The 144179-nt window shown below is 38.7% G+C and overlaps 7 protein-coding genes across 10 annotated transcripts in view; 3 read left to right on the forward strand and 4 right to left on the reverse strand.

The window, feature by feature from the left end:
* Positions 1-208: 208 nt before the first annotated feature.
* Positions 209-24871, forward strand: LOC121515752 (anoctamin-9). 2 transcript variants are annotated; one of them, XM_041796717.1, is made up of 25 exons: positions 209-346; positions 445-586; positions 1249-1323; positions 1758-1880; positions 1974-2110; positions 2420-2469; positions 4976-5034; positions 5732-5811; positions 8394-8528; positions 8607-8700; positions 8967-9027; positions 13130-13212; positions 13324-13428; positions 13603-13767; positions 13854-13890; positions 17085-17196; positions 17320-17377; positions 17923-18020; positions 18101-18297; positions 18381-18533; positions 18645-18792; positions 18884-19006; positions 21474-21567; positions 22338-22450; positions 24315-24871. In XM_041796717.1, the coding sequence occupies exons 2-25, from the start codon at positions 566-568 to the stop codon at positions 24328-24330; spliced, it is 2337 nt and encodes a 778-aa protein (XP_041652651.1). In that variant the 5' UTR covers positions 209-346; positions 445-565; the 3' UTR covers positions 24331-24871. The 2 variants fall into 2 exon arrangements, with proteins under 2 accessions (XP_041652651.1, XP_041652650.1); XM_041796716.1 differs by having other exon boundaries at positions 209-586.
* A 1933-nt stretch (positions 24872-26804) lies between these two features.
* Positions 26805-38510, forward strand: sigirr (single immunoglobulin and toll-interleukin 1 receptor (TIR) domain). Its single transcript, XM_041796734.1, has 10 exons — positions 26805-27055; positions 28630-28902; positions 29119-29326; positions 29416-29543; positions 30157-30297; positions 30411-30554; positions 32610-32712; positions 32839-32989; positions 33625-33802; positions 37569-38510. The coding sequence occupies exons 1-10, from the start codon at positions 26986-26988 to the stop codon at positions 37739-37741; spliced, it is 1569 nt and encodes a 522-aa protein (XP_041652668.1). The 5' UTR covers positions 26805-26985; the 3' UTR covers positions 37742-38510.
* A 208-nt stretch (positions 38511-38718) lies between these two features.
* pkp3a (plakophilin 3a) lies at positions 38719-70225 on the reverse strand. 2 transcript variants are annotated; one of them, XM_041796715.1, is made up of 14 exons: positions 70106-70225; positions 65764-65935; positions 57114-57205; positions 55400-56121; positions 52552-52675; positions 50128-50332; positions 46437-46611; positions 45856-45973; positions 45599-45763; positions 45322-45504; positions 45085-45238; positions 42411-42606; positions 42178-42265; positions 38719-39853 (listed from the first exon to the last, which is right to left on the reverse strand). In XM_041796715.1, exons 1-14 carry the CDS (start codon positions 70112-70114, stop codon positions 39812-39814), a joined length of 2445 nt encoding a protein of 814 aa, XP_041652649.1. In that variant the 5' UTR covers positions 70115-70225; the 3' UTR covers positions 38719-39811. The 2 variants fall into 2 exon arrangements, with proteins under 2 accessions (XP_041652649.1, XP_041652648.1); XM_041796714.1 differs by lacking the exon at positions 70106-70225 and having other exon boundaries at positions 65764-66443.
* Positions 70226-79040: 8815 nt separating this feature from the next.
* LOC121515774 (CD81 antigen-like) lies at positions 79041-102083 on the reverse strand. Its single transcript, XM_041796749.1, has 8 exons — positions 101875-102083; positions 100039-100153; positions 84775-84872; positions 84614-84688; positions 84351-84464; positions 84120-84218; positions 80574-80657; positions 79041-80463 (listed from the first exon to the last, which is right to left on the reverse strand). The coding sequence occupies exons 1-8, from the start codon at positions 101938-101940 to the stop codon at positions 80398-80400; spliced, it is 717 nt and encodes a 238-aa protein (XP_041652683.1). The 5' UTR covers positions 101941-102083; the 3' UTR covers positions 79041-80397.
* Positions 102084-104996: 2913 nt separating this feature from the next.
* kcnc1b (potassium voltage-gated channel, Shaw-related subfamily, member 1b) lies at positions 104997-125894 on the forward strand. Of its 2 annotated transcripts, none has more exons than XM_041796728.1 (4): positions 104997-106483; positions 112132-113047; positions 116793-116966; positions 120595-125894. In XM_041796728.1, the coding sequence occupies exons 1-4, from the start codon at positions 105920-105922 to the stop codon at positions 120702-120704; spliced, it is 1764 nt and encodes a 587-aa protein (XP_041652662.1). In that variant the 5' UTR covers positions 104997-105919; the 3' UTR covers positions 120705-125894. The 2 variants fall into 2 exon arrangements, with proteins under 2 accessions (XP_041652662.1, XP_041652661.1); XM_041796727.1 differs by lacking the exon at positions 120595-125894 and adding an exon at positions 117975-120095.
* On the reverse strand, positions 125895-139523 carry sergef (secretion regulating guanine nucleotide exchange factor). Its single transcript, XM_041796740.1, has 11 exons — positions 139439-139523; positions 139016-139154; positions 138223-138375; positions 136409-136503; positions 136218-136278; positions 136018-136131; positions 135836-135895; positions 132924-133082; positions 132663-132829; positions 130745-130781; positions 125895-128251 (listed from the first exon to the last, which is right to left on the reverse strand). Exons 1-11 carry the CDS (start codon positions 139487-139489, stop codon positions 128058-128060), a joined length of 1230 nt encoding a protein of 409 aa, XP_041652674.1. The 5' UTR covers positions 139490-139523; the 3' UTR covers positions 125895-128057.
* Positions 139524-140799: 1276 nt separating this feature from the next.
* Positions 140800-144179, reverse strand: part of tph1a (tryptophan hydroxylase 1 (tryptophan 5-monooxygenase) a) — a 6060-nt gene continuing 2680 nt past the window's right edge. Inside the window, exons 5-11 of the mRNA XM_041796739.1 lie at positions 144038-144105; positions 143751-143947; positions 143532-143667; positions 143297-143423; positions 143096-143191; positions 141879-142012; positions 140800-141740 (exon numbers count right to left, since the gene is read on the reverse strand). Coding sequence (XP_041652673.1) covers positions 141566-141740; positions 141879-142012; positions 143096-143191; positions 143297-143423; positions 143532-143667; positions 143751-143947; positions 144038-144105 — 933 coding nt within the window. The 3' untranslated portion in view covers positions 140800-141565. The remainder of the gene's footprint in view (positions 141741-141878; positions 142013-143095; positions 143192-143296; positions 143424-143531; positions 143668-143750; positions 143948-144037; positions 144106-144179) is intronic.

Consider the following 144179-nt stretch of genomic DNA (forward strand, 5'->3'; position numbering starts at 1 on the left):
CCCCGGAATACTTTAAAATGATAATTTTATGACTCACTTAGTTTCAGACAAATGTCACAGTCAGTGCAGATTTGGGTGTGATTAACTGAGAAACTCAGGGTGTTTGCTGCCATCTAGCGGTGAACCGATGTTAAAAAGTATCGGTGAGGAGGGAGGAAACGAAGACATGCCATTCCACTGCACCTGACACTATCGAGACAGTCTCTCTACGTGTGCATCGGCTGAAACACAGCACTGCATTTTTACGTGTTTTTGTAAGTGTTAAGATTGACTGCAACGCTGAACTGACTGAACTGAGAAAAAAAGGTGGTGGCCAGAAGGATAAATGTTGTGACACGAGCAACAGGTAGAGTTGCTTTTACATTCCTCAGCTAGTGATACAAGAACACGTTTGTTCCCTGGGGAAGTACGGAAGTTGAATACCGCCTGTGTCTGAGCTCTCAGGTCGTTTCAAAGCCGGGAGTATCGGTGAGTTTACCGCGAGGTTTGGGGATCATTGAATGCTGACCGAGATTTTTAAATCCAGAAGGGAGTCAGTCTGCATCTTCATTCAGCCCTGCTCATCATGCCCGTCCACAGGAGGCAGGTAAATGATCTTTTTCTTATATTCCTATAAGCTGATCTGAGGCCAGCTCCTGCTTCTTCTTTTGTTATGTTGTCATATTAGTCCGCTGTCTTTAAACATGTCTGCCAATCCTGCACCTGTCAGACTAAATATCACCCACAAAAGCCCCACTCATCCAATAATCAAGGCTGGACTTTATTGTAAAGCAGTAATCTGATAAGGATTTAATGGGATGTTTTTGATTTTATTAGAAGCTCCTCCAATGATGCACTGTTTTTGCCTACATGTAGCGTGTGTGGGCTGCTCTGTAAGTGAATAGCAAGGATTGGCATGATGGTGAGTCTACTTGCCCTGCTGTTCACTCACAGGTTAGGTGAACCCTCTTTGTTGACAATCTGTGAGTCAGGATCTCCTTAGGTTTTTTTTCACACAGTGGCATTTTGGTGACACACCTCCACGTCATAGTTTGACTGGATTCTTAAGAAGCTGATGACCTTTCTGTACATTTTCACAAGCTTCTTATTACATACCTGTGGAGTGATGAGAGTAGATAATTCCAGACAATAAAAACATTATACAGCCCTTTCAGTATCATCCAAGATTTACATTTGGCTTCAGTCTTTCACTCATGATATGTAAATTTGCTATAATTGTCTTATTATTATTCATATTTTGTCTTAAAGCCCAGTATTGAACTTCTTGAATTTATGGGAGTGGTGAAAGAGAATGGAAATGAACAGACATCACTTCCTCCTGTGGTAAGAAAAAATATGTCCACTTAAAAGCACTAGTCCATAGCCATGGAAGTCCTAAGCATAAATATGTACATCCTTCATTTTTTTCCTACTCCATATATTGACTTATTTTTACATACCATGAAAAACTTTAAAAATGAACTCATTGTCATAGTAAAACCATCCATCCATCCATCCAATTTTTTTCCGGTTATCCAGGCTCCAGTCAAAGGTGATAAAACCAGTAGTGTAATGTTGAGATAACAAGATAAATTAGCAGAGATCTGGAGAAAATGACACAATTCACTTTTATTACAGAAAAACTAGTCATGATAACAAAAGTATGGATGCATGTCCTCTTAGGACTTCCATACATATTCCAGTTTACTTCCAAGACTTTTTTTTCCAACCTTATAACATTGTTGAGTGTGACTCTGGCATCTATTTTTGTCCCATAGCACACTCCTCTCTCGTATGACTACGTCCTGGTTGCAAAAACCATAGATAACCAGCAGAGAGAGGCGTTCAAGAAGCAAACTGAATACATCGAAGAGCTGAAAAAGAAGAACATGAAAGTCACTGTAAGCCTTAGATAATCACCTAAAATTTGCCTAGAAACAGAGGTAATGTTTGCATGATTCATTCATTCTTGTTGTCTTTTTCATCCCTGTCAGAAAATCATAGATGATGATCTGGTCTTTTACGGGATTCAAGCACCCAAAGAAATATTTGAGAAGTACAGGTACCTGCTCCGAGTGTCAGATGCTTGTAACTGGAGCTCGGATCAGAACGTGGTACCACTCAGCACCAGGTAACACATGTTACTGTAGCTATTTGTGACATTTCAGACAATCATCAGGGCTATTTCTGGAATCTGTTTGTTTGTTTGTGCTCTGGATGAAACAGAAGTATTTGTCATAATGATCTCTATGGAGATAAAGTAATTCCCTGTGTGCCTGCATGAATGTTGCAGAATACATTACTACTATAATGGCTTTTTTAATCACTGGGCTGTTTAATGGCACATTTTGAAAAGCTACATAATCATTTGGCTTCAAAAAATGTGTTTATTTCACAGTAAGTTGCACTTCAACCTAATAAGCAATGCTTAAATTTTCAGGATAAGGATTGTCCACTTCATCCTGAATCACACACCTATACGTTCAGGAGGTGAGAAAGACTCACTATGTTTACATCTTTGGTTGGACTCCTCATTTTTCATGTTATCAGAAGTCCTAGGTGGGCAATATAAGGGCATCTTTTTGTTTTAGTGATTAAAACATCCAAGCAAACACCTGCACACTGCTTGGATTGCACACAATAAAACTATTTCTGTTCTGAAATATTGCCATTGTATTTGTACAATTTAAACTCTGTACAGGTATTTGTGTGTGTGATTGCTGTTGAAGTTATTTCTCTCCAATGCACCTGTCTCATGAGAAAGACGTACTTTTTAAGTTCTGGTACTTTCTGAAAATTCAGATCATCAAAATAACAGAGTTTGTTAATGTTTAATTCACAGAATTCACATTGATTTGATGAGACCATGTAGGTGAATACAGTGCTTATAAAAAGTATTCCTCCTCTTGGTTGTTTATCCTTTTAATGATTTTAGAAATCAATCAAGGTCAAAATATATACATATATTTTTTCTCTTTTTAAGATTTCTTCAAAGCAAGTGCATTTCAAGTCCAGCCAAAAACTCTCTATTGAATTGAAGTCTGGGTTTTGACTCGGCCACTCCAGAGCATTCACCTTGCTGTTTAGCTTTCTCTCTATGCTTCTGGTCTTGTTGGAAAAGAAGTCCTCTACCAAGCTGTGGTTTCTTGCAGACTGAATAAGATTGTCCTCCAGGACTTTTCAAAAATTTTACCCTCTACCTTTACAAGCCTTCCAGGGTCAGATGTTAAGAAGCATCCCCAGAGCATGATGCTGCTGCAAATGTGCTTCATATAGTGAAGATGGTGTGTTTGTGGTGAAGTGCAGTGTTTGGTGTCCAGCAAACATAGTGTCTTGTCTGATGGCCAGAAAGCACCCTTTTTGTCACATCAGATCAAAGAACTTTCTCCTACTTGACCACAGAGTTTCCCACATGCCTTTTGGTGAAGTGCCTTTTAATCAGAGTTTTCTTCAACCTTTTTTTCTGAGTTGCTTGGAGTGTTCTTTTGTCTTCATGGTGTAATGGTAGCCGGACATACTGCTTAACTGGTGACTGGACCTTCCAGACACAGGTCTCTTTATGCTACAATCACTTGAGCCACATTTACTACTAACTGCAGAACTATGACCTAACCTTGCAAAGCAGATGGATACGCCCGTTTCCGTGTTTCTCACTGGCGAATCCATCTTGCAAAGCTCCCGTTTGAACCATTTGGGCCTGGTTAGAAAGTGACAGGACCAATCAGCGGCGAGGGGCAGTATTTCCGGGCACGATGGAGTCATGACGTAAGCAAGTAGCAACAAGAGGCTGGTGCAGGTATGGTGGTAGACATTTGCATTGATGCTGCTAAAGCGTACTTTTTATCAGAACTTGACGACATTTCTTTTGTTAAAAGAAGAACAAAGAACAGCAGTGAGTTGTTTTCTTTCAAAAACGACCAAAGTCGTGCACTGACATGTCTACAGTCGCCATGATTCGCGTTATGCAGTTCTCTATGGAGGTCACTCCTTGGTAGCGGTGTTTTGTAGCTCTGATTGGCCCTTTAAGATGTGACAGAATGTTCATCCAATCACCCTCCGGGGATTTTTTTCAAAACCTCTGTCCTTTCCCAAACACTGTGTATGAGTGGTTTTCCAGATGGATGTGTGAAACACATCCATCTGATGTGTCAGGTTAACTATGACCACCAGGTAGCTGGACCTCTGTTGATTTAGATTAGTCAAGTTAGAAGGGGGTGAATATTTATGTAGTCACTTATTTTACATTACATACTTTTATGTGATTGCCATTACTTTGTCAAGATCTGTTTTCTCTTAAAATTTAAAGAGGTTTTTATTTGTTTGTTTTTTCTTTTGTTTTTTCTTTTGTTAAAGAAGCCAAATTATATTAATCATGACTTATTTAAATAAAACAATAAAGGGTAAAACATCCAATTGGGTGAATACTTTTTATAGGCACTGTATATGAACTCATTAATCTGTATAAGTAAAACCAAATCAATTGCTTTAAAAATAATCTAAAAAAAATAAGCACTACGAGAAGACTGTTACTGCATTTTTCTACCACAGCATCTCTACAGTGGTTCAGTTCTGAGGGGGATGTTCTGGGTGGATTATTGAATAGATCCTTCTGTGCTAGATGTGACCAGGAGATAAATCTGTGTCCATTGAGAAGTTAAGACTGTTGTCAGAGACTTAAAGCACATATGTAACACTGTAAAGCATAAATGGATGATATACAATATGAGAAGATTTGAATATAAGTTATTTGATTTAATCCTGAACTTTGCTACTTTGTCATTTTTTACTTTATTTTATCATATATCTCGACCTATTTAATTTTGGGTTTCTTTTAATGCTCTTAATGTTATCTGTGTTAACTCTGCAAAGAAATGTGATTTGCTCTGTGAATGAATGTTTTTTTTTTTTTGTAAATTATTCAGTCTTGCTTGCCTTTAAAACACATGGTCTCAAAGTATTAAACATCTTGAAACCCCTAACTGTTTTTCTCCCACAGAGGGTCTGCGGGATCTTATGAAGATGAGGGTTTTCGAGGCACGCTTCTGTTTGCACGAGGTAAATCTGCTAACACTGAGTATGAATCAGCACCTCTATTAATTATTAATATCTAATAAAGGTTGCACTACTGTGCAATAATCTGGCCAGATTGTTGTATTATCAGCTGGGCTTAGACATAAACAGAAGATTAGATAGTCATTGAAGACAGCAGACATGAATCAAAGTTGTCCTTTCGACCAGGATTAACATATTTTGCTGTGAATGTTACAATTGAACCACAATCTGGCTCTTTTTCTGCACGTGGATATCCACATTCTTGTTTACAGATAGCGGTTCTGTTATCTTTTATGGGGGCTAAAGCTCTTCTTTTCACGTGATGGCTTAAGCGTTTTGCTTTGCTTCTCAAACTTATGAAGTGAAACTTGGCAATAGTGTTTCAAAACAAGTCAGCGCTGCCAAAGAATAACAGAGAGAATCACAAGTCGTATTAATTCACTGAGTCATTCACTGCTGGGAGTAAGAGGGCATGTAGGAGAGCTCACAATGAAGCAAATGCGCACATAAAATCATGTACATGTGGGATCTGAGCACATATCTAAATGTATAAGGCAGCAGAATCCATTTCAATTTCCTGTAGCTTATACTGTATTTTTGCATTACAAGCTGTTATCAGTTTAAATGTGCTAATCGTTACATACAGTCCTGCTCTACGTGTTCGTGATTTCCTCTGATGCCTTTGTGCGCCTGCTTTCAGAAAAAGAAGCAGCGAGAGCTGAAGGAGAGCTGGGCACGATGGACAGCCTGTCTCCAAGGGCAACCCATAACTGCTGTCAGGTTTGGACTGCAACACAACAGCCCATTCATTAGCCTGCTTTATACAGTTGCTGTTATCGCTGCATTATTGTTCCCATGTCATCCTTCTGTGAAGTAGGTTCAAGTATCAACAAGAGAACAGCAATCATGTCACTGCCAACGTGTGAAGCAGACACTGTCAGGATTATTATTCTTGATAATAAAAACTGATGCAGTTTAGTCTTGTTGTCTTAACGTTCTCTTACACTGAAGAAACAAAAACAGTGCATCATAATATATATGCAAAGATATTGGATAATTTAATATTTATGGTATTATGTTAGCTTTAGAAAAAGTATTTTGTTGTTTAGCACCCACTTTAGAACCAAAGAGATATTCTTTTACATTTTTTTTGCTGGGTAGTTTTCCCTATTATTTAATATTTTAAACAGGATTCACCACACAATACCAATGTAAAAATGCATTTTGTCTCTGTATTTTCATAAAAAAAAAAATAATAATAGCGATATGTTAGTTGTTCAGAAAATGCTTTTTATTCATGCATCACAACACGTAGGTGCAGGGAAATTCAAAAACAGCAGCAAGAAGAAAGTATGCCCACACACTTACAAAAAAACAAAAAAGCTTTAATGGATCACAATGTTTCAACCAGAGCTCTCTTTCACATAATGATGGTAACGGTAAATAATCACCTATAGAGGACTGGTTGAAACCCTGTGAGTAAATAAAGTTTTAATGGCGCTGAGCAAATGTGTGGGCATAGTTTCTTCTTCTTAAGCTGTTGACAAATTTCAACCTCTTTAAAGGCACTCATTTTATACTTGCAGACCGCTTTACATAAAATAAGTACATGTTGGGTTTTCAGAGGTTTAATTCTTGAAATTAAGAGTTAAAAAACGGTACTCTGGCAGTCAGTGTCTGAAAGTAACATATACAGTGCCTATAAAAAGTATTCACCAACTTGGTTGTTTTACCCTTTTATTGTTTTTATAAATCAATCATGGTCAGTATAATTTGGGTTTTTTGATGAGAAAAAAACCCTCTCATCTAAGTGACATCAGATTTCCAGCCAACTGGTGCTTTTTGCAATTGGAGCATTTTTTGCTGTGCATAAATACCTGCACCTCAGTAATTAAAGGGGGCATATTATGCAAAAATTACCTTTTCTAGGCTTTTCTACCAAAAATATGTGCTCCTGGCCTATCCCCAATCCCATCAAGTATCAGAAAAATCCATTCCCTCCCTTCCTCTCTTTCTCCACCTTTCAGAAAATGTGTGCTGAAACAAACCATTCTAAGAATTTCCCCTCATGATATCATGTGGGGAGATAGCACCGCCCCCAGGTTCAGCTGGCCCTCCATGCTTTGAAAAGCGTTCTGCCCTTCTCTCCTGATCCTCACATCCATTAAGCCACATCCATTTCCTGAGAGGGGTGTAGTCAGGGGCGTCAGACAGCTCAGTAAGATTTAAAGCCACAGACACAGAAACAGCTCATCCTGAGCAAGGCTGAAACAGAGGGGTTTGTAGACATGCAAAAATCCAATACTGGAGTGTTTTTTTCAGCATTAGACTTCACAGGCAGGTTTTGGGGGCCTCTGTGACCAATATAAACTTGTCTCAAAAGGGTAAACTATGTCCCCTTTAAGGGATATTTTAGGGTGAGTTCATCAAGAATAGGATATGTACATGGTATTATTCTCATCAAACAGTACTAAACAGTCTCAAACTTGATTTTTCAGGTTTTTAAGTGTTTTTTGGGAGTGGGGGTTCAAACAATAATGTGCTGAAGTGAGAAAATGTGCTACTCATTCACACATTTGACTTGGTAACAGAATAAACATGTTTTAATACTTTCATTTTTAGTAAGTTTGTTGTGCTTTGTTTGTGAAGCATCTTTGGTGTCCAAAAAAGCGCTAAATAAGTGTGATGTATTATTATTATTTTTATTATTAAGTGAGTCAGAGTTAGGGTTCATCAATACGGTAAATGCTTTAACATGATCAAGAAAGATAATTTTACAATAAGAAAAGCAAATTTCATTTGATTGGCCCTGTTTGGGTCAATACATTATCATTGTTGTCATTACTTTGTACTGAATTAGATTGAATTGATTTTCATTGGTGGTAATGTAAGTGCAGGTTTTAAACAGTACCTTCATGACTTGGTAGAAAGCACCCTGAACTTTTGCAAAGCAATTTTCTTTGTTTTTATTTTCTTCCAAACATTGGTCAAGAACCACATTCCATTCATATTGTTTGCCTCCAACATCTTGACTTTAATTCATTTGACATATAATTTAACAATGGGCACATTTGTACATTATATTAAAAGGCAAACAGGCATTTAGTGATTTCAGGATAATTTATGACATCTAGGTATGAGTGGCCAGCATAATTATCTTCATGAATGATGTTTACACATTGCAATGGGGTGTATTTTTCTACATTAATGATGGCTCTTTTTCCACTTAACTAGTGATTTTCAGTTAATGTGAATAATTCCATGAGGGATTGCTTGTACAAATGACTAGACACAAAAATGAAATGACCATTTATTAATTTATTCCTCTTCTGTGTATTTCTGTTCTTTGTTTTCTCATCCAGAAATTACTTTGGGGAGAAGGTGGCCTTGTACTACCTGTGGCTGGGCTGGTACACGTATCTGCTCATCCCTCCTGCTCTCATCGGGGTTATAGTTTTCCTTTATGGCCTTGCCTTCTTCAACAGCTCACCCCTCATGTAAGCTTTCACACATCTCCACATTTTTGTCATAACACAGTGTTCACACTGTTTTAACTGAAGTGTATTGTTTCATAGAAAGGAGGTCTGTGATTCCGACACGGTGATGTGTCCACTTTGTGACAAAAGATGCAAAGTGTGGCAGCTCTCCGACACCTGCACATATGCAAAGGTATGTCACTGCATTCACAGAACACAAATAAAGCAACCCCAGCATCTACCTGGAGACTCTGACAGAGAAGTTAAGATCATATCTTATAACTCCTCAAATTCTTCAGGTCAGATAAATCCTAGATCCTATAAAGCCTAGACCCCAAACTCAAACTTAACTGTGATGCAGCAGTAAACACATTAAACCGTCACAAATGTGAGCTGTCTGACTGAACAGAGGGATGGAGAGGCCAGTGTGTACTCATTGCTTATGTTGTGTGCCTACAGGTGAGCCTGCTGTTCGATAATAACGGCACAGTGCTCTTTGCAATGTTCATGGCAGTGTGGGGTGAGTTCTGTTTGTCCAAACATCATGCATTTTTAATATTCAAGTCTTTATACAAGATGTGATTTACTTTATATCAGTCACGCTTTTGCATAGCCATTAAAAACCCCTACAAAAGACATAATCCTTAGAAATACAGAAATATCAGAGATGATAATTCTGTTCCAGCTCTGTTTTTATTGGCTCGGTCTGTGTTGGCTTGTTGGGCAAATTGTGAAAATAATTCTTTTATCTGCCTTTCATACATTTTGTCCAACTGCTTGGATGTTTCATGATCACGGGGAAAAGCACTGCCAAAGTAATGCCATGTAACTTCAAAACCTACACGTCCTGGCCTGTTTTTTCTTGATCGGCCTGTGCCATCTGGATGTGAGGGTGGTCTATAGAAACCATCTATAACAACTTACAAATACTCTGCTTTATGCTTATAATACCTTCAGGTTGTCTGCATTTTAAGATTTTATAGTGTTTTGTTAAGGTGTGAATCAAGATGGAGTGGACAGAGGAAGATGATAATCATATTCTGTGAAGTGTATTCACACAGGGGAAAGCTATCAGGATCAGCCTCTCCAGTCTTCTAAAGAAAATGTAGACCAAAAGCTACATACTGAATCTGGAAGTGTGTTTACATGCACTCTAATCAGTTAATTATTGTCTGATTTCTTCATTTACCTGATTACTAAAGTAGTCATGTAAACAGCATAATCTGATGTCCTGAATCAGGTAAAGGACATTATTGGATTATGAAAAATTGGATTAAAACACGTAGCTTTTTGCCAGATAATGTGATTATGCAGTGCATGTAAACAGTTTAATCTGTTTTCTTCTGCTATGCCTGTACACAAGTGTACAACAGATTCCATGCTGTAGGAAATCACCTGGACTAAAGCCTGCCACACATACAGATTTTTTAAATATTTAAAGATTTTTTCAGTGTGAGAGACCCCACACATCGAGACAAAACAAATAATCACTGATTTTACCATTTTGTTTGTATAGTTTGTGTTACTTAACAACAGGTAGAACTCAGCACACCACTAGCAGACTCTGATCAGTGACTATTAAGGACTATAAATCTTTTGCCATCAAACGTCCATTACAGTGACGACGTTGATGTTAGCTTCATGCTAAATCCATTGGAGTGTCCACTTGTGTCCAGCTCCTTCCCTTGTAAGTTTGTCTGTGGTATCTTTTCCAGTTCACATTATTAACAGTCATTTTGTTGCAACAAGTAACCAAGTTTCTCCTCCATTTCTGCATCCGTCTAACGTTATGCTTCACGTTTACTATCATTGCCGTGGCTGTGCTTTTCGTTTTGCTTCCTCCTTCTATCACCTTGCTTCCTGATTGGCTGTTGCTCCGTTCTACATAAGAATTCTGCTCGTGCCTGCTCGGCTGTCCTCTGTGCTTACCACACACAACAGGAATTCTTGTCATTAATACTGAACATGTGTAATATTGATGATCAGAGCGCCTTGGATCAGGTCCGAGAGGGAAAAATTCACTCTTATCAGACCACACAGGACAGGATCACCTGACACCAATCTTTAGAACCAAAAGATAATTGGGCCTTTTCTGACTTTGGTCAGAAGGAGGGATTCAGCACGATTATTGTGTAGTGTGTGGCTCACATAGGTCTGAAATTCTCTCTCCATTCTGTTTCTGAGAATTTCTTGAGCACTTCTCTTGCTCCACATGTGCATCCAGGAAGCACAGGGTTTTAAAAGGAGAGGAGGAAGAGAGGAACTAAGACCAAGTGCAGATGCTCATTGATTCAAAGGTTGTCTCTGTTTTTTGGTAACATAGGAAAACTAAAAGGAAAGCTCTACTGAGAGTAATCATGCACAAGCACAGCTGACTGCCCTGACCAACATTGACACAATGTTAAAAACAAGACAGAACATTTTCAAAACTTCTTCCTCTGAAAATAAAAAAATCTTCTTCTTTGTTGTGTTATTTTATGGCATATTACTTCCACCATCTGAGTTTGAAAACAAACAACCAAATGATCTAATTACCTATCAAAATATGTTCAAAAACATTATTTTTTGCACTAGTTGTAATACAACCTGTATTCAAGCTGAGTATCTTTTTAGAACTTTAATCGTCAGTATTTTGTCAAAATAAACTCATCTGATTGTATTTAATGAAAAACGAACATATTTTGGTGCAACCACTGACACACAGGGCTGAAAGTCACCAGTTTACACGATCACTTGTTGAACCAATACACTAATCTTATTTTCATTATTTTATTGAGGAAGGCTATTGAAACGCTGACTTCTAAAACAGACTTTATCTGTCCCTGCTAGTTTGACAGCCATATTTGTCTCAGTGCAGTGGCAGTAACATATTGTGCACATGTGGATCATTTTGGACCAATGTTAAAATAGTTTTGGATTTTACATTAATTTTAATTTCATTGAGTTTTTACTTTTTGTTTAAATTTCAGTTTAGTTTTAATTATTTTTTTTTCACTGCTGTTTTGTTGGTTTGTTGGCCCCATAAGGGGCGACAACCAGAAGATCTCTTCACTTTCGATTTATTTATTCAATTTTGATGTTTGTATACAGCTCAAGACCTTAAAATTACCATTTTGTGAAGTCTTCTTCATTCAAATCAGTCAAATTTTCTCTCTTTAGGCTCAGGTATATGTAGGTTTATTTTAGTTTTGAAAGCAAAAATTACATTTCAGTTAGTTTTGGGGGGTGCAAAGCTTAGTTGTAATTTAGTTGGAGTTGACTAAAAGGATTTTTACATTTTAGTTGTAGTTGTTGAGTCGGTTTTAGTTAACTATAATAACCTTGCTGTGACATTTGGTTTATCAGTTCATCTTCATAACTTTGTCTTATTGTTGTTTCCTCTTCTGTTTCACTCTCACATCCCCTTTTTCTCTAAACTGACCCTACCACACAAGTGCATACTATACCTTGTGTCACGTAAATTTTTTGATGATGCATGCAACGCAGGAGACACATGTTTGTGTGCATGTAGTACAACTGCAAGCATATCAAATAGACTTAGAGTAGAGGTAGGGACGGGTGACGCAGTCCAAATCACACACATACATTGATAATAATCACCCAAATACTGCCGGTATATTTGCTTTTTTTAGACAGTGTGTGGGAGTTTTCTTGTAATATTGGTCATTAAAAGAAGGAAATTAATCTGGGAAAAAAGAGGGAGTATCACTTCCTTGTCTTAGATTCTATTATTATGCCTCCTAGTAAACCCCTTTACAAGACCAAACGGAGAGATTTAGAATTTGGACCTGCTGTTATTATTCCTTCTCTAATAGCAATTTTTTGTGATATCTCCAGCGTCATTTTTTTCCCACCAGAAATCCAGATGAAAAGATTATTCAACAACAGAAAATGAGTTTGAAAAAAATTTTGAATTCTGCTTTAAGGTCAATTCTGAATAATGTTATTTTTTTAATATTGTGTTTATTTCATTAAGTGATGCAAAGTAACATAGGACAAGGCAAGTGAGAGACAAAATGCAGGTAAAACATTGTGGAAAAAGACAGCAATGCTATATGTAGACCTCCGTACCCATTTAGAATAGATAGATACGGGATTTGAAGATGTCTAGATGATTTTCAGTTGAAGGTGCTGAGAGATCATGTCTGTATGCAACAGTGCGGTTGTGTGTGTAAATAATTCTCAGTAATTCAGAAAAATAAATGATGAAAAGGTGATATGAGGTAAAACTTCTGGGTGTGTTTTGTTACTACTGGGACTTGTATTTTATGAACATTTAAAATATGATTTGATATCGTTTGTGGATACTGTACATGACCTCTTGTTGCCCACCTGCAGTACCTCTGGGGCCCACCAGTAGGAAGCACTGCTGCACATTTCGTAAAAGACGACTTTTGAAATAAAAATAGAATAACAAAATAATGATAATAAAATTGAAGCAAGAAATTACTTGGATATTTGTGGTAAAGGCTGCTAGTTGTGGTGCTGTGGTATCAAAACAGGTGTTGATATTTTTGGATATTTAGTAGAATCGTCTCTTGGTTCAAACAGGTATTGTGATGGCTTTCATATAGATTTACCAGTCGGCTTTATGAACTCATTTCTGCTTTCTATTTTTGTAGCCACGCTGTTTCTGGAGTTCTGGAAAAGACATCGGGCCTCCTATGTGTGCGAATGGAAAGTGTCTGATTGGTGTGAAGAGGAGGTTTGATCACTCTATGCATGGCGTCCTATCCTCACAATACAGTAAAACCAGAGCAGTGCTCACTGAAATTCATGATTTTTACCTTTTTGTTTCTATTTTATTTACTTCTAGGAGGAACTGATTCTGGAAATAGTAAACAACGTTAACTGTGCACCAAAAAAACACAAACATTCTTATCTGCGCAGCACTCTGGTCCTGATCTGTGTCACTGTCATGGTGGGTGATTTTATGCTTTTCATATCTGTTTTGTTTTTCTCCTTCAGGCTCAGGCTATTAAAAAGCTTGTTGAAATTGGGACAGTTCCGGGTTTAGACACGCAAATTAATTAAGGTTACCTTGGCTGGGATAATATCCTTGTAACACAAAACAAGTGTTTTTGTGTTTGATCAGATACTCGTGATCATCGGCCTGACCCATGCCCTGGTGGTGTTCAGAGTTATTGCAGCGGGGCTCCTGGCTATGGGATCATGGGAGTTCCTGAGCACCCACTCTAACAGCGGGGCCATGATGCTTGGGGCCGTCCTCCATTACCTCATCATCACGGTCATGACACGGGTACGAGGGGTCATAAATGTGCTTTTTTTTCTTTTTTCTGTCTTTGATATTCTTAGTGTCTCTCTGGTTATGTCTGTGTTTTGCAGATCAACAGGATAGTCGCCATGAAGCTGTGTGAAATAGGTAAGTTTTTTTGTAGTTGTTGTTTTTTATTGCACCGCATATAAAGAAATTAGCTGTTAGATGATAATCAATCTGATATTTGAAGGCATTATTCTACATGCTCCATTTGAAATAATATAGGAAGAAAGTAAGATGATGTGGAGATAACTGGGTCTGCACACCTTCTCCAAATTTATTTTGGAGAATGAACACAAATAAATTTTAAATAATGTCACAAGGACCCAAATCAAGCCTCTATGTTCATGACCAAAAAAAAGGTAGTTTCTGTATCAAATGAAGAAATTATCGTGGTTCTGAACAGTTGAAAGATGAACAATGGAACGAGGCTAGCGCATACTCTGATTGATGATATATCTGGGAGGGTAAAGAGGAGCAGTAGGTTTGTTCATATTCACTGTGAAGGGAGAAGCTCAGTAAGGGCACCTAGAGGAAAGACTAGGTGTTACAGGATTTTGTCTCGTTATTCAGTGCAGGAGGTTCAGAAAGAGATGGAAAGAAGGGAGAAGGAAACACACTTTGAGCTGTAATGGTGGTCATAAATTGACATCGGTCCCATTGGTCTTGTTGTTAAGTTAATCAACATTTCTCTCTACAAGAATATATTTTTCTAATGGTTTAGCTGAAATGAAATCAATCACTTGTTGCTTTATCCCAGGGGTGTCAAACTCAAGGCCCGGGAGCCAAATCTGGCCCGTGGTACAGTTGTACCTGGCCCACCAGATCATATCATATTTTTATTATAACTGGCCCTCTGATCTGCAGATTTACTCCAGTTTAACCTTTTTTGATCCTCAATTTTAAAATTTGAAGTAATATTTTGACATTTTAACTCACAATTGTATTTATTTTTTCTCATGTTTTGACCTTTTTAGCTCCTTACTTTGACTTTTATCTCTTAATTTGGCCTTTTGTATCCTGAATTTTAAAGTTTAAGTAATATTTTGACCTGTGAAACTCCAAATTTATTAATTTTTTCCTCAGGCTTTGACATTTTTAACCAATGATTATGGAATTTATCTGATATTTTGACCTTGAAACTCATGATTTGATATTTTTATCTCATGTTTTGACCCTTAAAAATAATGATTTTAACTTTCTTTCTTAAATATTTATCTTTTAAAACATGATTTTGAGCCTTACCATTTTTAATTTTTTAAATCTCAGAATAATTTTTCATCAGTACTAAGGTTTTTTCCCCCCATAATTCATTGCTGGTGAAAATGAGGTTGACAGTTAATGGTTAAATTTTGGCCTTGTTCGGCCCTTGGGTTGGACCCAAATTCCGACTTCGGCCCCTGCTCTGATTTAATTTGACATCCCTGCTTTATCCGCTTGAAATTAATGAGTACAGAGGTTTTGTGTGATACCAGGGCCTTGAACCAGCACAACTACTTGGAAAGCAGCATTTTCAAGTTTATAGTAAAACCTGTGGTTTTCTTGCTAAACCATGACTTGGCTTTTAAAACAGTTTTTCTGAATTTATGGTGCAGGGGGTGTGTCGAATTAAGCTTTTGTATATTAATACAAATTTCTCTTGCTAATTTTGCTAAAAGGAAAAAAAAAATGTTAACCCATAGGCTGTAGAAAATATTTGACAGCCATTTGGTCAATGCTGATTGGCTTTTGAAGGCAATTAGTGGCAGCCTTCATGTTGAAAACAATCTCTCTAATCTCTATCTGCATCTCTCTATCTCTATATCTCTAATTAACTTTAGATTGGCTGGAAAATAGAGAAAGTGTTGGGGCAGAGGTGGGTCTTAAGCTTCCTGATTAACAGCTACACCTGGCATGCCCCTTATTATGCATAACTCCTTTCCTTCTCACAACAAAAATGGACGAGTTTTGAATTAAAAAAACCCCATGCAGTGTGTGTGCTCATAAAAATGGCATATTTAAACAAATAATGTAGTTTGAACTAGGGTTTAATATGTCAATATCTACTGTAAAAACTGGCATTTTAACATGGGCTGTGTATGTGACCCCTTTCTGCAGCCAGCCTCAAGTGGACACTTGAGGAACTGCAGTTTTTTACACTCCGCATTGGCTTTTCAACCTTAGAGGTTCCAGCTTGTGTAAACCCTAAAAGCAAATCTTTTATCACACTGCCCCACATGAAAATCTGTGATAACTACAGATAAAGAATAAATAATATGTACGATAGTTACAACATAAAATAGCATGCAGTAAATGACAAGTAAAGAGATTCTGTGTCATATAGATAAAGCAGCCATGGTGTTATGGGTGGGCCTTATGGGCCCGGGCCCACCCACTTGCCCCTTTGGCCCACCCTTAAAGTTTGGGAGATAACAGACTTAAAAACTTTTATATCAAATAGGTATTTGAATACTAGTTCAAGCCTAAAATACAGTTTTCTCTTTAAAACATACAAAGTCATGATCATCCAGCCATCAGGTAGGAGGTCATAACCAATCATTATCAGGCCAGATTACGCTGCTGATGTTTGCAACACTAGCGCAGGTGCACGCATGTGTGCACATGTTTTTCAACTGAGCAGCAGCAGATTATCCATGTGGGACAGAAAAAGCTACATGTAAAGAAGAGAGACTCAAGTCTCAACATTTTAAAGTCAGAAAACGTCTCAAGGTTTATCACCACCTCTTTCATCCACATTGACTGACACCGAACCTGCTGAGAGTCATCTGCAAGTTTCATAACTGGACTCTCTCTCTCTCTATGATCAATAACCAAATAGTTATTCATCTTAATCATAAATAAGACAGAATTTTCCTACATAGATGTTAAAGAACAGTCATCAAAGGATTGATTTAAGGGTCTTTATCATAGCAGAAAATGTTTTTGAAGTGAGACATGAAAATTGCACGCTTTACTAGTGTCAATACATTAATGAGACTCAATGGTTGTCACGTAAACTAGAGGCTGTCTCTGTCATAGGCAAAATGTTTCAAACTTCTCCAGCATTTTATTTAAAACAGTAGGATATAGAACATATGAAAGGGGAACAGTTTATGTTTTTATTTTAATAGCGCATCTAAAATTATGTGGGCCCATCCAAAGTTGTAATCCTGGTGCCGCACCTAAGATAAAATGACATAAATGAAATAAATGTAGCATTAAAAACTGTTGAAGGGCTACTCTGCATTGTGTGAAATTGTGACACTTATTGACCAAAGAGCAAACGGCATACACGCTGACATAAATCATGTTTTCACCAGAGGAAACCCGATCGTTCGCTGCCACAGAGAAAAGTTTCACTGTTAAGATGTTCACCTTCCAGTTCTTCACATATTTCTCCTCTCTCTTCTACGTCGCTTTCTTTCTTGGCAGGTAAGAACGCATTTTATCAATTTAGTAGCCACATTTTTGTTTTACCTAAAGAGTGTTAACCTTACCCTAACTTGCCTACAAATCCAACGTTCCAAGACTGATTTTGTGTAATATACATGGCAGGATAAATGGTCATCCAGGTGGATATGTCCGAATTGCTGGACAGTGGAGACTAGAAGAGGTGAGTAACTACAACATATGGATTTCAAAAGATGTCATGATACCTTGCAAAACAATTCCCTAAACAACATGACATATACAGACTTTTTAAATCAATTTGACAAGAAAAAAAATATTGCAATAGTCTTTTTCAACCAGCAGAGGGTGCTATCCGCATTTGGTTTCTGTTATTAAACCCGATGGCTGCAGCTGTAGCTATCAGTGTCAATTTTTATAAAGGAAAAAGCATTTTCTGTGTTTGAGTGATTTAACCACCCTTAAAATAAAAAGTATTAGTTTTTCTTATGAAGAGAAATAAGGAAAAGGGAATGTTACAACTTAATTCTGAGAGAATTTAAGTTAAAGAATGCAACATCATGATAAAATCATATATCATGATCCCGTTTTCTTTATACAGATTGTATCATGAATTGAGTGTATTGACACATCCTTGTTCATTTTAAATGATTTTTTGTAAATGTAAAACTTCTAAACAAAAAGGTAGAGTGGTGTTTTAAATGAAAAACTGTGTCTGCATGCATAAATAAAACATCCCTCTCTGTTCAGTGCCATCCTAGTGGGTGCCTCACAGACCTGTTCATCCAAATGGCAATTATAATGGTACTCAAACAAACCATCAGTAATGTCTTTGAGTTCACTGGCCCGTAAGTATTCATTTGCAGTTATGCACTCTTAACATTTGTCTGGTCTGTTACATCAAAAGCTGTCTTTTGTTTTTTTTCAGCTGGTTCTGCCGTTGGCTGAAGAGAAGACAGACGAGGAAGCTGCAGAGGAAATGTGCTCACTGCTACCTGAAAGACGAATCAGAGGCCAAATATGGATCTGAACTTTGTGAGAACTGCAAGCTCCGAGACTGGCTCAGCAACTACAGGCTGAATGATGTCGACTCCTTCAGCCTGTTCAATGAGTTTCTGGAGATTGGTATGCACTCTGCTGAGGCTTAAAATGACTAGAAACTGGATTGGAAAAGTTTTGATGCATGATATTCTTCACTGTCTCCACAGTGATCCAGTTCAGCTTTACCACCATATTTGTGGCAGCGTTTCCCCTTGCTCCTCTGCTCGCCCTCATTAATAATATCATCGAGATTCGCTTGGATGCTATAAAAATGGTCACTCTGGAGCGCAGACTGGTTCCTAAGAAAACAAATGATATTGGTGAGAGACACTTAGGATCTAAGATGACATGTTTTGCCTTGCAGTAAATTCTTGATTTGCCGATTTATGATATAAGTAAATTGTCCTAACATGAGCATTTGCTTTGCTCAGGTGTGTGGATTGATGTGTTGGAGGCGATCGGTGTCCTGGCTGTCATTGCAAACGGGCTGGTCATTGGTGTTTCCTCAGACTTCATTCCTCGACTGGTGTACCACTATCGCTATGGCCCATGTGCCAACGGCACGGTCACAGATGTTGAGTGAGACTCTGTTTTTCTGGAAATATCTGTTTTTTATTCTCTCCTGTCCTTTTTTAATTCTAGCTGTAATTATTTATCCTTTGATTTAAAGCTGCATGGCTGGATACATCAACAACTCCCTCTCTATTGCACGAATGGATGACAAAAGCCTAAAAAATGAGTTTACAAAATTTCAGATGATCACCCCCAGTGGACTGAACGTCTCCTCTTGCAGGTTAGTTCTCTTGTTTTTATTTTGTCATTTATATACGATGGGTTACCACTTCACTGGCACAAATCTGACGTTAAATAGGGGGTATTATACTTTTCCGGTTTTTAAAACATAAAGTCATACTTCATGTCCATACTTCACATATGCAAATTTCCAAACTGCAAGATAAATGTATGTGACCGTAATCTTGGAATTAGCGTGTAAACTGATGAAAACGGTTCATTGAAAATCTTTCTGAGATTCTCCTGAGACAAGATTTCAATGGAGCAAACTGATGAGGTCATCGCAATAGGATCTCCTAACTGGTTCGTGGTTCGTCCGTGCTGCCGGCTAAGCGGAACAGACCGCCCCCACAAGGCCTTTTAGCCATTTAGCTATTTAGCAACACAGTAATCAAACACTTACCAAACAGATACGTCCTGCTCTATCCTTCACTGCTGCTGGTTTTCTTCCCCCTCTTTCTCCAGACTATCAGGATCAGACTCCAGGTCTAACATGTACGGACGTATATCAAAATTCACCGTATTTTACTCAGTCGGATCGGTTCATTCAAAGTTTTCAACTACTAGCATAACAACATTAGCCACATTGGAGGGGGTGGGCACAAAACATTGAGTCCTGCCGCCAGCCAGCCTCCGGAAAATCGGCCAATTGGAGGAAAGCAGGTCCGTGGAGCGGGGGGTGTTAAAGGGACAGCAGCGAAAACGAAGCGTTTCAGAAGGAGGTTAAAATAAGGGTTTTTCAGGACGCCAGTATGAGAAACATGAGGAGTTTTTTGAGCTGTAAACCATGTAAAGCTTCTACGTGGGTATCAGAGAGATGGTGTAAAGCCTTGAAAAAAAGGAATAATACCCCCACTTTAAGCTAAGATAAACCTAAAGAGAAGCATCTCTTTTAGGCTGAAAACAGTGAAACACCTCACTGCAAGTGTTGTTAACTCTGTTGTTCCTGGAAAACTCTGATTTACTGTTTGTATTCTTATCTCTATTATTTTTAGAATTATTTTATGTTTAACAGATGTAGCCTGATAATAACCTTGCAAAGCAGATGGATACACCCATTTCTGTGTTTCTCACTGGCGAATCCATCTTGCAAAGCTCCCATCTGAACCGTTTGGGCCCGGTTAGAAAGTGACAGGATCAATCAGTGACGAGGGGCAGTACTTTCAGGTGTGGTGGAGTTGTGACGTAAGCAAGTACCAACAAGAGGTTGGTGCAATTATGGCAGAAGACATTAGCGTGGATGCTGCTAAAGCACCAGTTTTATCAGAACTTGATGACATTTCTTCGTTAAAAGAACAAAGAACAGCAGTGAGTTTTTGTTGTCTTTTCAAAAATGACAGAAGTTATGTACTGACATGTCTACAGTCACCATGGTTCATGTTATTCCTCAGTAGCTGCGCACACACACCTCGGTCGCAGGTACTTCACGCGTTTTGTTGCTCTGATTGGCCCGTGAAGATGTGACAGAACGTTCATACAATGACAACGAGTTTTTTTCAAATCCTCTGTCCTTTCCCAAACACTTATGTTGCGTTCTATTTACCTTGGAGATTGGAAGTCATGACGTCACATTCGTCTGCAAAAACGGATTTCCCAGTTGTTTTTGTTCCATTTGTCATAACCACGTGAAGTTGGAAAAAATGAGTGTCTCCATAGTTGCTTATTTTGGTTGGATGTAAAGCAACTCTATAATGTACAAACCGGCTCCAAAGTTTAGTTAAAAGGAAAGGATGTAATCTTTTTATTCTGACAATGGAAAGTGGAAACTGTCAAAAGCTTTATATGCTATGTTTACAGTAAATGGACTCAAAAGTTACCAAAGTGGAATATCTTGACATGAGTGAATCCCTAAATATATTTATTTACCTTCTAGGTACCCCATGTATATAGTGTATTAATTGGTATATACATGGGGTACCTGGGTGAATCATTTAAGTAATGTTTGTAAGTATGCATGTATGTGATTCACATATAGAAATAAAAAAAGTTGGAAAAATGACGGATGTCGTTCTTGTGTTAGCCTGTCATTGTTTTTAGCATCATTGATCAGTTGTTAGTCGATGAACCTTTAAAACAACGCATTGCGCAGTACTTCATGTATTAAAGACTGTTACTGCACACGACATGCTGTGTCTATAATTTCAAGAAATGCACTGAGAAACAGCAAAAGGTTCTGAAAACAGGTCAAAATCAAAGTTTTTACTACACTTAATACTTTGTGCCACCATGTTGTGATGTCGAGGTCGGGTTGCTCTGTGCAATACTGAGTTCATGAGTTGTAAATACGACTTGGAGAGATGTTCCATTTTCCACTTCTGGTTGAATTTGGAAAAACAAGTCATAATACAAGTTACAATGATAAATGGAACGCAGCATTAGTATTGAAGGTTTTCCAGATGGATGGATGAAACAAATCCATCTGGCATTTAACAGCTTATGAAAAGGAAATCATGTGTCTTCTCTTTCAGCTACAAAGACTACAGGAGCAATGAGGACTACAGTCTCACCCCACAGTTCTGGCTGATATTAGCTGTGCGCTTTGCATTTGTCATTCTGTTTGAGGTAAGACCACGACCCAATAAGAAACATCACCTCTACTTTCACTGATTCCTTTGAGTAGCTCAGACTGTGACTCCATCAGGGACATGTTCAGATGGATTGGCATGCCCCCCTTTGATAGTTTACCGGCCCCTTCACTATAATCCTAAACAATGATCGGTTATTTGATTAGTTATTCGGCAGGACTTGTGATAAAACAACTGTTTGGGCCATGTTGCAACAGACTGCTAGTAGCTTTCTTAAGGTAGCATGTTTTATTTTGTTCTTACATAAGATTGAAAACCAAAACTCATCTGTTCCATCGGGGCAGGTGTGTAAGAGACGAGTGAATCCATAAAATCTACAAGCAAATTCTCCTCCTTTTAACAATAAAACTTGTTTCTGTAAGTTACACATTAGGCAAGAGTTTGCTTGCTAAATGTTAAGAACGTGAACAAGCTTCTCTTGGAGTGCTTAAAGAGTTAAGCTAAGAACATTTATATGTGACCATTTTATGTGTTACTTGCAATAAGTTAAGAATAGTGAAGATGAACATGGTACATAATGAGATTTACTGTGCAAATAATGTTTAATTTAGGGCACAAAATGTCGTCTATTTAAAGTCAGTGTCCCAGTTAAGCCAGGGCTAATAATTAAAAGTCTGTAAACACCCCTGGACATATAAAACACTCTTTCACAGCATAGCTGATTTTCTGTAACAACAAAAACCGAAGCATTGAGTTATGATTATTAAGATCTAATTTACCTCACCAACATTGCCTCTCTGCTTGCAGCATGTTGTCGTCATATGTAAATTCATAGCGGCCTGGTTTGTACCGAGTGCTCCCATGCAGGTCAAGAATGACAGACTCTTTGATAAACTCAACAGACTGAAAGAGGAGCTCAGGTAAGTCTGGAGTAAAATCAGGTTTCACTGAGCATGACTGCAGGTTTTACAGTCCTCACTCATTAACATAACATACATTTTTTTCTTTTGTTAATTTTATTTTTTTAAACAATCTACAAGTCTGTGAAGAGGTTCCATTTTTTTTCTGTGATAGCGTAATAATGGATTACTGATACCTTATTAGGTTGGTGGTGAGTCAACGATGATGGGACTTAGGTTATTAGGTTCACTGTAAAAAAAAAAAAAATCCTTGTAAATTCACAGTAAATTACTGGCTACTAGGTGCATGACTTTTACAGTATTTTACTGTGAAATATTACAGTTAAATATTGTGAAATCCTGGTAATTTTTACAGTGTTCTGTTTAATAGACATTTAATCCTTCTACTACCAAGTACTTTTATTCAGTGACTGAGTGGTGCTAACTCGAGGGCCACTATGCTATTATGCTATCTTTAAAGCTTTTGTGAACAGTTTGTAGCTCTTATGAACCAGACTGAAATTATACTGACACCTCAAAGTGACCTATTAGAGCAAATAAAGTCATCAGCGACTGAGAAGATTGATAGTTTCTTAATGCCTAAAACTACTGTCAAGGGTAACCATGCAAATCAGATGGATTCGCCAATTTCCATCTTTCTTACCGGCGAATCCATCTGCAAAGCTCCCATCTGAACTGTTTGGGCCCGGTTAGAAAGTGACAGGACCAACCAGCGTCCAGGGGCAGTACTTTTGGGCAAAGCAGAGTTGTGTTGTATGCAAGCAACAAGAAGAGGCCGGTGCAGTTATGGCGGAAGACATTAGCATGGATGTTGCTAAAGCGCCAGTTTTATTAGAACTTGACGACATTTCTTCATTAAAAAAATAACAAAGAACAGCAGTGAGCTTTTTTTTTTTTTTGGTTTCAAAAACGACAAAAGTCGTGTAATGACATGTCTATAGTCACTATGGTTTACGTTATGCAGCTCTCTATGGGGTTATACTCTCGGTAGCAGTGCACTTCGGTCTGGGACTATGATGTCATGTGTTTTGTTGTTCTGATTGACCCGTAAAGATGTGACAGATAGAACGTTCATCCAATCACCCTTTGAGTTTTTTTTTCAAAGGCTCTCTTCTTTCCCAAATGCTTAGTATTATAGGTTTTCCAGTGTGAAACACATCCATCTCTAACAGGTTAGTCAAGGGTAGGTCTCAGAAAAAGATCCTTATTTACATTTCTATTGTACACAGTCACAGAGAGTGATATGTTTGTCAAAAACACTTAAACTTATGTTTGAATAGGACATGAAAAACGAAGATATTAACAGTACTGCTTTTTCCTCTGGGGTTGTCAAAGTGCTGGTGCTCTAAGTTTTATATAAATCATCCCAATGGATTCCAGACATTGGAAATAACATATTTTATGGAGTCATAGGACACTGAGGCTGAATTAGTGTGTTCTGTTGTCATCAGCATGCATAATAGAATCGAAGAACGGTTTAAATTTTTGACACAAAACAAGACATTAACTGCTCCAGCTAAGTTTCCAGCTTTTTTTAATGCATTTATCCATTTTTTATGGGGATCTCTACAAAATTCTGGCATAAATGTCATGTTTGTTGATCTAAGTTTGATTATAAATGTTAACCAGGGTTTTATTATTTCTGTTTTTGTGTTTCGTACATCATCAGTTTCTTCCTATAAAAAAAGTTAATTTCAAGTCCTCCAATATTTGATCATGAATAGTCATATTTGTCAATCTTTTTTTGGACAAGTCACATCTGATATAAAAAAGTTTTTTTTCACCTGATCAATGATGGATCTTTTGTGCACGTGTCTGCATGTAAATGCTGTAACTAATCCCTGCTTGTTTTGATTTCTTACAGTTCATTCGAAGTGTGACAGCCCTGAGACCCTTTAATGCTCCACATTTTCCACAGAGGACATGAACCCAGTGTTGCCTTGTGCATTAAGATGTCCGACTATCGCAGTGTTGAGTCCACTTTAAAGCCATTAATCGTCTCTTCAGAGTTCGGATGAAGGCTCTCACTCTCTTTTATTGTTTGCAGTCAAATGTTAAGTGCTGCTATCTTGATCCTCGGCTATAAAATGGACTTTTAAGACAGAAAGGTGGTATGCTAACTGATTTTACTGGCGATGTCTTGTATGAGATTATTATGATTCTATTTTAAGAATGCGTAGATAGCTTGCTGTTGGATCTCTATATTTGTGAGAAACATGTGAGTGTTTTTATGGAAGCCTAAGTATAATTTATACTGCTTTTGCACATGAAGTAAAGATTGTGTGCTACAATGCTGCCTTATATGGTAAAAAGCGCTGTGATGAATGTCAGCTCTGCAGATGCAGTCCGATGGTGTTTTTTGTAAATCAGACATGAGAATGTTTTGCATTGTAATATTTTATATTATTGAATAAAAGAGGAAACTTTTGGCCTCAGTCAATATCACTTTCACTCAAATTTGTAAATTAAATGTGTGAATTGAAAATAGCTAGCTTTATTTTTTTGTCTGTGGTCTTCTTGGCTGTAGATGTCCATTGATCAATGGAAACGGCAGCTTCTAGTGTCCTGAGCATGAACTAACTGCCTGCAAATACCAAGGTATTTAGTATTTCTCCGTCTAAAATTGTTTTATAAAAAAATGTGATTTCGTAACATACCCCTCAGCAGTGTATTCTTGCAATAGAAAGCTTTTCATAATGATGTGTGTTCATAATGTACCATTTGGGGTAACGTTAGGATGATTCTGAGGGCCCATGATGAAAAGTGACCCTAACAGATTGAAAAAAAGCTTTTCCTTATTGGTGGCTCAAAAAATCCCTTAAGGCACCCGTGGTTGCTGACTTGTTTAATTTGAGCCTAAAGCCAAATATAATGAAGTTGATACCAACTGTTAAAAACTGATGCTTAAAATAAAACAATGCCATTAAAAAAGTTTCATATTTATTTTAGGAAGCTTGCCTCTACAATGATATCTGGGCCATAAACATATAAACACTGAACAACAGCAGTATTTTATGTATTTATTTTTCTATTTTGCAAATGTATCATTTCTTATTAGGCTATTTTATGGCTGATTATTTGAAATGTCATTGTTAGTATGATAGCATTTCTAAAACTAGAGGAAATAAGAAATACATGTAACACGCAGGCCTGCCCAGAATTGGGTGGGCCCCTGCAGTGAACGGGCCCTCCCCAGTTGTGACTTATTGATAATATCAATGCACGTGTATTGGAGCACTAGCATGGATGTTAGCATCCTGGCTCACAGTTCATTTTAGAGCTGAAAAGAGTGTCAAGCTATTATCTGATGTTCAAATTATTTATTCATGCCAATTTTTAACCCATTTTCATCACTGTTTCCACCAATTTAGCCACATTCATTTCCACATTAAACCCATTTTACCACTTCAAGGCAATTATTGTTATTTTTTACCCTTTTCACTTCTTAAGATGATTTTTTTTGGCACATTTACCCATGTTTTTTTGCCTTTTTAACCCATTTTTGCCACTTTTTAAGTAGTTTCAGTTTTACAGGCCAGTTTTTGCCACTTTAGCCATTTCTTTTACAACTTTAAAACCCATTCTTGCAGCTTTTATTTTTTTTTTTTGCCAGTTCTTTCACTTTCTTAACCCATATTTGTTGCTTTATCCCTTTTGCCACTTTTGCCAACTTAAACCACTTTCAATGCTTAGTTCTCCCAATTTTTTGCCACTTACAACCTATTTTGCCATTAGTAGCCATTTTTTGGACACTTTAAGCCAAATTTTGACACTCTTTTACCACTTACCTCTGCCAGTTTCTGCCACTTTTAACCCATTTTTGCCAATTTTTGCCTATATTTTGCAATTACTTAATTATTTTTCCTTTAAACTATGCACATCATGGTTAAACCATGAGGTCTGACATGACTTTCCAAATAGTTCAGAGTTGGCCTTTCACATTTTTGATATTAGCAAAAGGTAATTCTGTTTTAAGAAAATGGGTCTACGTTTCGAAAAAAAACTCTACTGTACTGCAGCACAAACAAACAAATAAAATTAATCGTTTGTTGCTTTGATAAGAGTGGTTATAATTCAGGTTAAATATAAAATATGGTTATCACAGATTAACTACAATGCACCAGGATTTTCCTGAACTCCATTTGGCTGGACACCACAAAGCGTCTCTGATTTTTTAAGCGCTATTATTGCTAATAATTACTTACATCACCAAAATCGTAAAGGGTACTTGAATGGATTAAATGCTGGTGTATCTGATTAAGTTTCCCTACATCACTTGGTTTCACTGAAACGCAGGTGAATGCTGCCTCACGTGACCCCTTTCAGCCAATAGCCGGCAGAGTTTCGTGTCTCTTCAGGTGTAGTGGATAAACCACAGAGCTGACGTCTACGTTGTCACCCCGGCGTCTCAATGTAACCAAACTACTTTATTATAAAACATATCTTTCGTTAGTTATGTAGTTTTATTGTAAATACAAACTCCTCTCTCGGATTATTGCTCACCTGAGGAAAGCGGAAGAGGGCTATTGCGGCTCATGGCTGTGATTTTAGCCGCTTTCATATTGCTGTGCTCTGTCGGATGGAGGGACACTTTCCACGCAGCAGGTAAGGAAGTTCAAACTTAGCTTAATTGTAACTGAATGATGTAAGCTTTACACTTTATTTTGTGCGCTAGATGCAAATGAACCGTATCAGCCTCCAGTTAAGTTTGTCAATGTTTGAGTTCTGTCCTCTTTAAAGTATTTGTCCCAGATGGAGGATGGTTAAAGCAGGTCAAAACACATGTGGTATCTGTGTTCAGGTCAGGGTATCTGTCACGCAGTCACATGCTGTTTCCTGGCAACATGAAGACCATACATGAGGACTTTGGACTCGGATGTGTGTCCCTGCTGTGTTTGAGAAAAATAAAACGGGGATGTGACACAGGGCCCAGACACAGCAGTCGTGTTGGTAATCTGTCGATTTCTGTCACAGTGACAATGAGCGCATGCGCTGAATATCCTGAAGAACTGGTCCGGGTTCAGCAGGACATTCCTTATTAGTTAGTTATTCAGAAACTGTCCTTGTGAGGAGAGGTTCAGCATGAAGATAGAGTCAGGAGAACAGGACTCTGCTCAGACTAAAGCGTAAACAGGTTCACCTTCAGGCACTATTAGCCTACTCTGTCCTCTCTTTGACAAAAGCTCCACAGAGTGTATGCAAACAGACTGCAGTGAACACAGACTGTATGCAAAGTGTTTTCTCAATGGAAAGCAAAGGTATTGTAATATACTGGCTTAAAGCCTGCTTTATCCATAAACATACTGTACAAAAGGAGTGCCCAGCCTAGTCATTGGAGTCCCTCAATGTTTTATCTGGAAAAAGAGGCTGCTGGCCCCTTTGTGGCATTTCAGATTTCACTTTATGATCTCCGTGCTGCATTAAAATAATTATTCCACACCAAATGATCATCTTTAATGGAAATAAATGATTCTGTATAGTATTTGTACTTTATGTCTTTTATTTAAGGATTTCACAATCACATATGTATGGTGGCCTGGAAGTGCTATACAAAATTACAAAGTCTGAAACACTTTCAAAGTTCAGTGAAAAATGTTTTACATTTTATAAAACAAATTCACATTTGCAAAACACTTTTACAAATAAAACAAATGTATGTTTTCAAATAAATGTATTTTTAAAAATCAAATACAAAATTACAGAGTCTGAATAACTTTTTCAAAGCTTGAAACACATTTACAAAATCCAATAAAAAAATACAAAGTCTAAAAAACCTGTAATAAAGACATTTTTACATGTCATGAAACAAATTTTAAATAAAAAAACTTACATTGAAATTTTAAATCTATATTTTGCAAAAACACTTTCACATAAGCTGAGACAAATTTTCAAGTTTTAGAACACTTTTACAACTTTGAAACAGATTTACAAACAACAGTATTTTACAGAAAAGGAATGTATCAATGCTGAAAGTCACCCAAGTTTCAAATTTTGTAAATGTGCTTCAGGCTTTGTAATTTTTATATCAGACTTTGTAAATGTGTTTCAAGTTTAGTAAAGGTTTTTCAGACTTTGTAATTTTATTGACTTCCAGGCCACTGTACATCTAGGACAGAAAACCTTACTTTGTTACCTAACAGGCGTAACACCATGTAAACTTCCTCTGTCTTCATTTGCAGCTCAGACTTGTGTGGATGGCTCCAGGTTCAAGGAGGAGGTGGTCTACCTGGGGCAGCAGGGGCCATTGTATCAGCTGAGGTGTCCTCTGGAGCTTCAGCCCCAGAACTTGTCTCAGCCCAAACTGAGCTGGCTGAAGGATTGCCAGCTCCTGGACCAGGAGGGGAAAACTTACCTGCAGTTTGACAGCCTCAGACTGGAAGACCAGGGGAATTACACCTGTGTGCAACAGAGTAACAGCACAGCTTCATTCACTGTGCATCTCATAATTAAAGGTGAGTATTACTGCATGTGTTTGTTTATTGAAGTCATCCCAAATTTAAACTACAGTGTTATTTGTTCCTGCTTTAGAGTTTATACAGGGGGTCGAAGAAAATACTTAGCTGCACCTGCAAGGAGGCATTTAGTTTCAGCCCTTCCTCCAGCAGCAGCAGAAATGAAGGCCTCTATTGTTCAGTGAAAACAGATAACTGCAGTATGTCTTCACACAGAGTCCCAGTGCTCCAAAGTCCCAGAGTTTAAACCCAATGGGGGCCCGACCACACTCTGGGAGACTGTGGGATCCAGTGTAAAACTGAACTGCAGTGCTCTCCTCCATTGGGACCCACAAGAGAAGCAATGTGACACCATGCTGCAGTGGAAAAAAGATGGGAAACCCCTCACCAATCACACATTTTACACACAGAATACCTCCTCCTGGTAATTTAAAGCTTTTAAAATGTCTGTCTCCTTTTTTTGACTTATAAAAAATATAAATAAGATCAAGCTGTGTTTGTCCTATCTCTCAGGTATCCTGCTGCTAGCCAGATAATGGTGAACAGTGTACTGGTGGTCACAATCACACAGCAGGATGATTTTGGGCTTTACAGCTGCACAGTGAGAAACATCTCCTCTGAATTCAGCCTGGAGGATTCAAGTAAGACACACCAACAATACACTCTGTACCTTTATAGCCTGTGCTGCACCTGGTGATGCATGTCTAAAAGTGTGTGTTGTTTCATTTTTACTTCTAACTTTTTCTAGTGAAGACTTATTGTTTACATTTTTGGTGACAGGGTAGCTACAGCAAATGCATACGGAAAAAAACATGACACTTTATAACATTTATAAATGTATGCAGAATTACACCTGGTTGTAACGATAAGGCCTGGTATGACTTATTCAAGTCACATAATTGACTTAAGAAAAAATGGGTCAGATTTGATCAATGTCTGTCTGAAGTTGGCAGTTTTGAACAGCCGACAGCTGTAGCTAACTGGTCTAGTTAACTTTTTAAAAAAGCTGATTGGCTGCTTAAGCATTCGATGTCTCTTTCCTTAAAAAACAAATGTAAGAAAACTCCCAACTGACACATGAGAAGCTGAATGACAGCCACCACCAGCTGCCTCTGTGAAGCTGAGACAAGGCAATGCTTCACTGTTTCTTCACATTCATCGCAGTCCAGTCATTATCAGTAGTTTGTAACTTCTGTCTTAATTCCTTGATTTTTCAAAAGCTAATCCTAAATCTTATTTCCTGTGCTTGTTCAGACAGCCCCAGCCACACGGCTGCTGTCGTTGCAGCCATGATCCTGCTCCTCTGCCTAGCCATAGCTGCAGTCGTGTACATCAAATGTCACCTCAACATCAAACTGTGGTACAAGAACTCTTATGGAGACTATGAACTCAATGGTAATCAATGGCTCAATGGCTCAATGGCTTCTGCTCAATTAACACAATGTTGAAATTTCTAAATATAAAAATGTAGCATCTGTTTGACAGCACTGCTGTGTTCATATCTTTAGATGGAAAATTGTACGATGCCTACATCTCCTTTGTAAACAATGACTATGACAGGAAGTTTGTCAACTTCATTCTCAAACCTCACCTGGAGAACATAAACGGCTACAAGGTGCACCTCAATGACAATGAAATCCTACCTGGCTCAGGTAAGCTCACTGTCTGTTTTATTTTGAAGGATCGGTTCAATGTATTGGGAGAAGTTTCATTCACTGTTCATTTATTAATTCATTCATTTACTTATTTTTAGTTATTAGTCCTTGCAATCCAGGGTTTTGAGATTCTGCTGTATATTATCATTGATCCTGGAACATAAGGATGAACTTTATGGATAAGTGACAGAAATGTTTGTACAATTTGAAAGCAACACTAATGAACAATACATTTTGAAACCCTTGTTATGTTACAGTCTGATGCTACAATTGTTTAAATTAATTTTTTCTCGTATCAATCTACACTCAATACCCCATAATGACAAAGTGAAAACAGAATTTTAACATTTTTTTTGCAGATCTACTGAAAATAAAAAACGGACCTATCACATTTACACAAGTATTCAGACCCTTTGCAATAACACTGAAATTTAGCTCAGGTTCCTCTTATTGCTAAAATGTTTCTACACTTTGATTAGTGTGGTAAATTAAATTGCTTGGATATGACTTGGAAAGGCACACACCTCTCTATAGAAGGCCTCACAGGCCTGATGATGCTATTAGAGCAAAAACCTAGCCACAAGGTCTCTTCCGAACTCGTCTAAGAGCTGGCTGTCTGGCCACAATGAGCAACCGGGAGAGAAAGGCCTTAGTAACAGAGTGGCCAAGAACCTGATGGTGACTCTGACTGAGCTCCAGAGATGAGACAAAGTTCCAGAAGGACAACCATCACTGCGGCCCTCCACTGATCTGGGCTAATGGCAGAGTGGCTAGTTAGACGGCTCTCCTTAGTGCAAAGCACATGAAAGGCCACTTGGAGAAACTCAGACTGTGAGAAACAAGATTCTCTAGTTTAATGAAACCAACACTGGCCTGTTTGGCCTCAATTCTAAACATTATGTCTGGAGGAAACCAGGCACCTCTCATCATCTGTCCAATGTCACCCTAACAGTGAAGCACGGTGGTAGCAGCATCATGCTGTGGGGGTGTTTTTCAGCAGCGGGGACTAGAAGACTGGTCAGGAATTAGGGAAAGCTGAATTAAGCAAAGAACAGAGATATCCTCAATGAAAACCTGTTCCACAGTCCTCAGGACCTCCAGACTGGGTCAAAGGTTCACCTTCCAACATGATAATTACCCTAAGTACACAGTAAAGACAACACAGGAGTGAACAACTCTGTGAATGTCCTAGAGCGGCCCAGTCAGAGACCTGTCTTGAAACCAATTGAACATCTCAGGAGAGACCTGAAAATGGCCGTCCACCAACGGTCTTGACTGAGCTTGAGAGGATTTGCAAAGAATGGCAGAAAGTCCCCCAGTTCAGGTGTGCAAAGCTTGTTGCATCATATTTAAAAAGACTCAAGGCTGTTATTGCTGCCAAAGGTGCTTCAACTAAGTACTGTACCTGCGAGGCTGTTGACCAGCACCAACAGGAAGTCCCATATTACACCTGTTTTAAAATCTCTTCAATGGCTCCCTGTTGTGTATTGTGTTCAGTTTAAAATCTTGGTGCTGACCTTTCGAGCCCTACATGGTCAGGCTCCTACTTACATCGCTGACTTAATTAAGCCCTACATCTCAGCTCGAAGGCTGAGGTTGTCTGGGCAGAACCTGCTGATGGTTCCACGAACTTGTTTTAAAACTTGGGGAGACCGATGTTCAAAGCCACCGCGCCTCGCCTTTGGAATGAACTTCCTTTAGACCTGCGCTCTCTGGACTCAGTGGATGCTTTCAAAAAGCACCTAAAAACATACTTTTTTCAGCAAGCATTCTAGCCCAAACTGACCCAGCATTGTGTTTGGTTGTATTTTACATTATTTATTTGACTGTATGACCGTTCTATATATGTCTGCTACTGTGAAGCACTTTGTGACTACTGTCTGTGAAAAGCGCTATACAAATAAAGTTTACCTACTTACTTACTTACTGAGTAAAAGGTCTGAATACTTATGGATCTGTAATTTTATCTAGCACTAAAATAAAACAACCCCTGTCTAATTCAAATAGAAATGCATATATTAAACTTTGCAAACCAACGTGATGTGTGTCCAGAACCTTCTGCAGAGCTTCTGATGAACATGAGTCGATCTCGGCGTCTGATCGTGTTGCTCTCTTTTGCTTATCTTGAGCAGGACTGGTGCAACAATAACTTCAGGTCAGATTCATTCAAGTGATTTTTGTATTAAGAATGGTACTATTTAAATTCACCACTTGAGGGCAGTGTTCCTCCAGCATCTACAGTGTCTCCTGATGTGTAACAGTATTGCTGTGTGTTTTTCAGACAAGGCCTCCAGCACTTGTTGGAGTTGAGTCAGAAGCCCATCCTCATTCTCTTACAAGGTCAATCCAAACGAATGAGGCCTGAGATTAAGCAGCAGCTCAGTGAGCACCAGCACTGCCTCACCATCCTCACCTGGAAACACAACTCTGTGGTATGACTCTCAGGAAAATCACTAATTTATTTAAGAAATAAAAATATTTTAGCAGCATTATTTTTCTTCTTATACAAAGGGATGGTGGTGTTAGTGTTAAGTGTAATAAGCAACAATCATTGTTAAATTCATAATAAAAACATCCTGACATATTTTTGCCAGCATTCAATGCTAAAAAACTCAGCTGCTCCTTTTCTTAACCTATGTAGGTGTGGTGCAATCTGATATGATTGACAACAAAATGCAACTTCTATCAGAACCTGATTCAAATGAAGCTAAATCCTGACTGATACACAACACATGCATATCTCCAGCTGAACCTTCAATCAGTGACAGATGCTCAGAAACTACAGCATGCAAAATAACCAAAGCTGTTTGACTCAGGCAGAGAAGTCTGTTCATGTTTGATCACTTTGTATCTCGTAAGAAGAACCAAAAAGGGTTTTAATGCCACAGCTGATGTCTGTCTTGCAACAAAAAAACATTACTTGATGCTTTGAGAATAGGGAAGTGTTTTAAACCTGATAAATCAATAGAACATTCAAAATATAATGTAAAATACATAAAATTAAGTCAGGCTTCCTCAGTTTAGATCATCTTTGTGTGATCGGTTCATGTGTGTTTTATATCCACAGACTCCTTCCTCCGTCTTCTGGAAGGAGCTGGCCCTGGCGATGCCTCGCAGGATCGTCTTCCATAGTGAGTCTGCAGGAGACCCTCAGACGATACTGCAAGATGACAAGGACCCCATGCTGACCCTCGACCCCGACTACCTGGACTGCCGCTCAGACACAGACCCTGCTGGAGATCTGGGTAAGAGACAACAGAGACAGTACCGGGATGATAGCATTAAACTCATTTGCAACTGACAGATAAAATATTTATGGTGCTGTATCCTGTACTCATGAAGATGAATGTTGTCTGCGCAACATACTGAGGCAAGCAGGCTCTTGTTTAACAGTCATCTTGTACTGACTCATCCAAAGATGTAAATGCTTGTTAACAGCTTGGCACTTCTTGTTTTTTTTTTTTTTATCTCACTAGAGGCAGGATATATAAAGTTATTACCTGCATTCATGTCTCAACCTGATCTAGTAAAATTCTGCTGTTAGTGACCTAGTTTAAAACAAATACCATGGACCCAAGTGTGGTTTATTTCAAGTCTCAGTTCCAGGAAACCACAACACAGGATGAGAAAGCACATAATTTCTGGGATATTCTAGATGTACCAGAAAATCTTTCTTGTAATGTGTAGCACTGCATTTGTTTTGTTACCCTCAGAGAATGACATGTAGATCAGTAAGACTGGCTGTGTGAAAGTGATCTGCAGATAATGCTTATAAAATCAGTTCACAAGCCCGTCTTTGCAGTTTAATATTTGACAGCTTTATCTGTCATTCATTAAACTAGCTTAAAAACAGAGGGCTGTAGGATGATTCTGTTTGCCTCTATCCGTCATTTCTGGGCTTTGTATGTCCATCCTGGCCATTCTTGTGAACGCTATATCCACGGATGGAAGGTAACTAATTATACTTTTACACAAATGACTGTAATTGAGGTTTTTTTGGGTACTTGTACTTTTTGTAATCAATACCTTTACCTCTATTTTAGTAAGTTACAACAAGAACAGCTGTACTTTTACTCAAGTGTAATACTCTTGTACTTTTTCCACCTCTGTTGACTGTACAGTAGCACATAGTGAGAGAATGATTCCATATCACATCCTAAAACAGCAAAAACTGTGTTGATATTTCAATGTTAAACATTTCCAAGAATGTATTTTTATTCCAGTCTGAGTGAAATGGTCTTCAGTGTCGGAGTCATTTGACAATGTCAATCCACCAGTGTTAGCTCAACTCAGGCATCAAACTGATCCAAGCACTGGCTGCTGGGTTTTCAAATTTGGGGGATGTGTGGGCAGAGTTCCCCATCATGCCCTTTAGCATGATGAGTGATTATGTGTCTAGTTGTGTTCAGTGATCCCTGCTGGGGTTGTTTTGGTCGTATTTCTGGTGGATTGTTGTTATTTTTGATGTGAGACACGAGTTCTTGCCAGTGACTTTAGGAGCCTATTTATGGTTGCATTATGCTTACTTTTCACTAGTATGCATTGCCTGATGGATTTTTCTGATTCTTGTGGGGATTGTTGACAGGCCAGGGACACATATTTTTGCTAGAAAAACCTGAAAAAGTGTATTTTGCATAATATGGGACCTTTAAGTCAACTTTATCCAGAGTAACTGACCAGGCCAGAGTTTTTTTTCTTCAGTCTTCTTCAGTACTTTAGTTCTGTAAAATGCCCGTTTTTTTTTTTTTTTTGGAATTTGCACAAATGTCTATGCTGGCTGAAGGATAAACCGCTTAATTTTTGGATATCAAAGGTCAAGATCATTAAGAATCATGTTAATTCATAACTTATGAGGTTTCCAAGAATCATACCACTCCATAGTTTGCCACAGCCTCCCTTTTTCACCCAGCACTGTCCAGGGATTATATACCCTGCAGGCATTTAACTTCTAGGCAGTAGTTCCAGTTCTCCCTTATTCTTTCCAACTAGACAGGCCAGATAGACTGTTTCATATAGCAATTGCATGGGATATGTATTTTACATCCATCTGGGAACAGCTCATCTGAAGTGTTTGGGAGGGGCAGAACATTTAAGAAAATTCTCATAGGGTGACTAGACGAACGCTCTGTCCATCACAATCATCGTGGGCCGATCAATGCAACTAGAAATGGTGACGAAGTGAGCACGCCCAGCTCTGGTAAGCTTTAAAAAACATATCTTTGGCCAAGAAAAGCTTCCAGTGCATCTCTTTGCTCTTCTATAAATAAAGAAATGATCTCCAGTTGTGATAAAAACAGCAGCTGTAGCTTCATCCTTGCATATCACTTCACTGGTGGCAGCCATTGTTTACATGTTTGCAGTCCAACTAAACCACGCCTGTAGCTACCATGTCTTTCTCCACAAACAATGCTGATTGGTTCAGTCAATTTTCAGACCAGGCACAAATGTTTCAAAATTTTTTTCTTAGGAATATGTACAGAATGACTAAAGGCATAAACTCATTTATCTGTGTTTAAAAAACCTCAGCAACAAGAAGTTCAAAAAGAAAGGAAACAACACCACAATAAGTCTGAAGAAGTTAAAATAAACACTAAAACAGTGGGGTTTGTGCAGGAATGTGTTTAAGATATCCCAATAGACTGAGACTGAGGATACTGTGCAGTCAACAGGATGAAAGTAACTGAGTGTGTGACAGAGATAATAATCTAGTCTGTGTTGTGCAGAACAGTCAGATGAAGAGGCTTTAGTATAATATAATAAGTGACTATCAGGCCAGACAGACTGTATTGAAATGAAAGGGTAAGCTGAGGCCTTTCTGACTTCTTGTGGTCTGTGGATTTGGTTCTGATGGGCTGCAGCCTCCCGCCAGAGGGGAGAGTCTCAAAGAGTTTTTGTCAGGAGAATAAGAGGTCACAATATTCGCAGCAATCATCGGCATCTTGGAGACATTCTTGTCATGGACAGATGACAGATTTTAGCCATTCATCTTCTTCAAAGAGCACGTGAAAAGCTGTTTTGGCAGTGGCATTTAGATTTTAATGAAGGAGATGAGGAGAGACTAAACAATACAGTGTAGGAGAGCATTATCATTGTCTGTGGTGGGCTGAATTTCCTCAGCTGCTGCAGGAAGTACATCCTCTCCTGTTTATCCTCCTGCTTACAGTTTTTAAACTAGGCTAGCTAACTGGCTGCTGGCTGTAAGTTAACAATGAAGATACTTAAGACATGAAAACAAGTTTTAAAAAGTTTTTATAAATGCCAAATTTCTCCTTTAATAAGGCCAAGCTATAATAGATCCAATTCAGTCAAAAATCAAGTTTGACCACAACTTGAGTTAATATTAAAGCCATGCTATACATTTTTACAAAATTCAAAACTCTTCAAACAGCTTGTCTGCAACAAGAAACAGGGAAGTGTGTACTGTTATACATTCTTATAGGAAGTATTCACCCCCTTTGATTTTTTCCCCCTTTTTATTGATTTATAAATCAGTCATGGTCAATATAGTTTGGTTTTTTAACCAAAAAAAAAACTCTTCAATGTCAGAATAAAAAAGTTTTCTACAAAGTAATGTCAATTAAATAAAAATATGTAATGTAAAATCATTGACAGCAGCCCCTTGAAATGACTAATCTAATTCAAGAGAGGTCCAGCCAGTTGGTGCTAGTAGTCTCACAGTTAGTAAGGATGAGACCAAAATGGTTCTTTTGCCATCAGACAACACACCATCCCTACTGTGTAGAATGCTGGTGGCAGCATCATGCTGTAAGGATGCTTCTCAGCAGCTGGCCTAAGAAGGCTAGTAAAGGTAGAAGATAAAATGAATGCGGCAAAATAAAGGAAATTCCTGGAGGACAATCTTATTCAGTCTTCAAGAGAACTACAGCTTGGGAGAAGGTTTGTTTTCCTGCAAGACAATGACCTGAAGCATACAGCGAAGCTACACAGCAATGGTTTAAGACAACAAGGTTAATGTTCTTCTCATTCTCATCTTTTTTGTTGTTGTTTCAGGTCTCCGGCTCCCTGTGTACAAATCTCTGGCGTGTAGAGCTCCTGTCCTCCCTCCAGCTCCCATCAACACTGCTGAGCCCAAACCACCAGACATAGACGTGTCTGACCTGGGATCACGAAACTATGGAGCCCGCTCAGATTTCTACTGCCTGGTCACTGAGGAGGACATCTAATCCACACTCCACTAACAGCTGTTGATCCCTGAAAAAAATAACATCCACATCAGGTTGCTATTTAGCAATACCATATATATCTCTGTGCCAATGTTTATTTTGTTTTTATAAAGTGTGTTGTTACAATCAAAGTGTTCTCTTGTTACCAAAAAAAAAAAAAAAGATTTTTGGATGTTTTGTAATTGTAAATGTAGTGTAAAATATTTTAAAAGAAATTGTACAATCGCTGGCGTTGGGCCAAAACCTTCTATCTCCAAAATCACAACAGAAAAACGTGCTATTTTGCAAATAATTTAACACTGACTGTTGATAGTCAGCATCTTTTTAACACTTATTGACCCACTGAAAGATGTAAAGGATGGCCAGTAGCACTGATTTATGGAAAAAAAAATTTAAGTCATAAAAACAAAGAGATACGAGGTTTTGGCCAGACGTTAGCGATATCTGAAATAAAATAATTGTGACCATTGGGAAATGTGCGAATACAGACAATTTTATTGTCATTTGGAGAAAAGCTGTGTCTCCAGCAGAGGGCAGAATTGTGCCATAGAGGAGAGAGGAATTTCTGATTTTAAGCAACATTTCCTATTTCAAAGACTGTCATCTCAGAGAATTGGTAAATGTAAAAAGGCGAATGTATAATAGTTTAATAATCCATATCTTTGTGTTTGCACAGCCATAGCTGAAACAACTCATGATTGTCAAAGCGTGGAGGTTTTCCTGTGCCTAACAACACAACAATTAGGCTAATAAACGATGATTGAATATCTGTCTTTGTCTCTGATCTGTGTTTTCATGGAGCGATAATTACCTGAAATGAAATAAGAGGCTAAGCAAGGATGCAGCAGGGAAGGTCTTGTATTGTTCCCGTCTGAGCAGGAGCAAATATGTAAGCAGGGTGTGGCAGACATTTTACCATGGCAGTGTCAGTGTGTTTCAGCACACACTTGAGAAAAGCTTCCAACATGAGATAACACTTCCACATTTGTCTCTTTATTAAAAGAAAAAAACATACAGATGATGCATCTGCCTGTATACAACTATGAACAGTCTTTTCAAACACCCACAAAACTCCCCATTAAGTCCACAGAGCAGAAATATGTACAATTCAAGGTCTTTCTGTTTAAAACATGACAGTAAAGTGTTAACCTAGTCAAGGCCTTGATCTTAAAAGTGATAAATTGTGTTATTGCTTTATTATGAACGGATTAAAAGACCTGAAGTATTGAACAAATATTAGGACTGTATCATTTAACCCATGTGTTTAATATTCACACCATTTATTAAAACAGACAAACAGCAGATGACGGCATGTTAAAGAAAATAATCATACAATGGCAGTCATCAAACAAAGGCACCACAAATGTTAACATCGGCGTTTCCTGTATGAGATTTTACAAGTTTGTAAAGCAAAGTTAACTTTGAAGGCACGGTCATAATCCCCACAGTCATAAATCTATATATGGACAGATTTAAGTAGAAAGTGTTTCTTTGAATCTCTTCTGGATTACATTCAATTATAACTATATTATAATTCAGACTCATTTATAAACATATATTCATCCAATATATATCTTATCAAATATAAAGTACATTGCTACTGTAAAAAAAACAGAATTTCTGTGTAGAATAAAAAGCAGTATTTACAAAGGTGCAGTGAGTACTACTCTGCATTTATGCTGTTAATGAAGCACAGCAGTGAGAAGATAAGGCACTAAAGTTCATCAACAGTTTCAAACAGCTTTAGTTTGATCTGAATAAAAGTTGCTGTGACAGACAAGAAATCCCTGATTCCACACGAAAACAAACAGTGTTCAAACAAAGAGTCCATGCATAAGGTGCACACATCAGAGTCCATTGATCCACCTTTCTCGTAATGTCCTCAGTTCTACAAATATCCAGGAAGTCCTTCTCCATCATTCCTTCTTCCATCTGTTCTACATCCATGCTCCCATCTCAAAGTGTGGTAGATACATGTGAATTTATCATTTTTGAATAGTATGAAGAGCTAATTTAATCCAACATCTGAAAGGATTTCTTCTGCATGGGTGCTGGTAGAGAGTGGCTGATTTAGATTGTCATATCTGCGAAATCCTGTTTCGTAAACCCTTTCTGTAAACACAAAGAAAAAAACATTATTACAACAGAGTAAGGACACAGCAAATGGGATTGTGTAAGTACTTATTGAAAAACTAATATTGTACATCATGAGTGTCAAGTTAAAGCTCCCTTCACTTTGGAATTTGACCTGAATTTGTGACCTTAGAGTTCACAATGCAAACCATTTCAGAGCTGTCTAACTCTCTGCTTTAAAGCTTTTTGTACAGCTCTACATATTTTATTGCAGGGTCTACGACGGTGGTTTACCCATCTGAGAATCAAATTCAAAAACTTGTGTGCAGAACAAGCTTTAATGCATTTTTTCTTTTGTCAGGACTTGTTCATTAGGAAATAAGCTGAGCGCCGCACCCTTGGGAGGGGCAAGTCATGATTTGCAAAAAAACAGGCAGTGTAACTACCTGCTCACGCCCTGAGCAGGGACGCACACCTGAACATGGCTGGGTGTGAGTGTTGATAGAGCAGCAGTGTGAACAGTCAGAGATATATGGGTTGTTAACATATGCCGCCCAAATGACGAGGGACTTGCAGAGGGAGAGGAATGTGAGTCTTCACACACAGACGGTATCTCATCCACTCTCACTCTTTTCACGCTCAGGCACACACACAGATAAATCAAGAAGAAGGAGGGGCACAATAAAGGAGAGATTTTCCACTGAGCTTGGACTTTAGTGTGCTTGTGCTTGTTGTTCTTGACTCTTTGTCGCCAGGTAACTTTTGGAAAAGAAGATTTATGAAAGGCTTTCGACTGAAGACATGCTTCACCATGGTCTTTTTAAATCATTTTGTAAAATGCAGGTAAAATAAATGACTGAAGCAAGTTGACAAAAGAGGCTTAGAGGTGTTGCTTCTTGCAGGTAGAAGTTAGAGCTCCTGCAGGGGCTTTTTAGAAAATGAAAGATGATTGCTCTCTTTGACCTACAAAAACACACAACAGTCAAAGAGAACATTGATTAATTCAGTTTTTATAGCCTGTTTACGGTTGGGCTTGAACAACCTTTATTTTTGCATTTTTTGAACAAAAAGATCCACTATGAGCTACTTAGAAGTCTTAAAATTAAATAGGACAACTTTTTTGTCAGGAAATGCTACTTAAAAATGTGCAAGACAAGATCAGCCAAGACAGTCTGGCTGCAGACTGTGCACCTGAGACACTGTTTATCGCAGAACAAAAGTACACACTAAAACTTTTGAAGGGCTAAGCTAGGATTGGCATACCAAAATTTAAAAGTCAAAAACCTGACCTTCAACACCTGATTACAAAATTTCTAATAAAGCAGGGAAAAAGTCTGCCTACAGGGAGAAAGCTTGTCCTCCATGACAACACTTTACTGCAGAAAGTTTAGCTTACATAGCTCTGTCAGCTGCATAAGCTACGTAGATAGAGCTATGTAGCTAACAACGTCAAAGCTAAGCTCACAAACCAGCTACATAAAAGCATATCTATGTTACCAGTTTAGCAAGGTTAGCTTTAGCCATGTTAAAGCTCCCAACGCTAAAGCTCACAATGCTAAAGCTCACACTGCTGAAGCTCACGTTGCTAAAGCTAACTTAGCAATAGATAATGTAGCTATGTAGCTTAGGGTAATATCCCAAAGAAGCTATGTGAGCTACATAGGTACATTATTTACGTAGCTAAATAAGCTGTAGCTATATTTGCTAAAGCTCATGTTGCTAAAGCTAACACACCTTCATTGGCTTTTGTAATAACTGTAATTGCGCAGCTAGCGTAGCAATGTTAGCTTTAGCTAAAGCTAATGAAGCTACACTGTTCATGTAACAACTTCTGAAACGGGTCTATACATCATTTAATTTTCAGAGTAGACCTCTGACCCTTTACTCTGGTTTATTTATGAACTGTACCAACTTTATTTATGATATGTAATTTTCTACTGCATTTCTACAATTAAATCATGTCAACAACTGTCTTCATGTTTTGTTTGCTTCCTGCTACAATGCAATTTGTTGCTGGCTATTTAAACTTTTTGTTTCATTCTTCTTGATTTCAGTATTAATTCTAGATCTCATGTCTTACTTTAGATAAGATTAAGGATTCATTTGATCTATATTTTGTGTTTTTTTTATATGATCTTTATGAAAAGTTATAACAAACAAATTGCCACTTGTAAGATTAATGAGGTGCTCTGAATTCAACTGAACATTCAGAACCTGAGAAACTTCTTAACTAAACTTCTCTCTAGCATTTAAACAGATGGCATGAACATTTAAATACTAAACAGGAAAATACACTTCTTAAGTAAGCAGTGTCTATTTTATTTGGATGCTCTATTATCTTTTAGATTCTTTATGTCACTTACATCTCTGTATTGTTTGTGCAGTTTCTTGTACTGGAACATGTTGCTGAGAACTGTGGCTGCTGCTCTAGATGCTTTTATCTTCCCAGAGCTAAAAAAAAAAAAAAAAAAAAAAAAAAAAAAGATTTATCCAAGTTTAATACTTGTTACAAATAAAACAGTGTACAAAGATGCTGTTTTTTGTAATATTCAACATCAGTGATGGAGTATGAAAATTAAGTCCACAGACGTCTCACCTGCTGTCGTGTGAATTCTTGATTCCAACCAGTTTAGGCAGTCCTTCAAAGAAGGCAATGTCTCGTGCAGCTAAAGAAGTGCCGGTCACCAGGTTATTGAGAACTCCACAGATGTTGACCACCACCTCGCTGGACGGCTCCTTCTGGTGTCCGTCTGTAGGCAGCTTGTTCACGAGGTGTTGGATCACTGAAGTGGCTAGAAAAAACAACAGTATTGTTAGCATCATATAATTAAAACTCACTTTAGATATTAACTACTCAAAAATCTTCTTTGAGTTCAAATTTTTTGCTAAATTTTAATAAAGTTTTTACTGATTTTATGTATTTCATCTACTGTCATTTTATTGTTTTTTTTTAATTATTGTGATCTTCATAATAACAGATCTCGGGCATCTAAATCTTTCTTAGTAAATTATCTAATACCAGAAAGTAACATGATTAAATTTTTTTTTTAAACTGAAATATGTAAATATGAATATGTAGGTTTAAATGAATAAGCTCCTCACAGTCATATTAAATCTCATTTACCATGAGAGACTGGCTGTGGTGGTGGGGTTGCTGCCATCTTTAGTTCTAATTTTCTTAGCCCCCCCAAACCAAGGCTGAATCAAACTTTGTTTGAAAGCCTTACTCTAAATCTGGATTCTCTGAATTCCTTTCTAACTTAGTCCTTATCACCAATTAAATAATTACCGAAGGGGACTTTAACATCCCAGTCGATGTTAAAATGATAGCCATAGCATTACTTTCATGTCATTATAAGACTCAACTGGCTTCACACAGGGTGTTAATAAACCTACTAGGGTGGTCTAGGTGCAGTTGAAACTAGTTTTACCCTTGACCTCGTTCTAGCATATGGCCCAGAGATCAATAATTGAGCAGTTTACCTAGATAATCCTCTTATATCTGATCATTTCCTGATTACTTTCAATATCACCCTGCTAGATCTCACAACACGACAAAGTACTATGTTCTGTAGAAGCTTAACTGATAGGGCTGAGGAAGCAGTTCTAGCTGCTTTAAATTTGTTATCTTGTTATAATCCAGAGTTGAGTTCCCAGTCAGGTTTAAGGGTTTGTTCTTATCAATTAAACTGGATTTTGTTGCCTTAAGTGTGCATTTTTGCTGCTACTTTTTTTTTTGTAATTTTCCACCCTATCATGGACAGGAAATGGCTAAGGTTTTGGATGTCAGATCCCACAGAGAAACTTTAAAAAACAACCAGAAGTCAAGCTGAACAGACTTCAGAACATCAGTCAGTGTCAGAGAGATGCTATTTGTTTCTCATACAGTATTACAGCCTATGTGATTATCAAAGCTGTTCCAGTGACCTCTGGTTTTGTGTGGTCACAAAAAACAAGAAATTCCACAGAAAACCCGTATCTCTGTTTATTCTGATCACATTGCAGTGATATAGGGAAAAACTATGACAAGAATCTTTGGTCAAAACCTGTTAAAACTGATGTAACAGAAGAAAAATGTTTACTATTCTTTAGAGATAAAAGTGTGCGACTTAACCCCCACTTGAGTTTGAGACGTAAAGATCCTGCAAAGGAACTAAAGAGCAGTTTATGTGGTAAAACTGAAGGCACATCAAAACAGAAAGTCACAGAAAACACTGTTACTTATGCAACACTGTTAAGGGCTAACTAATTATCAGGGCCTTTGAAAGGCAACAGTTTCAGTGAACTCTGGTGTTTGGTCAAAAAAAAAGACAGGAAATACCACAGACAGTCCATATCTCTGTTTTCTCTAATCAAGTTGCACTAGTATAAAAGGTTGTACTCCTGCATTTTGGTCCAGTTTAATGAAAAAACATCTCATATTTTTCCGTGTTGTTAGGTTTGTTGTAAACCTTTTTAAAGTGATGTAACAATCTAAAGTGTGGCTAAAATAAACCAATTATCTCATCTAAATTTGAATGAATTCCTAGTTATTCCTAACCTGACACGCCAGATGGATTTGTTTCACATATCCATCTGGGAAAGCTTTAATAGGAAACGTTTGGGAAAGGACAGAGGCTTTTAAAAAAACTCGGAGTGTGATTGGATAAACGTTCTGTCACATCTCTATGGGCCAATCAGAGCAACAAAACATGCGACGTAACCGCTATCGAGCTGCACGTGCGCAGCTTCCCAGGAGTAATGTGAAAAATGGCGACCAAAGACATGTTAGTACACAACTTCTGTCGTTTTAGAAAAGAAAACAACTCACTGCTGTTCTTTGTTCTTCTTTTAACATAGAAATGTCACAAGTTCTGATAAAACTGGTGCTTTAGCAGCATCCAAGCTAAGCTCTTCCGCCAATCGCACCAGCCTCTTATTGCTTCCTGTTTATGTCATGACTGCGCTGCACCTGAAAGTACTGCTCCTCATCGCTGATTGGTCCTGTCACTTTTTAACCAGGCCCAAATGGTTCAGATGGGAGCTTTGCAAGATGGATTCACCAGTGAGAAACAAAGAAAAGGGCGTATCCATCTGCTTTGCAAGGTTAAGTTATTCCTATTTGCAGATAAGTTTCTGAATTGCTCACCCAAATTTTTAAGCTTTGAAAATATGAATTGAAACCAAGCCAATTCCAGCTTATATTGTGAAATATTTCTATTTTTAGGCCTGCTCATTAACAGGATACCCAGAGGCATCACATTATTTCAAACTAAAATAAAAAGACTTACCCATGGACTCCTTGTTAGTGGCATGGCGGGACAAGTTTCGGAGGAAGCCTGTTAGAGATCGCAGCTCCAGATCACGCTCAGTACGCAGGCGGTCCATGACTACGGGCTGCACACGGTCCTGCTCCAGAGCCACCCGGCTCAAAACAGATGCCCACTGTAGGAAAAATAGAGAGAGAGACTCTCAAGACTACTGAAAGTGATTGATTTTACAGGAAAGCAGATGGATAAGCTGCATACCCTCTTGTCCCCAGCGGTGATGTTCTGCAGTGCTCCAGCGGCTGCCTCACGGGTGGTGGAGTTGATCTCACAATCACGCAGCAAACGGGTGTACAGACTCACAATCTGCGGGTGCCACAGCCACTCCACACCCTTTGGCACTCGGGCGACCTCAGAGAAAGTGAGCAGACTGTGGTTCTTTTGCTGTCAGGGGGGAGGAAGACAAAAAAAAAGCAGTGTTAAGACAGCCTAATACAAGCACACCAAACGCTTAAACGTGAATCTGACATGTGCCTACATTTTTGGCCTTTCTGCTCTGAGGTGTGAAGCAGCCAATGGCTTCACCCATTCCTGAATCTTGGTCTCTGGTTGGTCCTTCCAGGCGCATCATGGCAGACGGAGGCATCTCACTGTATAGCTGGTAGGAGAGGTTCCTCAGGACACATGCTGCATTTTCCACACCCTAGAAAAAACAAACATTCAGACAGATAAATACACAACACTGGAGCAGTAACAGCTGCTTTGATCCAGCTCCTGCTAGGCCTCCTCCCTCACCTTGTCTTCTGCCTTGTTGTCATCGAGGGAGAGCTTGATGTAGCTCACCAGAGACTCCACCAGGCCGTGTGTTTCTCTCATCTGCTGACGGGTCTTCTCACTCACAGAGCTCAGATTCCTGAGCACACAGAGGGAGTGAGAGGTCAGAGTGATTTCATTTTAGAGTCAGTCAAAAGGAAGCATGCGTGTCATTACTTTGACCAGATGGTGCAAATAAGAGCAGTGTGGGAGGGTGTTTCCACTTTAGGCACTGTGTTGCAGCAATACGCCATTGAGGGAGAATTTTGTAAGACAAATAACACACCAATGGAAATATTTTACCGATGATAAATAAGTGTAAGATAAAACCACTAGTTTTAGCAAAAATGAGCACAACTGGAGGCTGAAGAGACTTAAACTACAGTGTAAAAGTGATGGGTGTGGTAAAAGCTTCCGTAGCTTTCAGTTGATGCAAGAGCTGGAATCTCCTGACAGAACAAGTTCCCAACATGTAAATAAGAGAAAAAGCAGATGCCTATGTAGCAGACAGAAATGCACTCTAACAACGGAGCATGTTTCAACAACAGATAAGTGAAGGGCACCTGAGGCATCCTGTAGTGTTGTAGAAGATTTCAGCCTCAGACGGGGACTGCTGCATGTAGTCTGCTTCCCCTCCGCCTGACTGAGGAATCAGGATCTTGTCAGTGAGCTCATGAAGCGTCTCACGGGCCAATTTGTCCTTCAGGTTGTCTTTGGATGAAAGGTTCCAGAGGATACCTACACAAATACACAAACACTGTTAAAACTTCCCTTCTCGTGCTTTACAGGAAGCTTAAATTGAGGAAATGGTTTCACATTTATGGAAAGAGAAGATCCGATCCATTCAGGGTGAAGTTACAGACATCAGTTTAGCTTAGCTTAGCATAAAATTTGTAAACAAAGCTTAAAGCTATTCTGACTTGTCCAAAGTAAACAGAAAACAACTCTTTGTAAGGGAAAAGCTAAATTTAAACATTTACGTTGGTAAGTTAAATCTGTATGAAACATTAGAAAAAAGGAAAAAAAAAAATAATCGAAGGCTCTGGGGGCCTGGTATTTCTTGACTGGGTAGTAGATCTGTCACAGTACCAGACTAAAACTTTAAACCAAACCAGTACAAATTAAATAATACCCGTTTTGATTCCTATACAACAAAAAATACTTTTTTTTTTAACTTTGCATTTATAGGCATTTTAAAACAGAGCACTGGCAACACATCAAATCCCGAGAAAAACAAAGCAAATACAAACGACAAGCGTTCATGAGGTCATGGACTGAACAGTAAATATGAATGGCATTTTTTCACAGTTTTCGCTCCCACTCCTTTTTGGAGCTGTTTAGTGTGGGTTGGGCTCTAAAAGATGTAACAGTTTAACTATTCTTATAAAGAGGCCATCAGTAGGCCACCTTTCTAAAACAAATACTTTGTGATTGCCTTTTTGATAGTGCTAGCAGGATCTTCAGGAAGTTAACATCATCTCTATTAAGTCCATCAAGGAAATGTGCGAGGCAGGGGGAGGAAACCCTGAATTTTTGGGGTGATTGTTGGCCAAAGGTGCTGACAGAATTAAAACACATGTCCATGAACAACCATGAATGACCAAAAATCTTAAGCTATTTCCTGCACTGTCTAAATTGCTCAAATACACTCACAAGTATTTCTGTAATTCAAAAAGTGTCACCTCCTCTGCTCTGTCTGTTCCTTAAAAAGATAAATGTAACTTTTTGTCTAGTAATCGACGTCGGTATTTGCCCCCCTGTGAACTGGAATATACAACAGCTGCTCTCTATTTTGGTTGCAGCAGCTTTGGGTCAAAAATATGACTGGAGATGTTAAATTTTTTAAAGCATTAGTACTTTTTGTACTATCCATCAGCTTAAGTGCTGCAGGGGAAAAAACACAAGCTTCTATGTTTGGAGTCCTTGTGTTAAGCTAAGCTAACCTGCAGCTGCCTTTAGTTTCATTTAGCGTGCAGACATTATAGAGATATTAGTCGACTTACTTTGAGGAAAGAGAGCAAAATAAGTTCATTTTGCAAATTGTTGAATTATTCTAGAAAGGATAACATTGTTATACAGGAACTGAAAATCTACCCAAATATATTTAAAGGGGATGTTTCTGTAGTAATCTGCACATTTATTTGAGTATTAGTATTATCTACCAGCCTACATCGTGTAAAAAAAGCCAACCCAGTCCTTTGTGTGTGGTCTGCATATGCCTGAAAACAAGGAATCTGTCCTTGTGACATCCAAATATGTCTTTACAATGATATCTGCCCTTCACCTGACATTTCCACCCAAGACCGCCCATAAGGGGGGACAAAGGGGAGAGCTTTCTGGGGCCCAGCCAAATGGGGGACCATGGAGGTCAGCAAAATCCTGATCCGTTGGAAAGATAAGCTGTGATAAGCTGTGTAACCATATTTTATTTTTAACCTGAATAATAATTCCTTTATCAGAGCAACAGAAATATTTTTATGTATTAATGCTGTAGTACTATGTAGCCTTTTCAAGATGCAAAAAATCTTTTTTATTGGTAATGTTCACAATGTGGATGGGCTTATAGAACCAAATTATTAGGAAAATAATGTCAGACAGCAGGATGCTGGAAAATAATAGAGAAGAAGCTGTGATAACTTTAGTGGAAAATGATTAAATGATTAAAACAACACAGAAATGGGCTGCAAGTAGAAAAAAGTTATAAGTTGTCACGAGTCTTAAAGTCTTGAAAAAGGGGTGAAAACAAATTGGAGAAAGAAAAAAAAGTGTTCAAATTGGCCAAAAAAATTGGTTGAAAGTGGCAAAAAAGTGGTAAAAATGGATTTAAAAAGATTAAAAGTGTCAGAAATGGGTTTTAAAAGTGGTAACAAGGTGTTTAAAAGTAGCACTTATTGAACAAATAAGACCCAAAAACACACTGACACACTTTTCAGCTCCAAAATGAGATAACGATTATCCAGGATGTAAGCATCAATGCTACTGATCCAACACACATGCATTGACCGTAAATGAAGTCCAACGGGGAGGGCCCATTAATTGGGTTTTGCAGGGTCCCAGCCAATTCTGTGGGCAGGTCTGTCTCCCCCAATAAATCTCCATCCACGGTCATGGAAGCACACAGTTGTGCTCTTGTCAGCACATCCCGCAGGAGAGAAAGGGACGGGGTGAAAAGGAGCACATTTGCATTAAAGATGCATAAACCAAAGTCAAGTGTTCTGAACAAGGCTATTTAGAGCTGGTTTATACAGGGTCAAAAACCCCAAGTGCTTGATCCATGTTACAGTCTGACCAAAGCACAGCACAGATTTTTCATTTAGACCACAGGAAACTGTGCTCAAAGGTAGAAAATGGCTATGAAACATCACCTTTTCAACCTTCAAGACAGAAAAGTTAAAATGGTATTAAAGTTTTAAGCATAAGTTGGAGCTCTGAGGGAAAGATAAGACTCCTTTGTTACATTTTGGCAAATTCCCCAGAAAAAAAAAAGGTGCACAGGTAGATAAACTCTGCTGCTCAGCTCTCTTATCTATCACTGACATGAATATACAGCTATTTCACAGATAGTAATCAAGGTGTAACAGCTCAAAGCAAAGACTGACAAGGCCTCCACTCATAAAAGGGAGCGGCAGATATACTGTTAGTCCACAGGCCCAGACAACTCCCACACACTCCTCTTCACACACCCTATAGGACTACAGCTCAACCCTGCATACATGGTTCACACTCAGACACGCCAATCTTCACACACTCTAGGGTTAAGTTGCAACATCTTTCTCTGAATATCCAGTTAGAGTTGAATTGATGAGAACATATGACAGGCAGTTTTGCTGAAGTCGGATATTTGTGAGTGATGACAGCAGATGAACTTATGGGAAAGTTAGAGAGCTGCAGGGTTGCAAGGCTGAGTTCACAGGAAACAGTAACACTTTGCTTAAACACAGAACCAGGATTTTTATATGCCAAAAAGAATATCATTTTCTGCCAGTAAATGCCTGGAAAGTGGATTCTTATGAAAGATTTTAGTTACAGTAAGCGAATGTTCTATTTCCTTGGTGTGGAAAAATATCAACTTTAAAGTCTACTGATACTGAAAGAACTCCAAGGGCACCAATGTAATAACTTTAGTATCCAAGTTTTTCTTTATCTGCTCTTCATTTTCCACCTGAGGCAACTGTCCAATACCAGCTGTCTGAGATCAGATCTGCTTGTTGTGTCATGTCATAATTTCAATAACTGCGATTGGGATTTTCCTACCTGTGATGTTTTTGCGCAGCTCGTCATCATTCTCCTTCAGCGCCTCCACAAGCTGTGGGATGCCGCCCTCCTCGATGAGGGCCACCTTGTTGTCCATGTTCTCATAGATGAGGTTGCGTGTGGCGCCGGTGGCAAAACGCTGCACTTCCTGGTTTTCAGAGTTGAAAAGATTCACCAGCTCGCCAATTCCCTTCAGGCGACGCACCTAGAGACAAGGGCGGAAAAATCAGCATTGGATGTTTGTATCCTTTATTGCATGTTTTGGTGATAAAGGAATTCAAAACTTATTATTTCTATTTTAAGCATTTTTTCGCATGGATTAAAGCTCCTACATGTAGCCCATACTACACTAGAGAATTTTGCATATCTTCAATCATTCCAGTAACCTGACACGCCAGATGGATTTGTTTTACATATCATCTGGGAAAGCTTCAATAGAAAATGTTTGGGAAAAGGCAAAGGCTTTGAAAAAAAACTCGGAGTGTGATAGGGTGAATGTTTTGTCTGTCACATCTCCACCGGCCAATCAGAGCAACAAAACACGTGATGTAGCAACTATTGAGCAGCAGCTGCTGAGAATAACGCGAAACATGACGACTGTAGACATGTACATACTCGACTTTTGTCGTTTTTGAAAAGAAAACAACTCACTGCTGTTCTTTGTTCTTCTTTTAACGAAGAAATTTCATCAAGCTCTGATAAAACTGGTGCTTTAGCAGCATCCACGCTAATCTCTTCCACCATAATTGCACCGGCCTCTTGTTGCTGCTTGCTTGCATCTCAACTGCCCCTCATCACTGATTGGTCCTGTCACTTTCTAACCAGGCCCAAATGGTTCAGATAGGAGCTTTGAAAGATGGATTTGCCAGTGAAAAACAAGGAAAGGGCATATCCATCTGCTTTGCAAGGTTATCATTCTAGCCTTTGTTTGTAGAAAAATGGTTGCAGTCTTAAATCGTTTATTTAGGCTTTTTAAAGATTATTTTGACATGAAAGCTGAAGACAGACATGCACCAAACTGTGCTTGGATTAGTTATTAATCCTGTGACTGTGTTGAGGACATGAACTCTATAAATGTGTGGCAAGCTAAACCAGTTCCCGTATTTAAGCATTTTTCTATACTAGTAGAGGAGGTTGCCAAATTCTAAGACTGAAATAAAAACATTTAATCATTCAGAAATGTATTTTGTCTATAGACTGTATGAACTAAGGTTGTAATGTCTGTGAGGCAACGCAAATGTATGCAAAACTCTCACCTCTAATATAACAACATGCATATTGTGAAATAAAAATCAGCCCTGTACAGCTCTTACCAATAAAAAATGAGCTATAGGCTATGCTCACAACACACTTAAAGTGACCCAAATCTGATTTTTTGCTCATACACAACTCCTATATAATTTTTTTGACAGTGTAAACAGCGCAAGTCACATCGAATCGGACATTTTTCAGATCCGATTCAGACCACTTTCGTATGTGGTCATATCTGATATTCGACTGCAGTGTGAACAAGCCAAAGAAAAAAACCTGATCCAAGCAAAAGATTAGAATTTAGCACTGGAGCCTGCAGTGTGAAAATAGCTTTAAAGTCCCAAACAGTTTTTGAATCAGCCTGTAAACATGATTATTTCTGCTGTTAAATATGAATATATTATATGGGACCTAATGTGGTTTTCTTTGCTTTAGCAGCCAGCCTCCGGTGGACAACCAGTAAACTGCAGTTTTTCACAATTCTGCATTGGCTTCCATTTTCAACACCATAGCTAGCTTTTTTCTTTTGCCTTTTTATGAGGATCAGAAGAAAGATTAAAGTATGATATCTGCATGATAAACATTTCGAAGATACAATTTTGTTACCTTTTGACAGAGCCAGGTAAGCTTTTATGCTAGTTTGCTCTCTGCTAGGCCAATGCCAGTTTGCATAGGAATTTACAGCTTGATGTAGATTATATAGACAATAAAATAGTGTCATTATTCTCATCTAAAGATGGCGTAGACAGAGAAAGTGGAAGAAATGTTTATTGCTCCAAATATACTATTCTTTCTATTTCTTTGAATAAATAGCTTTCAGCATCACTTAACAAAACTCAGCTCATAAGAGGCTGTACGATCAGAGCTGAAAATAACTTTGACAAGTACTGAGCACAGAGCCAAATCAGGCAACTGACCCACTATAAGATAAGGGTTTTAATCTCTACTGCATGTCTGCCATTCACCACCTATTCAGGTCAGAGTCCAGCTAAGTTTACAACAAGAGGCAAATTGAGCAACATGTGAAGCAGAAGGAAACCTGTAGCTATGTCATGCCACCAGAAAGATGCCTTTGTTTGTTTAATTTACATAGCTAGGTTTCTCAGGGAGCAGCTGCAGAGGATTGAGCATGCTCAGATAAGTTCTAATCAGAGGTTTCATCGGTAGAATTACCTCATTCTTGGCCTCGCTGTCATTGTAACACTCGTGTTGAATGTAGGCAGCACCGAGGACCTGCAGCTCAGGGTCAGGCTCGCGCAGGTTCTGCACAGCAGTCTGCATGTCCAAAGAGTTGATCCTGTCGGAATAACAAACAAACACAATTCAACCAGAGAATTTTAAACATTTAATTATGCAATTACACAGCTGCTATGCATGGTAGCACAAAATATCTTTCGAATGCCAGAATGAAAAGCAACAGAGGGACCACAGTAATTATCCAAAGATGATTTGTTTCTGGTCTGCAGAGCTGAATATCTTCCAAATCGCACAGTGGTCTACATATCTGCTCAGCTAACCACACGCTGTGGGATGTGTGAAATGTGAGGCCTGAAACTGAGATGCCACACCCAAAACCAGTCCTGCCACTATGCAGCCAACTCCCTATCTGCAGCTATTAGGAAATGCACTGTTCCCATTACACACTCCTTCGCTAAGACCTCCTGACATACTACATAGTGATGTTTCACTGATTATCACTGACGTGCTGAACAAATTCAACAAACTGAGCCAACAGAGTCAACAGAGTGAGTCAGACGGTCATCTCAATCATTCTGAGATAAGATTATTAAAAGATAAGAATAGCTTCATAGTTTTCTTTTTGGCTCCACATCATATAAAATCCCTAAAACCATCATTGTGTCTGTCCATTGTTGTCGTCCAATTGTTCTTCATATAGCTCAGAAATGCTAACAAATATCTACGTAAACCTTGTGTTTTTTTAACAGCTTGTGGCTGTTGTTTTTCACTTGATGTAACTCAATCAAATAGGAGATGTAAGGGGGACTATTTTCAGCTGTGGGTAAATACTCATTTGTTGGGCTGATGAGTATTTACAGAAGCAGAAAAATACACTTGGGATAGCCTCAAAACAAAAATACAACTCCCAAAAGTGAGCTCACTGGTTTATTTTTAGTAGTTTAGGACAACAGAGGTGCTGACGATTAAGCTGCTTTATTTCCAGATTTTCTGGCGCAGGTAATTCTTATTTTCACCGGCAGTTATGGATGGTTTTTAGCTTTTCATATGGTTTGTTGACAGGGAAAAGTTAAAGAGCATAAAGGATGACATAAGGAAGCTATTTTGTTATATCACATGTTTTAAAGCTATAAAAATCTCTCTTTTTAGGATAGACAGCGTCGAAAAGGTCAAAGCTTTAAAACGTGTCAATTCTTTAGTATTTTTTTTTTAATTAAAGGGAAAGCACTGTCTATATTTCTTCAACATGTTTACACGTTTTAGCCTACGTATTTGTGCATTTAAGACAGGGTGCAGGTGTTTTCCTGCACTTTCGGTAAGTAAATCACAAAACATTCAATGCTGGGTGGAAAAACTAGCTTTTGTCTTTGTTGCTGTGGTATCGAAATAAACATCAAAATAGTTTGATTTTTATTAGTATTATATCTAAATTTAAAAATCTGATAGAGTGACCACACAATTGGAGAAAAACACCAGACTTGTGTTTATTTTACTCATCTTATCAAAACAAAAATAGTGCTCTGATTCATTTTTGGGGTTACTGATGTTCACTTATCATTTAAAGACACTAAACACTAAATATTTGTCAGGACTAGTATGAAAATATGAGCCATGTCATAACATGTGGTATTAATTAGGGGTTGATCCATATTAATTTTTTTATTCCAATATTGATTATCATAACATGAATCTGATCACTGTAGCAAATGAGTTAGCAAGGATGTCTGATGATAACTCACAAATGTCTAGACCCACAAGAATTAAATGGTCAGAAACTGATTATGAATTGTCTTACATCTGTTTATTAAAAGCTGATTATAAAATAAGCAAAATTAATAATCTAATACCAGGTCTACTCAGAACTAAAAATGGTACAGGAAAGGCAACAGGAAGTGACGATCTAAGCCACTGCGGCTTCAGTGTGGATTACTTGTTACTCGTCATACGTAGCCAATCAGATATGGTGGCTTTTCCGCTACACTGAGCAGCTTGGTGCTACTTGGTTTGACTCGGCAGGGCTCAGTGCAGCAGGGGATTTGCTTTTTTAACGCAACCGAGCTACCCATCTGAGGGCATGTCTAAAGTTGATGACGCAGTGGTTTGAGTCGATGATGTTAAACAGCTGTGCTTCAGTAAGGATTGTTTTGTTCCCCAAGAAGAAGACCAATTGTTTCTACTTCAGTTTTTCTTCTTCTATTTGTAATTTGGCAGATATTTCAAAGTTTGGTGCAGCGACTTGTGCTTAAGGAGCCTCCGAATGATGACGAACTGTTGTGACATCACCACTGCGCACTTGGAGTCAGGGAAGGTGCACTTTGGCCCTGCTCCAGAGCAGAACCATTCTAACTGTAGCTCCATCTAAGCCCAGCACAGCCAAACAGGTGATGGGAAAGTGATTCAGCATGGCTTGGTTTGGATCAGCACAGCCAAAAAGTCATAGAGGAAAATTTCTGAATAGTGTTGTGGGCAGGGTTTTGGGTAAGACTGTGGTGTTAAACAGAGCCCGAGAGAAGACAATCGAGCCAAAGCAGTGCACTTCTTAATCTAATCTGTAAAATAAAATGCCGGAACAGATAATCATCCAAAATCAGTTGATCCCTCTAATTAAAAAAATACAATTAGAAATAATTAGTGACTGTTTGAGTTGTTAAGTGGTACATCCTATTCTGATTATGGGACAAAGGGGGCGCTCCGTCAGGAAGGAAAAGTTGTTGTGACCTCTGTTGTGTGCGCTGAAAAAGTTGTGCCATTAAAGAAGTATGTTCAACGAGAAGTCGTTGTCATCGTAGATAATGAGCTAACATGAGTTAAGTAAGCTTCTTACGCGCTGAGGTTGCCCGTGCTGGCTCCGACCTCATACTGCCCTCCGAAGATGTCCACTCCCCTCCCCACACTCTGCATGCTTTTGACAGACGTGGTACGGGACAGGGTACCCGGACGCTGCATTATCAGGTTGCCTTGGGAAGCAGAGGACACTCCCTGTGCAATGAATCCTCTGTCCACTCGGTCTATCCCTCCGCCATAGACACCTGAGACCTGCTGTGTGGTTCCAGACATGGATCCCATGCTCATCCGGTTGTTTCGGTTTGTAATCCTGCTGATGGTGCGGTGGGCGGGACCTTTGAAGGAGTGTTGCTGGACAATCTCTGTCTCTCCTGCCATCATCCCTCCACCACGGGAAAGAGTGCCACTGAGAGATCGACGCATGGTTGGGACGTTGTCCCTCATCTGGCAGACGTAGCCGTTGCTGTTGGTTCTGATGAACTGGTTATTGATGGTGGCGTCCCGGTCTGACACTAAGCTTCCAGCGTCGCTGCCATCCACAACCCAGGTATTTCCCTGTGCCCTCATTGTGGGCATGGACATGGTTTCTTGTGTCCTAGGAATGCCTTGGTAGCCCCCCATGCGTATGTCTTCTTGGTAATAACTACCACCTCCACCACTGAAGCCACCGCCTCCACCCCCGACACTGATCTTGTGGAACTGGGCAAGGTCAGGGCCGGCAGACCGGGCACTGAAGCCCATCTTCTGAGATATACGAGGACCCTGGAGACACAGGAAGACACCACAGTTACAATCAAATGTGTGATATGTGAAATTCATTAGTTCATTCATTAGTATGTAGTCAGTGTACTGTAGGTGTAGAGGAAGCTGTTGTGAGTCACTGCATATCAACAAAAACTGCTACTAAATTTGTCAACAAGGATGTTACTAACAGTCAGGAAACAGAGGTCATACCATCTTTTTTGGATGGGACAGCTGAGAGAGAGAGACAGGAAATTTGGGGAGAGAAAAAAGGGGAAGGCATTCACCAAACAGCGCCAAGACTGGGATTTGATTCTGTGACTGGTGACCAGAGAACTATTGCCTCTGAATATGGGGGCCTGCTCAAACCAGCACTCTTAACGGACACCTTTTAAGTATATTAAGTGTGATTAATTTCCAGCCCTAATGAAACAATACAACTCATGAAGGAGAGGAGAGATTAATGTTTTAAACAGTGGGGTTGCCAGACTTTCTTGTATTTGATACTTTTCAATACCAGCTGTTGAAGAGAGCTTTAACTTTATTGATAGATCATGTTAAAAACAAAAGCTTTGCAATAATTGTTCATCAAAAACAAGAAAGTTCTGTTGTTTGGGAATCAAAATAGGTAATGATATTTTTACTAGCAACATATCCAAGTTAAAATTATGGTACATACAACCCTAAAATAAAACATCCTATCATTTAAGAGCATGTTGAAAATGTCTGTTTAGCTCAGAACTCAAACACCTGTCTCTCACAGTTGAATCATTAAAATCAAGGAATCTAGAAGGAGGACTTGAAAACCCTGAGCTGATCTCATCGCAGCCTCCTGTGAAATACCACACGTACTGAGTCCAGGCTGACCCATCCTGACACCAGCAGAGGGGTGGTGACTGTGCTCTGGGTTTTTTTTTTTTTACAGCGTCTATTTAAGTCACACATTACATGATCAGCTGATTATTTCCACAGGATGTGCTAATGCATGCTGAGTGTAAGATAATGCTGCTCACCATTGTTTTGGAGCCCGAGTACATGTAGGAGGATCTAGTGGTGAAGCCCGGGTTGTAGGTCTGGTATCTCATTGTTGAAGATCCGCCAAAGTCTGGAAGGAAGCAGAGACACAGAAAAAGTCATTAACACTTACATCTCACAGCTACAGAATATTTGTGAAGCTTAAATGGAAGACAAAAAAGTCTGTTACAACCTTTTGATTTAGCATTAAACAGACAATAAATGACATGTTCATGCTTACGTCTTACTTTTTAAGTCTTTTCAAGCTACATGAAACTGTTCTTGCAGATAATTTTGGTTGATACTGTTGAACAAAAATAACAATGAAAATTTAACACCGGGCTCTCTAAATAACATGATGAAATCCCATTAAAAGCTCTCAAGAAAAAAAAACCTGCAGCTGATACATACTTTTCCATTTTTTTGCAAGAAAGGATGTCTGAGGTGTCATCAGTCTGGAAGCTTGAATCAGCAGCTGATTGTGTCTCTGATGTTTACGTAAATGACTACTGAGAGGTCAAGAGTGCATGACAATTCAACTAACATGTTATTAGCAAATTCTGAGGTCATCCATCAGCAAAGACAAATGTTGGGACTTTTATTTTATTGGTTTTAATTCACACAAGGACGGTAGTCGATCAGAAGAATTTAAAGAAAAACATGGACTCTTTGAAAGTTGTTTGTAAAGCCAGCCTATAACATATGTAGAAAATAAAGCATGAGGTCAACCATGAATGGTCAAGGAAAAAAATAAGAAAATTCCAATGTTTCCAAAAAGATCAGCATTTATTTATGTTCCTTTCATTTTCATTTAATTTCAAGTAATTATATCTGAAACTGTCTTCATCATCTAGCATTTCTTCTCTTTGGTTTTATGAAAAGCAAACAAGTAAAAGTGTGGAGAATGTTCTGAATGTACGAAATGCCACAATGATGGTAGATTTAATCTCAGCATGGCGGCTTTAACAAGGTGTCACGCCTGTTTTATTTCCAACAATGACCTACATGAAAGACATACTGTACTGTTTGAATAGCAGGTGTCAGGTAGCACTGGGGACTAAATATTCAATGGTAAACAGCAGGACCTGACCAGTCACCATCTCCGAGTCTCTGGTTACTCTTCACTTCGAGAGCAGCAGCACATCTAACACACAAAGACACGCACTCGACCGTCACAACACAGAGTGTGTGAATGCTTTGCTCTAAAAACGGCAGAAAGAGTGACCTGACGGGGAAGAGGTGACTGTGATGGCAGCCATCAAAGAAAATGTTCATCAAGACAGCAGGCTAAGGCGACAGCTTACTGATTTCAGTGTGAACCAAAGGCATGTCCTACAAAACAACCACACAATGTCTAATTGGTTATGTAATTCTTAATCTTGTTGCAAAAGATTTTCATTGGAATTAATTAAAAATCCTATCACTTACTTAAAGATCAGAGAAACAGACTTGGAGAGAAATATTATTGCTGTCCTGACAGGGATACAAACTTACAAAAAAGACTCTCAAAACCGGCCCATATATGGCTAAAACCTTTAGCCAAATGCTGACACATCTGCTTTCAGGTAGGAGAAATAAGCCTTTGAGGTGTGGTAAGGGAAAGTTCCTTCCAGTTTAGCAGGAAGAAAAAATGCTCATCTATCTTATGAAATCAACATATTTTAGTCAAATCAACACCTAAATTTATCAAAGTGGTTTCAGTGTCCAAACACATGAAGTTACTACAATTCAAACCATGTGCTAATAATTTTCTGTTTGGTTAAAAAAGGTCAGAATGTGCAGTGAATGTTGTTTACAGACGCTCACAAATAACATCACTCACTTCTTAAAATGTTTAACTTGATGTTCAGAGATTAAAGCAGGAGCTGCATGTAAAGGCTTATTTTTGATGAGCTAGCATATTGCATGCACAGATGGTAAAGTGTGATTTTGCTGTTTTTAGTAGGAAACGGTCAGTAAATAAACTTGGGTGACCGACCCAAGTATCATCAATATGGGAGAAACACTGAAATATTTACCATTTATTAACCTCAACCTACTGCAAACATGTAACCTGTTTTGTCATCCTTTCTGCAACATGGTCAAAAGATTTCCTGTTGACCTTTTAAAAGTGTCAGATGAAAAATTGTCTTTGTTCCCTGATGTGATGAGTCAGGATGCAAGCATTTGTTATTAAGCACTAAACCTAAATCCTGGTAAACTATTGTGTTAATACTAGGACTGGGCAATTAATCAAAATTTAGATTAAATCACTTAAATGGCTGCTACAATTTTCAAATCCTAGATTGTGCAATTTTTTTTTACCTGAAATCTGTGTAAAAAAATACCGTTTTATATGTTCTGTTATTTTCTAGAATAGTTTTCAATAAACCCTACTTTCCTAATTTTTATACGTTTTTGTTTATTAGACAGGAATAACAGAAACAATCACTCCTTCCATAAAACAATTCATACTGAAATTTCAACATGAGTCAAAATCATAACAATCTGATATTTTTCCGAGAGCTTAGTGATTTAGAAGAAAATGTTAAGCCTTCGTTAAATCTGTTGTGTTGGTTATAATAATGAATCATTTATTCCTTGTACTTGCTCAAAAATGCACAAGAAAAGGAACATAAAAATCAATCACACAGCAATGTTGGGGAAAAAACGCAATTAGATTTTTTTTTCCCAGCTCTCCAGTTAAGCTCTAGTCAATACCAAGGCTATTATAGTTAACTAAAACTAACTAAATAACTAAAACTAAAATGTAAAAATCATTTGAGTTAACTGAAACTAAATAAAAACTAAGCTTTACAAATAAAACAAAAGTTAACTAAAACTGTATTGTGTGCAAAACTAACTAAAATTAAATAGAATCAGGGACAAAATCTCCTCAGTTTCAGTTTTTGATACTAGCATACTGACTGAAATGAACACCCAAGCCTGGAGAGAGAAACTGCCTGATTTAAATGAAGACAGCTTCACACAATGGTCATTTTAGGTCTTGAGTTGTATACCAACATTGAGATTGAATAATTATAGTGAAAAGTGAAGAGCCCCTTTGGATGTTGCCAAAGCAGGTATCCCACATTGCCGACAAAATTAAAACTAACACTAAAACTAATAAAAACTAAACTATAACTAAGGATTTTTGCAAAATAAAAACTAAACTGAACTAAAAAAAAACAGCAGTAAAAAACGAAACTGAAATTCAAAACAAAAGGTAAAAACTAAACAAAAATTAAAACTAATGAAAAATCCAAAACCATTATAACCTTGGTCAATACTATGAATCTTTTGCAATGTTCTGAAAGGTGTGCCAGAGCACAGCAGCACCTTTAAACACATTCATAGTCATACTGCAACAGTAGGACATTAACATGTCTCTGTCTTTCAATCAGAAATAAACTGTGCTTTAGATCAATGATATTTAAAATAATAATTCTGATGTTAAGCATGCTCACCAAGTGGGTAAACACCTTTACTTACCATGTTAGCATGCTATCATCTGCTAATTAATAATAAATGCTATTAGGACTTCCAGGTTTCCTTGGTGTTTTGTTTCACAACAAAGGGGTCTTTGTGATATAGATATGCATCAAAGGGACAGGCTGGGAGTTAAACCTGCACCCCATCTGTAAACTGTAGCCTCAGTAAATGTGGTGCCTTCTTTTAAAATGAGCTACACCTGCACCCAGATGAAAATCAAATCATGGTCTGATGATGGTACTGCATAAAGTTTACCAATTACTTTATCAAACATCCCGATTGAGAAACAGTGTAACTATATAAAAAGCAAGTTAGATGTCTGTGCAGCACAAAAAACAAGCCGATCCACCACAAAACAGCTCATCCTTCATGGATGATTAATAAAATGGGACTGAAAATAATTGTCTTATCAGTGCATTTTGGATCAAAGTGTAGAGGGAGGAACACACCCGTTCCTTTCACCACAAAGAACAATCTAACAGGTGACCTGCTGACAGTGTTTGAACAACTACAAAGCTCCTTCAAGCTGTGGCAGGAGATGTGAACAAGATGTCAATATCGAATCCAGGCCACACTGATCATATTTCAAAACTAACTAAGGTCTGCCTCGAGGGAGCTCAAACACTCAGTGATGTCAGAACGCTGACCTAACTTCAACACAAGCTCAGCTAAAACAACCAAATAGTTTAAGAAAACAAAGACAGTTTTCTAAGAGCTTCCGAGCTACAAGTTCATCTCTGTTGACTTTTAGTAGGTTTTACACTCCTTATCTAAGCACAAAGAAGCAGAGAACTTCCTACACTTAAAAAGCACATGAGCACACACACGAGCACGCAAAAACCAGTTGGTAAAGACCGCCACCGATGCGTCTCTTGGCCTGTCCCCAACCCAACCGCGGCAACGCCTAACACACCTTTACAATGCAGCAAACACACCTTAAAACCTCCGTTAGCGATAAACTTTCAACATTTTTTCTCTTCTGTTGTCTAATTCAAAACCAACTTGAAGCCAAGACTTCCCACACATGTACAGTCTTATTCCCGCTCTCAGTTTCTGCTCAGACTTGTCCATCTGCGAAAACGGATAAATTACTCCTATGAATTTCCCTGAGATAGCATGATGCTTCTCTTGCGCATCTTCTGGGTGTTTTGTGGCACACATAATGAGCTTCCACAAGCCACTAAAATGATAGCTGTTGTTTTCTGAGGAATTCTTCTCTCCCTCTAGTGCAGGTTTCAAAAAGATGATGGACACAACGTGGCAGCATTTTATGACTGGCTGTACGTTTCCCTCCAGGCACAGCCCAGGGCAATGGACTTAAACAGAGATAACAAAACATCCCACTGAGTCATGTGCTCATACATTGTGGCCATGTTTGAGGTGGAAGAGGTAACTGACAACTGAAATGACGGCAGAACAAGACAGTGACCCACTTAGCAAAGGTGTTATGTCCTTTTCTACATTCCAGTCATTAAACTGGCACGAACAGTATGTTTGTTTCAGTTGAGGCAGGTATTGTTGGCGCCTCTGGGAAATACTTAAACTTGAAAAATGAGAAACTATTCTTCTTCTACCACAAAGACTGAATCTAGAGGTCAAAGCTGCTCTGCCCGCACACTGTAGTTTAAGGGGGATCACAATGAATTATGGGACAAGAAGGAATGTCCTCATGCATCGCACAACAACAAGAAGGCAGGAGCAGGGTTTTAGTCGGCACACACTCAGTGCTCTGTATTTTAACACTTATTCTACTCCTTAAATATAAAATCATCAAATATTTTAAGCTAAGATATTTTTTTGAAACCACATGCTTTTAACTTTGCAACCTCTGTTATTTAAATTATCAACAATATTGAAAAGTACCGAGCTTTTACAAACATCTGTTTAAGATAGGGTTGTGGAATATTATTGGCATGATATCCATATCGGCAGATGTTAGCTAGCAATGTTACGGTGTCATTTAGCAGACAATTTCATCAAAAGTAGAGGGGGGTCTGGCTGGAGACCGTGCATCGCTGATGGCCACTCTCACGGACATTTCATCTGAGACGCCGTATATCTCAAAGGAATTTTCATATTTTTGCTGGTACCATGTATTTCAAGTTTTAGATTTTTTTAAATTAAACTTTATCCATAAACAAAGTCTGGCAGTTACACTCCTGAAATAATCCCACTGCAAACATAAATACCTGAGCAGCATTTCATTAATAAAACAAACAAGGTCAGAGATCTAATCCAGGAATAAATAATGTGTAGATATGTTTTTTTAAGTAGTTACATGAATGACGGCTTGGTTAAGCTTTGTTAGCTTTAGCTGACAGCCTCAAGTTGATTGGTCAATTAATTGGTCGATGACCTCATGTCCAACCAAAATCCAATGGGTTGAACAATCGCACGTGCTGGAATTGGAAGAACCCATTTTTTGCAGGGGGGAGAAGGGAGACGTCATGTGTTTTTATTTTTTCAGTTATCTAGTGTTACAAAATATAATTTATAAAAAAATAACTATGAATATAACTATTCAAATACAATTTACCCGTGCCTTTAAGGGTAAGTTATTACAAGTTAAATACCCAGACAGTCAAACCAGCGTCACCAGGACCCTCCCACCTTAGAGGAGAGCAAAGCCTGTAAAGCACGTTTATACTTCATTTCCCCTTAATCGACAACATGTCGAAAAAGTCAGCAGTGTGGCAACATTTTGTTAAAAAGGAGTATTATTTAATTACAACATAAGGTGGTTATACTGCAAAAATATTAAGATTTTTCAGTTAATTTTGGGCTCATTTTGAATTTTAATTACCACCTAAAAGCACGGACTGTATTGTCAGTGTTAAATTGGATGTAGAAATAACATGAAGGCATGAAGGTTTGTTTGGTTTTTTTGGTCCGTCCCAAGACCAATCGATTAATTGATGATCTGGCGTGATTTTAGTCTACCAAGTTTTTCTTTGGTTGACTACAGCCCTAAACTTCACTAAATAAGCCAATAAATAAGTGCAAGTTTAGCAACATGAGCTTTAGCTAATGTAGCTAAAGTAAACGTAGCTACTAAGACAATGAACATACGTAGCTTACATAGCTGCTTTGTGAGCTTAACTTAGCTACGGTTGCTGCATTGCCCTTTTATCTATAGCTAACATGAGCTTCAGCAAAGGTAGCTAAAGCAAACTTAACTACACAGATAAGGTAGATATGTAGTTTACAGATGCACTTTGTGAGCTTAGGTTAGCTCTGTGAGGCTACATAGCTCTGTTAGCCCAGAAGCTTCGTTAGCTATGTGGCTACCTTATCTACATAGTTTACAGAGTTACCGTAGCTATATAATCTATGCTGGCCACGTTAGAATGTTTTCATGAAGGACGAGCTTTTTTCCTGTAAGCAGACTGTTTACTCAGCTTTATGAAACATTTTGTAATCAGGATTTGCAGATCAGGTTTTTAACTTTTGGTATCCTAACCATTACCTTAACCTGAAACGGAAGTTTATTCCAATTAATTTTAAAAGTTTTAGCGTGTATATCTGTTCTGAGATATACAGGATCTCAGATGAATGGTACTGAGAGTGCTATTGTTGCTAAAGTGAGGTATCCATGGCATTCAGGACCTTGCCCATGGTCCACCAAAAGTTACTAATCAGTATCAGCAGATATGAAAATTTCTGCCAATACTTACAACTGTTATATTTGGCCTAAATCAGCTGTAAATATGGATATAATGTATATGAATACATTGTGGAGTTGTTGGTAGTATTTCTGTAAAATTAATGTTGTCAGTGTATTTGTGTATGGGTTTTCCCTGCAATTTTTATACTTAAAAAACAATGAACTATCCAAAAATAGTTGCCTAGGAGTTCTATGTTTGTAGTAGAGGTATTGAAACATAATTTAATGTTTACTTGATCATATCAAAGTTAAAACATCTGCTATCTTGACAGCTCTGCTTAAATGTGTCACGACAAGCAAGAAATCTAACCCCAAGCTTTCCTGGAACCTCCACTGCTTACGTAACAATCATACCCTGGCTGACTTTGTCTCAGACAGACGGTGTTTGACAACATGATGTTTTTTTCACCAGACGACACAACAGCTGGTTCTCACGACACCGTAGCAGGTATCTCCAGAACCCTCACCTCTTAAAGCTGAGTAAGACCTGAAACCCAACCTGGCAGACAGAGGGAGGCTTTCATGTCAGTCTGCTATCAGGGGGAGTCCGTGAAAGCGGTGCTTGTTTGGGCCTGTTACACATTAACTCTTTCTCATGAGCAGGTACACAGAGATATAGGATCACTGCTGCTGAACCAGGATTCAGCTCAGGTTCATCTGCTACAAATCTGCAGAGCAGCTGAACTGACAGATTCCCAGATGAGCAGAAGAGAATCAAGTCCAGAGGAATGCAGCAGGGATGAGCACACACACACACACAAACACCCAACACAGACAGAAACACACACAGAAGAAAGCAAAAGAAAGCTCACTCTTTCATAAGATAGTGAAAACTGCCTGATCTGAGTCACTTTGGCTTCCAGCAAAAGAACTAAAAAGAGAAAGTAACCTCTAAGCCAAAGGGAATTGTTTGTTGATAGAGAGATGATTATTATTTGTCTTTAGGACTAAAATTTGTTTGTTGTCCTTAATAATGTATGATAATCTGACGTCATCTAGCTTTCAACTCAGAAAACTTTGCAAAAGGTTCATGGGATGTAACCTTTGAACACTGCCTGGGGAAAGGTATTTATTTATTTATGATAAAAGGAGGCTCAATGTTTGGTGTAATTCCAATAAGGAAACACCTGTCTTGGTTATACTGAAATATTTTTAAAATACAAACAGGAATAAAACAGAGCAGATATGAGGAATTTCCAGTATTTGATGTTTTATAGCACAGTTCCTCACTGGAGCCCCTTGGAAAAAAAAGAAAAAAACCCTTTGTTTGGAGTAAAGCCAAAGAAAGCAGGGCTGGACGACTTAGCAGTCCGCTAGGGGCTTCAGTAATGTTTATAGCACGAATAATTAACATGCTATTAAGCTATAAAGCTCAGAGAGTGGTCACACGCTGTCACCTGTAGCTGTACCTGACGTCAGGAGACGTAAGGTACTTTCAAAATGACTTTTAAACTGTTAGCGCTCTTAACACAGAAATACTCTCAATAAGACAAGAGAAACTTGTTGGTGTTTACCTGACATGGCGTAGTTCGAGGCTGACCCATTCTGACGCGGAAGTGTGGACTTCTCCGCGAGCCTCATCTGGACCTGCTGCTGCACGCGCCGCGCTCTGGACTGCTCGTCCGACATCGAACCCCCATTTCCCAAGCCGGACGGGAGCCCGTAGGTGGTGACCGAGGTGTTGGGCTGTAAAGCGGACAAGAAGACAGTATCTGAGGCCACGGTAGTCATGGTGAGAAGTGAAGAAGACGAGAGACGCGGTGAGGGCGTCCGGACAGGACAGTAGTGAGGGCTGTTTGCGCAGCCGATAGTATCTGGAAGGACAACTCAGCGCGAGCTCAGCTGCTCTACAGCACGAGGAGGAGGAGCCTTGCGAGCTGAAATTAAACTACCTGACCCACAGGTGGTGCTTCTTCTGCTTTGTTTGTTTTTTAGGACATGATGCCCCTCTAACGTTGCATGACTATCTCACCCCTGTAAAAATCCTCTTGAATTTACATTCTTTAAAGTCCAGCGCCTCACAAAACTAACATTTTTTTCTGCTCTTTGCTCTGATTTACAGTTAGGCACTCTTGTCTTAACATGCCCTGTTTCCTTCAAGAGCCTCAAGATGAAGTTCTCTTTTAGGAAAGAATCACAGAGCTCGTTAGTCACATTGCTGTCTGCTGTGGAACCCTAGTTATGCCACTAATAAAATAATATATGATATTAGATATATTATAAGAAAAAATTAGTCGCTGTAATCTGGATAGCAGTCATAATTGTCAAGAAAGAAAGTCATAATGTTTAGATGAAAAGCCACAGTTATGGGAAAAAATGTCAAAATTATTTGATTAAAAACCCTAATTATGAGGAAAACAAGTCTTAATTATTATCTCATATCACTAACTTTTTCCCTCAAAGTTCTGCCTTTATTTTTTATAGTTTTTAATTTCAATAATATTTTTTACTATATCTCAGTTCTCGATGATAAGGCTTCTCCTTATCATTTCTTAACTTTCTTTTGTTCTCTTTAATTCTGCTTTAATACAGCCTTAAATCTTGAATAAAATGTTATTTTTCTCCACTCAAATCTTGTGTTCTACTCTTCACTTCAGAGGAAAAACGTTTTTAAGGTTTTTTTTTCTCTTGTAGAATAAAAAACAAAAAAAGAAAAAAGTATTTGTCATAACTCATCTTGTAAAAATATGATTACATTATTACAGAAAAAAAAAACAACTGTATAAAGCAGTTAGCTCCTCCAACAGTAAAATGGAAAATAATACCAACATTAAAAGGTGCTATCATCTAAAGCATTGTATTTATAATATCAAAATGAAACAATATTTTATCATAAATCAATAATTTAGTCTTTACTGTGAGTGCTTCTTGATTACTTAAATAGGCTAAACCTCTCTAATTATATACAGTATCTTAACTTTGCTAAAGTTGTCATTGCAGATCTTTAACTTGAAACAGTATTTTTTTTCTATTGTATTATTATTCCTATCAATTTTTTAAATTCTGTTTAAAATCTTGGAGAGGGAATTTGCTTTGTAAGTACAAAATGAGGATTTTAATCCATCTTATGTGGGCCAATGCGGCTACTGTGTTGAAAAAATACAACATTCATCTAAATCTTTTTAAAGCATGAAAGAGTGAAAGTGAGTGTGTGATCTAACTGGATGAAATACTGTAGCTGTTAGTCATTCATTTGCGTGTAAGAGCCTGTGATTAAAGTCAGAGGAGTTAAACAGAAGGCAATAATGAGGTCAGACTTTCTGTATGTAGTTAGTCATTTATCTAGAATACACCAGTACTACGATGACACGGATCATCCAGTGTTACAACACCGCTGTCTACAGTGGTGGGATCTAACCAAATACATAAACACAAGCTATTAAATAATTTCAGATTATTATAGATTAGCCATACTTTTATCCAAAGTGATTTTATTCATATTCAAGAGTGTTCACAATGTGGGTGGTCCTTTAAACTAAACCTAGACCTCATAGTGATTTCATGACCTGCACTAAAGGAGAAGAACCTCTGACAACTTTACAGGGAACTTTTGATCCCCACAATAACTTGTTGAGGTACTTTACCATACCACAAAGAGGCGAATGTTAGCCAGAAGGCTGGCACCAATGTTACTGATCCAACACACATGTGTTGATATAAATGAATCAACATCTATGGAGGGTCCATTTACTGGGCTGTTCTAGTGTCCAATCATTTCTGTCAGCAGCCTGCATGCATCCATAAGGTTTATTTTAATCTGTGATTATGAGTCAATTTCTCATTTGATAAAGTACCTTGTTGTCACAAGAAAAACACCACTGTTACCTTAAGATGAAAGGTTAACTTAGTACAAATCTTATAGCTAACCCTTTAGCTGTCATTACAGGAAACTGGAAAAAACATCAAATGTATGGATGAATTTTTTCTTAGGGCTTCCATATATTTAATGTTAGCCATTATACTGTCATTGTATTGACCTAAATAATATTTTCGATTTGACTACAGACACGTCAGTACATGACTTTTGTCGTTTTAAAAAAAAAACAACAACAACTCAATGCTGTTCTTTGTTCTTCTTTTAACAAAGAAATGTCATCAAGTTCTGATAAAACCGTTGCTTTAGCAGCATCCACGCTTATGTTGTCCTCCATAATTGCAACAGTCTCTTGTTGCTGCTTGCCTACGTCACGACTTGCCGCACCCGAAAGTACTGCCCCTCGTCGCTGATTGAAGTTTTGCAAGATGGATTCGCCAGTGAGAAACACAGAAACGTGCTTATCCATCTACTTTGCAAGGTTAACTCAAAACTACTTTTGGTAAAACCACCCGAGGTAACACCATCATCAATTGTGCGTTGTGGTTGCCTCCCACAGGCAGGGTTCCTCTAACTGAGTCAGTAACTTCATTCATGGTGCACAAGGGTCTAATGCCCAAAGGCATCCTGGGAAAACTGCAAATTTAGGGATAATTTTCAAATAGCTTGTAAAATGACAAAAAAAAAAATACTTAGAATAATTGAGTACTGTTAACTTAAAACTAAAACTGTGTTCTATTAGCTGAAATAGCTACTTTGGATTTTTCAGTTAACACAACTCCTTTTTAACAGTCTTTGGTGATCAGTTTTAAAGTGTGTGTGTGATATTTTAAGGATGTTTAGCCGAGGCTAATAGTCCTACTTCTGTTTCTCATTTCTTCTTTATGTAGCTAAATTTTCACCAAATTAAAGAAAAAAAAAACACTGAGTTTATAGGAAAGAGCTATACAGGCAATAATTTAAAATGCATTCTTGTGTAACAACAACACAACTTTAAAAAGTACAATATCATGAACACCTTTGTGACACGATGAAATGTAACTCAAGATACCATCTGACAAAACCTTGTTTTAGGGTAAAAAATATATCCCTAAACCTTCTGTTTAGTAAACAAAGCACTTATTTCTTATCTTAGCATATGGTCATGTCAACCTCTCCCTTTTTAACATCCAAATATGTTTTCACATTTATTTTGTATGATTTACTGTGAAATTACTTTATTACCCTTTTGTGCAACCACTGGATAATGCGGTCCCTTTAAAATAAGATTTAATATATATTTTTACTTTAAGTCACAGTGTGCAGTGAAGCCCTTTGAGCTCAGAGTAGTTTGAGAGCTTTCTTCTGACAAATTGGCTTTAAGTGATTGTAAGCTCAATTTGGTGAATGACATGACGCTTGGATGAATAGAGGACTGTTACAGGGTGTGGCACATCACAGGCTATTATTATGTTGGAGCCACACCTCAGTTTTATCAGGTTTGTTTTATTTGAGCTTATGACTCACGGCAGTGATATGAAAGCACTATGAATCATGGGTAAATGCTACATGTCTGTCTACCTTTGCGGTTGAAGGTTAAAAAATGAACTGCTGGAGCGGATTGCTTTCTAATAGGATCAAATTATCTAAAACATTCACTGTTCAAATTAGTTAATGTACAAGATTTCTGCCTGACTACTCTCTTTTGTTTTGCTGCGTTTGATCAGAAAACAAGAAATGAGCTGTAGTCTGTCTGAGGGTTATGTACTCAGCTTAACATTTACAGAATTTGTAGAATCAAGTCAATCAATCAAACAGATTTACACTCTACATGATATAGTACAATATCTGCGGGAGCGACTTCCTCCTTTATCCTTAAACCTGAGAAAAAAAATTCTTCCTTGTCTAAGCAAGTTAAAAACAATCACAGCTTCACTTTTCAAACACTTAATCCAGCTCATAAACTTCTCTAGAAAATTATTTTCATTGATCAATCTATAAAGCAATTATTGTGTGATCAAGTGGATAAATTATCTCAAAGAGTGTCATACATTTGGACTCACCATTACCATTGAAGTGTGATTGATGTTGCTGTAGGGTTGTATCCTCTTCAAAGTGGTGAACCTGCTCGTCTGTGCAGGTGTTCCTATCTGGTGGGAAATTAGAAAGAATCAAAAGTTATAGTCGCAGACTACGCCCTGAAATGATCACTGCAGGTACATGCAGGGCAAATCAAAAACAAAGAGATGAGTCAAAGGAGGGAATGACACCACAGGGTGTGTACAGCCACACATGGCAGACAGTCTCACACAGGATGGGGCTCATTAAGATGTTTAGTTTTTACTGAGATGGATGGTCTTAAAGGGCAGTGAAGGGAAGTTTATAACATTTGCTGTAAACTTATTAAAGCGTATGTTAATGAATGATAAAGCTAATATTTATACTATACTACAGCATATCTCTGGTGACTGAGTCAGCAAATCAACATCAACTGTTTGTCTTGCTCAGAGGGACAGATATCAGCCTTAGGTTATTGACTCAGGGTAATGTGTGTCTGTGTGTGTGCAAATGTGCGTCAGAGAGAGTGATTGCATGAGAGCGAGAGTGACAACCTTGTTCTTCCTGCTGTCTCGTTCATAAGGGTTCAACTGTCTGTCTGTGTAAAACCAAGCATATAGACACCAATAAAGGGAAAATGGAGTAATGGATATAATAGACTTTAAGGAGTTAGAATGAAAAATGTTCACATAGAAAAATATTCAAGCATCTACTAGAGTTATAGAGAAAAAAAAACAGTCATGTAAAAAAACGAATCCATGGACACTCAAACAAATCCCACTTTTCTGTAAAAAAACGGTTCCTACTGTGTTTTGTTCATGTAGACTGAAGGAGGTGTTGTAGCTTCCTGCCTCTCTGGACCTCCACTGATAAGACACAACTGAACACAATAGCATACAGTAGTCTACTTACAGTCATAGGTAACCATTATAGTAGGCCTGTCAAAGTGATTTACATCGTATTACATAAGCAAAACAGTTAGAAGGCTGTATGTGGATGGCAGATATTCACAAATGAACACCTTAAAATCATCTGATTATCCTGATTTTACAAAGAACCCTGCATATTAAGACATTCACACCTTATGAGATTAACATATGTTTTTATGTGTATATTGTACAAAGACATAGATTTCTACATTTTCGGGAAACTAAAAGAATAGGTTCACATGTAGGCTACCATTGCAAAATACATTCTGGGTAGTGATTTGAAGTGGTTGTATTGCTCTTCTTTCTCTGGTGTGGGATTCTTGAAGCCTCATCATTTTGACTTGAATGCAGTTCTGGTGAAGAGGTCATTAAGGAGGAGGTTACTGTTCGGAAAGATGTGGGAAGAAGAACAATGCAACCATCTGACGTTACTTCCCAGGGTGCACAACAACGGCACAACATCCAGAAATGCAATGTGTTTCTTTGTACTAAAGACAATAATATTAATCCAATATAGTAAGTGTGCTGTAATGTGAAATATTCTCTTTAAGTTCCCTTTGATCAAGTGATGTCAATATGTCTCAATACACAGGCTTCCTTTTAAGAATTTATATTTCTATCAAGAATGAAATAGTATTTTCAGTGAATGTTGTCCCCTCCCCATTTCTACTTACTAGACTTTTAACTTACTTTTCTAATAGTTTATTTGACAGGGGCCATGCAAAACAAAACAGTCAAGCCAGAGTTAGCTATAAAGCTAAGTTATATCTGTGGTCCCTGGGCAGGAAGATCAACTGTTATATACTATACACCCACTGTTACACATATTAAAACCACATATTTGGAATCACTATTTACCTCATATAAATGTATCCTCAACAGGTAGCATATCATACCCTATCAGATTGTCTCTTGTTGTAGCTCAGCGTACTGTACTGTATATCATAGCCTATCACACAGTATTGCATCGTGTTGTGTTGTACCGTGTCATTTAGTCTTGTGCAGTATTGTATGATGTTTTATTGCATTGTGACATTTCATATAATAAAGTTTAATAAAGAATCCAGTCAGATTAAATTCCACTGTACCATTTTTTATTGTATCATATCAAATAGTGTTGTATCATATTGTATTGTATTGGATAGTACTGTACTGCTTTCTATCATATCAAATTTATATATATATATATATATATATATATAGTATTATCTAATATCACATCGAAACATGCCATACCCTATTGTATCGTACTACCTGATAAAACTACTATATTGTATTGTATGAAAATTTATCTTGCCTTGTCGTATCCTATCATATCAAATCGCATCATATCATATCATACCATAATGTACTGACCATATTATGTCATATATTGTATTGTGATGCAAAATATTGTATCATATAGTTTTGTTTTGTTTTGTATCATATCATATCATATCGTATCACATTGCATTGCATGGCCTCGCATCGTGTCACATCACAGCGCATTGTATCAAATCGTATCGTGTCACATCGCATTGTATCACATTGCATCGTAATGTATTTCTGCATATTTTATCATATTGTATTGTATCCTGTTGCATCATTTCAAACTGATTCAAATCAAAAGAAATCCATTTGTATGGTAGCATATGCCTGTATTGTATGGTACCATTTCATATCATATTGTTTCATATAGAGCCAAAGTGAATAAAATCGAATCAGTCTCACAATATTATTTTAGTATCACCTTATTTTGTATCGTCATTTAATCATCCTATTGTATTGTATAGTGTAACGTCATATTAAACTGTTATATAATTTTATTGTAACATATGGTGTGATCTGGTACGGTATCGTATTGCATCATTGTATGTGATCTTGTTTTTTTAGAATATATTGTATCATACTGCATTATATATTGCAGTGTATTATATATAATCTTATAGTTTTCAGTGTTGTACAGAGTTGTACTGTATTTCATGGTATGTGTAATCGTATCAGCTTGTCTGAAATAAGCCCCTTTTTCTGATTGTGTAATCATTAACAAGCAAGAGACATGAAGTCTACAAACAGAAGCTCTGGCATTAGGGGAGAGGGAAGAGGGGGTCTGCCCTTTTTGCCCCTGGCTTTGTGCCTGGAAGGTTTGTTAAGTAATCCGTCCAATAGAGCAGAAAAGCTTCAAAGCTAGGAGTCAAATTTTCACTCATTTTAGCTCTTCATGTTCTCAACAACCAACCTTTGAAGGAAATATCTGGCTCTGTAACTGTGAATGATGCACTCACCATGCATACCAGCTTAATCTAACAGTGTGTCTGCTATCAGTAATGGTCAGAGAGGGTAAATGGGAACCAGCAGAAAAGTTGTGAGCCAAACAGTGAACTAAAATCTACTGTAAATCTGTCAAATCAAGAGAGAGATAGACTACATTTTCATAGTTTCGTTAAGCTGTTATAGCCCGTCATTGATTAAAGCCAGTATTACAAAGTCCTGCTGTTCTCACACTTTTGTCCTTTTTTGGCTGTGATAGAGGATGTGAGTGCAGCAAGGCGACATGAGGACAGAAGTCTGTGGTGTAAACAGAAGTGAAACCACCTAATTGTTTGTATACAATTAGTGGAATCATCGTCTTGTTTTCAACAGGAAGCCAAGGGGAAAATGGGAGGACATTTTGAGACTCTGAGTGAACAGCTGTTTTTCCTTTTTACCCTCAACTAAGGAGATACAGACATGAAAAAATACAAGGGGAATAGAATTTATTCAACACAATAATAAAGATTTGGAAGATCAGTTTTCGTTGCAGCATGCAGAGGAGCCAGGAGAGCAAACCTTTGATATGAAAGAGAACGAGCTGGTTCAGGTCTGAGAGGAAGGAGTAAAAAATAGAGATTGGAGAGGAAACAACATCAAGGCTTAGGTCCGGTTTGCTCAGGAGTGATTCTTTTCTAGTTTCCCCCCATCTGCTCATTGGCTCCTGGAACAGGAAGCCAAACAACCATACAAGCAACAGGCAGGGTGGGCAGGACACCACCGCCTATAGAGATATGTACACAAATGCTTAGGTGGTTACCATTCCCTTTTTAAAACTGCATAAATTAGATGATAATGGTGATGAATGATGAAGTCAGTTCTGTTCACTTACTACAAAAAGAAAAGGCTTTATTTACTGGAGCAGATTTCTGGGATATTGCATAGTGTAGACCTTATTTATTGGCATTTATTACACAATCAAGAATTGCTGTGAAAAATAAAGTAATAATATATAACACGTTTCAATCTTCTTAAGCTTTCAAAGAGGTCTCAGGATCTCCATTTAAGTTTGTAAACCCAACTGATGTTTTTCTAAGTGGAGACAAGACAAGCTTTACCAACATTAGATGTGTTATAGTGCAATTCAGGTGGACGTGAAACTTTGCAGATTATCTCCAGCTTTCTCAATCCTCATCTAAATTTTGGAAAACTATTTGCTGAATCTGACATAACTCCAAGATTTAGAGCCCATGTGTGTTGGATGACTGTTGATTGCACCCGTATGTGAATGTTGAGAAACTAATTATAATAAATTTAACAGCCCGCACCCTTCTTAGAAGACTTTTCCCCAGATTTCAGGAGCTGGCTGAAGAAACTTCATTCCTAATCAGAAAACCATTAGTGAGGACAGCCACTAATAGTGGATGATAACCCCTGGGTGTCCTGTTGTGTTTAGATCATCCAAAATGTTTGAGGAGTTTTTAGTTCAAGATTTCTGCAGGCCAGAAAAGCCTTTTTACATAAGTCAGAGAAACCCACTGCTGTATGCAGGGTTTATTATGTTGCAATAGGAGGCTGGGATCTCTAGAGTGTTGCATCAGATTTTAATGTGGAGCACTATCCTCTGATTATCACCAGACTCCTAAAGGTAAAGCAGTGACATGCAAGGCTAAGACAGCACAATCACAATTTAGAGATCTGCAGACACTAAATTTACAACCATATATGACATTTATACCAAAGGTAGATTCCACTTTTTACCTTTAGGAAAGACTTAAAGACCCAACTCTTCCAGAAACACCTGTGCAATAAGCTCTTCTCTTTGATAGTGCCTAGTGGCAGATTGAGGTACCCTACCACTTAGGTTCACACTTTCCATTTCTTCTTCAGAGTTCTTCACAGTTTTAGGCCCAGCTCATTGCCCACATAGGTCTTATTTTGACATTTTGTTGTTATCTTGCTTTTGTGATGCTGATGTAAACAATTAAAGAGATGTGTTTCTGTATCCTGAGCATTCCCTCCACTGCATGGCAGCACCTACGTCCAAACAGATTTGAAGCAGTTTGTGACACTAGTGTTGGTCCCTCCCGTCTAGATCCTTGCTTGGGATGCACTTTTCAGATGCACGGTACTGTGCATCACTTCTATAACCTTGCAAAGCAGCTGGGTCCGTTTCCGTGTTTCTCACTGGCGAATCCATCTTGCAAAGCTCCCGTCTGAACTGTTTGGGCCCAGTTAGAAAGTGAAGGACCAATCAGCGTCAAGGCGCAGTACTTGCACGGCGGAGTCGTGATGTAAGCAAAGACGGATATGCCAAGTAAGTAAGGCCTAGGGTGTCGTCTGAGTTGGTAGTAGGGTTGCTCCGGGTCATTCTGTGGATGTCCCAAAGGCCTGAAAACAGCCAACAGTCTCTGGTCATATATTACCAGGCATGGCATGAAAAGGCCCGGACAAAAGAGATGCTGTCAAGCTTGGTTTGGTTAGGTTGGTTGCTGAGCAACACATGTGTGTGTCGACATGTGTCAGGCTTTACGCTGGCCGCCCCTCCCCCCTTTCTTCAGTCAGGTCCTGTGATGAATCCTAGACACCTTACATGCCTAAAACTGACTATACATTACTTTGGTCAAAAGCATTGACTAAATAAAATTAATATGTAGCGAAAGAGAAAATATCATGAAAACCCCACTTTTTCAGTATTTGTGCAAGTTTGGTAAGTTTGGTTATCCAAATAAACTAATAACCCCCAAAAATGTTAAAAAAAAGAAAACACAGTCTTTGTTTATGTCTGAAAATATGAAATTTGATGGTCTGTTCAGCATCTGCGTTCATTGTGACTGTGCATTGGTTCATTTTTACAAACCTGCGATGGAGGCACAAAGCTGTACTGTTGAGGGCACACCAATCAGCAGAAAGGGGCGCAATGAAAAGAAGGTCATTTGCATTTTAAATAGACATACACCAAAGCCAAGGGCCCTGAGAAAGGCTGTTCAAAGCTGGTTTACAGTGCATTCTCACTTGGCTATCACATGCAGTTTTTTGCAAACTCCAAGTAAGATATCATGTGCTTTGCAATTTGTCATGATAGGGTACTGAATGTAGATTAGTGAGAACGAGAATGATTGTTTTGGACTGTAGCATCAAGCTACAACATAAGAAAAATGATAAAAGTGAGGGGTTCTGGAGACTTTCTGGATGCATTGTATACAGAGTCAGAGACCTCAGAAGTTTCATTTAGACCTCAAAAAACTACGTTCAAGGATAGAAAGGTGTATAATATGTGACCTTTAAAGCTCTCCTTGATCTCTTTCCTGTTTTGGTCCAGCCATTATATGTATAAGTAGTGCCTTTTTACTGTTTAATGCATTGCTTATTTTTGAATTCTACAGTGGCATTTGTCTGCAGATATCTTTTTAGCAGAGTAGTTTTGTCTTAACCAATGTGCAATAAACAAAGTCATTAAAATTTTCTGTTTAGAAATAATCACTTTCATCATTAATGGTCTTGTGTAATTTTATGGGCCATAAAATGGTGTCAAAGTAATTTTGAGTCTGTTTCATGGTCAGCTTGATCTTCTCACAGCAGCTTTAAGGACATTCAGTATTTTCTACTGTACAGCAACAGCCCTCAGTCATGAGCTTCACGGAGGTTATATTCTTAAGTATTAGTCATTTTTATGTACTTTTTGACACATCTTTATCCTCAAAACACACAGACTATACTGCTCTTGACGCGTTAGTTTTGAGGGTTTAAACTGGATCATGAAAGAAGCAGAGAAAACACAACAAAGGGGGCCTTTAATGAAGGCTATTGTGTTGGATTTCCTGTGGTTGGATTTAAAGATTGTGACCTTAGAATACCTTCATCCCATTGTGCCTCATAAAAACATAAGCATGATAATGAGCTCCAGGGCATCCTGCATTAAATGTAAACTCCGTCACAGGTAACATCAATGCGTGGGTTCTGGTGAGAGAGTTAAACCTGTTGGCAAAACAAACAGTGAATGTACTGGGCGTGTCTGCTGCCACTGCCAGAAATACAAGTCGGATGAGTTTTTTTTTTGATGTATTCAGCTGTGCAGGAGTGGAAGAGACTATGCTGAGTGAGCAGAAGGGTGGTTGATGAAACACCGCCTCCCTGTGGTCAGGCACAGCAGAAATTAGGAGCCAAAGGTACGACATAAGAGAACAAAGAAAAAGAAATTGTTTAACTGATCAAGAAGTGGACTTAAAAAGAATGATACAATCAGACAATGAGTTTACACTTAGAATTTGTGTTAAAGATTACTACACATGCAATACAAACCTAAATAATCAGAATGTGTATGTGTGAAATGTATCACGTTTGGAGCTCTTAAAAGGAATCCAGCACATTCACAAAAAAGGCCCTTATTAGATTAACAAAAGTGTCTTTTATCTTGTACATACAAAAACACCAGATTTCCACATGATGACAAATTATAACAGAAATGAGATTCCTCAGGAGGGTGGCAGGTCTTAGAGCTAGGACGAGGAGCTTGGAAATCTGGATGGAGCTTGAAGTAGAGCTGCTGCTCTTTCATGTGGAGAGGAGACAGTTGAGGTCGTTCAGGAATCTGATCAGGGTGCCTCCTGGTCGCCTTCCTGTGGAAGTCTTCCAGGTATGTCCAACTGGGAGGAGACCCCAGGTAGACAAGGACTTGCTACGGTGATTATACATCTCAACTGGCCTGGGAACGCCTCAGAACTCCCTGGCAAGAGCTGGAAAATGTTGCTGGGGAAATAGATGATTAAGCTGACTTGCTTAACCTGATGCCAACGTGACCCGGCCCCCAGTTAAGGGGAAGAAAACGGATGGATGGATGGATGGATGGATGGACAAATTTTAAAAATTGATTCAGTGCCATGCACTCTGGATCATGACGTCAAATGGCTGCATTGTCCCTCTTCCAGGTTTTTGAATTTGGATTTTGAGTAACATCTTTCGTATTGTCCTCTTCATTCAGATTCCACTTGGGTTAGGGTCGAAAAGGTTTTCTGAACAACACTCACTGTAAATCTGCATAAGTTAACATAACTCCAAATATTGGAAAGAACTGATTACCTAAAAAGAAAGGTAAAACTCCTTTAATAATATTTGTTAGGTAGCAAGTAATTAGCCATTTAAAGTTATATTTACACAATTTTAATTGGATATTTATGTTGTTAGCTTTAACCCTTAAAAATCAAAGGGCCCACTGAGATGGAGCCCGCCTTCTATTCAGTTTCTCTAAAATGACCGTTTATAAGTTTACCTCGTTATACACCACCATTGAGTATTGTTTACTTAAAACTTAAAATGTGTTGTATTAACTCAGAAAAATAAAGCAGAAATAACTCATTTGTTTTTTTTAAGTTAACACAACTCATCTTTTTAAACAACCCTTTACTGTTTTGTCTCACAGTGCTCCATAAGTTCATAGCATGCTCTTGGTACAACATAAATAAAAAAAGACACAAATGTTAATTAAAGGGGCGAGCAGATGGCCTAGTGGTCTACAGTACTACCCATGTACGCAGGCGGCCCAAGTTCAAATCCGGCCCGTGGCCCGTTGCTACGTCTCTCCCCACTCTCTCCCATTTCCAGCTCTATCCACTGTCCTCCTATCAAATAAAGGCACGAAAATACCCCAAAATACCCCCCCCCCCCCCCCCAAAAAAAAAAAAATAAAAAAACATCACTTAATATGCAGGGGATCACAAGATTGAGCTAGTGTGACAAGACATAATTGAGGGAATATGAAAAACCACTTAACAAACCCAACTCACTGAGTTAAAAATGTTTATTTTCTTCTTTTTTATTTTGTTTAATTCAGTTATCCTTCCTAAGGCCTTAGAAAGTCATTTGTAAATGGTAAATGGACTTGAGCTTGTAGAGCACTTTTGTAGTTGTCTGACCACTGAAAGTGCTTCATCTCATTTACTCCTTATTCACACACTGATGGTAAAGGGGACTATGGAGAGAGGCTATCAGTTTTAGCTAGTCCCATCTGGACGTGTCCATAGACATTTACAGGCCACCAGTGCAAAAGTGGGATCAAATTGGGGTTAAGTGTCTTGCCTAAGGACACTGTGACTTGTAACTGTAGGAGCCGGGGATCAAACCCACGACATTCCAGGTGCGGGATAACCAACGCTACCGACTGAGTCACAGTCTGATTCATCTGAATTAACAAAAGAGTTGAAATTGCTCTGGTCTATCTGGTTTTATTTGAATGAAAATCTCATTTTGCTTTCTTAGCACTCACATATCTCACTCCTTGAGAAAATTTTCCATTTTGAAAAAGTGCTGCTCTGGCAGTGTGTAGTCAAACACTGAGTCTGACATCTACCCTGGCAGCAATTCCAGGCATTAAAAATGACTACACAGAAATAATCAATCTTTGGCTGATGGTATATTTTGCTTTTGTAGGCCAAATAGAAACAACAGTATTTAGTGTAGTCCATTTCAGGATCACTGATAAGCTCCTCATTGTCACGTTAAAGGTGTTGCATCATATTAAAGGGTACTACGTAAAATGAAGGGTTGGGAAACACAGATGCCCCTCCCATGAAAAGAAGGACAATCCATTTTTCTTAAGAAGTGTTGTTAAAACAGGTTTGGTGAACACACACAACTGTTTTTGTCAAGTTTCCAAAAAGAAAGAGATACACAAAGGACAAACAGACACACAAGCTGACTTGTTATTAAGACGCTCATTATAGTGAGACAGTACATTATCTTAAACCACTGAGGCCCTGCTGCTGAAGTTATAAAATAACACTGTGATAATGTTGCAAAAACTACCAAAAACATTAAATCAGGGAGACTCTCCCTACTGTTTTTAACATACAACAAGTATATACACAATTTTTACACCCATAGAAACAGCATTACGTTCAAGGACATTAGAGAAATATTTCACAACACACTGTATGTAAAAAGATTGATATGCAAATATAGACAATCTGACAGATAGAAGCTAAATGTAGGAGTAAGAAAGATAAGAGTTGATGGATTAGTGTTATTCAAAATAATTTTGTTCCTTAACTAAAAATAAAAATTGAAATATCCTTCTAAATGTTGCATCCTCGCTAAGAAAAGCAGGCAACACACAATAAGAGAAGAGCTTGTTGGCTGGATGTCTAGTACACTCCAGGGCTGTTACGGATCCCGCAGCAGAGCACCATGGTGAAGATCATCTCAAAAATCTAAACGGGGAGAAAAGACAAAGATTTAAAACATCCTAGTGCTCATTTCACACCCTGCCACAGCTATGAAGACTGCATTTTTTTAACATTCTTAAATGTTTAAATCTTACCATAATGACAGCAACAACCAAGGCAGCCAAACCAATCACATAGAGTTTCTCTGAGAACAGCTCGGTCAACTTATAATGACAGCTCTGAGGAGAGACAGGAGCAGGAGAAATACTGTGGTAAATGTTTTCTTTCTTTACAACCTAACACTGCACACACACTGATGGATTACATGTAATGAAAGCTGGGTCTGCTGTCAAAACAAGGTGCTGAATATCCCCTGCTATATGCACTACATGGAATAATTAATTATGTTATATGTAATCAGTTGGCAGCAAGATCTGAAAAGGACAGAGGTCACTTCATTTCATAAAAAAAAAAAAAAAAACACACATTATTACATAACACAATACAATAAGATGGTTATAGTACTAACTATCTTTGTTGGGTAAGTTATACAATAAGATAGCACAGATACCAGAATAACTGACCCATTCAGGCCTACTTTTATGGCACCCTTCTATTGAGGTACCAAGTAAACCTACACTATATGGACAAAAGTATTTGGCCACACCTGTTTAATTTTGAATTCAGGTGTTTCAATCCGACCCGTAGCCACAGGTGCATAAAATCAAACACCTAGCCATGCAGTCTACATCTGCAAACATTTATGATACAAAACAGAGATAGATATTCCACAGTTGACTGTAAGTGATATCAGAGAGTGGAAGTGTTTAGGTATAACAGTGATGAAGTGTATAGCATACTGACATTGGACTGTTGAGCAGTGGAAACGTGTTCTGTGGATTGATGACTCACACTTCTCTCTGGCAGTCAGATGGGTGAGTCTGGGTTTGGCAGATGCTAGGAAATGTTACCTGCCTGACTGCACTGTGCTAACAGCGAAGTTTGGTGGAGGAGGGATAATGTTATGGGGCTGTTTTTCGGGGTTTGGACTAGGCCCCTTATCTCTAGTGAAGGCCAATCTCTTAAGCATACCAATAAACTTGCAAAACAGATGGATATGCCCGTTTCCATGATTCTCACTGGTGAATCCATCTTGCAAAGCTCCTATCTGAACTGTCTGGGCCCAGTTAGAAAGTGACAGGACCAATCAGCATCAAGGCGCAGTACTTTCTGGCACAACAGAGTAGTGACGTATGCAAGCAGCAAAAAGAGGCCGGTGCAATTATTGCGGAAGACATTAGCGTGGATACCATGAAAGCACCAGTTTTATCAGAACTTGATGACATTTCTTCGTTAAAAGAAGAACAAAGAACAGCAGTGAGTTGTTCTCTTTTCAAAAACAACAAAAGTTGTGTACGGACATATCTTCAGTCACCATGCTTTGCGTTATGCAGCTCTCTATAGAGTTTACTCCATGGTAGGGGTGTTCCTCGGTTTGGGGCTACGATGTCATTTGTTTTGTTGCTCTGATTGGCCCATAAAAATGTGACAGACATAACTTTCATCCAGTCACCCTCCGAGTTATTTTTCAAAGGCTCTGCCCTTTCCCAAACGTTGTCTATGGAAGGTTTACCAGATAGATGTGTGAGACAAATAGCGTGTCAGGTTAGCATACCAAGACATTTTGGACAATGCTATGCTTTTCTTTTAAGGCTCTTTTCTGTTCCAACATGACTGTGCCCCAGTAAACAAAGTAAGGACTACAAATACATAGTTTGATGAGTTTGGTGTGGAAGAACTTGACTGGCCTGTGCAGAGCCCTGACCTCCATCCCCATCAAGCACCTTTGGGATGAACTGGAATGGAGCCAGGCTTTCTCATCTAACATCAGTGCCTGACCTCTTAAATGCTCTACAGAATGAATGGGCACACATTCCCACAGAAACAGTCAAAAATCTTGTGGAAGGGCTTTAAAGAATAATGTGCTGTTATAGCTGCAAAAGTAGGGCTACTCCATATTAAAGTAGATTTATTTTAATACAATATCGCTACAGTCCCTTGGTCTAACAGTCAGGTGGCCAAATACTTTTGTCCATACAGTGTATCTGTCTCTGAAGGGTGTTGCTGCAGTCCATTGGTTAATGGATAGATTTGTCACTTTCCGCGCAACAAACAAAACATGCCATGTTTTGTTGAGCCGAAAAGCTTTTCTCCCACATTAGCATGCTGATAGACTATTATTCTAGTCTATCTAGTCCTCTACCTGGGGGTCTCTATTCTATTCTATTATTACCTCCGCCATGGAGGTTATGTGATCGGGTGGGTTTGTTAGTTCATTTGTTAGTTTGTTTGCAACATAACTCAAAAAGTTGTGGACGGATTTTCAGGAAATTTTCAGGAAATGTCAGAAATGGCATAGGGAAGAACTGATTAGATTTGGGGAGCGATCAGGATCACCATCTGGATCCAGGAATTTTTTTTAGGATTCTGTACTATTGGGAGATAGGGCTAATGGCGGAGCTTTACACCACTTTACACCAGGAGATGGCGGACATGAGTAACTTCAATCCCAGCAGCATTTTGGGTGTGTTTCCATTCAAAGCTTTGGAGTTTATAGAGTTTGAATTACGCACGCCCGGTCGAGGAGACGAGTCAGAGCGTAACAGAGAGAAAGACAGCGAATTGTAGCAAGAATACTCACAATGCTGGGAGGAATAGAGGAACATTCACCCTCTGCCATGACTTCCAGTCGTCCAGGGAGACCATGGGTGAGACTGTCAGTGCATCTGTTGGCACCAGCAGGCAATGCTTCCGCCATGACGTTCCACCCATAGCGAAGCCAATGCTTTGCCTCACTGTGTTTCCACCCCACCAAGGAAGGAATAATCAACGAATGCCGTGGTGGGGGACACATGGGGATGGATCCAGGAATTTTTTAAAGGATTCTTCACTATTGAGCGATAGGGTTAATGGCGGAGGTCTGCGCTCTCTAAGTGCTTTTCTAGTTCTATACCATCATTATATGCAACTATTATAGTAAATCAGCTTTGTGGGGTATTTACCAGATCGGCTCAATTTAAGACAACAGGTTACAAGCCAGTAATGATGTGTCGCTCCTGAACAAGCTGGTTCTTTATCGTGAATGATGGGAGTTGGCTCCTGTTTGACAGCTGGTTTCCTTTTCTCAATTTTTGTTGTTGTTAATGGACATTTTTTACTGGTGGGGGCCAATATTGAGGGTTTAACTGCAGCTAGATCAAATCATGTAATCATCAGTGTGAATCATCCCTATTTATTGATTTTAGACTTTATCTTCTTAGGTCTTAGCCTGATGATTAGCTTGAGAGTTGACATTTTCTTTCCTTTTTTATATCAAACTGAATAAAAACATATCTTTATGTTTTTGGTTTAGTGCTGTAGTTAATCAGTGTGTCTATTGTTCTGAAAGACAGTGATGAACAAATCTGCAAAAATTACTTTTTGTCCCTGCTCTAGACTAGAAATTTTATTTTCAAATAGCCCTTACAAGACTTACAAGCAATGTGACCAGCATTAAAAACAACTATTTCGAAATTAGCTCTCTTGTCTCTGTTGGTTTTATTTGCTTTTATACATCATATAGAGATATTACTATAAGTTTCAGCCTAATTCGTACAAATTAAAACTCCTCACAGGAGATCTAAGTAAGAATTTTTGCATACCTGTGACTTCAGAAAGTCTTCTGGGGTCTTCCTCGGACACAAAGTTCCAACAACTTGTTTGAAGAGTGGGGTGTCGTCTCCTTTACCACAGCAGTCGAGCTGAAAGGGAAAACCAAGATATCTCTCAAAGTGAATCTATTTAGATTTATAATGATCAAAACAAAGCAGCTCATTCAAACTAGCACCCAACCAGAGCCTGAAGAAAACTTAAGATTACCTCTCATGACTTACCGTAGTGTGGAAGACCTCCAGCACCTTAATGGCTGAGTCTTTACTAGGAGACCCCGAGACGTCCACAGCCTTGATGTACGCAGAGTCGTAGAAGTTGATCAGTTCTTTGGAGATCTGTGGGTAGTTGGGTGAGTTGTTTTTAGAGACACAACAACAAAACAGAGCAGGTTTCACTGGAGCAGAGGTGGAAAATCAATGCAAACATCAAACATCCAGTACTAAGAAGAAATTCTGTGCAGGATTCTGTGTCTATTTATGCTTACTGTGTCCCTGTTCATGAAACCCCAGATGGCTGCAGCCACTTCACAAGCAAAGAGGATCACCAAAAAGAAGAAAAACTAAGAGAAATAAAGGGATTAAAAAGGGATTATGAGGACCTTGTTTTGATTATCAAATAATTAAAACAGAAAAGAGAGATACTCACTGTTCCCAGGAGGCACTGAGACTCCTGAATGGCACCGTAACATCCAAGGAAGCCCACCAGCATCATCACAGCGCCGACCGCTATCAGTATGTACACACCTGAACACAGAAACAACGGAAAACTAACTGTAAGGTATTAGTTAAAGAAATGTAGTCAACAAAAACACCACAAGGGGGCAGCAGGGCCAGCAGCTTGCAGCTCCTGCTTATTCATTGAGCCACACATTGTTTGGTAATGGACTTCCTGAATGTTTCCTTGGCCTCTCCTGTAGGATGACATGACATTATTGACATCCTGGAGACAGAGAGCCACCAGATCCTGAGGGAGGCGGAGACAACCCTGTTCAGCTGCCCAGGCCAGGAAATGCCTTCCAGACAACCCCAACCCCCAACAAACTCCGTCCTCTGACCCCTGACCCCGAGGATTATCCTTCCCCAGGAAACAGGAGGAACCATGTGAATTCAAAGACATCCACCCACATTTAAACATTTGATAAATCCTTAAACACAACTTGTATTTAATTGCATCAGAGATGTGCAACAGGTTCTAATGCAGCTGGTCCTGCTTTACAAAGAGTCAATGAAATGAAATAGCTCTCCACTTACTGATCAAGTCTGGCTTATGTTTCAAGCAGCCCAAAGGAAAAATGTAACAGACACAGAGGAAGGTGATTAAGTGTACGGCACTTACCATTAATGTAGAGCACAAAAGCATTCAATAATAGGCCAGTATGGTTATTGTGACCTGCTGCAGGCTCCTTAAAATGCATATGTCACCCCTTTAAACTGTTTGAAAATGTAAAATGCTAAAACACACGATTGTGCTTTTTTAAGATTTATTTTGGGGGATTTTTGGGTGTTTATTAAAGGACAGGACTGTGGATAGAGTAGGAAACCAGGGAGAAAGAGAGAAAAGGAGCCATAGACTGGATTTCAACCTGCTCCAAGGACCACAACAATTGCACACTGGGCATACGGATACGACCATCAAGCATCAGCATCCCCATGGTTGTTTATTGATGTTTTGTGTTTTTGCAGTGGTGAAGAAATTTTTAAAATATTAACAGTAAATGATGCACTACAATGCAAAAGAATATCTGATATTTCAAGTTCTATTCTATACAAAGGTTCATAAATAAATCGACAATATTGCCCAATGGATTAAAAGTAAAACTTTCAGTCCTACACTGAAACAAGACTAGGTAAAAACCTAGTATATGGCTGACCGCAGCTATCTGGGATGCCTGAAATGCCTGACTGAAATTTGTGTTCTCTCAGAGTGAATTTGTCATGATTGTATTTATTATTTTTTGCCAAAATATAGTAAGTGCTTACTGAAATGTAAAAAACTACATGTTGTCCTCCGTCTCTGTCTCCTTCTGTGTGTAATGAAGCCCTGAGCAGCATCATCCTCCCCTCCTGCTTATGATCCACCGCATCTGATAGGTTAAACACAGACACACAACGACCGAGCTGTAGTCTATAGAGAACGGTGAGAAAACATTGTCCCTTTATTCTTTGCTATTAGTGCAGGAAGGGAAGACATCACAACAAGAATTGCGCAAGAATATATTTTCTGCTCAAGACAAGCTGTCGGTGTGACTCTCTGCTCTGGTTTTAACAAGAACAGCGGCCCAGTTCGGAGTAAACTGCAGCGGTCCTACAGTGACATCCAAGCCAACAGCTAATGCCGGACAATACTGGACAAGCCCACTGCCATGGTCAGAAAGACATGCCCAAACAGAAGTAGAGCGAACATTTTTCTGTGACGGAAAGCTTTCAGTGTTCCACTCTGCACTTGTTTGGATTTGGACACGTTGTCCAGTTTAGACAGAAGCGCCGCTGAGTCTCAGTCCCAGCTAATGACTGCATCAGCAGGCCTTGTATCTCACAATAACTAACTCTTCCCTTTAACTATCGCAGAAAGATTTCCGTGTTGGTCTCAGTGCTAACTGTAATGAAGAAATGCTGGACATTTCTGACAAAAGTGCTGGTCTGGCTAAGACCAAGCTAGTCGCTCCATTAGCAGCCATTGTACACAAGCACAACAAGTAATTCTTTCCCCCTTTAACTATCACATAGTCATGCCAAAGCAGGTCAGCAGAAGAGCGAAACATCTTTCCCAACATGAAAAGCTTATAGGGTTGTTTTATTCTTTGTCATACATAAATGTGGCCCAGCTCTGGTTAAACAGAGGCCATGCTAAAGCTATATCTGAGATATGTAGAGCAGTGGAGGCAGCCATTAGAGGGCTTTCAGTCCCACTAAACCCTGCCAATAGCGCAACTCAGTATCTATGGCTGTAGTTACCATAGTGGAGGCAGCCATTACCGACATCATTCAGTACAAGCAAACCCAACTCTATTATGGTAGGGCTCATAAATTAGGATCACTCAGTCATTTACTTACTCATACACATACAGAGGCATCTGTAGGGCTGACCTCAGCGGTCAGCCTTAAAGTGAACTGTTGGATTAACTTTAAAAAATAATTCTGCAAATCCGGCCTGTGGCCCTTTACCGCATGTCTCTCCCCACTCTCTTCCCTGTTTCCAAATCTATCCACTGTCCTCCTCTATCTAATAAAGGAATGAAAAGGCCTGAAAATAAATCTTTAATAAAAAAATAATTAAAATGGCAACACAATCGAATTATACTTTCCCAACTCCATTTTATTAAAAAGTTGTATTAACACAGGTCCTTTTGAGTTAAATATATTTATTAATTTGACTTCTTTCAAATTCCCTACATGTCATCCACTACAGTTTTTCCCTTATTTCTATTACATACTCTAATCTATAACTGCTATGCCACTCAAAGCATGCTAACTCAAGTTACTAAAAGTGAAAATGACTGAATGGTGCACACTGAACCAAGAAGTCCTCTTCCATCATGTTCAGTAAACCACCCATTGTGTATTGTGGTTTCTCTACACAGGCAGGATTTCTCTAACTGAATCAGTAACTTCACTCATGGTGCAAAACTGTCTGATGCCAAAAGTTATTCTGGGAAGACTCTGCAGAGTAAGCTAACCCCATCCCCTAGCTGATGTGCTTTACCTAAGCTCATAGATCTCATTAAAGAGACACATTGAAATAGTGCACAAAAGTACACTACAACCACTAAAACACAAAACTGGATAAGATTCATGGAAAAATATTATATTACTTCTACTTTTTAGAGGCTATGACAAGGTGAATTAATACAAGGTTTACATTACAACACTACACAGCATATCATATAAATTGATACTGCTTTAGCACCAGCAGCAATTTACTATTGTACTTGGTTATTGTGAAGTTTTTCAACATATTTATAGCATTGTCAAATACAAGCTGGACAGTTAAGAGAAACCCCTAAAATCTGATTTTATACTTTACATTAATGACCTTGAATTATCTGTTACACTGCACCGTGAGTTCTTTTTTTTGTTCTTTGACATATGTGCTTTATCATATTTGATTTATTTTTCTTTCTTACTCCACTTATCATATACATACCCACTCATCTTTAGGGGTTTTTGTGTTTTTATTTTACTTTTCATAACGAATGTATATCTTTATTTCACCCTATTTAAGTTCAATGACAGTAGGATTAGTACTGTTTTAAGGCCCTTTACTTATTTTCTGCCTTTATCTTTATTGTTTGCACCAAACCAAGTTCAAGATGACATTTTTTCCATGAAGAAGACAGGAATAAGACTGGCTAAAAATAGATATTTGATGATAAAAACTGATGAAAAGGAAGTTGGCTTTTCATCCAGCTAAAACAAGACTAAAATATTAGTGCTGGACTGACAGACATTTAAATTCATGATATTTCTTCACTGTGCATATAAGGTGTGTCAGGATTTTCATCAGTGTATTTTTAAGTATTGATAGTGCATTAAGGGCTGTGTTTTACAATTATATCCATTTTACGATTTAGCTGATTAAATTCGTTTAAAGAGACTGAACATTGTGACTAAAAATAATGCAGAAAATGTAGACTTTAATTGACTAAAACTCGATTAACACTATAAAGGTTAAAAATGACTCAAATGTGACTAAAACTGAAAAATATATTTATCTAGAGAAAAAGAAAACATTTTCGATAGCTGCGAAAAAACCAAATACTGATTCTGCCTGAAATCTGATTTTTTTTTTTTTGGTTTTTTTACCCATATTGCAATTTATCTGGCACCGGTTCAGTCAGTGCTAAACATATATCATAACAGTCGTGATGCATGTAGTCTTATGCAGAGATGAGAGATGTCTGCTAACCTTTCATCTTTATAATTCCTCACTCCTAGATTAGATCATTTCTTATACTCGTATTTTACAGAAGCAGCTAACAACCAGTCAGACACATTCAGACCCTTCAGGAGCAGCAAACTGTGTTCACTTATTGTCACACAAGACTGCACTTAACTGGTAGAGTTTTCCTTCACATCTCTTTCTCCTTGCATAAAAACATCATATTCTTTTTAAGCTAAGCCTTTGGTTTGGACTGAAAATCTTTGTTTTGCTAGGTTACCAAAATAAACAATACGTTATCTTAGCATTTAAGTGTAGTCTAAGTAGAAAGGAGCATAAAAGCCCCTACAGGACTCACGCTACTTTCTTATTCATCTTTAATTGACCTTAATTTAATCAAGATGGTCTCTGGAGATCTGGATCTTTTTTTAAGATACCACCACTGGCGGCACATTGGAAACACAATTATGTTAAACAAACCTGCAGAGAATCAACAACAGCAAGGCGGAGGTGTATGATAATGAGGGAACACATAAAAGCAAAGTGCAACACATTTACATAAATACAGTTTCACAACTTATCTCTACATGTGTGTCTGTAAACGAGAAGCAAGAGAGTACTAATGTTTCCCCCATTTGTAGTAGAACTTTTCTGTGTTTGACTGGGAAATAGCTTGAGTTTTTAAAGTTGCATTATAGAAAACATCTTCCCTTTATAAACTTTTTATCTGAGGACATGATTAAAAACAAGAACAAATACTAAATGAACCTTAAGGTGGTTTTCAGTTTGAAAGCTACTGTATTCAATGTAAACACCATATTCTTTCATGTAAAACAGTTGAAGTGGCTTAATTCCATAAGGCTTTATTAAACAGAAAACCTGCATGATTAGCTGCTTGAATAGGATTAAGATTAAGAAAAAACAAAGATCCCTTTAATATAATCATATAACTTCCATCAATATAATTTGATATAATCAAATCAACAAAATCCACCTTCCATCCTTCAACGTTTTAGCGCCTAACCACAACAGTAAAGCCAGCGACTTCAAACATGGTGTTAAATAAGTTTAAACTTGTACGTTGAATTTTTTCTTTGAACCAGAAAAAAAAAAGACAATTTCAGAAAAAGCAGGCTCGAGTTACAGCCTGGTGTTCACAGACTGGTGTTCCACAAGGTTTTATATTGGGGGATGATTTTATTCAGTCGTTATGTTAATGAGTTACCAAATCTTTGTGCGATGTATAAGTTCAATTATATGCTGATGATACAGTATTATATTCACAAGCAAAAAAACATCTTTATTTTAGGGAACATGTAAAAGAAAAATTTCAAAAGTCAAAGTTTTTGGCAAATTTCTGTCAGTTTAGACCTAACGCACACTGTCCAAAAGAAAAAAAAAAGAACTAATTGAATAAATAGATTTTAAATTCATCAACACAAACTCATGAAGATGAACCTTTTAGTCTGACTTGAACAGAATTTTAGTCTATATTAGCATATTTCATTGATTCATTTTAATTTAGTCCACTGTATTCATTTTTGATATATATCTACAGTAAATGCTCTTTTACTGTGAGACTAATTTATTTTGATAAAACTAAACTTAATTAAGTTGTCCTTTTGCAGTTTCTTTTATCTGGATTGTATTGAATGTACCATCCTTTTCTTTTCTTTTCTTTTCACTGTCATTCTCCTTTTTAAACATGCCATAACTGGCCCTGGGTTTTATCATGACAAATTCGTTTTTTTTCTTAGTTTATAGTCGCTTTTAACAATTTTAGTATTCCATATTTATAACAATTGTTTTACTTCCAAAAAGTGAGTCACAAAGCTCTTTCTAGTGTGTCACAAATATGTGTTCACAAAAAAAGTGGCAAAAACTCTATGTACCCTAGCCCATACGGCAAATTCATACATGCATTTTTAGGGTTTTCTATGACTACTACTAAATTCCCAACCTGGCATGCCAGATGGATTTGTTTCAACAAAACATGTAACGTAGCCACTACTGAGATGCGCTGCTACCAGAGTAGCACACTCCATGTAGAACTGCATAACGCAAACCATGGCGACTGTAGACATGTCAGTACATGACTTTTGTCATTTTTGAAAAGAAAACAACTCACTGCTGTTCTTTGTTCTTCCTTTAACGAAGAAATGTCATCAAGTTCTGATAAAACTGGCACTTTGGCAGCATCCACGCTATAATTGCACCGACCTCTTCTTTCTGCTTGCTTACGTCACGACTTTGCTGCGCCCAAAAGAACTGCCCCTTGATGCTGATTGGTCCTGTCACTTTCTAACCAGGACCAAACGGTTTAGACGGGAGCTTTGCAAGATGGATTTGCCAGTGAGAAGCATGGAAACGGGTGTATCCATCTGCTTTGCAAGGTTACTAAATTCCGGTATTTGCCTCAAAAGTTCAACTTATCTATCTCCTTTTCTTTGGATTTCAAAGTGAAGATAAAAAGTAGTCCCTAGAGTAAATACCAAATTTCCATGCTTTTTGGGGAAATTGAGTAAAATAAGCATGTGAGTCCTTCTGTGATAAAGTGCTTTTTCAACATGTTTGTCACATCCTGTCTTTTGTTTAGTTATGTTTTGATCTGGGCTATCTCAGGTCCAAACTGTGACATTTTTCATTAAATAAATTATAGCGGTTTCAAAATTTAAAAATTGGGTTGTCTTAAGGAGTTGGTGGTAGGTCCTAATAACCAGAGTAGTTGAGAATCACTGTTCTACATAAAGCAATTTTCCTACATTTTTGTAGCACCAAAAGTGCCGTACAACTAAGTCCAATTTACTGATTGATGGGCAAAAATCAACAGGTACCCATATTGTTCATGGGTAATTTAAGTTTTTCCATTGATGCTACTTTATGTTTGAACTGTTGAATAACAGAATTGACTGGATACATGCCACCTTAACCTACAAAAAACAGCTGAGGTACCATTACATGTTTAAAATGTATTCTTAAAAAGGCTAACCACAATTGTCCTCTTCACTCCCGAACTGTTTCATTCAAACATTTGTTTAGGACACAGAGAGATCAAATAATCTGTTTCGTACAAAAGAGCAAAGATAATTCAACCCTGGATGTAGACTTTTATAGCACACTTTCTTTTCTACCACATAAATCATCTTAACAACCGCTTATCCGTCCATCTATCCATTACCTATAACGTTCTATGACCCCGAGTGTCCCATTTGGGGTCATGGGGGTTGTAGCCAATCCCAGCTGTCATTTGGTAAGAGGTGGAGTAAACCCTGGACTAAGTCACCAGTCTATCACAGGGCTGAGCAGTCCTATATTCACACCTACAGACAATTGAGTCACTAATTAGCTGAACAAGCATTTTTTTGGACTGTTAAACGCACCTACGGCCCAAAGGAAGGGAACCATTGAAATAAACTGCCTTACAGAATAAAAATTGGTGCACTGGAACTTTTACGTCAGCAAAGGTTGTGAAGACTTTGTACAGCACTGCTTTTAGAAGGATGGTCAGGGAGTTTCTGGGTTTTCTATTCTTACACACACGCGAATAAAGCGCACAGAACATCTTATTTGGCCTGCCAAAGAGCCTATGAGAAACTCTGCTGAGACACAGCACCTCACATAGCACGCACAACTCTTCACCACACTCTTACACCTACATCTCCTTTTCTCTCTCTGCCTCAGATCAACGCCCTCCTCCTTTATCCTCTCCCTCTTTCTTTCTTCTCCCAGGACTTGATGTTTGCAATGCAGCAAAGCAGGCATTATTTCCACAGCCTTCCATTACTATGACAACACCCTTTGAGGTCTCAAGGCCATTGAGACTTAAAGGGAGACGGACAATTTCATACCACCGGGGGGAGTTCATTTATTTTTTGTCTCCCAGTGTAATCTCCAGAGAGGGTGAAAAGAGAAGGGTAAAGACCGGATAAAAGCTCTGCTTAGACTTCTTTCGTCTTTTCTAATCCGCTATCTTAAAAAAAGAAGCTTTTAAGCCATGTTCACACTGTCAGAGCATGACATCCATAAACCCAGATGAACTACATTACACTTGTTTGTCCATGGATGAATTATAAAATGAAGATGAAATATTAAAAGCTTTCATATAAACATTTTCTTCTGAAATCCTGTGAACAAGAGAGTTGGAACAAGAGAGGCAGAACCATAAAGAAAATAAAGCTGCACAATTAATCACAGACCCCTTTAGGAGTATTTGAAATATTTTGGTTATTATTTGGGGCCAAACACATTAAGACTGACTTATTCTAGTATTTAATATTAATCTCTGCTGACATGCTAGTACCATTGACATAACCAAGGCCGATAAGGGAGGACAAAGGGGAGAACTTTCAGGGGCCTCCTCTGAGAATCGCCACTTTATTGTGGTGGAGGGGTTTGTGTGTCCTAGTTAACCTAGGAGCTATGTTGTCAGGAGCTCAAATGCCCCAGGTAGGGTCTCCTGAGGCAAACTGGTCCTGGGAGAGGGTCCAGATGAAGAGTGGTTCAAAACAGTCCTTGTGAAGCTGAGCCAATGGTACGGAGTCAACTCGCGAATATTGGGTGCAATGGAAATGGGATACTCGCAAGCAGAACTGGGTAAGCAGTTGCAAAAAAGCGGCAAAAGCGGTTAGAAGTGGCAAAAAGTGGTGAAAAATGGGTAAAAATGGCAGAAAGTGGCAAAGCGAGTGAAAAAGTGTGCTGAAAATCATTTAAAAGTGGCCAGAAAGTGGCAAAAATGGTCTAAAACAGGCTAAATGTAGCAAAAAGGTGTTAAAAGGGGCAAAAACATGATCAATATGGGTTGTAAGTGGCAAAAATTGGCAGAAATGGATTAAGAGTTGCAAAAGTGGCAAAAGAGGTGATAATAGCAAAAAAAATGCTAAAAGTGGCAAAAAAAGTTGCAAAAGGTGTGCTGAAAATTGTTTAAAAGTGGCAAAATTGGTTTTAAATTGCAAAAATTCTCCAAAACAGGGCCAAAAAACCCTGCAAAAATTGGTTAAAAGGGGCAAAACCTAGTAGAAAAAGTGGTGAAAAAGTGTGAAAAAGTGGCACAATTAAATGTCCACATCAGAACCAATCATAGCTTAACACACTTTTCAGCTCCCAAAATGAAGTAGCTGTTAGCCAGGATGCTAGCACCAGTGCTGATGATCCAACACATGCATTTGTACATAACTCAAAGCTGAAGAGGGCCCATGCTCTGGGTTTTTTTTAACTGTCGAATAAAAATGTAGAGCAGAAGCCAGTCAGCTTGGTTTAGCATAAAGACAGAAAAGAGTTTAACTGCTGGCTTGGCTTGGACTTGGTGCAACATTTGCCTAATAACCCCCAATTAAAAATTTTACACAGTGATATTTTTTTCTATATATAAAGATATATTTGCTTGTGTGTAATATTGAGAAGAGATGCTATAGCAGTTTACTGTCAAAGGATTACGTGACGTAAAAAGCACACTAAGGTCATATGTTTAAGTTAGTGGACCCTTGTATTAATTCTAAATGTAACTGGACATGTTCACAGTATAAAGGAAAAATTAGAAAAGAATATAGCAGCAAGTGGAGAGTATTAAAATCTTCATCACATGTTCAAAGATCGTACCAGTTGTGTGATGTAAACCTCATCAGGCTGGCAGGAATTTAAGGCTGAAGAACTGGCCCATTTGCATTTCCACATCGAGCTCATCCTGAAATTTATGTGAAGTTTTCATGACTCTTGGCTTTAGTTTAACTTACAGTGTATAGAAAACACAAATCAGCATTTTTTTTTAGAAATTTCAAACAATTCCTTTAAATATCAGTTAAAGAACTTTGAGCATTAACAAGGGGAAGAAATCAATTAAGCATTTGAAACATCTGTTCAGATTAAAGCATGACAGATTGAAGTTATTTAAGGCGACTTGATTTTCTGGCGAGTAAAAATAGAAACATCAAGTTAAGTGTAACATGTAAGGGAAGACTGAGACAGGGGAGCATAAGCAAAAATCTTAACAACTTTTTAACTGAAATATAAAACCTTACCGTACTTATAAGAATTTAAAGCCCAAAATGTCCCTACTTTTGTCCAGTTTATTGTTGGAGATGTTAGGCATTTCCTGTTTAAATAAAGGGGCTTAAGCATCAACAGAGATGGTTAAGATGGGAGACTTTAAACAAATTCTTTTTGAGTGGAAATTCATAGGAACCATCTATTTTGTCTCCTTTCACAGCCTGCAAACAATGTCAACATCTTCTTTAGTTCTTACCACTACAAAACAATGCTCATCTTTAAACTATTCATAAAAGTACTCAGTATTACAGCTGGTGGTAAAGAAACTGGAGATTTTTTTAAACATTCACTGTAATTTAAACCATTTCTGATGCTTGTAGCTCACTGAGCAGACTGTAACAAGACCAAATAATGATTTCATGCACTGGTTGAGAGGTAGGGCCATGTGTATTTTCAGCCTTACATAAATACCACTTTGGTGTGCCAGCAGGCTAAAAACATCTCTAATTTGAGGGTTAATGTGCAGATGTACAATGTTATTTGAATTATGCAAGGGCGTATGTTCAAGGGAGGGGAGAAAAAAAAAAGAAACATTCCCTTGATCTCGCTTGGGTGGGCCTCTCTTGCCGCCCTGCCTTTAAAATCACGAGTGTGCCTTTAATTCTATAAAAAGCCTGGGTTTGTATTCGCTCTGTATACTTACTAAGGGTAAAGTATGGGAGAGCAGTGAAGGCTCAAATTTAAATTAGTGGGCTCACTAAAGTTCACCACCACAACAAACTGAGAGGATGGACCTTTGAAATGTCTAAATCATATCATGTATTGTAGGTTTTAGTGCCAATCTGTGGATTACTGCGGGCAGTGAAGGGAACATGATGATGATTTATGGCTTTAGTACATGCACTGACCATAGCCTCGCTGGGGCACACATTTTTCTCAGATACACAGAGCTTTCTGCACTGCACTAATAAAAAAAAACAGTGATTCAAATATTTTCAAGTGTGGGAGACAGACAGCGTCTAATTTCTTTATTTGTGCACACGGATCCCTAATTTCCTCAGAGCCCACATACGTCTCAACATCTGCCTGAAGCATCTGGCCTCCGTCTTTAAAAATCCTTTTAATCTGGTACTTTCTGAAATCATCAGCATGTACTCCCATGTTTGTTACAGAATATCACCTTAGTTTGTGGTCATCAATCAGAAAAACAGCTGAGTAAAAACACAGAGGCGTGAATGCCAGCTGTGCCACTCTTAAGTCATGCTGCGGATTTACGCAGGTCCTGTTTCCTGGTCTTTTCTTAGCAGTCACACTTTTACGCTAATTCTATTTCTGAACATTACTCACGTGGTCTAAGCTGAATGTGACTGACAGGTATTCCTGTAAATAAGCTGACTTTTATCACTGTTAACAGGAAGCTTCCTGTCATGAGGAGAACAAAGAATTAGGATCCTGTGAGGTGGCAGAGACGGGGACTCTGACATTTATCCTATAATTTAGAGTCTTTAATTTGTTGCTTTGTTGCAGCTGACTGATTTCTATTTCAAGATGAAGATACTGGCATTTTTTGACTTCTTGGAGGAATAACGTTCTCTGTAAACAGTCAGACAATCATCAACTTTACAGGCTTTTTCCGAAAACTGATGTACGTCATCACATCCAAACACGCTCACAGTCATTTTCCCTGTTTCACAATGCCATAGTGAAGCTTCACAGAGATCACAGCTTCAGACATTCATACGACAGTGTGCAATTACATGTCCTTGTCCGTGCATTCACAGTGCATTTTGGCATTGTAGGAAATGAAGAGAATATCCTCCCTTTTAAATTTGGCAACATGACAAAAGCATATCAAAAAGTGCATAAAAACACAACATTAGAGCAGTATTTGAACACAACCTAAAGTAGCAGAATTTTTTTTTTCACTTTAATCAAAATTTAAAAAAAATGGAATGAAAAAAATAAAATGAAATTTTGTAAATAATAATTTTGGTCACATCTGACCAGGTATATCTGAAAGACCATAAAACTAAATTTGCACAGTTGTAGCTACAGTTGAAAAGGACATGTTTTATACTCAGTATCTTGGGGCGACTTCTGTCAGCATCGCTAGCCACGCTTCAAAACAACACAGTGCATTGTAGGTAGACTGTTGCTAGGCTATGCAGAGTGTTTCATTTGCGGTCTGAAATACTGTGTGAATTTATTAAAACTTGCAAAACAGGTTGCCCTCTGCATCTCTAGCATGACCACAGGCTGGGCCACTTGGGGATTGGTTCTGAGCCGCATGTGGCCCAGGCCGCTAATTGAATAGGCCTGGTTTACAGAGTATAGCAAATGTTAGCAGTGCTAGCACTGCTAGCTAGGTCAACATCCACATTCCTGTGCTGAATATGGTCACTCAGTGCTTCCATCAAATGTGTGTATAACTGGACACAGCCTCCAGACATCAACTCTATCCTGAGCTCTGAGATCAAAATAGTACTTAATGCTGCTCCTACAAGATGCTGTCAGTACGACCAATCAGCAGTTGTTTGTATCAGAATAAAGAGTATTGTTGCAGCAAGGCAGTAGTCATTAAGAACAATAACAGTGGCTACAAGTGGCGGGTGGCTAAGTTACAGAGTAGATGGAGCCTTTGACTAGGATTGTAAGTCTGAAATGATAATAAAATGGTAAGTAGTCAATTGACCAACTCATGTGGTGCTGACTACAAAGGGATCCAACATTACCGATTTAGCAAGCTAGTCTGGCACATCTCTGTGGCAAAGGGGGAACTCCACATACACACAGCTCTGTGCCTCAATGGCGTAGATGATTCTGTTCTCACTTCTTCTTCCACACCTGTGGTACAGGCTCAAAAGACAGTACAGAGAGAGCAACTTTGTCATCCACCTCATCCCCCCTTTACGCCTCGACTATGTTCATCGAGCTGTGTAAACATCACTTTAAATGGAATTGTTGACTAAAGTTGAACAGTCTATTCACACAACAGCTCATCCTGACTGAAAAGTTTCTTGGTTGCTTGTTTACATTTATCCCTCAAAGCGACAAATTTTCCGTGTCAGAAGGAGGAGGGTGGGGGATGGGAAAATTTTACTAAGGGGCTGAATAGAGTGTGGCTGAAATATTGGACTGTTTGCATTCACACTTGCAGCTCACTGGAAAAAATCAGGATTTTTACATGAGGACTCCTGAAAACTTCAAGAGAAATTCAAGAGGACAGTAATTTTGAGACAGGTCTGGCTGCAGAGATTTCTGACGGCCACTCTCAAAGACCGTTCATCTGAGACGCTGTGTAACTCAGAGAGGAAGTGCTGTAATTTGCCGGATCATCTTATTTCCAGTTTTTGTTTTATTTTTTAAGTCAACTTTATTCATAAACAGAATCGGGCAGTTTAATTCATCAAAAATTACATAGAAACGTTTCACAAATAAAACAGAGAAAAAGGTCAGAGGTGAAATCCGTGATTAAATAGCACTGTGTTAGAAGTAGTTACATGAACGGAGGCTCGCGTTAGTGCCGTTAGCTTTAGCAAAAGCTAACATAGCTATGCTAGCTATGTAATTAACGTAACTACATAAGCCAATGTAGCTGATGCCTTGTCCACACAGAGACGGAAACAATATATTTCCCTTTAGTTTTGCAAAAGCTTTCCGTAAATAGGGGATCTTTTCAGGAAATGTCTGCATAAGCATGGAACCACTGAAAACCATTGAAAACGCTGTTGTGTATATGCCAAGCCTGTAAGTGGCGCTGTAATACTGCCATGGAAATGCACCAAAAGAGAGAAGAAGATTACATAAAATGGCCACAAACTTTCTCCTAGTTGCCCCTCTGGTTGTTCTCCATGGTGGATTTAAGAACATCTGGTGTATGTTGTTCACGGTGGTAGTAAAGGAGCATCAGGTTTTGCTGTAAAAGCCATAATAAGCTCGATTGCTTCTGCAGCACGAACACAACCTTGTAATCTGCCATTGTTGTTTTGGTTTGACATGCGCATGTGACGTACGTGGACTATGCTATGTATAACATAATCGTTTCAAGAAACTGTCACTGTCCACATGGAGACGAAATGGTAAGCGTTTACAGATTTGTTCACTCTGGGACCCAGTTTTAAAAAGTAGCCTTTACAGCCTCCCAAAATGCAGGTTACATGTGGATGAAATGCAGATACAACAAAAAACTTTTGCATATACTCCTGAATCTGTCTCTGTGTGGACGGGGCCTGAGTTAGCTTTGGGAATGTGAGCTTAAGCGAACATGGTTAAAGGTATGTAACTTAGCTACTTAGATAATGTAGATACGTAACTTATGTTGCTGCTTTGCCAGCTTTGCTTTCACTACATGATCTATGTAGCTTACACAGCTATTGGAGCTACATGGAGGACAAACTTTTTTTCCTGTAAAGAGACAGCTTTTTCAAACATTTTGTAATTAGGTTTTGCAGGTCAGGTTTTTGACTTTTAACTTTACCCCTTACCTTAAAACAGAAGTTTAAGCAGATTTTTATTTTGAAAGTTTTACCCTGTATTTCTGCTCTGAGATATACGGCGTCACAGATAAACAGTCTGTGGGAGTGGCAGTTAATTTCACGTCAACTGAAGTAAATTTTAGCCACAAAGTGACTTTACTTTCCTAACAGACATGAACCTTTTTCACCTGTGGCTGTAGGGTATAAATTTTACAACCCCCAACCCTCTTTTCTGATATTTCCTGCTGTGTTCACACATTAGTGCTCCCTGACTTAACACAAAAAATATACTCCAGGGCTAGAAATTCTGGGGGAAATCTGGTAAAAAGTCTGGTTTGCACACATGAAGTTCAAGCAGACAAACTTGGCAATTGGGTCTCTGAAAATACTGGGGGTGAAAATGCCATTTATATCACAGCTGCAGCTCACCCCAGTTTTGTGAATTTGTAAAGAGAGCACAAGTTAGAGATTAGCAGCAAGGAGGTGGGGTGTGAGGGTCTGTCTCTGGGTTTTTTTTAATTCAAATGTTTGCATGACTGTAATGCTCTTGAATCTGCTGAAGGTGAATACTCACTGATATAGAAGGTTCCTGGTGCCTGCTGGCCTTCAAACTGCAGTATGAGGAGGTTGCTGGTTTGACTGTCATGGCGAAGATACAAGGCCACTCCTAAGATCACGCCTCCAGCCAGCTGTCCCAAAGACAAAAAAAAAAAAAGATTATGACTCTCTTTGAAAGGGCTTTCTTTGATGAAATCTTTGAAGGGGGCCAGTGATTTTAAATGTTTTATATTCAAGAGAGATGTTGGCATTAATATTAAAATGACCCTGTAGTTATTGATTTTTAAGACTTAAAAAACAACCATCTATGTCTGTTATAAAAGAGAGCCCTGACATTCGCAATGCCACAAACCAGACTTGCCAAAGATCAGGCCAATGTCCAAAGCTTTCTGCTGATGTTTCCTTTTTGTGTCCAGCTCTGCTGTGAGGCACTGAACTGTTCACACGAGTGTTTAAAGGAAATCCTGACACCTCAGTGACCTCCAGGACACACCTCATAACTTTGTTTAAAGCTAACTTAAGAAGTTCATTGTACAACTCTCAACCACTCCTCTGCTCTATCTGAATTAACACTTACATTCTGAAAAGCTATTTTATATTAAGGCAAATAGCTCTCTATCCCCAAATGCATCAACCCTGATAAAACGTATCTTTCACATGCTGATGCTCTACTTTTTATGCCAGTGTTTATACAAAGATATCTGCACATGGAGTGTCATGACTGTTCTCTATTGTTCTCCAAGAAACAGGAAACTGAATCCTCAACATGAAAAATAGCAAAACGAGGAAGAGAGGGCTCAGACTTTTCACAATGACAGGCACAGCAGCAAAATCAACACAGGAAACACTCCATCAAGAGTGGCGTGTCCAGGATACAGAGATTTGTACTCATCTAAAAAAAGACGGCCATAACGTAAAGACAAACCAAATGGAAATTCAAAAACAAGTCACTGATTCTGGCTGTCCAGGGCAAGAAGAGAACACGCAGTGGCCAGCACATCTGGAGGAAGTCTGATGTGATGTAATGACGTGTTAAACAATGAGAGTTGCTTTACGTTAGAGAAAGAGCTTATAAATGAAATGAATAAGAAACAGAAGTCAAGGTTTTTAATTAACTGCGATCTTGATTTACAAATTTCATCAAGGAGGTTCTTGGGCTCTTTGAAAGTTCAAAGGCAGTAAACGCTGGAGTCTGGTGACCAGGTAGGAACAAAGGAAATGTCAGGGGGGTTACAGCTTTCCCCTCCCCCCAAAAAACTCTATTAACTTTGCTCAATCTCCTTCTTTATGTGAGTTTAGTCTGAGGAGACTAAACAACAAAAATCCCTCAAATGCTGAGGAAACTATTCAAATTCAAATCCACAGCAGCCTCTGAATTTGGACCACCAAAGCTTGGTTAAAGCGGCTGTGTTTATGAAATGAAAATATGAGTTTTAAACAGCGTTTAGTTGATACTAAAGAGAGGAGAAGTGTTCCCCCTGTGACAGGCCTAAAGCCCACCCAGTGTGAAGTAGTCTTTCTCTTTCAGACACCTTGCACTTGTGCTTGGCCATGCAGAAAATCACTGCTGATGAAGACTAAGAACATTTCAACTCCTTCCTGACTGAGGGTTTTGTCTGCTCTGCCACTTCTATAGATGCTGAACTTTTTTCAGACGACAGAGCGGCATATTTAAAGAAAATATGGCGGCAAACTTTTACAGAACTCCCCTTTAATCACCAGTTAAAAGCGAAAGAAAAAGTAAATACGCGGCATCTATAAACATTAAGAAGGTTGAGTAAAATGAGAAAGTTTAAGTATTTAGAAATTCACATCAAAGGCGCAACTTCAAAGATAAACAGGTTAAACTCACCCAGAAAATAAAATTAAATAAAAATAACATATATTTAATGCATTTCGTGCATCCTGCCACAGCCATGTCGGAGACCAGCGCGTCCTTTTTCGTCAAAATCAGACAGTTTGTGCGTCTTGAATACACTCTCCGTCGGGGGACTCCGTTTAGTCAGGCACGTTGGTCTGAAAACTCCTCCTTTTTATAATGAGGAGTGAAAACCGAGACGAGGAACTGCCCAATGACCAAGGCGGGAGGAGAAGAGGAAAGCAGAGCTAACAACAAGATCCCAGTCCGCAAGAACGAGCAAATGGTCCCTCTCTTAGAGTATGAAAACTTGCTCTGGTAAGACAAAATGCAGAACTGGTCAGTGAAAATGTGGAACAAGTTTTCCACGTTTTCATCAGCTGGCCCTTTTAAATGCTGGAAACTGCAAAAAGTTATGAAAATGGATATTTGAATCAGATAAGATTTTGTTTTTCTGAAGTTCACGTTGATGATGTAGGGTATTTTATGGAAGCCCATATCCGCCAAATAAAAAGAAAAAATCTGAAAGTGAGGCAATTCTTGAAAAAATAAGTCATGCATAACTCATAATTATGACATAAAAAGTTGTAATTATGAGAATCAAAGTTGAAATTATGAGATAAAAAGTCATAACTATGAGACAATATATCAATAATGTCTTTAATCTCATAATTTCGATGTTTTAGCTTACAATTTCGACTTTTTATCTCACAATTATGACTTTTTTCTCATAATTTCAACTTTTTAACTTCAAATTATGACTCCATAATTCTGACTTTATTATCTTCTAAATTCAACTTTTTATCTAATATTTTTTTGACTTTTTATCTCATAATTATGGGTTTATAGGCTCTCATAATTCCGACTTTTTATCTCATAATTCTGAACTCTTTTCCTCATAATTTATTTTTTTGACTCATAATTTTGACTTCTCATAATTTTTTACTTTTTATCTCATAATTTTGACTTCTCATAATTTTTGACTTTTTATCTCATAATTTCGACTTTTTATGTCAAAATTTTGACTTTTTAATCTCATATTTATTAGTATATATCTCATAATTACTGGTTTATATCTCATAATTTCGACTTCTTATCTCATAATTATGGGTTTATACCTCATAATTTCGACTTCTTATCTCATAATTATGGGTTAACATCTCATAATTTCGACATCTTATCCCCTAATTTCGACTTTTAATCTCATAATTCTGACTTTTATCTCCAAATTTATACTTTTTTCATCATAATTATTAGTTAGGATTCTTTCTGTTTTTAATTGCCTAACTTCCACATTTTCTTTTTTTAGTGGTTGAAATGAGCTTCCATACTTTTTCATAAAGATGAAACCTGCAAAATCAGCTAAAAAATTACAGAAAGCCTTTATTATGCATCAAAATTCGAGCATTTGATTGTATTTTGAATCCCTACATCTAAACGTGTTGACTCCTCTCTTATAAGACATGTTTTTTTTTTTAATAAACAGTGCCTAAAAAAGTATGTTTTTATGTTTGTTTAGGTATGGATGTTTTACCCTTTACTGATTTTTGTAAACCAATCATAATGAACATAGTTTCACTTTTTCCGAAAAAACAAAACAAAAAAAAAAAAACCAAAATCCTTTTTAATGTCAAAGTGAAGACAAATTTCAGTAAAATAATTTTAACTGAATAAATATATGCAATGTAAAATAAGTGATTTCATAAATATTCACCCCCTTCAAATCAGTATTTAGAAGATGCACATGTGGCTGTAATTACTGCACTGAGTCTGTGTGGATGGGTCTCAGTCAGGCTTGCACACCTGGACACTGCAATTTTACCCCATTCTTCTTTGCAAAATTGCTCAAGCTGTGTCAGGTTGCATGGGGATCAGATGTGAACAGCCCTTTTCAAGTCCAGCCACAAATTCTCTATTGGATTGACTCTACCAGTCCAGAACATTCACCTTGTTGTCTTTAAACCGTTTCTGTGTAGTTCTCACTGTATGCTTCAAGTCAATGTCTTGCTGGAAAATAAATTTTCTCCAAGCCATAGTTATCTTGCAGACTTTAGCAAATTATCCACCAAGACTTTCCCATATCCATATTACCCTCTACCTTTACAAGCCTTCCAGGGCCAGCTGCAGAGAAGCATCCCCACAGCATGATGCTGCCACCACTGTCCTTCACAGTGGGGAAGGTGTGTTTGTGGTGATGTGCAGTGTTTAGCTTCTTGTCTGATGGCTAAAAAGCACCATTGCGGTTTCATCAGATCGAAGAACTCTCTTTACTTGATGGCTCCCACATGTATTTTGACAAACTCTAGTCAAAATTTAAGAGAAGTTTTCTTCAACAGTGGCTTTCTCTTTGCCCCTCTCCTATAAAGCTTTGCTCATGAAGAACCCAGGCAACAGTTGTGTTGAGAGTATCTCCCAGCGTGTGACTCCTCCCTCAGCTGAATTAGGGCAGTCACTTTAAAGGGAGGGATTAATGCATTTACTGATTTTAACTTTTATATTTTTGTTTAGTTGACAGTTCTTTGTAGAAATCTGTTTTCACTTGGACATCAAAGAGGGTTTTTTGTCATTTTTTTCTTTCTAAAAAGACAAATTATATTGACCATAACTGATTTTTAAAAAATTGTAAAAGTTGAAACATATAAGGGGGTGAATGGTTATAGGCACTGTCGTGTTTGATGTTAGGATCAATGGGCTACAATTAGAAGACCCAAGTCGTTTCCTTTGTAGTGAGCAATATCGCCCCCTGCTGGCACATTAGACATAGGTGGAGGCTAATTATTATACACATCAAGTATAGGCTACAAAGAGAAGTGCAAAAAAGCGATTCTCCCAACTCCTTCCGTCAACAAATCTCCCCCTATCAGAGCAGTAAACACATGTAGGACTGTAAACAAGGCGAGGAAGCTCTAAACTATTACATCCGTAAATCATGGAGCAATAAGAGGGTATATGATCAGACTCCCCCTGATGTTATGGGCGGATCTGCGCCTTCATTACTCAAGTGTCACACCTTCTCCAGCCAGCTGTGCGTGAGAAAGATGACTCCCCACTGACCGACCACAAACCTCCGGGCAAAAATCAGAGAGAAGGAAAAACAGGGCTGTGATGACAAATTCAACAGCCGTAATTGGACAACTTGACAGCGTGTTTGGACAAACGCAGGCTCCTCCACTGGGCATGCTCCATCTGCTGTGAGGGAAGAGCTGGGCACGGTGTGAATAACAGGCAGTTTGGGCGTTTTTTTTTCTTTTTTTGGAGGAGGACTGTCGCCCTCTCATCTGCATCTGATTTAGTTATTCAACCACACACAGCACATAAAGAGCTTCTTCCTCACGTCGAATACACCATGGATGTTTTCTTCCTAGCAATGTATGAATGACAGGGGAAAGTCCCTGAGGAGGAGATCATCTCTCCGCTGAGACAAAGACCTGCTGCAGCCCACAGCGTCGTTACACGCAGAGAAGGAGCGGGGCTGCGCGTCGGTGTGAAGGAGGTGAGTCTGTAGGCAGCAACAAACAGAGGAGGCAGAGGAAGAAAGCAGAGCCGAGGCTCCATCAGGCGCTGTCCACTCAGCACCACCGCAGTCACCTTGCTGTGAAAGTCACAAACCTGCTCAGGACTGATCGGATCAATCAAACAGGAACTTAGGGAAGTCTAATGAGCTGGCGCGAGGGAACGGTGCCAGCTTTTTTATCTCGACATCTTGGATGTAGCGACGATGTGACGTCCATTCTTGATGTGATGCCATTGGCTGCCATCATTTTGGATTTCGATTCTATACCCTCCAGTGAGTCCGGCAGCTATACACGCTGAGGATCCTCCAGTTGCATGACAGGTGATTGTAGAAAATACAGGGGACTAAATGGGGATGTAGCCTGCGCGTCAAGCTTTTCTTTCATACTTATGAGACACGACAGGTTGCTTCACGCGCTGCTTTTCCTTATATAATTGTTGATTTCTGCTGTGCACGAGGACACGGTGCGCCTGGACTTACCTTTGCGATGAAGGGAACTTATTGGAGAAATGCCTAGGGGACGCAATGGGCCTGAGCGACGACAAGGATCGCATTGTGATAAACGTGGGAGGGATCAGACATCAGACATACCGCAGCACCCTGCGCACCCTACCTGGCACTCGCTTGTCCTGGCTGGCCGAGCCTGATGCCCCAAACCACTTTGACTATGATGCCAAGATCGAGGAGTTCTTCTTCGACCGCCACCCTGGCGTTTTTGCACACATCCTTAATTACTACAGGACAGGTAAGCTGCACTGCCCGGCTGATGTCTGCGGGCCCCTCTACGAGGAGGAGCTGGCCTTCTGGGGCATTGATGAGACAGACGTGGAGCCATGCTGCTGGATGACCTATCGCCAGCACCGGGAGGCGGAGGAGGCCCTTGATAGTTTCGGCGGGGGGGGCTTGTTAGACCTGGTGAACGAGGATCTGGAGCCTGAGCCGGAGCATGCTGAGGATGATGTGGATGAGATGACAAGGGGGCTGGCGCAGGTAGACACACATGACGCCAGGAGTGGAAGCCTGTGGAGCCGGTGGCAGAAACGTGTTTGGGCTCTGTTTGAGGACCCTTACTCCTCTAAATATGCAAGGGTGAGTTAATTTTTTTCATGCTTATCTTTATGCGCTTCCTTTTGGACTTAAAACTCACGTCTTCCCTTTTGAACGTCAAACTTATTAGGAGCTCTCATGGGCATTCCCTGAGCTAAAGGAAAACAATCTAAAATGTTTAATGGCTGCTTCAGAACAGTTCACGCTGAATGGACAGGTCTGGTTGTGAATGTGTCCGCCTTTGTGCACTGAGAGTGAAGCAGAGAGATTGATGGATCTGGGAGGTCCAGATGGGCTTTTGATGACCTTGAAATTGCCCTCCCAGGGGTTTCCACAACAGTGAGAGAGAGGGTGGGGGTAGGGATAGGTGGCTGTCAAGCAAAGACCTCATTCAGAAAAATCCACACACAATCAGCTCTCCACACCTTATCCATCTTGTGGGAGAAGATTTTAAAACCCTAATATTGACTCGTACAGGTCTTTGGATTGATATTTCCAGGACACAGGGATCCCTTGGAAGCCTAGCTATTCGGTTAAATAGGTCAGCTGAAAAATTAGGAAACCAGATCTTTGGCACCACTAGATTTTTAGTGGCAGACCTCCAAACAAAAATGAGGTTGCAGTTAGAAGGGACATGTTTGCTCTGCAGTGGGCACTTTTCCATCTGGGCACAATGCCTCTGGATGGTGAGAGTGAAAGGACTTTACACCTCCATATTTTTTTGTTTTTATGACCATTGCTCCCTACAAAGGTGGCTGTGCTGCCTGCTGGTTAAACAGCTGTAGCAGACTCATTGGTGTAATTACTTACCAGGCTGTGTCTGCTAGTGTAAACTGTATTGACATGTTCTCACCCTTAAAGCAAGCATTAGCAAGCAGCGCTAAACCATATACGCAAACTTTGATTAAATTTCCTCTTCTGTATACACAGGATCTTTTTACAGAGGAAAAACTCCTCAGATGTGTGCTACATATAGCACTGAGCGAGACAAAGCAGAGATTAAAGATTGACAGCGCTCCACAAAGACAGTCAAGAAGATTAATTAGAAATGAGCCTCAGAGTTAATCACAGCCTCTATTCACAGTGGATCCATTAGTGGAAAACCCTTGTCACTGCATATCACCGAAGGCCTGTGGTTTGCCAGCAACAGTAAGAATTAGCCAGTGAGGAGCAAACAGTCATCGCCTGTCACCCCCCCCCCCCCCCCCATACAGCCCTACTGTTCAAAAGTGTCAAAAAGACATAATTCCCTGTAGGAGGCGGTCTGATGAGATGCAGCGTTTGTTTAACAGTTTGAAAGATGGGATGTCAGAAGGCATCTGCGGTCGATGTGATAGTAGCTAGTAAGGGTGAGAATTTATCACGATTGTGCTGACTCTGATGGAGGTGTTTATTTTTTGTGTAATTTCCAACTTATGCTGGAAGATGATAGTCACTTAAAGAGGGAATTAAGGTATATTTTCATCATCACAATACTGGATTTGATTATCTAATCATTATTCAAATATGGACAGAAAAATGGCACAAAAAGGCTAACCCAAAGAAGTTTTGTGTAATAGAAACCCAAGTAAACATTTTGGGTCTTTCTGCAAAAATGTAAATGTATGTAATGTATGTAATGTATGTATGTAATGTAATGTTATTCTAATTGCTAGACCTTCAGTGCTTCTGACATTCATCTTAAAATATAAAATATTTACTCAATTTGAGGGAACCAGGTCAGTGTATTTTATGGCCAACGGATTTTTTTAATTGAGAAAGAGAAATCCGAAATCATGAAACAGGCTGTTTCCCAATTACTGTTTGAAAATCATGAAAACAAATCATGGATAAATCTTACTTTGGACCCTTTCAGGTCAGTGTATTTTTTGTCTGACGGATCAGTTTCCTTGTTGAAACCACACTCAAAAATTGGGAAAAATTCTTGTTATTCCATTTTTCCGTTTTTGACCAAAAATGGAAAAAAACTGAAAAGAAGCAGTTTTTCTGTTTTTTTTGTTTTTTGTTTTTGTTTTTGTTTTTGATTTTGGTGGCAAAAACAGAAAAACATAAAAATAATTTAAAAAAAGGGTTCAGATTTTTGTTTTTTCAATTCTGTTATTTTTGTTGTCTTTAAGAATATATATATATATATATATATGTATATATATATATATATATATATATAGCTAGCTAGATAGATAGACAATACTATTATCATCTTATTTGACATGGAGGCTTTATTTTGAAATGTTCACCTTTCCCAGTGGGTCAGATGATTTCCTTTTCCCTCAAGTATTTTAGTAAATGAAGAAAACAAAATAACAGAATTGAACAAAAAATGGGCCTTTTTTTTAAAAATGTTATTTGTTTTTCCATTTTTGTGACCAAAATAAACTAACTCACTCTTACGTTTTTCCATATTTGGTCAAAAATGAAAAAATGGAATAACAAAAGTTTCTTATGATTTTTGAGTCTGGTTGCAACCAGGAAATGGATCTGCCACAAAATACACTAACCCTTTCCGGCAGTTTATAATAAATTGGAAATCAAAAAACAGAAAAAAAAAAACTAACAGTTACTTGTTTTTAGGGGTGGGAATCACTAGTGTCCCCAGGATACGATATCATCATGATACTTGGGTCACGATTCGATATTCTTGCCATTTTAACATTTTACAATGCATTGAGTATTGCGAGATCATATCTCTTGATACATCGTGATCCATAACACTTTTTCAACTGTTTAGCTGATTTAGCATTAGTCTTGCCCTCATGTTTGTTGTATTTCCGCAGTATTTTATTATCATGCGGCACTCCTTGCAAACCTCATGTGTCATGTCCATCTCTTTTCTGTTCTGCTTGCATTCCTAATGTCCTTCCCCTGGTGCTTCCACATTTGTTGTACTAACTTTCTCCTGCTCTATAACCATCACCTCTGCCGACCTCAATGGAAAAACAATTGTCCAAACAATTTATTTTATTTTTCCCTTATCATAGATTTCAGTTCACATTAGCAATTAATTTGAAAAAAATCGATACTTGGTGGATGAGACGATATATCACCAGACAAAATATCGCGATACAAAGCTGTATCGATTTTTTCTCCCACTCCTACTTGTTTTCTTTTTTATTCTAAAAGGAATTATAAATGAAGAACAGTTTGTTTTTTTTTATCTAATTTTTTTGTGTTGATCAAATAAGAAAGATAAAAGAACATAATATTGGTGATGCAACATTCTTTTTTCACAGCAACTGCAACAAATCAAATGTAGGGAGGAAGGAATGCATCACCAGTGTTCTGTTCTTGGGTTTTCATTTTTTGACCAGAAGACAAAAAAACAAGATGAAAACAAATAAACATTTTTCATTTATTCAAATTTTTTTAAAAAATGGAAAATGAATAACCATTAGGTTTTCATTTTCAGTGTCATGATTCCCAATTAAATACGAACTGCCATAAAAGGCCAAGGGCAGGTTTTTCCATTTATTGTTTTTTCTATTTTTTAAACAATACTTGGGTGCCAACTTCTTTTCTAATTCTGGATTTCTCATTTGAAATGTAAAATTGTTGGCCTTAAAACACACAGACCCTGATAGTCAGGAATCTTAGCTGAATAAACATCTCATTTCAATATAATGAGCTAAAACCAAATCAAGAATTTGCACAATTTAAGCAAGATTAAGGAGGCTATCACTATCATATTTACCTAAATAAAGACACAAAAATTAAAGATCTGAGAATTAAGGGCATCTCAAGCAAGCCCATTTGGTTATGCAGCTACTGATGCCGATTTTAATCAGGTTGTAGTTTCCACTATGAGAGAACTGGTAGTATCATATTTAAGGATGTACTTGTTTTTTTGCACAGTACATACTGTAGAGGGGGTGGACAAAACAACAATATTATGCAACCCAATACCACAACACCTCATACACTGTACTAATGCCTGAAGAACTGACACAAAAACTCTTACACTGCACCAAGAATAGCTGGAGTTCATTAGCTTGACAAGGGTCAAGTTAAAGCAGTTTGTTTGTTCAAGGCTTGATCCAAAAGACAACTGCCAACTGTCTGTATTAAAATGTCAAATGTTGCCTTTGTCCACCCTTTGGATACAAGCTCAAAACAAAATTAGCTATAAGGATGCAATCAGAGAGTGAATGAAATGGAGAGAACAAAAAGGACACACACTGATCGGTGAAGATGAACAATCACTGCAACTAGTACACTACTACAGCATGGCATCGGTTCTGTGTTTTTTTCTATCCCCTTTACAAAAGTATTTGATTGTGCTGAATTAGTTGATGATCCTCATTTTTATAAAACATGTTCTTTTAACTAGGTACGATTTGTCTCAATGAACAAAGAGGACAGCTTTGCTGAAAGAACAGGAGTCAGCGTGTGTGCTTTAGCACAGTGCTTCCCTCTGGACTATCATACAAGCATGGATTGGAAGCAGACATTCATAAGCAGCAGTGATTTCCCCGGAACAATGCGATAAATTGCCAGTGATGAGATGATTTGATGAGGGCCTGTTTTCCATCATGGTTGCATGCTTGCTTTAGTAACACCGCGAATGGACTCCACTGATTAAGACTTAGAGTTTCCTTAGCTCGGTGGAATATATATCAGACCTCCACATGCCCAGACATGCATTCCTTCCCCTGTTGCTTTTCAATACTCCCCAGCTGCTTAACAATATTGTGCATTAGTTTGAGGAGCACTGTGGAGCATCACTTACTCTATTAGAGACATTGCCATGCACAAACAAGCTGCTATTGATCCAACTTTTGTGATTTGTAGGATGATTAAGTAGCTATCTCCCTCTTCCCGTCTGCCTCTTTGCCCACCAACCTCGATCTACTCACTACAGATTCCCTTTGAAGATACAGCTGGATACTCCCATTCATTCACAGCAGCTCAGTGAAACATACTATAAGCCAGTACAGTACAATCACTGGAAGAACACAAGAGCCGGGGTTGGAATCAATACCCAGGGGAGAATAGTGTATCTGTTACATCCATGTAGTATGCATCAGAAATCTCAGAGCCCAAGTGTGATGAAATATGATCTCCTAATCAATATGTAATGAAGGCTAACGTACACTTTTGCCATTAGGGGAAATATAGGTTTTTCATAAAAGTCTTGGCAAGCCTTTTAGCTCAATACGAGTCCCAAGATGTGATCATCTGGATGTTATGACCTTTTGTAGGGAAGGCCTGTTGTAATGGTATGGCTGAAGAGAAGAGCCTCAGCTAAATTTAGTCATGGGGGTTTACACTAATGTCCTGTCTCCCACTGCTGCTGCAGATGACTCTTTCTAATTCTGCATATAGCATACCCTTGAAAATGCCATGACCTTGAGATACAGCTGAGGGAAGAGAAGCGAGATCGTCAGGCTTGCATTGATTGTCCCTTTTACAATGACACTTCTGAAACAAGACATGAGAGAGGATAGAGGGAGAACAAGGGGGAGTGAGAGAGTGAGCCATTGCCACTGTCACTGTCAAACCAGAAGACACTGTCTCTGATACAAGATTGGATTGCATTGTGTTCTGCTAAGAATTGTCATTGGCCTATTGAGTTTGATCTCCCCATATGAATTACTGTGCCCTTTCTTCCTTTTGTCCTCTCTCCTCCCCATCTTTTCCCTACCCTTTCTTTGTTATCTCCTTTCCCCTGGATTCTCCGTGTCTGTCCTGCCCAGTGGGTGGCTCTGGCCTCACTCTTCTTCATTTTGGTGTCCATCACCACCTTCTGTCTGGAGACCCATGAGGCTTTCAACCCCATCATCAACCGCACTGAGCATGAGTTGGTGGACAACATCACAATAGAGCACACCTACCAGGAGACAGAGACTGCGGCCTACCTCACCTACATTGAAGGAGTTTGTGTGGTTTGGTTCACTTTTGAATTTCTAATGCGAATAACTTTCTGTCCAAATAAATTTGACTTCATACGGAACGCCCTGAACATCATCGACTTTGTTGCCATCCTACCCTTCTACCTAGAGGTCGGCCTCAGCGGCCTCTCTTCCAAGGCAGCTAAAGATGTGCTGGGTTTCTTGAGAGTGGTCCGCTTTGTTCGAATCCTGCGTATCTTCAAGTTGACCCGTCACTTTGTGGGACTGAGGGTGCTGGGCCACACCTTGAGGGCCAGCACCAATGAGTTCCTGCTCCTCATCATCTTCCTCGCCCTCGGTGTCCTCATCTTTGCTACCATGATCTACTACGCTGAACGAATTGGAGCTAACCCTAATGACCCTCGAGCCAGCGAACACACGCACTTCAAAAACATCCCGATAGGATTCTGGTGGGCTGTGGTGACCATGACCACCCTCGGCTATGGAGACATGTACCCTCAGACGACCTCTGGCATGCTGGTTGGAGCCCTGTGCGCCTTGGCTGGTGTGCTTACTATCGCCATGCCTGTCCCTGTAATTGTCAACAACTTTGGAATGTATTACTCCCTAGCCATGGCAAAACAGAAACTACCAAAGAAAAAAAATAGGCATATCCCTCGGGCACCACAACCAGGTTCTCCAAACTTCTGTAAGTCCAGCATCAGCTCCCAACATCAGAGCCCCCTCGCCCATGACGACGTTTTTGAGATTAAGTTTCAAGGTAAGAGACATATCTTCTAATTTACAGATTTAAAAAATAAAGAACTACTCAGCATCTTCATCTGCATGGAAACCAATCTATTCTAGTATCTGTTAAATTTCATCACAACTGAACTTTACTCTGATAAATCTGCAACTTATTTGGTTGTCAATCTATCAAGCGAAGTAAAGCAGCTAGTATTTTGCGCAAGAGAGGCATAACCCAACAGAAATTTAAAGGACTGCTGGACTGGATGCATGCAAGCTGTGGTTAAAAATCAGGTTTACCACCAAATATTAATCTCTAAACTCTTCCTTAGTGGAATGTTAGTATAATTAATTTATTCTCTCATTAATCTCCTGCCGGTACTAAAAAAAAAAAAAAAACCTGAAATATCACATTTATATGAGTATTTAGACCTTTTGCAAGAAACACTTGAAATGTAGCTGAAGTGCCTCCTGTTTATCTGAATCTTTGCCAAGATGGTTCTGCACCTTGATTGGAGTCGACCTGTGGTAAATTAAATTGACTGGGCGTGATTTGGAAAGGACTCACAGCTGACAATGCATATCAGAGCAAAATCAAGCCATGTGGTCAAAGGAACTGCCTGCAGAGACAGGATTGTTGCAAGGCACAGATCTGGGGAAGGCTACAAAAACTTTCTGTTGCTCTGAAGGTTCCCAAGAGCACAGTGGCCTCCAAACGACCACATGGAAGAGGTTTGCAAGAGCTGGTCATCCAGTCAAACACTGATTAGGGGAGAAGGGCATTAGTGAAAGAGGTGGCCAAGAACCTGATGCTCAAACTCAAAAACTGCTGGTGAGCTTTGAATTGTTTGGCACTGAGGAGAGGCTTCCATCTAGCCAGTCTGCCATAAGCCCAGATCAGTGGAGGGCTTCAGAGATGGTTGTCTATCTGGAACTTTGTCCCATCTCCACACAGGATCTCTGAAGCTCAGTCAGAGTGACCATTGGGTTCTTGGTCACCTTTCTAATGCCCTTCTCCCCTGATTGCTTAGTTTGGCAGGACGACCAGCTATTTGAAGTGTCCTTGTTGTTCCAAAGTCCTTCAAATTGGCAGCTATGAAGGCAACTGTGCTCTTGGGAACTTTCAGTGTAACAGAAACTTTTTGTAGCCTTCTCCAGATCTGTGCCTTGCAACAATCTTGTCTCTGAGCTCTGCAGGCAGTTCTTTTAACCTCTTGGATAGGTTTTTGCTCTGATATGGATTGTCAGCTGTGAGACCCTCTATGGAGAGGTGTGTGCCTTTCCAAATCATGTCCAGTCAACTTCATTTAACACAGGTGGGCTGGACTAAGGGTCTAGAAACAGCTCAGTGACAATCAACAGTAATGGGAGGAGCCTGAGCTGAATTTTAAGTGTTTTTGCAAAGGCTCTAAATACTTAGAGTCATGGACGAAAGTACTGACAACCCTGGAATTTTTCCAGAAAATAAACTATTTCTCCCAGAAATTGTTGCAGTTACAAATGTTTTGGTATACACATTTCCTTTATGTGCATTGGAACAACACAAAAAACAGAAGAAAAAAACCAAAATTGACATAATTTTACACAAATCTCAAAAAATGGGCCAGACAAAGTTGTTGGCACCCTCAACTTAATATTTGGTTGCACACCCTTGGGAAAAAATAACTGAAACCAATTGCTTCCTATAACCATCAAAAAGCTTCTTACACCTCTCAACTGGAATTTTGGACCACTCTTCTTTTGCAAACTGTTCCAGGTCTCTCAGATTTGAAGGATGCCTTCTTGCAACAGCAATTTTGAAATCTCTCCGTAGGTGTTCAATTTAGATCCGGACTCATTGCTGGCCACTTCAGAACTCTCCAGCGCTTTGTCTCCAACCATTTCTTGGTGCCTTTTGAGGTATGTTTCGGCTCATTGTCCTGCTGGAACACCCATGACCTCTGACACAGACTCAGCTTTTTGACACAAGGCCCTACATTGAGGCCTAAAATCTTTTGATAGTCTCCAGTTTTCATGATTCCTTGCACACAGTCAAGACATCCAGTGCCAGAGGCAGCAAAACAACCCGAAAACATCTTTGAACCTCCTACCTTTGAACCTGAGTAGCTACTGTGTTCTTTTCTTTGAAGGCCTCATTCCATTTTCTTTAAACGATAGAATGACGTGCTTTTCCAAAAAGCTCTACCTTAGTCTCATCTGTCCACAAAATGTTCTTCCAGAAGGATTGAGGCTTACTCAGGTACATTTTTGCACACTCCAGTCTGGCTTTTTTTTTTATGTCTCTTTGTCAGCAGTGGGGTTCTCCTCGGTCTCCTGCCATAGCGCTTCATCTCATTCAAATGACCACGTATAGTCCGAGCTGACACTTTTGCACCCTGAGTCTGCAGGACAGCCTGAATTTGTGTGGAAGTTGACTGAGGATGTTTATCCACCATTCCAACTATCCTGCTTTGCATTCTTTTGTCAATTTTTCTCTTCCGTCCACGTCCAGGGAGATTAGCCACAGTTTCATGGGTTATAAACTTCTTGATTATATTACACACAGTGGACAAAGGAATTTCAAGATCTCTGGAGATGGTCTTGTAACCTTGAGATTGTTCATATTTTCCACTATTTGGCTTCTTAAGTCCTCAGACAATTCTGGACTTTTCTTTCTCTTCTCCATGCTTGGTGTGATAGACACAGGCACACAACACAAAGGTTGAGTCAACTTTTATACATTCTAACTGGCTTCAGGTGTGATTTTTGGATTGTCAGCACCTGTTACTGCCACAGGTGAGTTTAAATGAGCATCAAATGCTTGAAATTAAATGATTTACCCACAGTTTTAAAAGGGTGCCAACAATTTTGTTTGGCCCATTTTTTAGTTTTGTGTAAATTTATGTAAATTTTGACTTTTTTCTTCTGTTTTTTTGTGTCTTGTTCCAATGCACATAAATGAAATAAACGTGTGTGTACCAAAAACATTTGTAATAGCAACAATTTTTGGAAGAAATGGTGTATTTTCTAGAACAATTCCAGGGGTGGCAATACTTTCGTCCATGACTGTATGTCATTATGATATTTCAGTTTTTTCTTTTCACACATTTGCAGTAAATTCTATAATTCTGTTTTCACTTTGTCATAATGGGGTACTGAGTATGGATTTATGAGAATAAAAATGGATTTAGACAACTGTAGCATTGGGCAGCAATATAAGAAAATGTAAAAAAAGTGAAGGGGGTCTGAATATGCTGTTCACATCTCTCATTTTGTTGGCTTACCTTCAATCAGCTGATGATTCAGGCATCAAAACTAATTTCTTACCAAAAACAAACAAAAAACAATACAATTTTGATTAAAGGTTCGCTTTTACATATATGGGGGTGGGCTGTGAGTAATCAAATTGTTGATATTTCAAATCTTAATGCAGTGGCTTCCTCCTTTTCCTGAGATTGGCAGACGTTTTTGTTAGATTTGTAGATTTCTATGCTTCTACATACTTTTATGACAGATGACATGCATGCAGACCTTGTAGTTACTGCATTGCCTCTTGAGTTCCCCTGTTTGCATTGATGCCAAGACATGTTGACCTTTGATGCAGTGTGTACTCAAAAACAAATAGAGCAACAGTGCACATCAAACATTAGACAGAAGCTATACAGTAATAAGGCATGAGTTAATCCTTATGGACATTCAATGTAAGAAGTGAAGGTATATTAAAATTTGTCAGAAAAAAAGCTGGTATGTGAAACCAGATTTTTTTGTTTGTTTTCTCTTCTTGACTTTTTTCTTATAAGATTCCAAGCTGAACGGTGAGGCAGCTAACGCAGCTCTGGCCAATGAAGATTGCCCTCACATAGATCAGGCCATATCTCCCGAGGAAATTTTCAGCCCCAGTGAGAGAGAGCGGCCCTGCTTCCTGGTCACGACTGCTGAACGCCCCAACCATACGGGGGGCAGAGTGAGGAGGGGTACGTACAGTAACAGCCAATCACAGGCCCCTGTGAGACACTGACACCCTGTAGACCTTAGACAAGATACGCTCTTTTCCCTCTTTGCTGAGTGTTACACTTCAGTTTTTCAAAGGCACATACACAAAAACACAAACACAACTGCAAACCTCTTTTTACAGCCTTCACATACTCTCACAGCAACTGCTTCTCCTCAATCATCCCTTTGGGAAATGTACATAGTTAAAGTCACAATATCATCTGTTCAGGCCAAGCACAATCACCACAAATGTCAATAATATTTGTCTACATCTACATAATATATTTTTTGATACCATGCATAATGTTATATCACTCTCTATTTATGAGTAAGAAAGCTATTTTCGAGGTTTATATGAACTAGAATGTGTTGTCTTACATGCCTAAGAAAGTGTTTTATGTGCTATGCGTGTACCATGTATGTTTATGTGTTTTAAATGATAAATACCATGCAGGATCCTGACTTATGAGTACATTGGTCTTGACCATAACGGTGCATGAAGTGTCTTGCTGATGGGTGCTATCAGTATGGTGACGGAGCACAACACAAATAGAGGAAGGATAAAGTTGAATATAAAATTCTAGTTTACTGATTTTTACTCTTCAATACCAGGGTTAACTCCTTTTTTGTTTCTTTAAGCTATCTACAAAACATTCCTCTAAGCTGTGTATGCAGCCTGCACATGAACAGCATAAATTTCTACCTGTAGCTGAGAACACATTCCCTGCCTGAGAGTGCCTACCTTTTCAGGTCTTTTATAGTGTTATACTCCAAACCATTCCAGTACCACCCAGTGCATGCTGTTGTACTCCTGATGCACTCAATGCATGGACAATAATAATCTGTCTCAAGTCTGTGTTGACCTGTTTCTTTGGAGGCAAAAACAAGAAAGCAACAGGTGTAGTATAACCAGTGAGGAACACCAAAACAGTGTGTCATGGATTCAGTGCTGCAGTGTACTCAGAACGTTCTCTGTTTTTCAACTGAAGGTTATGAAAAGCCTTGGAGCCTTAACAGCATGTCTGGCATGAGCGGGGATGCCTCTGGAGTGTCCTCAGTGTCCGCCCTGCCCTGCAGCCCACCCTGTCTAATGCAGCACTCACATTCTCCCATCCCATCCATTATGTAGCATGGTTGAGTAGCAGACACAATGCCATTGGAAGGCCAATCCACACTCCTCTTTCTAATCTTTCCTGTCAGATATTTTGCTTTTTACACTTGCCTTCGCTCCTGCTTTTCTCATTTTTATTTCTTTATTTTTATGGAAAACTGTATCTTAACTGTGCTAATACTCAAGCTTCCCAAGTGTTCTCCTTGGGTGTGTCATCATATCCTAGACTAGAAAACATTGGCACATGCCACTCTGCATGGGTCACCTCAGTTGCAAATAAAGCACTGTTCTGTACTTCTACCACAGGCTAACCCCCCTCTTTTCCTGTGTTTACATCATTGCCTGTTGCTCTGTTGCTTTTGATCTCGCATAATCTTCTGCCAACAACTTTTATCTCATCTGCTTTTTACAATTTTGTGAAAGAAATTTTCATAAGATGTAACCCCTGCCAATACTATGCTGGACATTCCCAATACATGGCTTTGAAACATCCAAACAGTATCATTGCCAGCTGTTAAGGGAACTCCTATTAAGTGCTTTGTATGTTGCAAAGTAGAGACGTTATCATTCTGAAAGTGCAATCAGAACTGACTCAATGTTATCTGAGTGGCCATCAAAAAAATTGAAAATGATGTTCTTTGTCCAATGCAATAGGGAGATGATGACAATTCCTATGATACTAATGATGAATACGTCTAATGTGAAAGAACTAAAACTGTTTGTTCATTTGCATGAAGTGCATGAGAAATTATGTTCAACAAGAAGCTAACTTTAAAACATAACTGCAAGAAAAAAAAGAACATTTTCTTTCGAAAGCTTCAAAAGCTTTGTTATTTGTTATGCATTTTGAGACAGCTTTACAAGAGACTCAGTCATAGCAGAGATTTTTATGTAGCTGCCATTCTTTGCCTTTCCCCAAATTTATTATATTGATTTTCTTGTATTTGTCTGGGGCCTCCAACTAAAACAGCATGATTTAACTTGAAGAATTTGTCATAAAGCCAACTAATGCTGTTATGAGCATAAATAGTTTTATACTGATAAATTTGCAAGTAGTTATCAGCTTTTAAACCGTATCAGTAGTCTGCAGCATTTATACTGCCCTGATGCCTAAACTAAGGCCATAATTATAAAACGACGGTGCCTTCTTACATGGCGAGACAAAGTTTAAGCAAGATATAAATTGATATGATTTTACACAAGTGCTCCAAGCGTAGCATTGACACACTTTATACAATGCTCATAACAGTGTGACGAAAGCTTTATTTTATAAGGTGCACCTTATATCATTTTTGCACCACCACTGTTACCTTAATCCCAGGAAAATGCCCTCTTGTTTATTAAAGTTACATCCTTTAACTCAAATATTTAACCTTTGGGATGGTTCATATTTCCAGTTTACATTGAAAATAAAAGTTACAGTCCCCATCTACACATAAAGTACTATGAATAAGCACAAGATACTATAAAAGGGGACCAGGATACTCTACAGAGCCACAAAAATCAAGCTACAATCAGCGGGTGATGTCACGATGACTCCTGCTGTATGAATGTCTTATTTTTAAGCATCAGTACTATCACTGTTACGTGTATTGATACTGTCCCATTAATTATGCACAAGTTTTTCAGGGCACTTTAACAAATTTTATGTTGACCAATTACAAAATCTTAACTTCAAGAAGAGGATATGAGTATAGCAAGTCATCCGAGTTTTGTTTCTATTCTGAATGAGCAGTTTCACATTTCCAGTCATGTCTCTTGTGGTAATTAATGGTCGTTATATATTTGAAAAAAAAAAATTGTGAAAATTTGATGTGGACAGATGCAGGTGAATTATATGCTCATGCAATTCAAGTGAAAAAAAAAAAGTTCAACACAACACAGTATGGGATGTGGGTCTACTTGGGGAAAGGTAAATGCATGTATTTTACATTTATGCAACAGAAAAGTATTCAAATAAAATATGTAAATATAAGTCCTTGCATGAAATAAATTTTATACACAATGAGCATTTAGACTCCGTTTTTATTCAACTGCACATGCATACATACAACTTCCTTTTCCTACTAGCTTACAGCTAGTGCCTCCAACTGCTGTTTGACCCTCTTGTACATGTGTGCCCGGGTCAAAGAGAGCATAAAAAACAAGGTGACTGTGAGAGCATGACGCAAAGTATACAAACGCATGACAATGACCGACTACTGTACATGAACCTGTAAAACGCAGCATGATTGGGCATGTTTATTAACCGACTCAGAGTCCAACCTCTGCACACAGACAGTACATCGTTGTCTGATGCCTTGGCTAAGCATGGGATACACATGGTAAACTTGAGGTTTACCATGAGGAACTAACGGAGCACATTTTCTTTACTCTCCAAGCTAGTGTCATTTTCTACCTCTTCCTGCACCTCAGAGGTTTCATCGCCATCATTTTCGTCATTATACATAATTTGTGTAATAATTTATTTTTGTTATTGTTTTTTTATATGTTTATAGAGACCCAGCGACAGCACCGGAGCAGACAACCAACAGAGTCAGTTTGTGTTATGAACCATGGTGTACCTACCACTATGTGTATGACCCATAATGGCCCATCACCCACCTGATAGTGCTGTAGCATTGTTGTGTGTATTACTTAGTATTTTTAAATGGGTGTGACAGTGACAACCTGTGCATCACAAACTCAGCATAGATGTAGCACTGAGGAAGTTTTGTTGTCAAGCCTTATGTAGCTCAGTTTCTGTGACTGGTTACTGTGTTGTAATTTGTGTGCCTATTTTTGGTGTGTGCCAGTGCTGTATATACGCTTTTTTGTGTGCTGAAGTTGTGTGTACCAATGTTTTTGAGTGATCATCAAATATTTGTGTGCTTCTTCTGTTCAAAGAAAAAAAAATGTTGCTCCGATCTTAATCACCAACCCTATGCCCCACGACTCAAGCAAAAACCTGTCACTTGTCATGTCAGCCAGACTAAACAGCTAAAAACAAAATGTTAACTTTGCACTGTCATGGTCACATCTTTCTAGACTTTTGCACTGTTTTGCACCAGTGAACTTTTTACATTCCTTTGATATGTTTTCAGGCATTTAAGGGATGATATCCACAAAAATGAAAAGGCCATGCTAAAAACACTTATACTAATGAGGCATTAAAATAGCGTGCTATTAGAAATTAGTGAATTTAACTAGCTTTGCAAATCTCATTTAAGATGATTAGAAATAGAATAACTGATAGTGAACACTAACTGAATGTTTACATAATTTCACATTTATCCTTTAATAATCCATTGGTCAGACCCCAAAATATCAGCACCACTTAAGGTGGCAAAGGTTTATAATAACAGTCCATGTTTGTAGTTATGGTAGACTTTCCTGAGTGGTAGCTGAGTTATAGTTATCAGCTGATGATGTGAGCCACCCCCTATTGAAGATTGCCATTAAGCTGTGGTAAATATCTTGGTTTAGGCTCAAGGCGAAGACATGTTTTGATGTTTGAAATTAATGTGTTTGGTCTCATTTTAAAGGGAGTCCTCTAAGCATTCACTCAAACCCAAAGTCAATATACTAATGTTGAAATTACCACTTAACTAGTCAATATTTATTCCATGTTGTCCTTGTTCCGTTTGTCTTCATATGTCAAACTCTGGAAGCAGTGTAAGCAAGAGTCACATTCCTTGTTTGTGTTCACATACCTGACCAATTAAACTGACTAGAGACTTGCCCGGGACTCTTTTCATAATCCTGCAGCGTGTGCCATCCACTCCCATCTGCACCTGCAACAGGTGTGTCAAATCCTGCCCGCATCGTACACAGATTCTGACAATCCATGAATGTGTTCACTTAAGCACCACCATAACAAAATTTCCTTCCCGAATGAAGGAAAACTCAAAGAAAACAACCACAACACTCACATCCTCATCATGCGTAAAGGTGCCATACATGGATAAAGGAGCAGCTCAGACTAATTTAACTCCTTGTTATGGCTTAGTAATAGCAATGTAATAGCAATTTATTGATCATCCATTTTAAAGTCATACAGAAGTGGAATTGTTTCCTGATCTCTATAAAGTTTGTGCATCATAAAAACTGCAGAGCATGTACATCAGCTCTATTAAACAGTAAACTAATCCTTAGTCTCTAACACCATATTACCATCCTCATTATTAGATTTTTAATGCAATAAGACCAATTTGGCATGGAAAGGGGTGTTTTTTCCCCCAAATAACTGCATAATGGCTCAGCGTCTCTGCAGGAAGCTATGCATTTGCGGGGATTGGCCTAGAACATAATAAGAGGAGCATTGAAGCTGTGCCTTTTCAATTATTTACAAAGTTTTTGTGCACACGCTTTATTGTGGAGCCTTAACAAAGCATCACACCATTTGGGGTGAGAAGAGCAGACACACATTCAAACATGTTTACGCAGCGCTGTCAATTACAACTGACAAATAACAGAAGATAAACCTTGATTTCTAACACCAATGTGCGACACATCTCCAGTATTATCTTTGTTAATATGAGCATAGAGAAGTGCTTCAAAGAGGGCTTACTTTGATCAGGGATCGTGGAGTAGGTGTATCATCATATCCAGGCGTGCCAAATATGTTTCCTTGTGGGTGTGTTTCAACAAATTCCAGTTATTGTTAAAAGAAAAACCAGAGTCATCAGCCCAGTTTAGTTTCTGTCTTTTAATGTGTGTTGGAGCGTTGTGGTGGATTGAGCGTATTTGTTAAATAAGTGATGTAATGGGGGATCAAGGATCAAGGATCAAGGATATCTTTATTATCCCCGAGGGGTAATTTGCTTCACAGCCAGCAGTACCATACAAGCAATTTCACTCAAAATAGGAATAAAATAAAAGTTCAAACACATAGGAAACATTCAAAGACACAGAAAACAATGGCAATGGCCTCAAAATAAATAAGTCGTGGGCAAATTTCACCTTGAACTATTTAAAAGGCTAATGGCAGTCGGGATAAAAGAATTCTTCAGTCTGTTTGTCTTGCATGATGGAAGGACACATCTGCGTCCAGAGGGGAGCAGTGTGAACTCCTTAAAGAGTGGATGGTCTGGTTCACCAAGGATGGACTGGGCTTTTTTAAGAGATCTGAGTTTAAATATGTCAGTCAGATCACTCAGAGTAGTGCCTGCAATTTTGCAGCAGGTTTTAACTAAGCCTAGCAGCCGATTTTTGTGAACCATAAAAACAGATAAAAGAGAATGTAAGAACAGATTCAATAAAACAAGAGTAAAACATTTTCTGAAAAGTACTGTCCATGTTAAAATTCCTTAAAATCTTTGGTTAATTTTCTTGCAGACAGCATCTACCTGAGGCTCAAAGTTCATTCTGTCATCCACAACAGTACCCAGGTATTTATACTGGCTCACTTTCCCCATGGACTATCCATTAATCAACAAAGGAGAAATGGCAATGGGATTCTTCCTAAAATCCACAGTCATTTCTTTTGTTTTTAAAACATTAATCTTTAAAAAGGATTTGTCACACCATTCCATAAAATCAGTTAAAATGGGACCATGATCTAGGTCATCGTTAGAGAGAAGTGACACAATCACAGAGTCATCAGCAAATTTAATTATGTGTCGCTTCTCATACTGACTCCGACATTCGTTTGTGTATAAAACAAATAAAAGCGGTGAGAGGACACATCCTTGAGGTGAGCCAGTAGAAGAAATGCTAAAATCTGATAAAATACCATTAACGCTCACGCGTTGAGTCCTTCCAGTTAAAAAATCCATTAGCCAGCTTATCAGACCAAGATCAATCAATTTTTTCTGCTAAAATGTGGGGCTGAATAATGTTAAAAGCTGAGGAGAAATCAATAAAAAGTAAACGTGCAAAAGTCTTTACTCCCTCAAGGTGAGTTAAAATTATATTAAGAAGTGTGGCAAGAGCGTCGTCAACACCCCTGCCAGGTCTGTATGCGAACTGAAGGGGGTCAAGTTCAGCGTTGACAATGTTTGAAAGCTCATCTTTAACAATCCTTTCAAAAGACTTCATTGCTAAAGAGGTAAGAGCTACAGGCCTGTAATCATTTAGTGACTTTGGTGCACTAGTTTTTGGCACAGGTACAATAATAGAATCCTTCCAAAGGCTAGGTACTCTAAAAAGTTGAAGGGATTGGCTAAAAATGAAACTAAAAATGTCTGACAGTTGTGCAGAACAATTTTTAAGAACACGACCACCAAGACCGTCAGGGCCAGGACGTTTCTTTTCCTTAATGCCATGAAAAAATTTCTGAACTCTGGCCTTATCCACAGGGATGCAGGGCAGTTCAGAAGAATGATCTACATTTTTAAAAGCAGAGATCTCATCACTAAAATCATGGACATTAAAACGGTTAAAAAAGGTGTTCAGTTCATTAGAGAGGTCAGAGTCAGACATCCCATTAAAAGAAATAAAACTTTTCTTGGGCTGCATCCCCATCATGGTTTTAACCCCCTCCCATGTAGGCCGAGAGTTACCAGAGGTTAACATGTTCTGCACTTTGTCGCTGTAATTGAGCTTTGCAAGTTTCAGCTCTTTTTTAACCTGCTTCTGAAAGACCCGATACCGAGCCTCATCTCCCTGAATGAAGCTGATATTTCGCTGAACGATTGTTTGTTTTATAGATTTTGTGATCCAAGGTTTGTTATTTGGATAAAGGAGGACAGATCTCTGGGGATGACTAAATTCTCACAGAAATTAATATAAGAAAACACAATTTCAGTCAATTCATCTAGGTCTGTGCAAGAATATTTAAACATGTCCCAGTCCGTACGATCAAAACATTCCTGCAGACAGCAAATAGAGTCCTCCAACCAGGCTGGAACCAATCTTCGTTCCGGCTTGTGTCTCTTCAGGACAGGTTTGTATGACGGAACTAAATAAACCGTGTAGTGATCCGACATGGCAAGTGGAGCTCTCTTATGGGATTTATAAGACGGGGTCCGGAAGGGGGGCAAACTGACGCACAAGGCACAACAATTTGAAATTTATTCCAAATTTGTACATATTTATGATTTTTTGATGGCACCAGTTTTGAACCAGTACAAGCAAGAAGTCTTCTGAGAGGTATCAAGTACAATAGGAGCAACAGTGTGGTGTGCAAATCGAGACAGACACAGACACGCTGCTAATTATAGTAGTAAGATTCTGATTCCCACCAAAGATAGCTCAGCTGCTACTTCTGCCAGTCAATCACAAATCTCTAGCTTGAATCATTCAGAAGATTAACTTCTTCCACAGAAATACTTAAAGTAATGCATGCTTACAGAATCACTGTATGACTTTGTGAAGTATTGTTCCTTATCTTTACAATACTGCTATGGTTATTATATTTTGAAATATTCAGTGTTTTATTAAACATAGAAAAGATATTTTGAAATGACAAAATTAACCAAAGTATATTCACTGATGGCAATGATTTCTTTAAACTCTGAAATATAAATCACCAACTACCTGGATTAGGAGCTTATCTGGTATTGCTATAATTTGTGGCTCACAATATCATCTCACAATGAAAAAGTGTGGGTAAGTGTGGGCAATTAATCACAAATTAGATTAAATCGCCGTTTGGCCTGCTGCAATTTACAAATCGCAGAAGTTGCAATATTTCTTTAACTTGAAATGTTTCAAAATACCAGCTTGACAGATTCATTTTGCATCAGCAGCAGGGATTTTGTGCACATTATGCAATCATTCAAGTGTCAACACAGTGGTCCATTTAAATATGATGTACCTCTCACTAATCCCTGCTTTCATCAATGCTGATGCACCACACCGCTGGGAAAACTTCGCCTCCTCCACCCCAGCCTCCTCCTTTATAGATTAAAGCTTGTTGCACTCTCATATTCAGATTCATGCTACTATGGATGAAATAAATTCATTGTTTTCAATACACATTGTCATAAATAGATCTGTCTGTATGACATATGACTTAGAGGACCCCCTTTAAAATGAGACCAAACACAATCCTTGCCATTGGCCTTAACTGGGATATGCACCAGCGTCTAAATGGCAATTTTTAATAGGGGGTGGGTTACTTCATCAGCTGACACTATGACTCAGCTACCATCAGAAAGGTCTGTCATGCCAAAGTATTAACTACAGACATGGACCTTTAAAAAACTATTATAAACCTTTGCCACCTTGAGTGGTGCTGATATGTGGTCTGGCTCGTGGACTATAAGTATCATTAGCAGTTTATACATAAAATAAACTCATTACACATTTACATTTTAATTGACAATCAAGTAGAATTTATGATTATTTCTCTGCACACAGAGAAATCTTATATTAGTATGTAATACTTGCCAATGCCAAATCATTACACTCATTATTCTGGACAAGTGCCTCTGTTATGCAAATTTTTCTCACTATTCATCATGTTAGTATAGCTAAAAGACATGATGAATAAATGTAAATTCATTTTAAATTAGCCATCAGTCACCAGCCATTGAAATCAAGTATCAGCTCAGTACTCAGAAAACACACAGATACAAAAAGGACCCCCATTAGCTCCAGCTTCTACAGGCAAGCAATGACCATACCTACTTAGAAACAAAAAAGAAGAGTCATTGTATGTGTAGAAAAGTTAGTAAAAAGGGACCAACTTTTTACAAAACAACTGCAATCACACTGCCAACAGCCAACTGAGATCTGTGTGCAGTCAGGAACAGCAGGTCTGCCAATCTGCCAACAGAGCTGAGCATGAATAGGGGGACAGTGTGCAGCCCATTGTCTGCCACACAGACGCATACATACAGAAACAAACAGTGGTTATCATTGAACGAATCAATAACACAACGAAGAGGCAACTAATGTGTGCCGTTTAGTGAGACTTCAGAGTGTGTGTTTTGAACACTGTATTTTGTGGTTAGTTATCTCAATAAGGTGTTCAGTGATCATTTTGATTGGTTTGTTGTTTAGGGATTTTTTGTGTCTTTTTGACTAATACAGTTCAGGCTTGTACAATAAATAGTGATAAATAAAAAAACACAGAATTTATCATTTTTCAGTGAGTGTTGATTTATTTTTTATCAATCTAATCAAGGTAAAAAGCACATAAAGTTCATTTCTTTAATGCATTATTTCAAAGATGTGGAGTTTTTTATTGAATTGCATAATAAAAAGTTTTAAATAAAAACGGTTTATAATTGCAACGCTAAAATCCATGAGCCATTCTTGGTCCTGTCATTACCCTTGACCAAAGCAATGGCTTCAGACCTGCAGTTGGTCCCGTTTGCTGCACTGCGGGTGCCCACAGCTTATAAATATGCAAGTTGGGTCAAACACAGCGGACAAACTTCCCCCAAGAGGGATTATGATGTACAGTGTGAAAGTGTAGCAAATGAGACAAAGAGAACATCAAAGAATATAGGGCACAAAATGTTGATGGATGGTTCTAAGTAAAAAAAAATACAGTGCTGGTGGTAAATCACACCACAGCTGAGAGATTTTCAGAATGAAGTGCAGAGATTGACTGCCTCCTGACACTCAAGATCACAGCAATAAAACAGCTGACATGGGGAAGATGGAGCTATAGCACCAGCCTAGCTCATCCCTCACATGGCCTGTAATAGCCTCACACAGGAGGACAAACATTGCAGGTGGACCAGGAGCCATAAGCACTGGCCATGTCCTGCCAAACCATCCCTCCATCGTCAGGCCCATCAAAGTGATGGGCCGGTCAGAGAAATGATGACCTCTGTCCTCATGTGACATAACTCAGCCTGTGTCTAAGCACATCACAACATTTTTGATGACTGCAGCTTGAAGTTAGACTTTTCAGAAGCTCAGGTAGCCTCTTAGAAGATGGAAGTATTTTAAAGGCACTTAAAGTAACTGTATGCAGGCTGAGCTACCAATTAGAAATATACCAGGTGCAAATACAGTATAAACATAAACAGATTCATTTCTAGTTTCCAAGTGCATTGTCCTGAGCAGTTATCCTGTTCCAGTGTTACTGTAGTGGAATCGTTGCAGAGTTTTTTCTTGAGTCCATCATCTCAGTGCACACTGCCATAGAGTGTCCAGCTCCACAGCCAATCAGAAGAGGTTTGAGCCCAGAAACAAGCTGTGGCTGAAGGACGTCGGTCTGTGAACCGTCTCCACACATCCCATGTTCGTTCCATCCCCAGGAGAGGAGTACCCCCCCTGAAAAGGAGAGAGCTTGGGGGTCAGTGGATCTGACAGCAGAGAGGCCAGGCTGCCGCACCGTACCATGTAGGCTAAAATTAGCAGACTGGAGAGAAAAAAAACAGTCTGGGTGCAAAAAAAAGCCATGCATTTCACACACACGCACACACACGCAGGCATGCATCCATGCACATACACACATGCAGAGCTTCTCTTGTCCCCACACTGACACTCAGCCAGTAATAAAGACTCCCTGCTCTTCACAGCTGGTGAGGTGTTGGTGGGTGTGGTCAGGTCTGCATCACCGAGGAGACACGTGCCATGGCAACACAGTTACCTAATAGGCTCCATTGCCATGGCAACAGAAGCGAGCTTGCTTTCTCAAGGGTAACACATCTTCAAGCTTTCCCTGTCCTGCAGTCGTGTGTGCGTCTTTCATGCCATCGTTTCATTTACTGCACATCGTGGGGCTTCTTTTGTCTTTGTGTGTTTCTGGTTCGTCTAAAGACATGGATTTGCCAAGTGACACATATGCTTTTGCCAGTTAACAACCAAGATATCACGCCAGCAGCTTATGTCAGTGTGATATTGTGCCAAATATTAGCTTTAGCTTTGACAAACACAGACACCTAGCACCGTCTTATAATACTGCATGTGTTTATAACATCATCTTTGATTAAGTTTATTCAGTAAACATACTGGTTAGATCGTTTAATATGTTAAATTGTTTTGTTCTTTGGGAAAAAAGCCTTACTTTGGTGCAGTGCCTAATTCATGGACTCACTGACTGGAGTACAGCACATCAGTGTTTCCATGGCAACAAAGTGCCAGCACAATATTCTGCACAAAAAAGGCAAAAAATCAAGACACTCAAACCAAAAGCCATATCCTTGTAAACAAATACAACCTTTGATTATGTTTAAACCTTTTAAACCTTACACTAGTTAAACACCACTACAGTGATGTTAACTACAGCAGGAACATTTTTAAGCATGACTTAGATCACACTACACTTAAAGCAGCATCTTATCTAAGATGTTTGTCCTCATACATCCCTGTAAAGTTCAAAATGTTCACATTAACAAAAATCTTTCCTCAGATTGGATGAGCTGTGCCCACAGCGTCTTTGGCCCCACCTTGACCACCGATGATGAATTTCATACTTGAGGAGAACTCCTCAGGTGCAAATGGGCAAAAGCTGAGCAGGCAACAGATATCATGAGCAGCAGCATGCAATGCTCTCCGTTCCTTTCTGCCTGACCTACTTCAGCACCAGAAATAGCAGCACTCAGGTCTCTGCTTCCAATCCTGTTTTGCTATTTCATTGCTCCTGCCACTGCGCTCGAGACAGGAGGAGGAAAAGAGGAGAGCATGGCACAGGAGGGAGATGCACCAGGCTCAAGTGAGCGCTCCCTTTTTCAGGTTCTGCTTTCTCATCACATAACTGAACTTCTGAAAGCACAGAGCAGCGCTTTGTGAGAACTGTCATTATGACGGACAGCCTGCGTTGACAATTTCCTAATAACAATGGCAAATCCAGTTAACTGTAAATTGGTCAGAACATTAAAAGTGGAAGGCCATTTGCTTGTTGAAATACCAGCGATGTCAAGCGTATCCTCTCTAATGGAGCCGCTTTGCTCATGTTTCAATGTTCCTGTGCGTATTTATACTCATGCTGATGAAAAAAACTGGGCCAGTGATCAAAATTTAATGCAAAAGATTTTACTTCTAAAAAGGCAGTCACTAAGGGAAACTAGAAGACTTTTTGGCAAGCCAACAAAGAATTTAAGCAAATTTAATATTTCTGCTCATCCGACGAGGAAGTAAGAAACACTCGTATATTTTTTTTTATTTGGGATTCTTTAGGGGAAGTAACTGTGATTTCTTTATTCCATTCTTAAGGATAAAAAAGGAGACTGCTCTACAAACAATCTGGAGAAACATGCCTGTAAAAGTGTGTGTGTTTCATCAACTCTTTACAGGCTGGTTCGAGTAATTGCTTCGATCAGTGATACCCATCTATCCATGCTGTAATTACTTCCTGATGCAAAGGCCACAGAGCTATGAGCTGACCTCAGAAATCCTCTGCAGCATTACCAGAAGGATTAATATTTCACAATGATGTTTAACTGTAATGTATTCGACTGTTCCTTACTAACTCTTTAGTACAGGGAGGAGGATAACTTGAAAAAGTCTAGCTGTGCCTATGTGTATTCCCTGTTTTTTTATGCAGTAAGTGCTACGGTCACGTCAGGACAAAAGTGGAGTCCCTTGTTTCAGCAGCTTGCACGTACTTAAACCAGAAAGTTCAAACTATTTCTGCTTAATTTCTCAGAAACCTCTTTTTCTCGCTGTACATTTCCAGTGCATTTGTGTTCAATCTTGTTCTAAATTCATGCTTATCTATTTTTCTGCTTTCATGTTCTGATATTGGCAAATTATTAATAGTTTTTCAGCATGACAAGAGAAGTGTCAGAAAATGTAAGGAGGTTTTTGAGAGAACACTCTTACCTACAATGGCAAGGTTATGTTCTGATCCACAGGCAATCTGTAGAGACAAGATTTCAAAGTGTTAGAAAATGCATGTTTAGAGCAGGCAGACAATTTTAAGACTGTAATTTCCAAGAACTGTTATGCCAACATGGATACTGAAACATTTTGTAACCAAACCTGCTCTCGAAGTGAAATAAAATGCCATGTTTGAAGATGTAGTAATCCAACTTTTATTCAAAAGTGTATACACCATGGGCAAATAACAATAATGATGATCTATTCTGTGAATACATTAAACCCAGTCAGACCCTTAACTCTACAGCAGAGCATAGTTAACAGTTAAGTGTTTCTAAAAGCTAGAACACACTGCTGGGCTGTCCAGACCACTTAATGCAACTGTCGCGGGAGTGCCTGCCTTTGCTGACTAAAACCCTTTTACAAATTAATGGCCCTTTTTTTCTGTAGTCTTTCTCCTTTATGCCTGCTACAGGAGCTGTGGGGACACATTTAAATTCTTATCCTGCACTCTGCAAAACTCAAAGAGGGTGCAAAATCCAAGGACCGAGCTCTCTATATGCCAGGTTAGGTGATTAAAGCTTTATCTGTCAAAATTTAAGTCAGTGAATACATTTTTGCTGATACCAGACATTGATGAATCAGTATTTTTCTGCCCTGTATAATAAAGTTGGTTGAACCTCTCTGCAGGAGTGATGTAACACTCATCTGAACCTTCTTATTCATAAAGCTGTTCAAGGAAAACTAACTTAATCCCTCACAGAACTCATTCATTTCCAAATAGTCTTCTTTAACCAAACACAAACTTCAAATCAGTTACTTTACATGTTCCTACAGTTAGATCTGACCCTGAAAAACACTTGTGTTATGCTGCAACTGAAAACCACTGACTTTTATTTTTTTTTACCTTTATGTATTTCAGAAATCTGACTTTAAACCTCCAGAATTTAAATTGAACTTGTTATGCATAAGTACACCATATTTAGTATCTTTAAGTTTAAATCACTGGACTATTTTGGCACATTTAAAGGCTTCATCTTAGACAACTTGACTTATTTTACCTTTCAATTGTCAGAGTATTTCCCTGTTTAATGATTATGCTTTGATTAATTTTTCTTTTTTAAAAAAGATATTGTAAAAGATGGCTACACATTGGCTATTTCTAAACTATAAATAACAGTTGATGGATTGATTGATTGTTTTTAATAAAGCATACATATGATGCTTTATACTCTGTATGCTTTATACTCTGTATAAAGCATACAGTGTCTCGAGCCACTGACAGGCTATCATTTGTTTGTAATGTTCATTGGCCTCATAAAAGTGTGCCTGTTTACTAAATATTGGCTGGGTGGGTGTATAAGTACAGTGTAAGGGCAAGTAACATGTTACAGTGGGCCGGAGAATTCATAGTCCATGTGGCTAATCCATCCTACCTTTATATTCATACACATAAAGTGACTATGCCTTGACATACACCAGTGCTGCTGCAATCATCTGTGCTCAGTAGAGGAGTGATCCAGTGCTTGCCCTTGCCCGTCCCTGACATCTTCTTTATTGGCAACAATCCCCAGCCATTTAGACTCCAGGTTAACTACAGCAATCCCAAGATGCTGCAACATAATTGCCCTTATGGGAGAAGAGACCCCCGCCTTCACTGGATGTAAGTGGTCCTCTGGGAGCGTGCGCATGTGTCAGTGAGTGCTACAAGCAGGTTACACTCATTCTGATCTTTGAGAACCTGCTATTCGTGGGCCTTGTTCTCAATCAAGGGCCTTCTGTCTCAAATTAAATAAATATCCCTTTAGGTGCATATTTGATTTGTTGTTATCTGCTGCCCCCTAATGGACGCTCAATCATTTTCTCCCAAAAGGACAATGACAGCAACAAACACAAGGATTACTATTACAGAAGTTTTGACCTGTGTTGCTCCATGGAGTGCTTTAACCTCTGCAGGCAGGCAAACCTTCTGGTTTCCACTTTCAGCTGAGGGACCTGCTGACTCGTGCTCTTGTTTCTGACTGGATACAGGTCTTTGGCCTAGCTGTCCATAATCCCCCCTGCCCCATGTGAATACTCTCCCAGTTTCTGCAGAAAATGAAAGACAACTTTGTTAAGATATCTTTGTTAAGATGAATCCTTGTAAATGTGTTCAGTTATTGTTCATATCACTTTGATATACCTGTTTGAGCAACAATGTGTGTCCAGCCACTCCATATATGGAGGATTTTCTCTCCACTGAATAGCGAGCGTTTTATAAGACAGGGAGAGGACAGGAAAAGTTCTGTGCTGGTCAGCTGACCATGCTTGTTGCTTCCCCACAGAAACAAATCACCGTTTTCTGCACACAGAACAGGAGCAACATTACTTATCATCCAAGCAGCAACAGAAGGGCAGAGCACTATTTGAGAGGGGCTTTACAACTTAAAGTAGAAGAAAATTCACACCTATTTCAATTTCAAAAAAACAAATCATAATTTGTAAGAGCAAATAAAGCACAAGCTCACAGATTTGTTTGGGTAAAAGACAAAGACTGCTCATTGGTAGAACCTTACAGTGTAACATAACCTGAAGAGGAACGATTAAAGGACAGCAGTGTTGAAAGTTTATTCTGTTGCACCATCAAAACTGTAAATCTGTGCACTCAGGTCCTATTTTATGCTTGGATGATAGTTGTTCTCAATAAAAAAATTCAAAAAAGAAACTGTTTGGCTGAGTAGTGAGTAGTAACCTAAACCGTGAATCATTTATTGGGGATTAAGTTCCAGCCTTGTTTGTTTTGGTAGGCATTGTTGCCAGTTTGGCAGCCCCAGCTGCCACAGATTCTGGTGTAGATGACACACTAGAATGCATACATCAAAAATAAAAATGCAAAATCTTTTCTTTTACTTCCTAATTAAAGGGATCTGCTACCTGAAGTTGCCTCTAGTTGCCCCTGCATTTATAAAATGACTCAGTAAAGTCCAATTCTCCCTGGTTAATGGAACAGCATTTACACCTCTAAGAAGCTCTAGTTTCTTGGCTGTCTCTGTGTTAGGAACCCAGAAAAGGGTACCAATTAAGCTAGGAGACTGTCTCAACAAAACTGTTCTTTGTTGTGCTTTAACTTTGTAATTTATACTGTCTTGAACTATAAGTACTTAAAAGAAAAAAAGAAGTCGTGGATAACAAAATCAGCTTAATCACAGGAAAAAAATACATGCTTTGGATTGAAAAGTACATGAAAATACCTAAATCTATTTATTCATTAGTGTTTTCACATGCAAAATTAGAACTGGTTTAAGCACAACTTTCACAAGAAAAAGTACAAAAGCAAGTTTGTGCAGGTGAGGTAAGGAAACCCAAGATGGGCTTATAATTAAAACGCACAATGTCATGTGTTGATCATTACAATACAAAGAATGGCTGGCACATTACATATATATATAGTGGGTAGGGAAAGTATTCAGACCCCCTTAAATTGTTCACCCTTTGTTAATTTGCAGTCATTTGCTAAAATCATTTAAGTTGATTTTTTTCCTCATCAGTGTATACACAGCAGCCCATTCTGACAGAAAAACAAAAAATTGTAGACATTTTCCAAATTTATTAAAGAACAAAAACTGAAATATCACATGGCCACAAGTCTTCAGACCCTTTGCTGTGACACTTGTATATTTAACTAAGGTGCTGTCCATTTCTTCTGATCATCCTTGGGATGGTTCTACACCTTTATTGGAGTCCAGCTGTGTTTAATTAAATTGATTGGACTTGATTAGGAAAGGCACACACCTGTCTATATAAGACCTTACAGCTCACAGTGCATATCAGTGCAAATGAGAATCATGAGGTTGAAGGAACTGCCCGAAGAGCTCAGAGACAGAATTGTGGCAGGGCACAGATCTGGCCAAGGTTACTAAAGAATTTCTGCTGCACTTAAGGTTCCTAAGAGCACAGTGGCCTCCATAATCCTGAAATGGAAGAAGTTTGGGACGACCAGAACTCTTCCTAGAGCTGGAACATCCGGCCAGACTGAGCAACTGGGGGAGAAGAGCCTTGGTGAGAGAAGTAAAGAAGAACCCAAAGATCACTGTGGCTGAGCCCCAGAGATGCATTGGGGAGATGGGAGAAAGTTCTAGAAAGTCAACCATCACTGCAGCCCTCCAACAATTTGGGCTTTATGGCAGAGTGGCCTGACTGAAGCCTCTCCTCAGTGCAAGACACACAAGAGCCCGCATAGGAAAGATGATGCGGCCAGGTACAGAGATATCCTGGAAGAAAACCTTTTCTAGAGTGCTCAGGACCTCAGACTGGGCTGAAGGTTCACCTTCCAACAAGACAATGACCCTAAGCACAGCTAAAATAACAAAGGAGTGGCTTAGGGACAACTCCGTGACTGTTCTTGAGTGGCCCAGCCAGAGCCCTGACTTGAACCCAATTGAGCATCTCTGGAGAGACCTGAAAACGGCTGTCCATCAACATTCACCATCCAACCTGACAGAACTGGGGAGGATCCCCAAATCCAGGTTTAAAAAACCTGTTGCATCATTCCCGAGAAGACTCATGGCTGTATTAGCTCAAAAGGGTGCTTCTAGGGTCTGAAAACTTGTGACCATGTGATATTTCAGTTTTTGTTCTTCAATAAATTTGCAAAAATGTCTACAATTTTGTGTTTTTCTGTCAAAATGGGGTGCTGTGTGTACATTATTGAGGAAAAAATCAACTTAAATGATTTTAAAAAATGACTGCAAATTAAAAAAAAATGAAAAATTTAAGCAGGTTTGAAAACCTTCCATACCAACTGTATAAACAAGGTGCAGATTACTTCTGAGATGTTTACCGAGCTGTTTGTGAGGTTTTAATCTGAAATGAGACATTCAAATGAGCACTGGGGTGCTTATTTTACATCACTTCAGCGGCAGAAAGACAACAAAATTAGTAGTATCTAGCTGCTGCCCTGCTACATAATAGCATTAATGTGATTTAAAAAAAATCAAATGCATTCATTTCAGAATTTAATCTCATCATAATTAAGGCTTTAATGGTTAAAGCCCCATTCTAAGTAAACCAAAAATGACATGATCAAAGCACAGTTGTCATAAATCAGTGCCATACCTGTGAGGCACACACAGTGCACAGAGCCTGCAGCCACCATGTGTGTCTTCTGATCCAGACCTGTAAAAGAGGCAAAAATATCCTGTCACTATTAACATTAACTGATAGGACTGATAATCATAAATGACCAAATAAGCTTACTGCTCTGGAACTACTTTCATTCATTGAGGAGTCACACTAACCTGGAACTAGCACGGGTACTGTGGAGTTGAGGTGTGACGGGACAGGGTGTGGACAAAGTGCTCTTTTAGCATGACTACAAAGACCACGTCCCCACTGATAAACGAATCCTGAGTCTAAAAGCAGATAATAAATTATTATTATTATTAAATAATAAAGTAAATGTCTACTTGATAATGCACAGCTTTTGCAGCAAACTCACCTGAGGCAGCCAGTGAATGTCTGAGTCCTGCTGCTACGCTCACCACTGGCTCCTTCAGACTCTAAGAACAGACAAAAAAAGATACATCTGTTTCAAAGAAAGTGAATGGGGTTTGTAATAGCTTAAATCAATATTGTTATGATTTCTTGTTGTCTTTAAATGTGCAGAAAACAGGCATGCCATGTGCTTACCTCAACAACCAGAGGCTCTGAAGCATGTGTGACTATCTGTCCAACACCTAGTTGTCCAAATGCATTAGAGCCACACGCCAGTACTTGAGCACAATCTGATAATGTGACAGAAAAACATAAGATGAAGAAAGCAAACAAACAAAAATCCGTGAAATATTTGGATGTGGTAATTCAAATCTCTCTCTGTAAATCACATTCCTAATGACATTGAGTCAAGCAAAGCTCAGAGGTTACACAACACAAAAGGGTGAGTTTTAAGGAAAAAGCCCTCCAGTTATTGCTGAATAAAGAGGCAACTCTGATCATGTGGTTTATCGTTATTGTGCTGCACTTCAGTGTGACAGACTGATACTTCTCAGGTGATCATTACACATAAAAATGTGTGTTTTAAACAACTCAGCGTGCTCTTATGGATGCTGAGTTGATTGCACAACAGTTAAAAACACTATGTATTGAAATGACGGTCCTCTGTAATAAAATGTGAGTTTCAAGACCAGACAAACAGTGCCATGAAAAAGTGTTTGCCCCCTTTCCGAATTCCTGATGTTTTTGCATATTTATCACACTTACATGTTTCAGCTCATCAAACCAATTTTAATATCACACAAAGACAACCCAAGTAAATACAAATGCAGTTTCTAACTGATGTTTTTATTTATTAAGGGCAAAAAAAATCCAAATGTATCTGGCCCTATGTGAAAAAGTAATTGCCCCCTGAACCTAATAACTGATTGTGCCACCCTTGGCAGCAATAACTGAAATCAAGCGTTTGTGATAACTGATGATGAGTCTTTTGCATCGGTGTAGAGGAATTCTGGCCCACTCTTCTTCACAGAATTGTTTTAACTCAGCCATATTGGAGGGTTTTCCAGCACAAACTGCCCGTTTAAGGTCACACCCCAGAATCTTGATTGGATTTAAGTCCAGACTTTGGCTTGGCCACTCCAAAACCTTAATTTTGTTTTCTTTAAGCCATTCAGAGATGGACTTGCTGGTATGTTTCGGGTCGTTGTCCTGCTGCATAACCCTAGAGCGCTTGAGCTTGAGGTCATAAACTGATGGCCGGGTATTCACCTTCAGGATTTTCTGGTAGACAGCAGAATTCATTGTTCCATCAATCACAGCAAGTGGTCCAGGTCCTAAAGCAGCAAAGCAGCCCCAGACCATCACACTGCCACCACCATGTTTGACTGTTGGCATGATGTTCTTTTTATCAAATGCTGTCTTATTTTTACAGAGGCCTGCTGTTCTTTGGATGTTGTTCTGGGTTGTTGTTGCACTCTTGGAGACATTTACTTGGGTTGTCTTTGTGAGATATTAAAATTGGTTTGATGATCTGAAACATTTAAGTGTGATAAATATGCAAAAAAAAAAAAAAAAAATCAGAAATCAGAAAGGGTCAAATACTTTTTCATGGCACTGTAATACTGCCAGCACTGGCCTTTGATATAGCCTACAATTAATAGCATACAGTGCCAAGTGAGCCAGTTAATGCACCAGTTCAACACCATAACCAATGAACCTCCCAAATTGTTTTCATGTTAGTTATTCTGTGACAACAAACAGCTGCAATGTGGTACTAGAAGAGTGTGACATAAGTAAAAGCTAGAAAAATGTCCATCATCTGTGCATTTCTATTTCTTTCCTGTTTTATTAAGGCTTTCAAGACCACCAGATGTTCCCTGTAGGAAAAAAAAATCCCAGACATTGTACACGCTTCGCAGAATTGCTCAATGATCCTTCTTGAAACTATTAATTCACTTTAATACTAATTTAAAAAATAGCATCAGAGCCTGGTGTGAAACATAGCTCACCAGTGAGGAGTAGAGTAAAATCCCAGCCACAGGCCACTTTAGTGACTCTCTGCTTCAGACTGTGGCAGAGTGTAAAGGTGGCAATGTCTGCATCATGCCCGAGTCCCAGCTGGCCTTTGTGATTCTGTCCGCACACAAACACCTCTGCACTCTCTGTCCGGCAAAACATACATCACAGACATTTGGAAACCAAGAAATGCATTGTTAGCCTTAAACAAAACATTGAGAGATTAATGGGTATTTAAGCAGGAATAATAAAATAAATTATTTGATTTAACAGTAGTGTGGAGCTGGGGGAATGAGGGAGCCTTGTCTATATGCCTACATAAGAAATTGATCCCACCGTTTTAAAACAAGAGAGAGAGTGTTTTTACTTGGACAGATGTTGACATAGGCAGTTTTTTTCTGCTTCCTTTACAGCTAATTATGCATGGGTCAAAACAATAATTTGAAAACTCAATTGATGCATAGTTTGATTTGTTGTGGCTGTAAAAGTTTATAGAAATGCACATGTTTTTTAGCTTCTTTAATATTTGTTTTGTCAAACAGTGATGACTGAAACTCATTAAAGGGGCTTAACGTGATGCGACATGAGAAAAACATACCAATTATCTCGGAATCCTAACTGGATTAAACTTCTTCAACAATAAAAACATATTTATCCATTAGGGGGCGCCAAGTGATCTGTATTGCTAAGACTGCTCACGTTGCTGTACACATGTTCTCAGACAGAAAGACAGTTGTTTTAAACTTCCAGATGAAAATCTTCGTTCAGAAATGATCGGCATCTTACCTGTGATAACCACGGAGTGGCCCCCGCCGCCGCGAACCGCACGTGCAGCCTTGTTTTGTAGAGGTGTGGTGTCTGCGAGCCGGGGAACTGACTGGTCCTCCACATGTCCCAGACCCAGCTGTCCATAGCTGTTTGCTCCCTGAAAAACTCATTATTACTTACTGACAGTGTTCACAGCTAACGCGGTCATGCTGAGTCAGCATTTAGACGTTAAAAAAATATCAACGGCTGTTTGTGCCCTCTGCACTTACAGCTGGTTTGCCCGCCGAGTTTTCTGACAGTTAAGCTAACATTAGCAAAAGTGCTTCGTCACCGTCTCATAGCGTTGTGTCACTCTACTAATGGTGAGTATTAAAGAAAAACACATCGTACAGACATGCTCACATGAATGAAACAGAATAACAGCGGGGATAATAAACTTACCCAAGAGTGTAAACATAACTTCGTCCACGAGCTCGTTTCCATGGAATACATTGGCTGGTGTGCAGCTTTATTTACGACACTGTCGTAAAAGAGTTACTAGCCATGTTTAAATCTCTTAGTTCGTTTTGTTTATGTCTCAGGGATCGAAATTTAAATTGGACCAAAAAGCCACTCTTTTTTTTTTTTTTGCAAACACTGTTTTAATATAACTACATAATGTTAGATGTATTACATAATACTGACATCCCTTAAAATGACCCTCATTTTGTATAAACAGTGTCTTTCAATACATACTGAATACTGTAGACTACTGTGGACTAGACTGAAGTCTTAGACTACACTTCCCTTTAATAACAAAATTTAAAATATAATAACTTGCAGTTACATAAAGCCTAATTCCTATACACATTTACTTGCAATGCATTCAGACAGCTTTTCAAATTGTTTTCTAAAGAATTCCATAGTTTGACTCCAATCACAGGAGACATCTCCCTTAAGGTCATCCATGTATAATTCAGTTTCCTCCTGTTTCCTCCCTACTATGTGTCTAAAAACACATTTAGCAGATGTTCTGATGATACTCTGCTTTTGCCTCTTATTTGAGAGTCTGTCAACTGAAACTTTCAGTTTCAACAATCCTGCCTTAATTAAAAAAAGGCTGCTGGTGTGCTCTCTCCAAGTAATAGCAGTCTCACTACAAACAAGACACTCCTATACTGTCTGTTTACTCTTGTATTCATTTTGTTTCTTAATGAGGCTGACGGAAAGACTACATCCCAGATGAAATTTTAACAAACCCTATAACCAGTTCAGTCTTCTGGTAGTCAACTCCTAAGGCCTTGGTTACCAACCAGGGGTCCCAGGCCTCTGCTCTGAGGCTGTTAAAATAAAAATTTACTTATACTAAATAAAATCATGATAAAACACTTGTGAATAATTCACACAAATGTCTTGGGTAAGAACATTTGTCTCTGGGGCTATTTTTAAAATTTAACCAATAACAAGAATTAAAATCAATGTTATTGGCTCATTTTTTTAGATGCAAGTAGAGGAGAGGCCCAAGGGAAAACAGATTGGGAACCACTGACCTAAGGTATGCTTATGGATCTGATTTCTAACTTTGATGAAGACTCATTTGTGTTAGTTGTAATTTATTATTATGTAGCTTTAATTTGATCAAAGTGATCAACTTTCTAATGGCTTTTCACAATCTGAACATTTCTCATTATATTTTTCAGGGATCCTTGCTGTCAGCATGTTTTGTCCCAATGATGGGCATCAGTATCTTCCCCCATTAACAAACATCAACAAGAGGCCATCAAAACTCAAGAGTTAACAGGTAACAAAGCCTGAACACATTGTTTAGACACAAAAAACATTTAATTTTTTAATAGTTTGGATCATAGCATACACATAATGTCTATATTGCTTTACAGTAGAAAATAATGTTTTGAGTTCAGGAGTACTACAATTAGATGTAGGTCATCAAAATTATCGCTTTAAAATCAAATAGTTTCAGTTACATGGGCCAAGTCTTTCATTGTCAGCCATCAAAACATTCTTATAACACCCATTTGCACTTTTTTATTTCCCTCAACAGTACACAAAAAGGAACGTGATACAAACACCAAAAGAATAAAAAAAAGATACATTTTATAAATATCACAGAAGTGAGGAAGATTAAATGTGAAGAAGAAGAATGAAGTGAAATACAAAAAATACATGGTAATATACAACAGCAGAGTTAACAACACATTGATGTAACCACATTTGTGTTTGTAACAGCTGGAAATGATTTAAACATTAAAATAAGGGCATTAGCTGTTTGCTACACAGGAACCAATAGAGTTAGTTCAACTGAAGCCAAACGATGAGTAGGATAAAGCAGCTCTTTGGGTTTGTGCAATTAACTGATATCAGTGTCTAAACATACCTAATGTGTCGTCTGTACATTTTATAAGACAGTTCCATGCAGTGAAAACAACAGAGAATTTAACCAAAAAGCAATGCACATTCATTGTACTGACGAAGGGCCACAAATGGGCAGAATCTCTACAACGGTGCTTTAGGGTGAAGGAAAAGCATTGACAGACTGCAGGTAGATAACTTCAACCGTAGCATGGGCAGTTAGACACCCTGCTGTTTGTTTAGCCGGATGAGGGCGTCACCAACAATGTCGAGCTCGTGTCGGAGCTCCTCCACTACACTGTTGATGCTGGGAGTGTCTTTTAGCACGTCCACACTCTGGGTGTACGGGTTGTATCGCACTGTGAAAGGGCGCTTGATTGTCTTGGCAAACTCCCTAAAATGAACAAAATGTTAAAATTAAAAAAAAAAAAAATCAAGTTGTTGATATTTATTTTAATCACAAAACAAATATTTTTCATCTATATTTATATAAATCAGATGGTTGATTTCTATACCAAGCATTTATGCTCACCTCATCTTGACTTTGGCTTCCTCAAAGCTGTCTGACACAAAGTAGGCCTCCTGGAAAGTTGTAATGATGCATTCTTGTTTAGATGTGACTTTGGGGTCAAAAGGCATTATCCTTGCATTGCCAGAGAGTGCATGCTGTATGGGAGAAACACAGAACAGATGTTTTAACCACTGCATGTATCACTGGAATAAATGTAAGTGTTCTATTTTAATGCCAGTTAACTACAAATCTACTGAGAAACTTTTAGTTTGTGTTCAGTTTTGCACCTTCAGTGGACAGAGTGGTACCTCTGGTCTCTTTTTATTAATCTTGTTTTGTGAGTAGTGTTTTTAATTTTAAAAAAATCATAAATCTATCACTAATGTTGTGTTCCATTTGATCAAATTCCATGATGCTATTCAAATACATCATCCCAAAGGCTCCTTGGAGTCAGAATTTCACCCTCAGAAACTTCTGTACCAACTTGTAACTGTAACCAGGCCTGCCCACAGATTTGGCCATGGCCCTGAAAAACCCAGAAAATGGGCCTTCCCCAGTTGTGATTTATTGATGATACCAGTGCATGTGTGTTGATCAGTAGCATTGGTGCTAGGGTCCTGGCTAACAGTAAGGCTACCTTTTTTTTGGACCTGAAAAGAGTATCCAGCTATTATTGGGTCAGATGTTGGAATTATTTATTCATGCTACTTTTTTTGTGCTACTCCTTTTTGTCACTTTTAAACCATTTTACAGTTTGCCATCCTCTTTTGCAACTGCAAACCTGTTTTTGCTGGGGGTTTTGTCACTATACATCAAATTTTTGCCACTCTTTTGCCAATTTAACCCATTTTCTTGCTGTATTTTGCCTTTTTGCCATGTCTTTCTAATTTAAACCCAGTTTTCCACTTTTGGTCATTCTTTTCACTCTTTTTTGGCATTTTTTATTTCATTTTTATTGATTTTCATCCATATTATCACCCTTTTGACACTTTTAACCCATGTTGCTGCTTTTCAATCACGTTTGCTTCTTTTTGTTGCTCATATTTTTTTTCAATTTTAACACATTTTTGCTGTTTTTCACAATTTTTTGCTTTTTCTCACAATGATGTAAATATTAATTTTTTTTCCATTTGGTTGTCTCAGTTTTTTCTGAAGTATATATATATATATATGCGCACTGATTGCAAACTCACATATTACTTTTCTATTGCATTTCAGACCCTTTTTAAAATGCTTACCTTAAGCTCGCTGATAGATGACAGCAGTCCTGCTCCATACGCTCGCAGCTGCCCTTCTTGTTTGCATAGGCCAAACTCCACGGTAAAGAAGTAACACTGTAACAAATCAACAGAATAAATAATTTTTAGAAACAAGATTTAACTCAAAAATATGAACTTTTACTTGATTTGATCACGTATGTCTGTGTCAGTGTCACTCACTGTGGCCAGCTTCTGAACAGAGTCATCTGAGGCCCCGAGTGAAGCGAGTCCGATCTCCTGAGAGAACTGAGCGAAGCTGGGCTCAGCCAGCAGTGGGACATGACCCAGCAGCTCATGGCATGTGTCCCTTTAAAAAAAAAAAAAAAAAAAAAAAAAGACAACAGAATGTGAGGACTAACAGTGCTATGTGAACACAGATGTGTCTTCTCTAGGTAAAGAAGGGTATATTACTCACGGCTCTGGAGTGTATAAGGGGTCAGAGCTGTGCCGCACATATTGGGTACAGTGGAAAACACGGAAGGCCAAGCCAGCGAGGAAGTCACGTGGGGACAAATAACCAGCCACAGGCCTGATGGTAAATCCTGTGCGTTCTGAGAAGATTTGGAACACAGATGAGTTTTAAAAAGGACATTTCCAATTTTCAATATAATTTTTCATCAAAAAGCAAGCATACCCCTGAGGAAGCGTGAGACATCTTCCAGCTGAGGGATGTTGTCCTCCCGAAAATCACAGTATTTGGACAGAAGAGGCAAATTCTTCAGGTATTCCCGGCAGGCATGGGTGGGGTACAGCTTGTTGAGCTCCCTGTATACGACCCCCCAAGTCTTTACTTCCTCCTCTGTGAATTCAATTTGAGGGATGGGATCCCCACTAGAACAAAAAAATAAGAGCAAGTCTCTCAGTAGAGCATTAAAACTTCACAGTTGTAAGAAATAATCAACAAATAAAAGGACAACTTACTGTTTGAATGACATGGCAATATCAGCAAAGTACTTTCGCCTTTTACGGTAAACATTGTCCTTAAAACCCTGATAAAAGGTAGAACAGAATGGTTTCAGAATGATTCAAATACAAGGAATCTGCATTATTGTATTTAGTCCAC

Source organism: Cheilinus undulatus, linkage group 9, assembly GCF_018320785.1.
Source record: "Cheilinus undulatus linkage group 9, ASM1832078v1, whole genome shotgun sequence".
In the NCBI taxonomy this organism is placed as follows: Eukaryota; Metazoa; Chordata; class Actinopteri; order Labriformes; family Labridae; genus Cheilinus; species Cheilinus undulatus.

Coding starts and splice junctions, on each gene's coding strand:
- sergef (XM_041796740.1), bottom strand. CDS start 139,489: ATGTATTCCATGGAAACGAGCTCGTGGACGAAGTTATGTTTACACTCT. Junction 136,279..136,408: donor CAGAGCCTCTGGTTGTTGAG/GTAAGCACATGG, acceptor GTCTGTTCTTAG/AGTCTGAAGGAGCCAGTGGT. Junction 133,083..135,835: donor GCACTGTGTGTGCCTCACAG/GTATGGCACTGA, acceptor TTCTGTGTGCAG/AAAACGGTGATTTGTTTCTG.
- sigirr (XM_041796734.1), top strand. CDS start 26,986: ATGGCTGTGATTTTAGCCGCTTTCATATTGCTGTGCTCTGTCGGATGG. Junction 30,555..32,609: donor TGAAATCCTACCTGGCTCAG/GTAAGCTCACTG, acceptor ATGTGTGTCCAG/AACCTTCTGCAGAGCTTCTG. Junction 32,990..33,624: donor CCTGGAAACACAACTCTGTG/GTATGACTCTCA, acceptor TTATATCCACAG/ACTCCTTCCTCCGTCTTCTG.
- LOC121515774 (XM_041796749.1), bottom strand. CDS start 101,940: ATGGCTGTGGCAGGATGCACGAAATGCATTAAATATATGTTATTTTTA. Junction 84,689..84,774: donor CTCAGTGCCTCCTGGGAACA/GTGAGTATCTCT, acceptor TATTTCTCTTAG/TTTTTCTTCTTTTTGGTGAT. Junction 80,464..80,573: donor TGGTTGTTGCTGTCATTATG/GTAAGATTTAAA, acceptor CTCCCCGTTTAG/ATTTTTGAGATGATCTTCAC.
- LOC121515752 (XM_041796716.1), top strand. CDS start 566: ATGCCCGTCCACAGGAGGCAG. Junction 1,324..1,757: donor AGACATCACTTCCTCCTGTG/GTAAGAAAAAAT, acceptor TTTGTCCCATAG/CACACTCCTCTCTCGTATGA. Junction 2,111..2,419: donor GTGGTACCACTCAGCACCAG/GTAACACATGTT, acceptor TTAAATTTTCAG/GATAAGGATTGTCCACTTCA.
- pkp3a (XM_041796714.1), bottom strand. CDS start 65,980: ATGACTACCGTGGCCTCAGATACTGTCTTCTTGTCCGCTTTACAGCCC. Junction 42,607..45,084: donor CACTAACAAGGAGTCCATGG/GTAAGTCTTTTT, acceptor TGTTTTTTCTAG/CCACTTCAGTGATCCAACAC. Junction 39,854..42,177: donor TGCACAAACAATACAGAGAT/GTAAGTGACATA, acceptor TTGTGTTTACAG/AAAGGGTTTACGAAACAGGA.
- kcnc1b (XM_041796727.1), top strand. CDS start 105,920: ATGGGCCTGAGCGACGACAAGGATCGCATTGTGATAAACGTGGGAGGG. Junction 113,048..116,792: donor TTTTGAGATTAAGTTTCAAG/GTAAGAGACATA, acceptor TTTTCTTATAAG/ATTCCAAGCTGAACGGTGAG. Junction 116,967..117,974: donor GGGGGGCAGAGTGAGGAGGG/GTACGTACAGTA, acceptor TTTCAACTGAAG/GTTATGAAAAGCCTTGGAGC.